The sequence below is a fragment of the Eleutherodactylus coqui genome, chromosome 5 (assembly GCF_035609145.1).
Source record: "Eleutherodactylus coqui strain aEleCoq1 chromosome 5, aEleCoq1.hap1, whole genome shotgun sequence".
Classification (NCBI taxonomy): Eukaryota; Metazoa; Chordata; class Amphibia; order Anura; family Eleutherodactylidae; genus Eleutherodactylus; species Eleutherodactylus coqui.
Window position 1 is genome coordinate 260,899,426 of NC_089841.1, and position 144,179 is coordinate 261,043,604.

Consider the following 144,179-nt stretch of genomic DNA (forward strand, 5'->3'; position numbering starts at 1 on the left):
GAAGAAGTGACTTCTGCAGTGACAGAGCGGGACTCGGCAGTCTTGTTCTCGAGATCAGCGGGGGTCTCAGCGGTGGGACCTCCACTGTGCATCAACTTATTCCCTAGCCTGTGGATAAAGTGTGGATAGCAGATAACCTGTAATTGTGGTACAACCCCTTTAAGGTGGTGGATGTGAAGTGTCATTATGCCATGATTAAGAGCGCTACGTGTGCTTGAAACGCGTAAGAATCTCTGGATGGCTTGTGAGGGCTTTAGTGGGATACAGGGGGCTTAAATCAAGGTTCACATTTACATCTTCACTTCATGAGCCGAGGTTTTACAACTCTTGGGCTCTTTCACACGAGCTTCGTTTTCATGCTCAGATTGCCGCCCTATACAGAGCGGCTATCTAAGTGTTAGTAGACGGGGAAGCCGCGTCCTATATTCTCTCTGGATATTAGATAAGATTGCAGGGCGGTATCGGCCGCTGTGTCCGGATGTCTGGAGGTCTCTGTTTTTAACGGAGTCCTTTCAATTGAAATGTTTGTACTTTTTCTTTCAGGCGAGGAGATCTGATGTGATGGCGCCTCCTATGGGCCGGACGTCTTCTACTGGATCTGGAGATCAGTCGCTGGTGAGTTTTATCCTTCACTCGCTGACACCACAAGTGAAATTTTGTATCTGTGTACATATATTACCTTCTCCTCCTCTTGATGATCCATACAGAAGTTGCTTGAGATTTCAGCCAATTTACTGGGGATCACATCATACCAGATTCTCTTGCTTATCTGGCCCTTAAAGGGGTTGTCCAAGATTTTCAATCAAAACCGTGTTCCCCATGCAACAACATAGCACTCATATGCTCACCACTTCCGGCTCCCTGCATCTTCTGTGCCACTGATCGGTCTTCCGTGCTTGGTCTTTGTTTACAGGCTGTAGACAGCCTGTGTACGGCAGGGGTCCCAAACCACCGATCCGTGGACCAGGACAGTGCCGTTGGGGGTTTCTTGCTTCTTTTCCCAGTGGCGCAGCGGAGCTTCCACAAGGTGGAGGGGGTAAGTATATGGGTCTCAGGGGGGGTACTGTCACTGCTAGGGGCCACTGTAGGGGGCACTATTACTATAGGGGGCCGCTGTGGGATGCCACTATTACTACTGGGGCCGCTGTGGGATGTCACTATTATAATGGGGGCCGCTATGGGGTGTCACTATTACTACTGGGGCCGCTGTGGGATGTCACTTTTATATTGGGGCCACTGTGGGATATCATTATTACTACAAGGGGCCGCTGTGGGATGTCACTATTACTACTGGGGGCCGCTGTGGGGTGTCACTATTACTACTGCAGCCAATGAAACCCTGCCTCCATATGACCAAAGCCTCACCCATGCCCCACCCCCAACCTGCCCCGCCGAGCCATGGAAAAATGTCTGTGCTTTAAGCCGGTCCCTGGTGCAAGAAAGGTTGGGGACCACTGGTGTACGGGGATGTCACAGGGTGCTGCAGCTAATAACAGAACTCAGTGATTGAGCGCTGAACTCTGTCATTGGCTACAGCAGCCTGTGGCATCCTGTGGCGCGGAACACAGTGGGGAGCTGGGAGAGCTGAGTATATGACTGTTTGTTATGTTGTTGTATGGGGAACATCTTGGACAGCCCCTTTAGATGGTTTTTAGAGATTGATAGTAATTACAATCAAGATTTTAGGGATTTTTTAACAAAGTTTGCATTTCCCATAATTTCTTCAGCTGTAGTGAGATGCACATCATTTTTCGGCCACTATGGTCCGGTTGGGTTGGTATGTAGACGACCTCTTTATTGTATGAGCCTGGATGTGGTGACGGCACCAGAGCTTACTTGAATAATTGTCCTTTTGCAATGAAGTTTATGTCTCCAAACTTTTGCAATGCCTTTTGTGGCCTTAATGTTATTCTCAGTTACTGATCTGTACGGAGTTACTTTAATGACACATTGTAACAATCACCGGGAGCGCAGTACTACACGCTGCTTCGTGTCATCCAATGCATGCAACTGGGCTGCGATGAGTACAATGCTGTGAGATACTTGCAGCGTTGTATTCATTGGTCCGTGTGAATGAGCCCTAAGTGTGATATCGAACAATCCAATAATTGTAATACTACCTATGTTATTTATCCAGTCACTTGTGTCTCCTGTAAGATACAATATGTGGAATGTGCCGCGTGTAATATAAATGTTCACATTAGACGCCATACTGTATATCGGATTTATCAGATGGGGCTGCAAGAACTATGTTTGCAGTCTCGGTGCACTTTCTTTCTGTACATAATGCTGATTACTCATCCCCACGTGTTTTGGGCATTCAAAGAGTTAACTGACCGGCTCGAGGTGCAGACCTCCATCGTAAATTGCTAAATTCAGAGAGTTACTGGATGTTCATTCTAAAAACGTGTTCTCCCCAAGGTCTTCACCAAACAGGGAAGACCCATTTACATGCAACGATTATCGCTCAAAATGCGTTCAAACGAGCGAAAGTGAGCGATAACCGTTATGTGTAAATGCGAAGCCATCGTGCGCTATTTGTTGACTTACTGTTTCACCCTGCATAAAAATAGTTGTTAGTTCGTTCGCTTTTCGTTAGGTTTTATTGGCATTCGTTCAGTCATTCAGTCCTTCACAGGACTTGAGGGGAGGGGTGATTGTTTGCCCGCTAAGCACAATGACTCATGCCGCAGAAGACAACGGCTTTTTCTTAGCACTAATTAAAAACTTCCCGGCCAGAGACCCTTTGCATAAACACGTGCCCACGGAGCAACCAACATATACAGTGTTTACACAGCTAACGAGGGAAATGGGGAGGATTTCACCCGATTATCTTTACGTGTAAACGCTCAGCATTTGAAAGCAAAAAACTCGTTAAGTCGTTCGTTCAAACGATAATCGTTGCGTGTACATGGGGCTTTAGTCGGACATGATATGAAATGGCTGACAGCAGACTTGCAGTAATGTTTGCTTCGTATTCAATTCCAAAATCTTTTTGTCCCTGCGTTTTTCCTTGGTTTCTGCAGTAGCTGAATATTTGTTTTAAACCTCGCACACGGGCTAATTTCACACAAACGTACTTGCGGAGTCATTCCGCAAATGTCGCCACTAAAATGCGACCAAGCGATGCCTTCGATTAGAATAGATTCGTTTAGACAAACATCTTTTTTCCACGCAAAATCTTCATCTGCGAAAAGATAGGTCTTTGTCCATGTAAGGCAGAAAGCTGCCGCAGACTTGTACGGCAGCTGAAAAAAACGTTTACATTGCACTTTAGTGCGCGATTAAAAAAAAAAAGCTGGAAGATAGATCTTTTCTCGTATGTAGTATTATCACGCGAGAATCCCGCTAGTCAAAATGAAACCACTGAAATCAATGGTTTTGTCCCATTGTGCGGCTGTGAAAGTCCCCTTCGTCTGTGTAAGCCCTGAACGCCTTAATATGTGGCGTAAATATGGCGGTGTTAACTGGCCCTGGGGTCTACATGACAGCTTGAAGTCTGAAGTCGTGTTCCTCCAGGCTTTCCTGAAGGGATTGTAATTATTGCCTGAATAAAAGCTGTTTTTAGTGAATGGCGGACTCTCTTGTCGCAAATCTAAAGCTAAATCTATATGTACGTGGCACAGCGCCAACACTTCCATGACTTCTGTGTTCTCTGCCTGGTACGAGGTGATGTCAGCATGGAACCCCGGTGGCACATGCACACTGTCATTCATCTCCGGACACACAGGGAGTAACATCGCCCTCTAGTGCCAGCACTGATAGGCTGGTTGGGTTGTCTGTTAACCCAGTCGGCCTATCAGTTGTTACTGCATGGTATATAAACTGGCCCTTTAGTTCTCAGGGCTCCGATTATACTGTTAGTATGGCCACATGTTGGGTCTACTTTTAATAGTTGTCAGATATTACCGGGTTTAGTGGCAGTGATTTAGTCAGCGTTGTTTGTTAGATAGCTTTCGTACAGTATTTAGATTTAGTGCCCGCCAGTGTCTCAGACTGGTTGTTGGTCTCTCCCTGGTGTGTCACCCTTTTTAGGACAGGTGCTCCACTCGAGGGACCGGTCTGGTTGGGGCAGTTCTGCCTAACCTGTCTGCTTTGCCCTCCATACGACGCGTCCCTTAGTTCTAATAGTCTTAGCTGTTCCGTAAAGACCGGTATCACCTGCCATTGCTTTAACTACATCTTGGTATCCAAAACTTGTTTCCTCTGGTTGTGTAAACTAGTCACACCAGACAGGACAGTAGGGCTCTGGTCGCATTGGCATTATTACTTAGGTTTTATAGGATCCATTATGGATATGACAGATCTATTTTGGATCCCAATAGATTTCATTGATTTATTATTGGTCCATCATCTTTCTTTTTTCCATTTTTCGGCTATATTCACTTGTGGCAGATTTCTTGCAGACATTTTTGCAACTCTTCCATCCATCTAAATGGCACCTGCAGAAACCTACGTGCTCATTGCTGGAACATCCGCATTCAGAGCAGGATTAGGGGCACACTTGCATTAAATAATCTACTGTGTTGCATCCATGAAAAAAGGAGATTTTCCCATCCCTGTACAGTTCTGTATGACATCCGTGTGCAGTCAGCGTGTCCAGCTGTTTACTTCAGTATGTCATCCAGTTTTCATGTCCACTAAAAAATGAAACAGACCCAATTCTTTTTTTTCTGTATCTCTTAAGAAAATAGGACAGTACACGGACAGCACACGGAAAGCGGATGGACAGTGTACGGCCAGCACACGCACAGCACAGAGACAGCGGACGGATAGTGCATGGACAGCACACGCACAGCACACAGACAGCGGATGGACAGTGTACGGCCAGCACACGCACAGCACACAGACAGCGGACGGATAGTGCATGGACAGCACACGCACAGCACACAGACAGCGGACGGATAGTGCATGGACAGCACACGCACAGCACACAGACAGCGGACGGATAGTACATGGACAGCACACGCACAGTACACAGACAGCGGACGGATAGTACATGGACAGCACACGCACAGCACACAGACAGCGGACGGATAGTACATGGACAGCACACGCACAGCACACAGACAGCGGACGGATAGTACATGGACAGCACACAGACAGCGGATGGATAGTGCATGGACAGCACACGCACAGCACACAGAGAGCGGACGGATAGTGCATGGACAGCACACGCACAGCACACAGACAGCGGACGGATAGTACATGGACAGCACACAGACAGCGGATGGATAGTGCATGGACAGCACACGCACAGCACACAGACAGCGGACGGATAGTACATGGATAACAAATAAACAGCACACGGACAGCACATTAACAGCAGACAGACAGTATATGAACAGCACATAGAAAGCGGATGGACAGCAGATGGATAGCACATGGATAACACATGGACAACACACGGACAGCACATAGACTGCATGGACAGCACACAGATGGTGTCCATGCAGTCTGGTTTCTAGTATATCACCATTAGCTTGAATAGGCGAGCCTCGTCCACAGAACGCTACAGAATAATGCCTGCCATGAGTTATTTCATGCAATCCATGTGTCTATTTGAAAACCCAGAAGTGTCTTGCCATATTGATTAATACGGGGCCATATGGTGCCCGTGTCTTGTCCAGTTTTTATTTGGGCACCACACAGCCGAGCTGACAGCGGCTGTTAGGTGATGTATTGTGGGTTGTTTTGCAGATAGGCCTTGTTTAGGGCTTTTACAGTAGGATTTCCTATTGTAAAAGTTGCATCTCACCGCACAAAAACATGGTTTTGTGCGATGCAATGCAACGGAAAGGAAGGTTCCATAGGGAAACATGGCTACAAAACAGCGCAAATCGTAGCAATATTCAGCATACTGCGTTTTTTGGGTTTTTTTCCTCACGATCTTGCAGCCTACAAAACATCGCTGATGTGAAACCCATTGGAAAGCATGGGCTTTACATACATGCAATTTGTAGCGCTGTTGCATCGCTAGAAAATTGCGCAATTTTGTTGCCCGTCTGAAACCGGCCTTATGCACAAGTATCTTGAGATCAGTTTGGTTGAGGTCTGGACTTTGGTTGAACCATTGCAGCACCTTCTGTTATTTTTCAGCCCTTCTGATGCAGGTTTGCTGGGTGTTCGGGATGGTTGTTCTGTAACATCACCCAGTTTCACCCAAGCTGTAACTTTTGGACAGATGGCCTCACTTTTGACACTAGAATACTTTGGTACACAAAGGAGTTTATGGTCAACTCACTGACTGCAAGGTGTCCAGGTCCTGTGGCTGCAAAACCACCGTAAATCATCCCCCTCCACGACCACGAGGGATTAGTGCTGATATGATATTAGTTCTACTGCTGTAACAATTCACTGGGCAGTTCTGATGTGGGCATGCTGCTATCTTGCTTCTTTCTGCATACAGTATACAGGCAGTCCGCCTATTTGTGAAATATAGACAGAAGGGTGGGTGTATGCCGAAAACATTGCGTTAACGGTGCAATCCAACCAAAGGCTGGCACTGGCAGCAGTGACAACCAGAAGTGATCCTAAGGTTCAAAAATCAGGTTGAACAATAACCAAGATGCCTGATCTGTTCCCGGACAGAAAATAGCTTCTGTAGCGCACATTATAACTACTAGAAAACGTAATACAATACATCAGGCATAGATAAAATAGTTCAGTCCTAGGAACCCTCTAAGTAATGCAATCACCACATGAAGGTCGATTGTCAGTTCTACAACGTGCATATGACCAAAATAACCAAAGAAGACCGGGAATTGTGTTCAAGTTCCTGGGACCCCAAAATGCGGTCCTGTAGGTGAAGGCCACAAAGTTCAATGAAGACCGAGTATTCCTAGGACCCAAATACTTGAAGTCATACTATAAGTGTGTGAATACAACAGACTCCCATAAGTGAAGATCAAGATTTTCAAGGGCCTTCATTCTGAGTACCTTCGGTTTTGCTACATCACAAAAGGTTAGTGCAGAAATATTCTGAGTACATGTTGAAAAGATTGTTCAAAAAATTTGCGTGTGGAGCTATAGCTCTCACCCCTTTGTATATGTGTCCTAAATTATACGGAAACTGGTTAAAGAGTGACTCTGCATTCAGTGGCAGAGACATACCTATGTTGGTGATGGATAGGATGGCTGTAGGGGTAATGGAGGAGGCCATTTATTTTTTTTAGGTGATCTTTTGCCAGTTTTTGAATAATTTAGGATAATGTGTTTTGAGTACACTTAGACTAGGCCAAATACCTCTAATCTCCATTGGAGGCCATATACTCATCATGATTTTGCATTTGTCTTTATTGTGCACTGTTATGCAACATAAATATAATTCCTTTATAGGTGATTTTTTGGAAACGAAAGTTTTGTGCTAAATATCCTGGGACCCCATTGAAAGCAGTCATACTATAAGTGTGTGAAGAAAATGGGGTCCTATAGGTGAAGAGCACAATAACCATGGAAGACAGAGAATTGGGTGGAAGTGCCTGGGACCCATTCAGAGCAGTCATATTATAAGTGTGTGAAGAAAATGGGGTTCTACAGGTGAAGATCACAATAACCATGGAAGACAGAGAATTGCGTGCAAGTACCTGGGACCCCATTCAGAGCAGTCATACTATAAGTGTGTGAAAAAAATGGGGTCCTGAAGGTGAAGAGCACAATAACCATGGAAAACAGAGAATTGTGTGCTAGTACCTGGGACCCATTCAGAGCAGTCATACTATAAGTGTGTGAAGAAAATGGGGTCCTGAAGGTGAAGAGCACAATAACCATGGAAAACAGAGAATTGTGTGCAAGTACCTGGGACCCATTCAGAGCAGTCATACTATAAGTGTGTGAAGAAAATGTGGTCCTGTAGGTTAAAGCCACAAAGTTCAATGAAGACCGAGTATTCCTAGGACCCAAATACTAGAAGTCATACTATAAGTGTGTGAAGACAACGGACTCCCATAAGTGAAGATCAAGATTTTCAAGGGCCTTCATTCCGAGTACCTTCGGTTTTGCTACATCACAAAAGGTTAGTGCAGAAATATTCTGAGTACATGTTGAAAAGATTGTTCAAAAAATTTGCGTGTGGAGCTATAGCTCTCACCCCTTTGTATATGTGTCCTAAATTATACGGAAACTGGTTAAAGAGTGACTCTGCATTCAGTGGCAGAGACATACCTATTTTGGTGAGGGATAGGATGGCTGTAGGGGTAATGGAGGAGGCCATTTATTTTTTTTTAGGTGATGTTTTGCCAGTTTTTGAATAATTTAGGATAATGTGTTTTGAGTACACTTAGACTAGGCCAAATACCTCTAATCTCCATTGGAGGCCATATACTCATCATGATTTTGCATTTGTCCTTATTGTGCACTGTTATGCAACATAAATCTAATTACTTTATAGGTGATTTTTTGGAAACGAAAGTTTTGTGCTAAATATCCTGGGACCCCATTGAAAGCAGTCATACTATAAGTGTGTGAAGAATATGGGGTCCTGTAGATGAAGAGCACAATAACCATGGAAGACAGAGAATTGTGTGCAAGTGCCTGGGACCCATTCAGAGCAGTCATATTATAAGTGTGTAAAGAAAATGGGGTCCTCTAGGTGAAGAGCACAATAACCATGGAAAACAGAGAATTGTGTGCAAGTACCTGGGACCCCATTCAGAGCAGTCATACTATAAGTGTGTGAAGAAAATGCGGTCCTGTAGGTTAAAGCCACAAAGTTCAATGAAGATCGAGTATTCCTAGGACCCAAATACTTGAAGTCATACTATAAGTGTGTGAAGACAACGGACTCCCATAAGTGAAGATCAATATTTTCAAGGGCCTTCATTCCGAGTACCTTTGGTTTTGCTACATCACAAAAGGTTAGTGCAGAAATATTCTGAGTACATGTTGAAAAGATTGTTCAAAAAATTTGCGTGTGGAGCTATAGCTCTCACCCCTTTGTATATGTGTCCTAAATTATACGGAAACTGGTTAAAGAGTGACCCTGCATTCAGTGGCAGAGACATACCTATTTTGGTGATGGATAGGATGGCTGTAGGGGTAATGGAGGAGGCCATTTTTTTTTTTTTAGGTGATCTTTTGCCAGTTTTTGAATAATTTAGGATAATGTGTTTTGAGTACACTTAGACTAGGCCAAATACCTCTAATCTCCATTGGAGGCCATATACTCATCTTGATTTTGCATTTGTCTTTATTGTGCACTGTTATGTAACATAAATATAATTCCTTTATAGGTGATTTTTTGGAAACCAAAGTTTTGTGCTGAATAGCCTGGGACCCATTCAGAGCAGTCATACTATAAGTGTGTGAAGAAAATGGGGTCCTATAGGTGAAGAGCACAATAACCATGGAAGACAGAGAATTGCGTGCAAGTACCTGGGACCCCATTCAGAGCAGTCATACTATAAGTGTGTGAAGAAAATGGGGTTCTATAGGTGAAGATCACAATAACCATGGAAGACAGAGAATTGGGTGGAAGTGCCTGGGACCCATTCAGAGCAGTCATACTATAAGTGTGTGAAGAAAATGGGGTTCTACAGGTGAAGATCACAATAACCATGGAAGACAGAGAATTGCGTGCAAGTACCTGGGACCCCATTCAGAGCAGTCATACTATAAGTGTGTGAAAAAAATGGGGTCCTGAAGGTGAAGAGCACAATAACCATGGAAAACAGAGAATTGTGTGCAAGTACCTGGGACCCATTCAGAGCAGTCATACTATAAGTGTGTGAAGAAAATGGGGTCCTGAAGGTGAAGAGCACAATAACCATGGAAAACAGAGAATTGTGTGCAAGTACCTGGGACCCATTCAGAGCAGTCATACTATAAGTGTGTGAAGAAAATGTGGTCCTGTAGGTTAAAGCCACAAAGTTCAATGAAGACCGAGTATTCCTAGGACCCAAATACTAGAAGTCATACTATAAGTGTGTGAAGACAACGGACTCCCATAAGTGAAGATCAAGATTTTCAAGGGCCTTCATTCCGAGTACCTTCGGTTTTGCTACATCACAAAAGGTTAGTGCAGAAATATTCTGAGTACATGTTGAAAAGATTGTTCAAAAAATTTGCGTGTGGAGCTATAGGTCTCACCCCTTTGTATATGTGTCCGAAATTATACGGAAACTGGTTAAAGAGTGACTCTGCATTCAGTGGCAGAGACATACCTATTTTTGTGATGGATAGGATGGCTGTAGGGGTAATGGAGGAGGCCATTTTTTTTTTTTTAGGTGATCTTTTGCCAGTTTTTGAATAATTTAGGATAATGTGTTTTGAGTACACTTAGACTAGGCCAAATACCTCTAATCTCCATTGGAGGCCATATACTCATCATGATTTTGCATTTGTCTTTATTGTGCACTGTTATGCAACATAAATCTAATTACTTTATAGGTGATTTTTTGGAAACAAAAGTTTTGTGCTAAATATCCTGGGACCCCATTGAAAGCAGTCATACTATAAGTGTGTGAAGAATATGGGGTCCTGTAGGTGAAGAGCACAATAACCATGGAAGACAGAGAATTGTGTGCAAGTTCCTGGGACCCATTCAGAGCAGTCATACTATAAGTGTGTGAATAAAATGGGGTCCTATAGGTGAAGAGCACAATAACCATGGAAGACAGAGAATTGTGTGCAAGTGCCTGAGACCCATTCAGAGCAGTCATACTATAAGTGTGTGAAGAAAATGGGGTCCTCTAGGTGAAGAGCACAATAACCATGGAAAACAGAGAATTGTGTGCAAGTACCTGGGACCCCATTCAGAGCAGTCATACTATAAGTGTGTGAAGAAAATGCGGTCCTGTAGGTTAAAGCCACAAAGTTCAATGAAGACCGAGTATTCCTAGGACTCAAATACTTGAAGTCATACTATAAGTGTGTGAAGACAACGGACTCCCATAAGTGAAGATCAGATTTTCAAGGGCCTTCATTCTGAGTACCTTCAGTTTTGCTACATCACAAAAGGTTAGTGCAGAAATATTCTGAGTACATGTTGAAAAGATTGTTCAAAAAATTTCGTGTGGAGCTTTAGCTCTCACCCCTTTGTATATGTGTCCTAAATTATACGGAAACTGGTTAAAGAGTGGCTCTGCATTCAGTGGCAGAGACATACCTATTTTGGTGATGGATAGGATGGCTGTAGGGGTAATGGAGGAGGCCATTTTTTTTTTTAGGTGATCTTTTGCCAGTTTTTGAATAATTTAGGATAATGTGTTTTGAGTACACTTAGACTAGGCCAAATACCTCTAATCTCCATTGGAGGCCATATACTCATCATGATTTTGCATTTGTCCTTATTGTGCACTGTTATGCAACATAAATCTAATTACTTTATAGGTGATTTTTTGGAAACGAAAGTTTTGTGCTAAATATCCTGGGACCCCATTGAAAGCAGTCATACTATAAGTGTGTGAAGAATATGGGGTCCTGTAGGTGAAGAGCACAATAACCATGGAAGACAGAGAATTGTGTGCAAGTGCCTGGGACCCATTCAGAGCAGTCATATTATAAGTGTGTAAAGAAAATGGGGTCCTCTAGGTGAAGAGCACAATAACCATGGAAAACAGAGAATTGTGTGCAAGTACCTGGGACCCCATTCAGAGCAGTCATACTATAAGTGTGTGAAGAAAATGCGGTCCTATAGGTTAAAGCCACAAAGTTCAATGAAGACCGAGTATTCCTAGGACCCAAATACTTGAAGTCATACTATAAGTGTGTGAAGACAACGGACTCCCATAAGTGAAGATCAATATTTTCAAGGGCCTTCATTCCGAGTACCTTTGGTTTTGCTACATCACAAAAGGTTAGTGCAGAAATATTCTGAGTACATGTTGAAAAGATTGTTCAAAAATTTTTCGTGTGGAGCTATAGGTCTCACCCCTTTGTATATGTGTCCTAAATTATACGGAAACTGGTTAAAGAGTGACTCTGCATTCAGTGGCAGAGACATACCTATTTTGGTGATGGATAGGATGGCTGTAGGGGTAATGGAGGAGGCCATTTTTTTTTTTTTAGGTGATGTTTTGCCAGTTTTTGAATAATTTAGGATAATGTGTTTTGAGTACACTTAGACTAGGCCAAATACCTCTTCTCTCCATTGGAGGCCATATACTCATCATGATTTTGCATTTGTCTTTATTGTGCACTGTTATGTAACATAAATATAATTCCTTTATAGGTGATTTTTGGAAACCAAAGTTTTGTGCTGAATATCCTGGGACCCCATTGAAAGCAGTCATACTATAAGTGTGTGAAGAATATGGGGTCCTATAGGTGAAGAGCACAATAACCATGGAAGACAGAGAATTGTGTGCAAGTTCCTGGAACCCATCCAGAGCAGTCATACTATAAGTGTGTGAAGAAAATGCGGTCCTATAGGTGAAGAGCACAATAACCATGGAAGACAGAGAATTGTGTGCAAGTGCCTGGGACCCATCCAGAGCAGTCATACTATAAGTGTGTGAAGAAAATGCGGTCCTGTAGGTTAAAGCCACAAAGTTCAATGAAGACCGAGTATTCCTAGGACTCAAATACTTGAAGTCATACTATAAGTGTGTGAAGACAACGGACTCCCATAAGTGAAGATCAGATTTTCAAGGGCCTTCATTCTGAGTACCTTCGGTTTTGCTACATCACAAAAGGTTAGTGCAGAAATATTCTGAGTACATGTTGAAAAGATTGTTCAAAAAATTTGCGTGTGGAGCTTTAGCTCTCACCCCTTTGTATATGTGTCCTAAATTATACGGAAACTGGTTAAAGAGTGGCTCTGCATTCAGTGGCAGAGACATACCTATTTTGGTGATGGATAGGATGGCTGTAGGGGTAATGGAGGAGGCCATTTTTTTTTTTTAGGTGATCTTTTGCCAGTTTTTGAATAATTTAGGATAATGTGTTTTGAGTACACTTAGACTAGGCCAAATACCTCTAATCTCCATTTGAGGCCATATACTCATCATGATTTTGCATTTGTCTTTATTGTGCACTGTTATGCAACATAAATATAATTCCTTTATAGGTGATTTTTTGGAAACGAAAGTTTTGTGCTAAATATCCTGGGACTCCATTGAAAGCAGTCATACTATAAGTGTGGGAAGAAAATGGGGTCCTGTAGGTGAAGAGCACAATAACCATGGAAGACAGAGAATTGTGTGCAAGTACCTGGGACCCATTCAGAGCAGTCATACTATCAGTGTGTGAAGAAAATGGGGTCCTATAGGTGAAGAGCACAATAGCCATGTAAAACAGAGAATTGTGTGTAAGTACCTGGGGCCCAATCAGAGCAGTCATACTATAAATGTGTGAAGAAAATGCGGTCCTCTAGGTGAAGAGCACAATAACCATGGAAAACAGAGAATTGTGTGCAAGTTCCTGGGACCCCATTCAGAGCAGTCATGCTATAAGTGTGTGAAGACAACGGACTCCCATAAGTGAAGATCAAGATTTTCAAGGGCCTTCATTTTGAGTACCTTCGGTTTTGCTACATCACAAAAGGTTAGTGCAGAAATATTCTGAGTACATGTTGAAAAGATTGTTCAAAAAATTTGCGTGTGGAGCTATAGGTCTCACCCCTTTGTATATGTGTCCTAAATTATACGGAAACTGGTTCAAGAGTGACTCTGCATTCAGTGGCAGAGACATACCTATGTTGGTGATGGATAGGATGGCTGTAGGGGTAATGGAGGAGGCCATTTATTTTTTTTAGGTGATCTTTTGCCAGTTTTTGAATAATTTAGGATAATGTGTTTTGAGTACACTTAGACTAGGCCAAATACCTCTAATCTCCATTGGAGGCCATATACTCATCATGATTTTGCATTTGTCTTTATTGTGCACTGTTATGCAACATAAATATAATTCCTTTATAGGTGATTTTTGGGAAACCAAAGTTTTGTGCTAAATATCCTGGGACCCCATTGAAAGCAGTCATACTATAAGTGTGTGAAGAATATGGGGTCCTGTAGGTGAAGAGCACAATAACCATGGAAGACAGAGAATTGTGTGCAAATACCTGGGACCCAATCAGAGCAGTCATACTATAAGTGTGTGAAGAATATGGGGTCCTGTAGGTGAAGAGCACAATAACCATGGAAGACAGAGAATTGTGTGCAAATACCTGGGACCCAATCAGAGCAGTCATACTATAAGTGTGTGAGGAAAATGGGGTCCTGAAGGTGAAGAGCACAATAACCATGGAAAACAGAGATTTGTGTGCATACAGATGGGAATGGAGGCTCTAGTACCCTGTTGTACGCCTTGTAGCTTGGATAAAAGATAAGATAAGGACAGGCAAGGGGACTCTAGTACCCCGTTGTACCACTTCTAGCTTCTAGAATAGAAGATGGGGAACAGGCGGCTATGGAGGCTCTATTCTAGAGAATCAATACAGTAAGCAGTGGAGTAGGTCAGTAAATTAATGGCTGAAATAACAGTTGAATTGTGTTACCACGTTACTACTGACAGTCCTCACCTCTTTAGTAACAGGTGGCATGGCTGAAGCCTCATCACAGTATTTCAGTGCCAGAGCTTTCTGTCCTCGGTCTTTGTAGCACTGGGATGAAAGATAAAAAACACAAAAAAAAGCAAAAACCAGTAAAGCAATAGAATCTTACAGTAACTTTGGGGCATTACAGCAGCACACAATGTCCCTGCAGGTTGGATTACAGATGAGTGCTGCTGTATGGTGCCTTCATACCTCTAGGGCAGGATACCTACCTGATATGTATTGTCATGGGGCGCACCAAGATCTTGTCTCAGGCTTTGCTTGCAGTCCTACCATATCGCACTAAATGCAGAAGTGCAGTCAATGCAGCTTTTTACCTAAAATAGTAAAAATTGGTCAAAGCCTCATGCAGTGTATTACCTGACCCTGGAATAACATCAATGGCAATTATAAGAATAATGCTGATAATAATACAAATTCTGGATGTCTGTTTTCAGCCTTACAAAACTATAACTATAGAAGTTTAAATTTATACGTAAAGCTAGATATTTTTAGAAATATCTATATTGATATATAACTATCTATTTTTATAGCTAGATATATATCTATGCAGTAAGATACATTAGATCGATGGTGACACACGCACCCGAAACAAGGACCACAGGTTGTTAGCAGCCATTTTTCCGTCAGTCTCCACTGGAGTCTCTGCCAGGCCCAAACTGAACCTACCTACCTGAATTGTAAGTACCTACCTTCTTGTTCTCTATGAAAGAACTGAGCGTACCTTTTAAAAAAATGGCGGCGGCAGCAGCGACCAATCAGATTTTGTATAGTTTATGTACCTGCCATGCTGTCCATTGGTTTCTACAGTAACATTGCAGCGCCCTCTGTTGGTTTTACAGAAACGTGCTGCACCACCTATTGGATTTACCCAAACTTACAGCACCATAGAGATTAGCGGGTCACCTCCCAGTTCTCCATCTTTTTGCCCTATTTTTCTCTAGGGTGGTTTCAAACCGGCCGGTAAAATCGCGCCATTTTTAACCGATGCGTTGGTTATTGAAAAAAAAAAAAGCAGATTCCGCAGCCAATGATTCCCGACGGTTCCCTTCCCTTCAGCAAGGTTTTCACTGATGTGATGTTGAGAGAGAAAATCGCAGCCTGCTGTGTCCTTCTGCGCAGTGCGTTTTTAAAAATCTCCCATGTAATCCTATGGAGGCTGCGTTTTATCGCATCACAAGGCGACAAATATGCGCTGCAATGTTAACATTGGAAAGTCCTACCGACTTGCGCGTTAAACAAAAACATGCGGTTTTTAATGTGCGCGGCAGCGATGCGATTTAATCCTCTAAGAAAAGCATCGCTGGTGATGGTCACGGCCGTATATTGGGACAAAACTAAGCCTAAGATTTCTGTGGTTTCGTTTTCACCAGCAGTATTCTCCCCCGTTAATATTTGACCGAGAAAATATAGGACCTCCCCTATGAATACTATGTGCGTGAAAGATCAGGCGGCCGCCATATTCCCACCATTTATTTTGTTTCTTACAGTTGCTCCTACAGCGGTGTGTGTGTGTGTGTTTGTATATGTATGTGTGTATGTATGTGTATATATTTTACACACATACACACATCGCAATGCATTGTTCTTAGAAGGCGCACTGCACTGGCAGACACACTCGCATATTTGCCATGCGAGATATTGGTTTGAGTTTCTCGGGCTGATATAGTGCTCACTTGTGTAAAATCAACCACAGAGAATGAATTTAACATCACCAAAGACATAAAGCTATACATTGCCCTCTATTGTCAGCATGCTGTTATCCTGACCCCCAAGTGTCAATGCATAATGCATCCCAAGTGGCAGCTTGCCCACCCATATCACGTCTTGTATCCAAGCTAGAGGCGATACAACAGGGTCTGTTTCACATTTTGTATCCAAGCTAGAGGTAGTACAACTTTAACTTTTTTCCTTCTGCTTTGCTCAGATTCATTCAAATACTGTGGGTCAAAATACGCAGCACAGCCCTAGAGGAATTCGTCAAGGGGTCTAGTTTTTTAAACAGGGTCATTTGTGGGGGTTCTCCAAAGCGCTCAAGGGCTCCACAAGTGAGCAATGGGACCTAAAACACTTTCATGCAAAATAACTGTAACCATACCACGGTTCGAAAAGTGTCATAATAGAGCCTTAAAGGGGTTCTGTCATTAAAAACAAAAAAATATATACTTACCTCTTGCTCCCCAGGCAGCCTGCTTACCTCTTCTTCTTATCCCAAATCTTCTCCTGGAGCCGCTTGTCACTTCGGTCACGTGACCTCCAGCAACCCGATTTTCCTCCATCCGGTCAAAAAGCGTACATTGCGCTACCTTCCGCTTCCTTCACTAGTGACGTATGCGTACATTGCATTGTCAGAAAGCGCGGAATAAAAGCAGCCGTGTGAGACAATGGCGCGACTGCGCACGTGCGAACCCGGCACACGACTGCGCATGCAGCTATCCTGGAGATAGCTATAGTCTATGGAATATACACGGGCTTTAGCCTTGGCAGTCGTCGTCTTTAAAATCTATGTATAGCTACCTCCCATGCTATCCATTGGTTCCTACAGTAACATTGCAGCGCCCTCTATTGGTTTTACAGAAACGTGCTTCACTTATGCTCCCTTTAATAAATGATCCCCAGATAGGGGACGTATCAGATGCAACACGCTCAAGCAGCACTCCGGGTGCACCCACAATGCACTGAGGGAGCTGGAAGACCTTTGCATAGCCCCACCCAACGCTTTCTCAACCGCGCCCTCCCCCCTCCCCCTCACATCCTCCTCAGTCCTTCCTCTTGCACCGTGCTCACGCATCCTAGGCTTGCAGAGCCTGCAGGACTCGTCACCTCCCTATGCAGAATGGTTAAGCAGACGATGACACTAGAAGCAAGCACTAGTTTGCCTCTGAAGGTGCGTCCGTCGGTCGTTTTGAGAGATCTCTTTTGGTGGACGCATTTCGAGTGGGGACGGACGGAAACTTTTTCCCAAAAAAAGGAAAATTGGCTTCGACCCCATAGGGCTTTATTGGCTTCCCCTGGGCTGGCATTAGTAGACCCTAGTAAGGAGAATAATAGATCAGCATGGTCATCTGAAGAAGTTAAAATGTACAGCAGGCCTTTTTTTTTTCCCGCCATACATAAATAAATCCATCCATCCATCCAACTATAGATTATATAGAGAAATAAATCTTGCTATTTGTATAGCGATAGATAGATAGATAGATAGATAGATAGATAGATAGATAGATAGATAGATAGATAGATAGAGTGAGTAGATTATAGACATACATTATATCCAGATGATAGATTTTAGATTATTAATATCTGTGTAGATTTTATCATCTATATTAATTATATAATCGATCTATGGATTATCTATCTATCAATCAATAGATCTATTATATAATCAACATACATATACATAATACAGCTTTATGTGTTTGTGTATGTATGTAGATATATAAATATATATATATATATATATATAAAATCTATCTTTAATCTATATGCACAAAATCTATAATTCAGATATAATCTATATCTATAATCTACATAATTAATAAATAAATAGATAGATTCATTCATTCATACTCATTCATTCATACATACATACACACTGTATGCAAATGAGCCAGGTGTCTGGCAGGCTGATGTCACTGCATTGTGATGTCATTAATTTAGAAGTATAAATACCGGACTCGGCAGCCATGTTAGTCAGTCTCCGCTGCAGCTCAGAGACGGGAGGTGGGGGAACCCCTATCTCCTCTGAGAAGCCACAGAACTGGACCTTTTTATTTTTAGCAGTGTGCATTTTTAATGCAGCACACAAGGGGGAGACAGCGGCCTACCAAAATCTACTGGGTCATATGACGTGGCTGGCGGTGGGCGGGGAAGCGGTTTTTACTGTATCTTCCGCTGTGCTACAGCGGAAGATAGCGTGACGCACTGCTTCCATTGACTAGAATGGAGGCCGGCCGCGCGTACACCCGCGGCAAATAAAGCATACCGCGGGTGAGGTCAGGTGATTTCACGGTGCGGAATTCCACAATGGAATTCCGCACCGTGAGCATTGAGCTATTAGGTTCAATAGAACCTAATAGCTGCGGGCAACGCAGCAGATTAACGCAGCGTAAATCCCTCCGTGGGAAGGAGCCCTAACTTTAGCCAGCAGAAGGCGCCATAGTATAAGGCAGAAAAAAAAAAGCCCCTAGGCAACCCGAATCCAAAATTGGATTGCAGAGGGTTAAAGAGGGCCTGTCCTTTTTAGAACGACGGGGGTAAAATCATACGTCCTGATCAGCCCCGCCCCTGACATGTTGGCGATTTGCGATAAATAAGTGGATTTTGTGTTGCAGTTTGGGTACCCAGTCTCTAAAAGGTTCGCCATCACTGATATAGAGGAAGCCCCGACATGTTGGATACACATGGGAGTGCAGCGCCAAAAACGCATGGAACCGTAGTGAGAGGAAAAACAGTGTGAAAATGGCCTTATAAAGATATATGTTTACATTTAGGCTGGATTCCGATGAGCTTACGCATATTTGCACAGACAAAGAAATAACACGCAACGATTATCTCAGCTAGTGAAATAGACAATTAGTATAATATGCGTTCTTTCCCTATGAGAATGTGCGAGAAAATATAGTATGCTGCGTATTTTTTTGTGCGATCGAAATGCACATGGAAAATACGCGCCTGTGAACAAACCCATTGAAATCAATCATTTCTATTTTCTGTGACTTTCGTAGGTGCAACTGCCCCAGAACAAATGGAATCCTGTCCCCTTCACCAGCAGTTTACACTCCGTGCCAGTGTGTGGACGTTTGGAAATTGCTACGGGATGACAGGCGCCGCCCGATCTTCCCTGCAGGTACTGTCACTACATGATAGGGCAGGTCTTATCTTTTCCCGAGCGCACAAATAACGGCCGGGAAAAGAAGTGGTAAAAACAAAACCGCAGAAATTCCACATTGCAAGAGGGCAGTGTTTCGATACACTCTCCTGCTCTGAACAGAGCGGGAATTAAAAAAAAAAATCAAACTGCGCATGTCCGTGATGTGAGATTAGTGGGCATGCACAGTGCTATACTTACCACATACGTGGCCTCTGCCGTCTATCTGCCGGCAGAGAGTATTGGTTGCAATTTGTAAAACACCGCAGGAGACCCACAGTGTGTTACGTATACGCCCATGGACATGAGCCCTAAGGCTGCTTTCACACAGGCGTCTTGGTAAAATGCTGCATTTTAAAGCGTTTTCGAACGCCATTTTCAAACGTGTTCAACAGCGTTGTGTAACGCACTCCATCATTACAATGGGTGATGAGGGGCGTTAAAAAGGGCTGAAACAAACTAAAATAGAGAGGCCTTAGTGACAAAGTCTGTTTGCTCCTTAACCCCTTATTGACCGCCCTATAGTGTTTTTGATCCCTAGGGCCGTAAAAACATGCTCACTCTGAGGATTAAAGCCCTGGGGGCTGTGGACATGACAGCTCCTGGCGGAAGATGATGATTGGGATTTGTTTCGGGGGTGGGGGGAAAAACTTCCGGAATACTCATTGGGTGTCTCGTCTGAAGTTTTTGCATCTATGGTCGGGGAATGGGAGAGCCCAAATCTTATAGTTCCAGTGTATGTAAGTAAACGATGCGCATAAATGCCACAAATGTATTAACCCTTAATCGTACTGACCAGCAGATTGTGTGCCTTTAGGAAAAGCATAGGTGTACTGTCAGGTGTCACAATTGCAAACCGGCCCCTGCATTGAGGGAACTCAGAGGCCCCCACCATATAAAGAATGTGCATGGAGTGCGTTACTCCCTTGCCGCACTGCCTGTTGTGGGAGGGGGTGGAGGGTTGGCCAATGCAGTGTACAGCGCGGAGCTGGTTGATGACATCATCATTCTTCTGCTCCTGGCACCCGTGTGGTCTCCTCACACTACCAGACGCCTGTTGTGGGAGGGGTGGAGGGTCGGCCGACGCGGTGTACGGCGCGGAGTTGGATGATGACATCATCATCCTGCTCCTGGCGCCTGTGTGGTCCCTTCACACTGCCGGATGCCTGTTGTGGGAGGGGTGGAGTGTCGGCCGACGCGGTGTATGTAGTGGAGCCGGATGATGACATCATCATTCTTCTGCTCCTGGCACCTGTGTGGTCTCCTCACACTGTAGAGAGCATTGGTCCTGTTCCGGAGGGCTGGTCTCATGACTGTCCAATTCTGACTGCCCTGTGTTTGTCCCCCCCTTCCCCACGGCTCAGGGGTCAATGTATTTCTTGGAAGCCCCTTGAGGACATGGCCATATGAGGGCTGGTGAAGTGTAGTTCTTATTTTCCCATCTCTCGATGCCTGTGATGTATTCCAGCATTAATGCCCGGATACATTGTGTCCTGCGGGGGGCAGATTATCTCCATATCAAACACAACACTTGGTTTTGGAAGTTCTTTTCCCATCCCCGCATTCAGCATCCCATAACCTCTGCATCTTCCCCGGTCAGAGGTATGTGAGACCTTGCTTTCTACGTGACGAGCTTTTTGCCCCATTTTGGGTCCATACTTTTGATCACTTAGTATTTTGCCTCCATTTATTAGAGGTTTGTCTTTTTCTCCAGTTTTTCTGTGTTTGATAGTGTATTGTACAGGCCATTACGGATATGGTGATACCAAATATGGGGGTCTTCACCCCCCCCCATATGAAATAGAGGAAAATGCACAGAAAAGTTGAATATCTATATCTCTCTCTATAGGGGCCACAACAGCCATGATTATACAAGAGGCTTCTGTACCGCAATGCCTCATCAGTTATAGTAGTGATCATAGGTAATGGCAAGCAGGGACACCTGTTGTCATGGCAACCAATCGGCCCGCCACGATTACAAGGGCCAGACGACATAACATAGGGAGCACGCTCCCTCGGGGAATCCTTTACTTGCTGCCATCTCAACAGAATGTAGGAGTTTAATAGTAGGGATCGCTATCCTTATGTACCCTGCTATAGCAGTGGGAAGCCCGCTATCGGATGGTGTGAGCTCAGCTTCTGATCCCACGCCATCCACATGATGTACGTTTGTGTCCTGTTGTGGCAAGTACCACACAGCCAGGACAGACGTACATCCGGTGGCATTAAGGGTTTAACCCCTTAAGAGATAACTTATGTCCTGGGTGGCTGGTACTTGCTGTAAACTCGTGGGAGCAGAATCTGAGATTGTACTATCCCACAGTGGGAGCTGGCTGCGACTGACAGCAATCTATGTTGATCGTGGCATGTAAAGGGTTCACAGAGGGAGCTGGCTGGGACTGACAGCAATCTATGCTGACCGCGGCATGTAAAGTGGTCACAGAGGGAGCTGGCTGGGGCTGACAGCAATCTATGCTGACCACGGCATGTAAAGGGTTTACAGAGGGAGCTGGCTGAGACTGACAGCAATCTATGCTGACCGTGGCATGTAAAGGGTTCGCAGAGGGAGCTGGCTGGGACTGACAGCAATCTATGCTTACCGCGGCATGTAAAGGGTTCACAGAGGAAGCTGGCTGGGGCTGACAGCAATCTATGCTGACTGGGCATGTAAAAGGTTTACAGAGGGAGCTGGCTGGGACTGACAGCCATCTATGCTGACAGCGGCATGTGAAGGGAGCACAGAGGGAGCTGGCTGGGACTGACAGCAATCTACGCTGATCGCGGCATGTAAAGGGTTCACAGAGGGAGCTGGCTGGGGCTGACAGCAATCTATGCTGACCGCGGCATGTAAGGGGTTCGCAGAGGGAGCTGGCTGGGGCTGACAGCCATCTTTGACCGCGGCATGTAAAGGGTTCACAGTGGGAGCTGGCTGGGATTGAAAGCAATAAATGCTGACCACAGCATGTAAAGGGTTTACAGAGGGAGCTGGCTGGGGCTGACAGCAATCTATGCTGACCGTGACATGTAAAGGGTTCACAGAGGGAGCTGGCTTGGGCTGACAGCAATCTATGCTGACCGTGGCATGTAAAAGGTTTACAGAGGGAGCTGGCTGGGGCTGACAGCAATCTATGCTGACCGTGGCATAAAAAAGGGAGCACAGTGGGAGCTCGCTTGGGCTGACAGCAATCTATGCTGACCGTGGAGTGTAAAGGGTTCACAGTGGGAGCTGGCTGGAGCTGACAGCAATCTATGCTGACCGTGGAATGTAAAGGGTACAATGGTGTCGCATCTGTAAGAAGTCCCCGCGCTGCACGCAGATGGCGCAGAGCGGTGCAGTTGGGGCCGCGTCATCTCCGCTAGGTGCTGTTATTCACCCGCCCCTCCAGCCTCCTGTGCAGCAGCAGCCATGCTGTGCAGCTGCTTCTGTTATGCGCATAAATCTCTCCATTTATGACCCCACTAGTCCCAGCGAAGACTAGAGAGCCCCCCCCATTACCCACAATGCCCCAGCGGAGACTATGGCCCCGCCCATTACCCACAAAGCCCTGGTTAAAGCAGCTGTAAACACTAATGCCCACTAGCGATATGATGGCCTCACCTGCTGGATGTGCAGCTCTGCCTGCAGGAACTGAAGCCCGGCCACCGCACCCACCCCAGAAGACATGGAGTTCAGAACTGCTGCGTCCTCCCCAGCGCTGCCGCCCACTAGCCCCGCCCCGTGCTCACTGATTGGATGGTGCGTCTGGAGTGTAGTGGCTGCTGGGAGATCCTACCACCAGCTAATACATTCTAGCCAGCAGATCAGTGAAATGGCTAGAGTGGAGCTACTGAAGAGAGGAGCCGCTCCAATCTAGTCTTGTGGAGCTAGTGAGCTCCATATTACCTTCAGAGGGGAAGGATGGGTGGGGGGCTGCTGGATCCTGACAGTCATCAAAGGGATGACAACCAGCTAGAAGTAGGAGTAATAGATGCAATATAGACCATCCACCATAACACTGATACATATGGTTGGTGAGGAGACAAACTGCTATAGGCGTGCCGCGCGCGTGCGCCGGGCACATCCGCCGGGCCGAAGAAAGAAGATCTGGTCGCAAAGAAAAGAATATCTGCCTGGTCCGATACGGGTAAGTTATTCTTATTTTAGGTCTCCCGCAGATCCGGACGGCTTCCATAGGTTTCAATAGAAGCCTGCGTGAGCCGTCCCCGCGGGAGACCCGCACCTAAATGGAGCATGTCCATTTTATTTCATGCTCCACATTTTTCTTAATTCACTTTTATTGACCATCCGCGGGTATTTATCTACCCGCAGGTGGTCAATGCATCCCTATGGGGTGCGGATCCGCGTGCGGGTGATCCGCTGCAGATTTTAATTCTTCTTTCCCCCGTGGACATGAGGCTTAAAGGCTCTGCATATCCAAGTGATTCTGATATTGTTTTTTTGCCACATGTTGTACTTCATTTAGGTGGTGAAAATAGTCTGATAAAATTAGTGTATATTTATTAAAAGCGTCAAAATTGAGAAATTTTTTTTTTAAAAATTAATTTATTTTCAGCCACAATATCTCAAACATGTGCAAACATACTGTACAAATCTTTGATAAGATATATATTTCCATCTGTTTACTTTATTCTGGACGCACAATAGAAAAACGTCAGGTTTTTTTTAACCATTTAGGAGATGTACAAATTTAACATTGATTTTTAACATTTTGAGGAACACATTCTTTTCCTGCACCAAGCTAAGATTGCAAAGTCTCATGGGTGTCCAAATGATAGATCCCCCCACAAATGACCCCATTTTATAAACTACACCCCTTAATGTATACACTGAGGGGGTCAGGAGGATTTTTACCCCACAGTTTTTTTCAAGAATTAATGCAATTTGAAGGGGAAGAAATTAAATTTCATATTTTTGCAAATATGTCATTTTAATTTTAATGATGGGATTTTTTTCTATAGTGCACATGAAGATGAGTATTGACACCCCAAAATGGAGACCCCCCGTATGTCCCGTGTTCAGAGATATACCCATTGTGGCCCTAATCTTGTGTCCGTATGCACAATGGGGCCCAAACCGAAAGGAGCAGCCGGTGGCTTTGTGAACAGTTATTTTGCATGAAAGTGTTCTAGGCCCCATTGCCCACTTGTGGAGCCCTTGAGCAACTTTGGAGAACCCCCACAAATGACCCTGTTTAAAAAACTAGACCCCTTAACGAATTCTTCTAGGGCTGTGCTGCGTATTTTGACCCACAGTATTTGAATGAATCTGAGCAAAGCAGAAGGAAAAAATTACAATTTTAATTTTTTTGGCAATTGTGTCATTTTAAAAGCATTTTTTGTACAGTGTACATAGGAATGAAGACTTTCACCCCAAAATGGATCCTAAAGTTTTTCTATTGTGCGTCCAGAATAAAGTAAACAGATGGAAATATATATCTTATCAAAGATTTGTACAGTATGTTTGCACATGTTTGAGATATTGTGGCTGAAAATAAATTTAATTTTTTAAATTTTTTTCTCAATTTTGACGCTTTTAATAAATATACACTAATTTTATCAGACTATTTTCACCACCTAAATGAAGTACAACATGTGGCAAAAAACAATATCAGAATCACTTGGATATGCAGAGCCTTTAGGCCTCATGTCCACGGGGAAAAGAAGAATTAAAATCCGCAGCGGATCACCCTCACGCGGATCCGCACCCCATAGGGATGCATTGACCACCCGCGGGTAGATAAATACCCGCGCGCGGGATGGTCAATAAAAATGAATTAAGAAAAATGTGGACATGCTCCATTTAGGTGCGGGTCTCCTGCGGGGACGGCTCCCGCAGGCTTCTATTGAAGCCTATAGAAGCCGTCCGGATCCGCGGGAGACCTAAAATAAGAATAACTTACCCGTAGCGGACCGGGCAGATCTTCTCTTCTTTGCGGCCAGATCTTCTTTCTTCGGCCCGGCAGATGTGCCCGGCGCACGCGCGCGGCACGCCTATAGCAGTTTGTCTCCTCACCAACCATATGTATCAGTGTTATGGTGGATGGTCTATATTGCATCTATTACTCCTAGTTCTAGCTGGTTGTCATCCCTTTGATGACTGTCAGGATCCAGCAGCCCCCCACCCATCCTTCCCCTCTGAAGGTAATATGGAGCTCACTAGCTCCACAAGACTAGATTGGAGCGACTCCTCTCTTCAGTAGCTCCACTCTAGCCACTTCACTGATCTGCTGGCTAGAATGTATTGGCTGGTGGTAGGATCTCCCAGCAGCCACTACACTCCAGATGCACCATCCATTCAGTGAGCGCGGGGCGGGGCTAGTGGCCGGCAGCGCTGGGGAGGACGCAGCAGTTCTGAACTCTATGTCTTCTGGGGTGGGTGCGGTGGCCGGACTACAGTTCCTGCAGGCAGAGCTGCACATCCAGCAGGTGAGGCCATCATATCTCTAGTGGGCATTAGTGTTTACAGCTGCTTTAACCAGGGCATTGTGGGTAATGGGCAGGGCCATAGTCTCCGCTGGGGTAAGGTCTGCGGATCAACATCCCATCAGGGGACAAATCCAGGGACCTCGGGTACATAATTTCATCTCCCCTTACGGATACGAAGTGGAGTGAGTATCTTCACCTTCCCTCATGGATCCGATCCATGAGGGGAGGTGAAACTTTGACTTTTTAAAAACTTTTTTTAACTTTTCCATGATCGCCGTTATTCATTGGGTAACGGCCATCACGGTACCGGGGACCGCTCAACGCGGTGACCCCTCTTTCCTCCCGGCTACCTAAGGAGCCGGGGGTCAGGTGATTTTAAATTTCCCGCAGCTCCGGGCCTTCTGCGCATGTGGCTAACGTAATGACGCATGCGCAGAAGGCTGGCTTCGGGATCAGGAGGACCAGGACAGCGGGGAACAGTGCGGCGGATGGGGATAAGTAATTTCAGCTGCCCCCGTGAGGGCAGCTGAATCTTTAACTTTTTAAAAACTTTTTTGAACTTTTATGCGATCGGCGCTATCCATGCTACCTGCGGGCACCGACAACATGAAGCTGTCACGTCCAGACACATGTTTTTACGTCCTCAGGGATTAAGGCCCACTTGGGCAAGACATAAAAACACTATGTGCTGGTCACTAAGGGGTTAAGAATTAAATTATGCAAACCGAATAATACGAAATGTAACGATTGGCCAATTTTGCATCTTTCAAATAATGTGGAATATGATTTAGACCCGTTACCACTGAGAAACAAGGCGAGGTTCATCCATAGACTCATCACAACAGTTCTTTTGTTTTATTATATACTTTATTATTGTGATTTGCATTTTATATACTTTGTCAAATCAATAATTTAGAAAATCAATTAAATATTTGTTGATGAAAATGGACAAATGTTTCCGCTTACCTGTACAGAGCTGACGGAAAATGCGTTTTTCCCATGGAATCGGCTCTTTAAATGTACAGACCTCATGCTATTATTTATTGTACCCACATAACAAAGTGCTGTCTTCGATAGCTGTCGTTTGCTAAGCATTATTTCTATGGTGTCTTATAGTCAGTGTAGTTGTTCAATGAGAAATGGGAATACGAACCTCGCAGTGTAATAAGCTTTGTTTTTGGAAGAACTGATCATTTTGCATACCTTTTTAATTTTTATTTTTTTTGTTCTGATATGCATTGTGAGCTGTGAATTCTTATATACTCCAATCAAGGTGTAGAAACATTTCAAAGACGATCAAGAGAAATGGGAGGCTCCAGAGCTAAATATTCAAGTGTTATACCGAAGGGTCAGAAAGCTTGTTGTACGGGGCAACATCTTTATATCTACGTGAAACGTAAAGAGAGATCCTATGCTATGTCATAGCTACATGTGAGGCTATTACAGTGGTGTTTGTGATCTCGGACCTCCACTGACGGAGCCCATCATCATGATGCCCTACAGGAGTGCTTACAGGGGTTGTCCAGTTTCTTACTATTGTTCAGCAATGAATGTAAATGTTGGTATGGCACTTACTGACCATCTCCATATCTTCTCATGCCCCACTCTGCATTATAAAAATGCCCCTTCCCATTCCCCCACTTTTTATATAACGGTATTGCTGTGGGTGTAATGCCCGTACAGTATATTGTATCCTTAACTGCTTTCATAATACTCTTATTAATAAAACTTTGTTCATTATATTAAAGGCTGAAAAAAATGCATCCTGGGTACTGCAAATACAACTACGAAGTGTTCTTCCTACCATTGCCAGAAAGGCGAAGGCCTCATGCACGCTGCTGTCTTACAGATCTGTGTTGTAGGGCTGTCCTGGCCTTGTATGGGTCTATAGTGTACCTCAGCATTAATATGATTAAACTCTTGGCGCCCCATGACAATACATATCAGGTAGGTATCCTGCCCTAGAGGTATGGAGGCACCATACAGCAGCACTCATCTGTAATCCAACCTGCAGGGACATTGTGTGCTGCTGTAATGCCCCAAAGTTACTGTAAGATTCTATTGCTTTACTGGTTTTTGCTTTTTTTGGTGTTTTTTATCTTTTATCCCAGTGCTACAAAGACCGAGGACAGAAAGCTCTGGCACTGAAATACTGTGATGAGGCTTCAGCCATGCCACCAGTTACTAAAGAGGTGAGGACTGTCAGTAGTAACGTGGTAACACAATTCAACTGCGGCAAATAAAGCATACCGCGGGTGAGGTCGGGTGATTTCACGGTGCGGAATTCCGCAATGGAATTCCGTACCGTGAGCATTGACCTATTAGGTTCAATAGAACCTAACAGCTGCGGGCAATGCAGCGGACTTGCGCAGCGTATTACGCAGCGGAAATCCCTCCGTGGGAAGGAGCCCTAACTTTAGCCAGCAGAAGGCGCCATAGTATAAGGCAGAAAAAGAAAAGCCCCTAGGCAACCCCGAATCCAAAATTGGATTGCAGAGGGTTAAAGAGGCCCTGTCCTTTTTAGAACGACGGGGGTAAAATCATACGTCCTGATCAGCCCCGCCCCTGACACGTTGGCACTTTGCGATAAATAAGTGGGTTTTGTGTTGCAGTTTGGGTACCCAGTCTCTAAAAGGTTCGCCATCACTGATATAGAGGAAGCCCCGACATGTTGGATACACATGGGAGTGCAGCGCCAAAAACACATGGAACCGTAGTGAGAGGAAAAACAGTGTGAAAATGGCCTTATAAAGATATATGTTTACATTTAGGCTGGCTTCCGACGAGCTTACGCATATTTGCACAGACAAAGAAATAACACGCAACGATTATCTCAGCTAGTGAAATAGACAATTAGTATAATATGCGTTCTTTCCCTATGAGAATGTGCGAGAAAATATAGTATGCTGCGTATTTTTTTGTGCGATCGAAATGCACATGGAAAATACGCGCCTGTGAACAAACCCATTGAAATCAATCATTTCTATTTTCTGTGACTTTCGTAGGTGCAACTGCCCCAGAACAAATGGAATCCTGTCCCCTTCACCAGCAGTTTACACTCCGTGCCAGTGCGCGGAAGTTTGGAAATTGCTACGGGATGACAGGCGCCGCCCGATCTTCCCTGCAGGTACTGTCACTACATGATAGGGCAGGTCTTATCTTTTCCCGAGCGCACAAATAACGGCCGGGAAAAGAAGTGGTAAAAACAAAACCGCAGAAATTCCATTGAGATCAGCGGTTTCTATTGTTCGGTTATATGGCGGTGATTATCGCGGCAGTATAAGGGGGCAAAACCGTATTCGTCTGAATCCGCCATAAGAGAAAGAGTTCTGTCTGTGTATCTGTCCAGCTTCTAATGAGCGTATACACATTTGTGCGCACTTCAGCGCAACTTTTTTGTGCCCCGAACAAGGCTTTTTTTTACTGTCCTTTTTCCACTCGCAAGGCATGTTTATTTATTTGCGTGCGTAAAAAAAGATGCTCAGCTTGAAATGGTAAATTTAGTGTAATTTGTTTCAGACGTTTTCTGTTCTCAACGGAATTACGCAGCATATTACACACCTCTGCATATTGTGCACGCATTTGTGCACCATTAACTTCTAATGAGGACCTTTAGTGCGCAAATGTGCAGAAAAGTAGAGCATGCCGCAGGCGAAGGGGCGTGTATGTGCAGAAATGTGAAACACCCCATTGAAATCCACCGGTTCTGTTCACTACATGTAAATGCGCTGATGTGAAAGAGTTCTATCTGCATCTGTCCACCCTGTCCTGTCACACAGCCACCATTATCAGCCCTGGGGTAATAGGTGGGCACCGCACTGCTGGTCCCTGTTTTTCGCCACATGTTGTACTTCATTTAGGCGGAAAAAATAGACCGATAGAATTTGTGTTTATTTATTAAAAGCGCCAAAATTGGGAAAATTTTGAAAAAATCGTCATTTTTTCACATTTCCAACTGCAATATCTTAAATATGTGCAAACATAATATAGAAATTTTTGCTAAGATTTATATTTCCACCCGTTTACTTTATTTTGGGTGCACATTTAACCATTTACCCAGGCGGAGTCATTGTTTAAGGGTTTTAGGGATGGTTTTCACATCCCGCCCCCGGTTCATGGGGTACCCTTTTCGTTAAAAAATTTGCGTTCGGCGTTAGAATATCCGGAAGTGGTGACAGAGAAGTTAATGAAAGAAGTTAGGTTAGGGCGCATGGCGGGGCCGTTTAAAGAACCACCGGTGCATGATTTGGTGGTGTCACCATTGGGAGTGGTACCTAAGAAGGAGCCGAATAAATTTCGGCTAATTCACCATTTATCATACCCAAAAGGGGCGTCAGTAATGATGGAATAGTCCCCGAGCTATGCTCGGTAGTGTATACATCGTTTGATGTGGCATTTCAGTGGATTCGGAAATGTGGTAGGGGGGCGTTGATGGCGAAGGCTGACATAGAGTCAGCTTTTCGCTTGCTCCCGGTAGCACAGGAAAGTGTGAGGCTCTTAGGGTGTTTTTGGGCAGGGAGCTATTTTGCGGATCGTTGTTTGCCCATGGGATGTTCCATCTCATGTGCGTACTTCGAAGCGTTTAGTTCATTTCTAGAGTGGGTAGTGAGGGACACGGCGGCAGTGCAGTCGGTCATTCATTACCTGGATGATTTTTTGTGCGTGGGACCGAGGGGTTCGCCGGTTTGTGCGAACTTGCTGGGGACCTTCCAATGGGTGGCAAAACGTTTCGGGGTGCCTCTGGCACCTGAAAAGACGGAGGTGCCCACAACTAGTTTAAGTTTTTTGGGCATCACTATTGATTCGGAGGCAATGGTGTGCCGCTTACCGGAGGAAAAATTAAGAAATTTACAGGAGGAGGTAAGGGCTTCACATGGGCGTATGCGTTTTTGCACGCAGTAAACAAGTTTTTTTTTTTGTTTTTGTTTTTGTTTTTTTTATGTGTATTTTACTGTCATTTCTGCATCACGGGGGCCTATTCATTTGCGTGCACCAGACAAACACTCCCTGACTTAAATGGTTATTTACCCTAATGAGTTCCAGGTGTGTTATTTTTCTCTTGGGATTGAACAGTGTATTGCACGCACATTTGCGCACCCCCCATAGACTTTAAATGCGCACAGAAGTAGAGCATGCAGCGGTTTTTTCGCATTTGGGCAAAAAAGGAAACGAAAACCAATCCGTTGAAATCAATGGGTTTTATTCTCTGCATATTGTGCTCAGAAAGTTTGCGCATGCTAACACACGCGTGTAAATGTCCATGTGAAGGAACTCTTAAGCCTGGCTTTACATGGGTGTGTTTGTGTGCGCATTTATGCAGCGAATAGAGCCCTAACGAACGGGTTCGTTCACAAGTGCGCATCTTTACATTTCACGCAAAAAAAAATATGCAGCATACTCTATTTTGTGGCACTTTTGCACCCCAAAAGTCCCCATAGAAGTCAATAGTGATGCACAAATATGCATGTGATATGCCAGGAGGTGCGTGATACGCTGCGTAATTGCGCAGGAAAGGAACACATCCAGAACTCGTTAGACTAATTTCAATAGCTGGGAGCAGCGGTGGGAATTTTTCTGAATGCACAAAAGCTAGCAAAATATCTGCAGATGCGAATACACATACGCGGGCAAGCGCAATATCGCTACAAGAAAATCGGACTGATATCGCACTCATAAAGCTGCTTTCATACGAATGTTTTCTCGCAGATAAACGTCGCCCACAAATCGTCGCAATGTGAAGCATTGGACTCCAATGCATTCATTCACACGGGCGATTATTACCCCCCCTCCCCTCCCGCACAGCATCAAAATATGAGCCATGACCTATTTTTTGACGAAAACCGCAGAGAGGGGGAGGGAGTTTACCGGCGCTTGTTGCAGAAGACAGCGGGCTTCTATTTAGCTATTAAGGCTTAACAAAAGCCATTCTGCCGACCGCGGCAGCGGAGTCCATTCACGCGATGCAGCCCTGTGAATGGATGAGACAGCGCTAATTCCAAAAGGGATTAGATTGCAGCGATGCTGCGCTGCCGCAATTCTTCCACGCGATGCCTTTGCGTGTGAATGCAACGCTTGTATGAAAGAGGCCTAAAGCTGCGGGGTTTTTTTCTCCCCCCTTCCCCCATGCACAGAATTAGGGGCTTATTCACACGGGCATATTTTTCATCAGTATTTTGTGAGCCAAAACCAGAAGTGTAGAGAAAGTCTAATTGGGAAGATTTTCATTTCTTCCGTATTTTGCGCCCGTTCCTGGTTTGGCTCACAAAATACTGATGTATAATTCGTCGTGTGAATAAGGCCTAAGGCTTATTCAGACTGGCACAGGCGAAACTACGCTCGGCGGCACGGGCAAATCATGCGTAGAAATCACAGGCAGGAAAGGAGGTGGTGAAAACGAAACCACTGAAATCCCATAGAGATCCGCGGTTTCGTTTTTTTCCCTTTTTATATGCTTGTGATTATAAGGGGACTAAAGTACATTCGTGTGAAGGAGCCCTCGGCGCAATTTTATGCATATGAGAGCGCATTTGCTTACCCCCTTAGACTCTAATGGAATATCGGGAGCGCAAATGCATGTAAAAATCATTGCGGTTTCTGCGACCGTTTTTCTGCACAGAAACCGGCGTGCTAAATCGCCGTGTGAAAGAGGCCCTAGGGCTTCGGCAGATGAATGTACGCGCCAAGACTATTGTCGCAGTGGAGCGTATTTGTGCATAAACAAGGTTTACAATAATCGGGTTGCGCTTGAAATGCCAGTTCACACGCGCGTTCACCCCTTTCCGTGGCATACAGTGGCGATGGTCATCTTCTCCCTGCGACGGCCGCCGGGTCACAACCCTTTCCTGTCATTTTTGTATGTAAAATGCAGAAAGATGAGGTGAGAAACACCCTTAGGGTCAGGGGCGTACCTAAAGGCTCAAGGGCCCGGGTGCAAAAGTTCAGCTCAGGGCCCCCCCTTCCCTTTCTCACCGCGTACCCATACCTAAATCATGCTGCATACAGCTGCAAAACGAATTTCCATACATGAATTAGCCCTATTAACGCGTTTCCTGCACTAGATGAAAATCACACACACACACCGCTTTTTATTGCGGTATACTGCTTCCATTGATTTGAATGCGATTACTCAGACGTGAGCTCGGAAGCGGTGATTTTTAAGCACTAGCTGTCCTGTATTTGCGTTTTCTAACGCACCTCCCCACCCATCACAATTGTGGGGTGCATTAAAACCGCTTTACCATGCGTTCAAAAGTGCTGCTCAAAATTGAGGTAAAAAACCCACGATTTTAAGCTGTGTTTTCTGAACGCACATCTTAGAGCAGCCTTAGGCCCCGTGCACACGGGCGCAAATTCCGCTGCCGGATTTCCCACAGAATTTCCACCCATGGAAGCTGCCATAGGATTGCGTTAGAAAACGCAATCCTAGGCAGACGGCCGCGGTTTGTCCGCGTGAAATCACACGTGGAAAACAAACCGCGGCATGCTCTATTTCTGTGCGGGGATCGCAGAGCCCCGCACAGAAACGTCACTCGCCGGCCGCTGGCACCGGTCTGCGCATTTAGGACGGCAACTCCCACAGCCTAGAAGTTTGTATGATCTAGAGGCTCAGTCACAGCAAATGTGGACACATAATACCATATGGAACCTGTATGCCTCAATTGCCCCCCATATCACATCTTGTACTAGAGCCTCCATGCTCGCCTGTATCACATCTTGTATCCAAGCTAGAGGTGGGACAACAAAGTACTAGAGCCTCCATGCCTGTCTGTATCACATCTTGTATCCAAGCTAGAGGTGGGACAACAAAGTACTAGAGCCTCCATGCTCGCCTGTATCACATCTTGTATCCAAGCTAGAGGTGGGACAACAGGGTACTAGAGCCTCCATACTCGCCTGTATCACATCTTGTATCCAAGCTAGAGGCGGTACAACAAAGTACTAGAGCCTCCATACTCGCCTGTATCACATCTTGTATCCAAGCTAGAGGTGGGACAACAGGGTACTAGAGCCTCCATGTTCGCCTGTATCACATCTTTTTTTATGATCACAGGGAGAGAAAACGCATCAATTCTGCCATAGAATTTTGAGGTTTTTTTATAGCGTTAATCATGCAGCATAAATGATACACTACATTTTTTTCTGTGGGATGGTACGGTTACAATGATACCAAAATTCTTATATTTTTTTTAGGTTTTTCCACAATAAAAAGCCTTTTTTTGGAAATTATTTTTTTCTTAACTCACTGCATTCAAAGGACGGAGCTCTCTGAGGGCTTATTTTTTGTGAGACGAGCTGTAGTTGTTATTTGTACCATTTTGGGGTACATACGCTTTTTTAATCACTTTTATTGCGTTTTTTTGTGAGGCAAAATGCTAAAATGCTTACTATAGCAATCTTAGGCGCTGGCAATACAGGACGCCAGTATCTGGCGTCCTGTTGCCATAACAACCAGCCAGGCTCTGCGATAACATTGCGAGAGCCGGCTGAGGTCACAGAGGGAGCGCGCTCCCTCTGTGAACCCTTTCCCTGCTGCGATCAACATAGATCGCGGCAGGGAAGGGGTTTACAGCAGGGGGGAGGGGGGCGCATCTCCGATGCCCCCCGCTGTTGCAGCAGGACGCCGGCTACTAGTGACAGCTGGCTCCCGCTGCGGGATAGAGTGAGATCTGCTATGATCTATCCCTATGACATAAGGGCCGACATTGAAATATTTGAGAATGCAAGTTCACAGGGCTGCACAGCGATCTTTGGTCACATGACCCATGTCATGGCGAAAGACTCCATAGAGCTCCAGCCTTAGGGCTCACGTCCACGATTGTGTTCTCACCGCAGAGACGCAGCGTTTTACGCATACCACCGTGGGCTCTTCGGCCAGATTCACACAGATGTATTTGCATAGCATATTACGCATGAAAAATATACATGCTAAATACATGTCAGTAGAACCCGCTGATTGCAGCGAGTTCCTTCACATAAGTGTATTTTGCATGCGCATTTTGTCCAAAAAAAAAGCAGTCCCCTTTATTTTCTCGTGCATTTCTGCAGGGGAAGAACATGTATTATTCTAATTACACTAATTGCCCATTTCAATAAATGGCGGCATGGTTGCGTGTTTTTTTGCGCTTGCAAATGTGCTTGATTCATGCTAACAAAAGTACAGTAAGGGCCGCTTCACACAAACATATTTGTTTCAATGGGTGCCTTCAGAATTCTCTTTACAGCGTAGTTGCGTATGGGCTGCGGGTATATCCGCGACCACGGAGCACAATAGGCTCTATGCTGCGGATATCCGCATGTGCAGAATCCGGGTAAGTTCACGGATGAGGATCGCGTCGGAGTGCAAATACGGAGGCCTCCGGTAAAAAGTTTCATCTCTCACCGATCGCATCGGTGAGGGGAGATGAAACTTCAATTTTAAAAAAAAACTTTTACGTGATCGCCATTATCCATTGTATAACGGCGAACACGGGATCAGGAACCACTCACCGGGGTCCCCCGTGAAATCTCCAGGCTCTTGGCTCAGTTTTTACTATAGCATTACGTCATACTGCAGGAGCGATCAAAGCATCGCATGTTAAAGTCCCCCAGGGGGACTTCAAAGTAATGTAAAAATTATAATCAATAAAGTTTTTTTAAATGTTAAAAAAAAAAAAGTTATAAAAGTTTAAATCACCCCCCTTTTGCCATATCCATTATTAAAAAATCAAAATCATAAAATAAAAATATGTATTTGATATCGCCACGTCCGTAAAAGTCCGATCTATCAAACTAGTGCATTATTTTTACCGCAAGGTGAACGTCGTCTGAAAAAAAAAATAAAGAACGCCAGAAATACACTTTTTTAGTTACCCTGTCTCCCAGAAAAAACGCAATAAAAAGTGATCAAAAAGTCGTATGTATTCCAAATTGATACTATCGGAAACTTCAGGACATCCCGCAAAAAATGAGCCCTTGCTCAACTACATCGACAAAAAAATAAAAAAGTTATTGCGCGCACAAAATGACCGCAGAACATAATTGAAAAAAATTAAATATCTTAAAAAAAAAAATAAAAGTACTACAGCAAAAAAAATACTATACAAGTTTGGTATCATAGTAATCGTACTGACCCATAGAATAAAAATATCAGGTCGTTTTTGTTGCAATTTGTGTGCTGTAGAAACAGGACGCACCGAAAGATGGTGGAATGTCGTTTTTTTCCATTTCTCTCCGCTAAGAATTTTTTAAAGGTTTTTCAGTAAATTATATGGTACAATAAATAGTGCCATTGAAAAATACAACTCATCCCGCAAAAAACAAGCCCTCATACAGCGACGTCGATGGATACATTAAGGAGCTACGATTTTTTAAAAGGGAGTAGGAAAAAACAAAAATGGAAAAAAGCAAAAAGGCTCCATCACTAAGGGGTTAAAAAACGCACTGCGCAGAAGGACACAGCAGGCTGCGATTTTCTCTCTCAACATCACATCAGTGAAAACCTTGCTGAAGGGAAGGGAACCGTCGGGAATCATTGGCTGCGGAATCTGCTTTTTTTTTTTCAATAACCAACGCATCGGTTAAAAATGGCGCGATTTTACCCGCCGGTTTGAAACCACCCTAGAGAAAAATAGGGCAAAAAGATGGAGAACTGGGAGGTGACCCGCTAATCTCTATGGTGCTGTAAGTTTGGGTAAATCCAATAGGTGGTGCAGCACGTTTCTGTAAAACCAACAGAGGGCGCTGCAATGTTACTGTAGAAACCAATGGACAGCATGGCAGGTAGCTATACATAAACTATACAAAATCTGATTGGTCGCTGCTGCCGCCGCCATTTTTTTAAAAGGTACGCTCAGTTCTTTCATAGAGAACAAGAAGGTAGGTACTTACAATTCAGGTAGGTAGGTTCAGTTTGGGCCTGGCAGAGACTCTAGTGGAGACTGACGGAAAAATGGCTGCTAACAACCTGTGGTCCTTGTTTCGGGTGCGTGTGTCACCATCGATCTAATGTATCTTACTGCATAGATATATATCTATATATATAAAACTGAATGTATGTCTGTGTCTGTCTGTCTGTCTGTGTGTGTGTCTGTTTGTCCTTTATGCGCTACTACACCATTTATCCGATCGTCATGAAACTTTGGGAAGTTGTTGAGTACACTCCTGGAAAGATTATAGGCATAGTACAAATATTCTATGATAAATGGCGCGCGTGCAAGAGCGTCGTCGACAGTTACGCCCCCCCACGTAGATCGTTCGATTTCCATCATTGCCACTAATTCTCTCACTTCTCGATGTTGTAGAAACATGAAATTTGGCACGAGCATTGATTATGTCATAAATAGGAAAAGGTAATGGGTCCCAACTCAATTATTCAATTCTATGCGCCAAAGAATTAGCGTCCAAATTTTACGTACGGAATCTAATTTTCTCGCTTCCCAATGTCATAGAAACTTGAAATTTGGCACAAGCATTGATTATGTCATAAATAGGAAAAGCTAATGGGTCTCAACTCGATTATTCAATTCTAAGCGCAAAAGAATTAGCGACCAAATTTTACGTACGGAATGTAATTTTCTCACATAGAAACTTGAAATTTGGCACGGGCATTGAATATGTCATAAATAGGAAAAGCTAATGGGTCCCAAGTCGATTATTCAATTCTAAGCGCCAAACAATTAGCGTCCAAATTTTACGTACGGAATGTAATTCTCTCACTTCCTGATATATATAAATGAATGTATGTCTGTCTGTCTGTCCTTTATGCATTACTACACCATTCATCCAATTGCCATGAGACTAAGGGGAGGTGGTGAGTACACTCCTGGGAAGATTATAGGCATAGTACAACTATCCTACAATAAGTGGCGCGCGTGCGAGCATCGTCGACAGTTATGCCCCCCAGACAAAGATCGTTTGATTTCCATCTCAAGCACAAAAGCAAAAGGCATTACGAGCAACGGGATGAGTGTTCAACCAGAAAATGATGCACCGCCGAACGTTTCGCAAGACAATTGCTGGATATTGAGATTGCTGAGGTAAAATGAAAGCTGTGCTGTGATTGGTTGCTACTTCTTATACTGCTGAGGTAACATGAAAGCTGGGCTGTGATTGGTGGCTACTTCTTATACTACTGAGGTTGCATGAAAGCTGTGCTGCGATTCGTTGTTATATATTATACCACTGAGGTAACATGAAAGCTGTGCTGTGATTGGTTGCTATATATAATACCGCAGAGGTAACATGAAAGCTGCGCTGTGATTGGTTGCTATTTTTTATATTGCTGAGGCAGAATAAAAGTTGCTCTGTGATTGGTTGTTATTTCTCTTACTGCTGAGGTAACATGAAAGCTGCGCTGTGATTGGTTGTTATATTTTATATCACTGAGGTAACATGAAAGCTGCGCTGTGATTGGTTGTTATATATTATACCACTGAGGTAACATGAAAGCTGCGCTGTGATTGGTTGTTACCTAGATATATAAAAACGAATGAATGTATGTCTGTCTGTCTTCGCAGCAACGCGTGACGGGTAAGCTAGTCTAGCTATAAAAATAGATAGTTATATGTCAATATAGATATTTCTAAAAATATCTAGCTTTACGTATAAATCTAAACTTCTACAGTTATGGTTTTGTAAGGCTGAAAACAGACATACAGAATTTGTATTATTATCAGCATTATTCTTATAATTCCATTGAGGTTATTCCAGGGGCAGGTAATAAACTGCATGAGGCTTTGACCAATTTTTACTATTTTAGGTAAAAAGCTGCATTGACTGCACTTCTGCATTTGGTGCAATATGGTAGGACTGCAAGCAAAGCCTGAGACAAGATATGTCAAATACACTCAATACAGCATGCGAGTTCATTTTCCAAGATAGAAAGATTGGTCACACTGAACATTGTTGAACGTTTTCGCTGCAATGCATCCTGGGACGCTTGGATCCAGGTTCTATCATTCATGCTGCGCCATTTCAACCAACCTGTGTGGCTCATATTCACTTTGGGTTGACGAGTGGCATGGTCATGGTGTAGGCCGAGCCTTTTTTGCCACTTCATCCGCCTCCGATCAAGCATAAAGACTTGCCCATAAGCATTCCCCACCCTAGAATAACTTAACCTACCCATTCTCCTATCTGAAATAACTGTACCTACCTCAAAAGAAGTGATAAGCAGCGATCAATTTGACTGTTGTAGGCTGCCGTCTCCCGTTTAAGGGCGAATTTCAAACGTTGCCCATCACAGAGACAAATGATCTGGCTCCAGCAGCGTCTAAAGGAGTATCTGTTTGCTCACTTCTAGCTCCAGTGTAATTCTTGTTATATGGTCCTGCCTGTCCCTCTCCTGGCCCTGTATATAAGGGTGCTGCCTATATTTTCTGATGACGATACATGTATTTTGGGTACTATATATATGCACACGTTGTCTATTGGTGAGCCGCTGTCTGTGACAGTTCACTGGAAATATTAGCTTTCTATAGGATGGGGTATACTGGTGAGGTTTCTGCTCGGAGCGCTCTTCTTGGGGCACTAATCCCATTATATAGGCGAGACCGTTATATACAGGGCTATGGGAGGGATAGAAAGCACCATCTAACTAGGAAAGTGTTATCATTAGTACTTCCCATGTCTTTTCTTTCACTGTATCTGTATACTGAGCAGGTCAGTATAGCATAGGCCACCTTGCGTGTTTTGCGCACGGAGTACACTGTACCAGTCTCCCATAGACGGCCATGTTACTGCTCACACGACTTGCATGAAATACGCATGCAGCATGTTCTATTTTGCTGTGTGGTACGAGCACATAAACGCTAAGATAGTATGTGGCGATGGGCGGCACACAGCCGGTATGTAATGTCACTGTGTGCCACGTGCGAGATACAGTCATGTGAGCCTGGTCTTACTGATTTAGTGGGAGTTTTTCCTGTGAATATATGAATCTTCTGGCTTCCATTTACGCTACTCAGGCATTCTGGTCGCCACTTGTAGTTGTGCGAACTTCACATTGAGAATCTGCAGCATACAGAAGAATGAGAAGCAGTGAAGGACGGGTGGAGCCGCAGAACGGGACTGGCAGGTCTTTTGTGGGGGAAAATAAAATATATATGTAATTTAGGTTTCCCTAGTGGGGTGCAGCCAACCCAGATCTCGTCTTTACTTTCAATGAGAACGTGTATTTTATTGTTTATTTGAGAAGCAACAGACATCTGAAGATGAGATGAACTTCTCGGTTTTATTGACACCAACATAAGTAGAAGCATTTCGGGGCTCTGGCACTCCTTCAGTTTTTGCTGGCAATACACTTCTCTGTTAAGGCGACTCATGTCTAAATGCTGCCCACGATTCTGGCAAAGCAAATGCTGAGGAAGGGGAGGCGTAGGCCTGAAACGCGTCTCCTTATGCTGGCTTCAATAAAACAGAGCAGTTGAGCTAATCCCCGATGCCTTGTGCTTCTCTAGGACGGTCGCACCTATACCCAGTTTGTTTTACTATTGCCTCACAGAATCCTGGATGGCAGGCTACATGTGCTGTGCGGACCAGACGGTGTCTGTAAGATGCACTACGCTACTTGCTTAGCGGAGCCGTGCTGCACAGATAGTGTAGTTGTGCTAAGCCAAGTGGAGCTGTGACTCAATTACTCAGTGGCACGCTGACGTGGAATGCGTTAGTGTTACTACATCTGTAAATTGATGTCTTGCAGCTTTAAAATCCGCCCCGCAGGTCAATTTAAACTGTAGATTGTTTTTCCGCATTATATGGATGAGATTTCTTTAAACGTGTGACTACTTCTCCATTCACTTCTGTGGAGCTGACGGAGATGGTCAAGCACTGAGCTCCCATGAACGGCGGAGTCGTAGTCATGCAATGAGACTAGTGCTACGCGACCAAGATCGCTGTATAGCCCTGCGACCTCACACTCTCGGGCCGGCTTCACACCACCGGTTTCCTATTGTTCAATCCGCAGTCGTCGTCCACACGGAGGATCTGCAGCAAATCACATGCATTGAAAGATACATACTACTGCTACTTCCTTCACACTCGCGGTCATCCGCATTACAGATTCTGCAGGAACGCAGGGTCGCCGGCTGGGGTAACGGCCAGATTCCGCTGTGGTATCCCGCATTCGGAATGTGAAGCGGTCGTGTGCAGCCGGCCTTACTGAAGACAATGGAGTTGCGATACAACTCACAAGTAGCTGCGACCAATATATTGCAAAAATCCAACCTCGGTGAGGTTTTAGCAATCTATAGGTTGTGGGAACTTGCGCGACCCCATTGATATATTTGAGAATGCAAGTTCACAGGGCTGCACAGCGATCTTTGGTCACATGACCCATGTCATGGCGAAAGACTCCATAGAGCTCCAGCCTTAGGGCTCACGTCCACAATTGTGTTCTCACCGCAGAGATGCAGCGTTTTACGCATACCACCGTGGGCTCTTCGGCCAGATTCACACAGATGTATTTGCGCAGCATATTACGCATGAAAAATATACATGCTAAATACACGTCAGTAGAACCCGCTGATTGCAGCGAGTTCCTTCACATAAGTGTATTTTGCATGTGCATTTTGTTCAAAAAAAAGCAGTCCCCTTTATTTTCTCGTGCATTTCTGCAGGGGAAGAACATGTATTATTCTAATTACACTAATTGCCCATTTCAATAAATGGCGGCATGGTTGCGTGTTTTTTTGCGCTTGCAAATGTGCTTGATTCGTGCTAACAAAAGTACAGTAAGGGCCGCTTCACACAAACATGTTTGTTTCAATGGATGCCTTAAGAATTCTCTTTACTCACACATTTCGCATGCGTGCAAAACCCCAACATGCTCTATTTTTGTGCACATTTGCGCACCAAGGGTCCCTGTACAAGTCTATGGGAAGTGTGCAATACGCTGCGCAATTCTGTAAAGATAAAAAAACACATCTGGACCTCATTAGGCTAAATAGCCTTTTAGATCACAGAGGGGGGTGGCAGAGTCCTGTGCCCATGTAACTGTGCCATGCGATCGCAAAACTTACAGTGATATGAATTAATATGTGCGCAAAAACACATCACTCACAGTGCAAATGCATTGCACTGACGTGAGCATTTTTGGGCTTGCGCTTGTATGACGGGTCCCTAAAATACGCACGCTTGAATACGCAACGCCCATTACGCAAATAAGGAGGCCGTGCTCTGTGCCTGCATCATTTAGGCTGCTGTCACATCTGTGTTGGGGATCCGTTTTCCTACTCCGTTCAGGAATCCCCTGGCTGAACGGGTCCGGCTTATGATGGAACCGAACAGCGAAGAACGGATCGCACTGACCATAACTGGGCCCATTCGGCTTCCGCTCAGCTGCCCGACATTTTATCGGAAGAAAAAGCGCTGCAACCAGGAATATTTCTTCCGGTATCTGTCCGGACTCTGCGCAGGTCTCCTCCTTCACAGCCAGATCTTCTTTCTCCTGCACGGCGGATACGTCCAGGCACACCAGCAGTGTGCCCCACACATACGCCGTGATTTCTTTTCTTTTTTTTTTAATATCTGTGGGATTCAGGAGAGCGCTCCTAGTCACCGGAATCGTACTGACTCAGAGAATAATGATATCACATTATTTATTCTGCACGCTGAACGCCGTAAAAATGAAATCCAAAAAACAAACGGCAGAATTTCTTTTTTTTCCCCCCAATCTCCCCACAAATTTTTTTTACAAAAGTTATGCAATACATTATATATACCCAAAAATGATGCCATCAAAAAGTACAACTTGTTCCACAAAAAACAAGCCCTCATATGGCCGTGTCAATGGAAAAAAGAAAAAGTTATGGCTCTTGGAACGCAACTGCAAAATGAGTTGAAATTCAATGATTAGACCATTTAAAAAAACCTGCCCTGGTGGGCACGACAGGGTGGTAGGAAACCCGCCACTCAAGGGGTTAAATGTCTTTGAAAAAAAATAAAAGTAGTACAGCAAGAAAAAAACTAAACAAGTTTGATATCGCAGTAATCGCACTGACCCACAGAATAAAGTGATCATGTCATTTTTGTTGCAGTTTGTGCGCCGTAGAAACAAGACGCACCCGATAGATGGCGGAATTTCCCTTTTCTTTCCATTTCTCTCCACTTAGAATTTTTAAAAAGTTTTTCAGTACCTTTTATGGTACTTTAAATAGCACCATTGAAAAATACAACTCGGCCCGCAAAAAACAAGCCTTCATACAGCGACTGTGTATTTTTGACCCCACATTTTTTCAATGAATCTAAGCAAAGCAGAAGGAAGAAGTTTTTTTTGTACAGCACACCTATGAATGAAGACTTTCATCCCAAAATGGATCCCCCTATTTGTCCTTTGTTCAGAAAAATACATATTGTGGCCCTAAACCTCTGGTTGGATGCACAATGGGGCCCAAACTGAAAGGAGCAGCCGGTGGCTTTCAGAACAGACATTTTGCTTGAAGCTGATTTAGGCCCCATCGCCCACTTGTAAAGCCCTTGAGCGGCTAAAATGAGGGAGAACCCCCACAAATTACCCCATTTTGAAAACTAAACCCCTTAACGAATTCATCTAGGGGTGTACTACGTATTTTGACCCCACAGTTTTCAAATGAATCTAAGCAAAGCAGAAGGAAAAAATTACGAATTTTTTTTTGTGGCAATTGTGTCATTTAAAAAATATTGTTTTTGTACAGCACACACATGAATGAAGACTTGCACCCCAAAATGGATCCCACCCTTTGTCCTGTGTTCAGAAACCTACCCATTGTGGCCCTAATCTTATGTCCGTATGCACAACAGGGGCCCAAATAAAAAGGAACAGCCAATATCTTTCAGAACAGACATTTTGCTCGAGGGTGTTTTAGGCCCCATTGCCCATTTGTAGAACCCGTGAGTGTCCAAAATAATGGAGAACCCCCACAAATGACCCCATTTTGAAAACTAGACCCCTTAACGAATTCATCTATGGGTGTACTGCATATTTTGATCGCACCGTTTTTGAATGAATCTAAGCAAAGCAGAAGGAAAACATTACAATTTTCGTTTTTGTGGTCAATTGTCATTTTAAAAATAGCTTTTTTTTTACAGCATACAAATAAATGAAGACTTTCATGCCAAAATGGATCCCCCTGTTTGTCCCGTGTTCAGAAATATACTCGTTGTGGCCCTAATCTGCTTACAGGAGACATGGCTCGGCCTATAATGGAGGGAACACCCGTTGGATTTCAGTGCACAACTAAATAAATTCCAGGCCCCATTGCCCACTTGTGCGGAAAAAACAAATTGACTTTCTAAAAATAATCCCCCCTCTACAACCCCCGTCCCCCTTGCCATCCCCAATTTTTTAGCATTCCCTAAATCTTAGATAAAAGTAATAATGTAAACTGCGTTTTATGTCCGAGGGCGGCGGTAATTACAGAGGCTGGTTGGGATGGGCACATGGGGCAAGAAAACCAGGTATCCGCCCTCCTCTCATGCTTTTTTGGGGGTATTTCTTGACCTCAGTGGTGGGTATGGGGTGTAAAAAGTGGCGCTCTGTGAGGCTTCGTATGCTTGCCATGGTGCGGAAGTCTCAAACAGAAGACTCTCAACAAGCTGCTATTGGAACTGCAGGAAGGTAAGCGTTCCCGGGGCTTCTTGTAAATTACGGATTACAGGTAGTGGTCTGAGTGACGCTGGGATCACACTGCCGTATGTAGAATCCACTTGTGGAGGCCGTCAGCGGATCCCAGCTGTGAGCCCAGCCATGGCGCTGCATACGGATGCAGGAAATACAAACAAAAAACGGTGTACTGCGCATGACCGCCTGTTGCCTCAGACATTGCCACAGGTGTTCTTACTATACGAGATCCCGAACCTGAGCTGTTGGGGGCGCTGAGGGGCGGAGGTGGGGAGCACTGCTCTAGAGGGTTCTAGGAAAGCTGGGAGATCCATTGTGTTGGCATTAGGTTAGCTGAACCCCCAGCGATACGCTGTAATCCAAGGAAGATCTGGCAGTAAGGCTAATGTCACACAGTGAGTGCGATACCAGGCCGTGAATCGCGGCCCGTTTTCGCTAATGTACGATTTTTCTGTGGATGTGAGTCATTTTTGTAATAAAACTGCCTCCCCTCCCTCCCGCTGCGGCTGTCCGCACCTAGCACGCGGTGCGATGCTGCCGCCAGCCCCATTAAAACAATGAGTGATGCAAGGCCCCGCCCAAAGATAGAACGAGTCGCACAGAAGATGATGATTGGGATTTGTTCCCACCGGGAACTTTTGTTCTAAAAGGAACAATCCCGTGGCCCCTTCAGAAGCACTCTGCGCTCTCACACTAACCTGCTATAGTGTGAGTGCAGAGCGCTGCTGAAGGGGCCGCTTCCACACATAGCAGGTTAGTGTGAGCGCAGAGCGCTGCTGAAGGGGCCGCATATATTGTATTTCAGCCGCACTTCAGTAGCAGTGAGTGATTCCAGCAACCTCATTGGTTGTTGGGTACACACCCCCCACACCTCAATCTGGTGGTGTAGACATGTAATGATGTTGTGCAGAAGACTAGGAAAGCTGGAGGCAAGTTGTGGTGGCGGCCATATTCAGTCCACTAAGATACAAAAATATCGGATTAGTCATCTTGGTGACTTGGCGGAAGATGATGATTGGGATTTGTTTCGGGGGTGGGGGGAGAAACTTCCGGAATACTCATTGGGTGTCTCGTCTGAAGTTTTTGCATCTATGGTCGGGGGATGGGAGAGCCCAAATCTTATAGTTCCAATGTATGTACAACCTTCCACGCGAGCACGGGGACGTCACTAGTCTAAGTAAACGATGCGCATAAATGCCACAAATGTATTAACCCTTAATCGTACTGACCAGCAGATTGTGTGCCTTTAGGAAAAGCATAGGTGTACCGTCAGGTGTCACAATTGCAAACCGGCCCCTGCGGTGAGGGAACTCAGAGGCCCCCACCATATAAAGAATGTGCATGGAGTGCGTTACTAGCCTGCCGCACTGCCTGTTGTGGGAGGGGGTGGAGGGTTGGCCAACGCAGTGTACAGCGCGGAGCTGGATGATGACATCATCATTCTTCTGCTCCTGGCACCCGTGTGGTCTCCTCACACTACCAGACGCCTGTTGTGGGAGGGGTGGAGGGTCGGCCGACGCGGTGTACGGCGGAGTTGGATGATGACATCATCATGGTTCCTGTATAGTCTTTCACTGAGCAGCACACTACCAGCTACATGTCTCCCCGCTGTCCTGTCACACAGCCGCCATTATCAGCCTTGGGGTAATAGGTGGGCACCGTACTGCTGGTCCCTGTATAGTCTGTCACTGAGCAGCACACCCCCAGCTACATGTCTCCCCGCTGTCCTGTCACACAGCCGCAATTATCAGCCCTGAGGGTAATAGGTGGGCACCGTACTGCTGGTCCCTGTATAGTCTGTCACTGACCAGCACACCCCCAGCTACATCTCTCCCCGCTTTCTTGTCACATAGCCGCCATTATCAGCCCTGGGGGTAATAGGTGGGCACCGCACTGCTGGCCCCTGTATAGTCTGTCACTGAGCAGCACACCCCCAGCTACATGTCTCCCTGCTGTCCAGTCACAGAGCCACCATTATCAGCCCTGGTGGTAATAGGTGGGCACCGCACTGCTGGTCCCTGTATAGTCTGTCACTGAGCAGCTCCCCCCCAGCTACATGTCTCCCTGCTGTCCTGTCACACAGCCACCATTATCAGCCCTGGTGGTAATAGGTGGGCACCGCACTGCTGGTCCCTGTATAGTCTGTCACTGACCAGCACACCCCCAGCTTCATGTCTCCCTGCTGTCCAGTCACACAGCCACCATTATCAGCCCTGGTGGTAATAGGTGGGCACCGCACTGCTGGTCCCTGTATAGTCTGTCACTGAGCAGCTCCCCCCCAGCTACATGTCTCCCTGCTGTCCTGTCACACAGCCACCATTATCAGCCCTGGGGTTATAGGTGGGCACCTCACTCTTCCAGAAGGAATGTTTCCACGATCCTGTGTGGAGCCGAGCCGCGCTGCTGGGGCACTCACAAATGTCAAATAAGCCATGCGGCTGGTGGAGACGGGCAGTGGTGAGTACGCGGGGCGGCGGCTGTGCCATGTCGGGCATGTTTTGATAATGTATGGCGCTTGTTGTACAGTTATATGTAGTACATGTGTGATATTCAGTCACTGCTCCTCTACAGTAATGAGGATGTGTCTGTGTACTACACCACCCAGCAGGGAGCTTCATGCGTCCTGATGGGGGGAGTTGTCCTCCTCACTGCTGGGAATAGATGGGGGGAGAGAGAACCTGTGTCATACGGGACGACAACCATTAACCCCTTAAGGCTGGGTTCACACTGGGCGTATTCCTGGCGGAAATCCCGCGGTTTGGCCGCAGCAAAACCCGCTTGATTCCCGCCGGGAGAACCGCCGCGGCGGCTTTGAAGCGGCCCGGCTGCTCGCTTTTCTGCTGGATTTCCTCCTGTCAAAGTTGCATCGCACCGCACAAAAATCACGTTTTCATGCGATGCAACAGAGAGGAAGGCTCCATAGGGTAACATGGGCCACGAAACTTCACGAGTCGCGGGCATATCGGGATGTCGCACCCTCCAAAACATGTGAATTACCCCATTGGAAAGCATGGGCCGAACAAACACGTGATTTGTCGCAGCGTGACTTTGTCGCTCATGTAAACGCGGCCTGAGTATTAGGGGACTCATATATATGAGCCTCCTAACATTTAGGCCATGTTCGTACATTGCTGGACCGCGTGGCGCTAATAATCTCCGCTGTTGGTGTCCTGCGGCAGATTTGTACGTATTGCTGCGAACGTGTCGGACGCTCCTCGACTTCACAGCAGGTTTGCTGTTTCTGTGTTCATTGTGTGAAAATCCTGCTTAAGACGTGTTCTGCCTCCGAACGCCGACCGTAAATGCGCCAATATTCAGATGGAACGTGAACGGTTGTATTCCCACGTTTGAGTGTTTCACTATTACCCGACTCCAGTTTACCATATGGTGCAGCCAACATGTCTGTTCATCATATGGCAGAAGGATGGCCTAATACTTCATTTCTCCTGCGGAGGCGTTGCAGGGGAATTGAACACTTCGGCCTTTTTCACGCGGCAGAGTAAATATTGCACGTATATGAACCGCGGCTCGTTCTATCTTTGGGCGGGGCCTTGCATCACCCATTGTTTTAATGGGGCTGGCGGCAGCATCGCACCGCGTGCTAGGTGCGGACAGCCGCAGCGGGAGGGCGGGGAGGCAGTTTTATTACAAAAATGACTCACGTCCACAGAAAAATCGTACGTTAGCGAGCGCGAAAACGGGCCGCGATTCACGGCCTGGTATCGCACTTACTGTGTGACATTATCCTTACTGCCAGATCTTCCTTGGATTACATGTGATTACATGGAGGTGGGAGCTCAGTTCCTGCTCCTGGCTCTTCCAGCCTCCCATCCCCCCCTGCAGATGAGGACAACGTATATCGGCTAGGCGTGAAAACCGAGCCGATATACATTCGTGTGAATGCACCCTCAGTCTGTGAGGGGCCTGTGATGTGGATTATAAGCGGTGTCGTATCTCCATATCCCCTGACTCACTCACCCCCTAGGTGTCTCCACACACTTTTCGGGTGCTCACCTTAAGGAGATACGACACCGCTTATAATCCACATCACAGGCCCCTCGCAGACTAAGCCAGAAGCCTGCTGCACACTGAGGAGAGGCAATCACCATGAAACAATCTGTCTGAGCATGGCTTCCTGGCTTGGTTTACTATTCCCAGTCATTGTTAAGGCTTGTTATAAATCACTTGGATTGAGCCGTATACGTTTGTATAAGCAGCGTATGCAAACCTGTCCATACACAATACATTATGTACGGGCGGCGATTCATACGCAACGCAGATATGACACAGCGGGGGATTAAAAAAAAGACAGCCACACTGCGCATGACCGCGGCCGTGAGATACACAGATATGCGCAGTACACTCGCTGCCCGTACGCGGTATCACAAACACTGGTAAAACGCTGCGAGGGCACCTGTGGACATGAGCCCTAAGGCCGCTGAGTAATTCTCCTGAGCATGGAGATATGTATATAGATTGCAGTCGCCGTCGGGACGGGCTTCCCAATAATACACCATATCCCTGCAGCACATCATATATTCTGTCACACAAGTACCACGTCCGCTGCCGGATATCCATACTAATAGTATACATGCTAAAGTAAGGCCCAATGTCCACAGGCGGATTCGATTTGTGGAACCAGCGCTGGAGAACCGCAAATCAAGCCGTCCATAGGGATGCATGGATGTCCGCAAAGCAATGACAAGCATGCAGATGTGATTTTTCCCACACACCGCATACAGGGCTCAGGCAGGCAGATCAGCTGGAAGGTCAGTTTCTTACTTTGATATCTGATGTTCAAAGCAGCTTTCAAAGATGGCGCCGTTGTGCTGACTTCCCACAATGCCCTGCGCTCTCCCCCCTCTGTGTGCGAGCTCCCAATGACTGGCCTCGCTCAGCTCCCGTCCTGGCCACGCCCACCTCTAGTGAACTAATCTAAGTCTCTTCCCGCCCAGGCCCCGCCCCCTCTAAGTCCCTCCACAGGACAGCACGTTTTCCTGCTGTACAGTGTACTTAGAGGGGGCGGGGTCAGGAGAGACTGTCTATACTCACAGGATAAAATCCTGAACGACGAGAGTTCAGTGTAAACAGCAGCCGTTCAGTACTGAAAGTCCGCTGTGCAAAGTGAATGGAGAGGGGCGGGGGAGAGCGGGGAGAGAAATCTCCTGCAGCCCCCCACTGTGAAACAAGGATACCCGCTTGACAGGCACCTCCCCCCCGACCGTGACAAGTTATGGTGACAGCCCCCTCCCACCGTGCAACAAGTTATAGCAATAGCCCCTTCCCCCCTGCGACAAGTTATGGTGAGAACACCCCTCCGCCTCTCCCAGTGCGACAAGTTATAGCGACAGCTCCCCTCCTCCCGACAAGTTATGGTGACAGCCCCCCTCCCGTGCGACAAGTTACGGAGACAGTCCTCCCGCGCGACAAGTACACTGACAGCCCCCTTTCCCCCCACATGACAAGTAACACTGACAGCCCCCCCTCTTCCCCGCGGCGACAAGTTGTCAGCACCCCAACTCCCGTGGCGACTAGTTGTCAACACCCGAACCCCCGCGGCGACAAGATGTCAGCACCCAAACCCCATGGCGACAAGTTGTCAGCACCCCAACCCCTGCGGCGACTAGTTGTCAGCACCCTAACCCTCGAGGCAACTAGTTGTCAGCATCCCAACCCCCGCGGCGACAAGTTATCAGCACCCCAACCCCCGCGGCGACTGGTTGTCAGCACCCCAACTTCCGCGGCGACTAGTTGTCAGCACGCCAACCCTCGAGGCAACTAGCTGTCAGCACCCCAATCCCCATGGCGATAAGTTGTCAGCACCCCAACCCCCGCGTCGACAAGTTGTCAGCCCCCCAACTCCCACGGCGACTAGTTGTCAGCACCCCAACCCCCGCGGCAACAAGATGTCAGCACCCCAACCCCTGCGGCGACTAGTTGTCAGCACCCTAACCCTCGAGGCAACTAGTTGTCAGCATCCCAACCCCCGCGGCGACAAGTTATCAGCACCCCAACCCCCGCGGCGACTGGTTGTCAGCACCCCAACTTCCGCGGCGACTAGTTGTCAGCACGCCAACCCTCGAGGCAACTAGCTGTCAGCACCCCAACCCCCATGGCGATAAGTTGTCAGCACCCCAACCCCCGCGTCGACAAGTTGTCAGCCCCCCAACTCCCACGGCGACTAGTTGTCAGCACCCCAACCCCCGCGGCAACAAGATTTCAGCACCCAAACCCCCATGGCGATAAGTTGTCAGCACCCCAAACCCCACAGCGACTAGTTGTCAGCATCCCAACCCCCGCGGCAACTAGTTGTTAGCACCCCAACCCCCGCGTCGACAAGTTGTCAGCCCCCCAACTCCCGCGGCGACTAGTTGTCAGCACCCCAACCCCCGCGGCAACAAGATGTCAGCACCCAAACCCCCGCGGCAACAAGATGTCAGCACCCAAACCCCCGCGGCGACTAGTTGTCAGCATCCCAACCCCCATGGCAACTAGTTGTCAGCACCCCAACCCCCGCGTCGACAAGTTGTTAGCCCCCCAACTCCCGCGGCACCTAGTTGTCAGCACCCCAACCCCCGCGGCAACAAGATGTCAGCACCCAAACCCCGTGGCGACTAGTTGTCAGCACCCCAACCCCCGAGGCAACTAGTTGTCCGCACCCCAACCCCCGCGGCGACTAGTTGTCAGCACCCTAACTCCCGCGGCGACTAGTTGTCAGCTTTTAACCCGCGCGGGGACTAGTTGTCACCCCCCAACTCCTGCGTCCACTATTTGTCACCACCCCAACTTCTGTGTCGAAAAGTTGTCAGCACCTGAACCCCCGCGGCGACAAGTTGTCAGCACCCCAACTCCTGCGGCAACTAGTTGTCAGCACCCCAACCCCCGCGTCGACAAGTTGTCAGCACCCTAACCCACACAGCAACTAGTTGTCCGCACCTCAACCATTCAAAATAGCCATGGCTCTCCTCCCTGCACAAACAGGATTACACTGAGATGAGACACGTCTGTATAGATAACACAGGACCACTATTCACAATACTCACAGCTCACCTCCTCTCCTCCCTGCACATGTACAGGATTACAGTGAGAGGTGACACCTATTTGTAGAGAACACAGGACCCACCATTAACAATAGTCACAGCTCACCTCCTCCCATCCCTGCACAGACAGGATTGCACTGAGAGGTGACACCTATATATAGATAACACAGCAGCCACCATTCACAATAGTCACAGCTCACCTCCTCCCCTCCCTGCACAGACAGGATTATACTGAGAGGTGGCACCTACATATAGATAACACAGGACCACCATTCACAATAGTCACAGCTCACCTCCTCTCCTCCCTGCACAGGCAGGATTATAGTGGGTGGGTTGGTGGCTCGCTGGGCAGGTCGGTGGCAGGGGCAGTTATACAACCCACTCCCTCCCCCCCTGCAATAAGTTATGGCAGCCCCCTCCCCCACTCCCATGAGAGAAGTTATGACAGCCCCCGCTCCCAGTAGTAATACTTACCCTCCAGCTGATGACCGGTGGACACTCCTGTCCGGATCGTCTCTAGTACGGACTGCGCATGCGCGAATAATCTGACGCGTGTTCCTGAGCCGGCAGGCGCTGCTGCGCATGCGCAAAAAAACAGGCGCGCACCCCTGGCCCGAGGAGTGCTACTACGTATGCCCGAAAAAAAGAGAAGTGCGTTTACGGCCCGACAAGAGGAGAAGACTGAAGATAGGGAGCACTCCTGTAGGTAAGTATATATCTTCTGTATGGCTGATTTACAAAGCACAAAGTATATTACAAAGTGCTTTGTAATGGCCATACAGAAGTGCATACATACATTTGTCAGGGCCAGACAACGCCATAAAGTGCGGTGGAGCAGAGTGCACATCATAAGCTAGGCCTCCACAAACGGGCAGACACCTGAGGGCAGACGTCGTTGCCGCACGTATGTGATTATTAGGCTAGCAGGGGTACCAGCGTTGCCCCGGATTAAGGGTGGGTTCACACAGGGCGGATTCTCGTCGGAAAGCTCGCGGTTTGGCCGCAGCAAAAACCGCGAGATTTCCGCCGGGTGAACCGCCGCGGTTTAAGCTGTGGCGGCTTTGAAGCAGCTCGGCCGCATGCTTTTCCGTTGCGGCCGGCGCTCCCATAGAGGAGAGCGCGGCCGCGGTTTCAACCGGATTTAGTGCAGCGGATTAGCTGTCCCGTGTGGACGAAGTTTCTGAGAAAGCTCATCCACATGGCTGGCTAATCCCGAGATTAGCGGCCGCGGGCGGATCTGCTGCGGCAAATCCGCCCTGTGTGAACCCAGCCTAAAACTTGAATGAATGCCACATTAACATGGATTGAGATTTTAAAGAAAATCTGGGTTTCCCATAGCAACCATTCACAGCGCAGCTTTTATTTTACCTCAGTAGTATAAGAAATACCAACCAATCACAGCGCAGCTTTTATTTTACCTCAGTAGTATAATATATTCAAACCAATCACAGCACAGCTTTTACTTTACGTCAGTAGTATAATACATACCAACCAATCACAGCACAGCTTTTACTTTACGTCAGTAGTATAATACATACCAACCAATCAATCACAGCACAGCTTTTATTTTACGTCAGTAGTATAATACATACCAACCAATCACAGCACAGCTTTTACTTTACGTCTGTAGTATAATACATACCAACCAATCACAGCACAGCTTTTATTTTACGTCAGTAGTATAATACATACCAACCAATCACAGCACAGCTTTTACTTTACGTCAGTAGTATAATACATACCAACCAATCACAGCACAGCTTTTACTTTACGTCAGTAGTATAATACATACCAACCAATCACAGCACAGCTTTTATTTTACCCTAGCTGTGTAAGAAATGATTTTGACAATTGTATTTCCCATCCATTTTTTGCTCTTCCTGTAATTCGCCTCACAAGGACAAGTCAATCACAGAACATGGCCGTTACTTACTGAGTGAGGAGTGCATATAGACAAGTCAGCTCTAGCGCATCTGATGACCAGAGCATTTGTAATGACCATCAATAAGGCTCAAGGGCAAACACTGAGGCCCAATGTCCCCAACCGAAAGATACACAAAGGGAAACATGGCCGTCTGCAATGAAATAAAGCATGTGGATTTGATTTGCGGACCTTTCGGTCTAGAAACAAGTTGCAGCATGCTCCATTTCAGTGCGGATCCCTCATGGACGACTTCCATTGCAGTCAATGGAAGCAGTCTGACCAGCGGCCCACGCGTATCTAACTGTGCCGCCGGGCAGCGGATCCCGCAGGAAAGCAGGAGACTTGAAAAAAATCCTCCACTGCGCATGTACGGTGGCACGCCAGCCGGCACTGCCGCACACATACGTAGTGAAGAAAATAGAAGACCCGGACGGGTAAGCAGTGTCCTCGGCCACGGACAGAGTGGGAATCCACTGCGGGCTACTGCCACGGAATCCGACCTGCCCGTGGACATGAGGCCTTATGGTAGGTGGTGTACATTTTCTCATGGGCACCTATGCGCCGCGCTCACATGTATACAGGCCACAAAACCTTTATATCCTAGCAAAAGATGACAAGACCAGAAACGTACAGAACTGCGCTGACAGCAGATCGCGGCTACATTCCTTTCACTATTTCATAAAAAACACAAATTCCACGCAGATGGAAATATGCTATAGCCCCCTCTTGGCTCATGTGCTGGGATAGCGCTGCCGCCGCACACGGCTGGGGTCAGGGGTTGGCCACGGCAGTCATGTGTGTATATGAACATGTCACCCCAGCAGCATGTCAACAAAAGCCAGCGAAGAAGCCTGGAGCAGTGGAGAAGACTAACCACTTTACCCCTCATCCGCTCCATCCATGGCAGGGCGGCTGTCTCTGACAGCTGACACCCGCCTGTAACAGCCGCCATCAGCGTTCACATTGATCGCAGCTGTTAATCCTTTAAATCGATCTGACAGCGGCATTTAAATGCCCCAATCGGCATTCAGTGGTCCAAAACAGCCCCCTCGCGATGAGATTGCAAGGTGCGGTTTGGTTGTCATGACACCCTGGGCCTCCTGAAGATTCCCAAGGCTACCATGAAGAGACTGACTGTCAGCATACAGCATAATGCATTACTATGGTACTGCATTACACAGTATGGCCTCATGCCCATGGCCGGGTCCATTTCCACCTGTGATATATCGCAGCAGAATCAGACCTGGCGTCCCCCAGACACCCTATAGCAGTGATGACGAACCTTTTAGAGACCGAGTGCCCAAACTGAAACCCAAAACCCACTTATTTATCGCCCCAGCGGTAATAGTGACTGCGCACAGCGACCTCAGGGTTCATAGTGACATCCCACAGCGGATTTATTTAGCTTCACAATACATTATATGGTGCATTAAAGAGAACCATAAAAAACTACAATTCGCCCCACAAGAAGCAACAAGCCCTCAGACAGCTGCGTTATCGGAAAAATAAAACGGTTAGGATTTTCTGAATGTGGGGAAGAGAAACGAATCTTATATAAAACCGCCTGCAGGCTTTTCTTGCACCGCACTTTGACCCCTTTGTGTGACCTTTGGTGGATGATTTTGGTGTCATTAGATTTGTGACATCCTCACCACCGCCGTAAAATCATGAAATTAGAGTTTGATGCATTGAGTGACTCTCAGGCCGGGTCAAAGCTCTTATGTTAAGTCTAGCGGCGCTGTTGTGCTTCACCCATTGATTATGAGCGCTATAACCAGCGATAAGGTATTGCTGTACAGAAGTCATGCAATGCCTTACCATAGCAATCACTGCTGCTATGGAGCAGGTCCGATATACGGTGTCCCTTTCTGCAGGTGGAGGAGGTGGGCTGGTCCAGGAGCAGTGCACTGAGCTCCCGCCCCATCTCTGCCCCTCGCCACTATATGCAATCGGAGGGGGCAGGATGAGGCGGAACTTATCTCTGCCATCCCCACCCTCCTGCCCCTCCCATTGTAAACAGTGGCGAGGGGCGTAGAGGGGGCAGGAGCTCAGTGCACTGCTCCCGGCCCGCCTCCTTCCCCTGCAGAAAGGGACACCGTATATTGGGCGGGTGTAAAAACCAGGACAATATACGGACGTCTGAATAAGCCCTCAGGGAAATAAACAGTGTAAATAAACTAAAGAAATAATGTAAAGAAATAAAATATAATACCTTGGTTTTTTACCTGTTTACCGCTATTTGCAAGAAAAAAAATTACTAATTTCAGAAAAACCTCACATATGTGGTATCATTGTGTCCGTAATGAGCACACAAATTATCCTGCGCAGCAAATACCTCCAAAAAAGAGCAATAAAGGCAATCCAAAGAGCCATATGTACCCCGAAATGGTACAAATAAAAACTACAGTTCGTGACGCAAAAAACAAGCCCTGACAAAGCTCTGTCCATGAAAAAATCAAAAACGTTATGTGACTTTGAATGTGATGAAGTGGAAAAACCTAAAAAAAATTATGTTTTTAGCATCGTTGTAAACGTATCGAACCGCAGAAAAAATGTATTGCGTCATTTATACTGTTAGGCCTCATGTCCATGCGCTTAGAATCCACAGCGTTTCTCCCGCACGCGGATCCGCGCCTCATAGGGATGCATTGCACACCCGCAGGTAGTTAAATACGCGTCAGGCGCGGATCCGCGTGCGGGAAACGAAATGGACATGCTCCATTTTCGTGCGGGTCTCCCGCGGGGACGGCTCCCGCAGGCTTCTATTGAGGCCTATCGAAGCCATCCGGATCCGCGGGAGACCCGTACCAGAATTAAACTCACCTGCTCCGGACGATGCGGTTCTTCCCTTCTTCGCGGCCGGATCTTCTTTCTTTGGCCCGGCAGACGTGCCCGGTGCATGTGCGCGGTACGCCGCCGGTCGGAGAATGAAGATCCGGCCGCGAAGGAAGGAAGATCCGCATCCTCCGGAGCAGGTGAGTTTATTCTGATTTTTAGGCATCATGTCCGCGGGGCAGGAGGGACCCGCTGCGGGATTCTACATGAAGAATCCGCGGCGGGCCTGATTTTCCCCGTGGACATGAGGCCTTAGATTGTCGCTGTAAAAAAAAAAAAATTAAAAACAGTGGCAGAGTTAATTAATAAAAACTATAGTTGACCACGCAAAACCTTATACGACCTTATACGTATAAGACCTTATACCTTATATAAGACCTTATACGACTGTGTCGACTGGAAAATTAAGAGTTGTGGCTCTTGAAAACTGTAAATGAAAATCCCTCAGAAATCGTTGCGTTCTTAAGCCCAAAATAGGCCATGTCCATAAGGGGTTAACCACTTAACATCACAGGACCACAGATCGCGGTATGATGTAATGCTATACATTAGATCATACTGTAGGAGCGATCAACGCATCACAAGTTGTTGTCCCCTCTGGGGACTAACAAAAAAGGTAAAATTGCATTTTTACTGATTATTAAATTAAAAAAGCTAATAAAAGTTAAAAAAACAATCCTTTTGCCATATTTATAATAAAGGGATCTAAATAGTAATACAAAAATACATATTTAGTATCGAAGCGTCCGTAAAAGTCTGATCTATCAAAGTAATGCATTATTTACCCTGCATGGCGAACATCATCAGAACTAGAGATGAGCGAGCCTACTCGGCCAAGCCCCTTTTTTGCCTGAGTACCGTGATTTTCGAGTACCTCCGTACTCGGGCGAAAAGATTCGGGGGGCACCGTGGGTGAGTGGGGGGTTGCAGCGGGGAGTGGGGGGGGAGAGGGAGAGAGAGAGGGCTCCTCCCTGTTCCCCGCTGCTACCCCCCGCTCCGCCACGCCGCCCCCCGGCGCCCCCCGAATCTTTTCACCCGAGTACAGAAGTACTCGAAAATCGCGGTGCTCGATTGAGTAATTACTCGAAACGAGTAGGTTCGCTCATCTCAGAACATAAAAATAAAGAACACCAGAATTGTGCTTTTTTGGTCACCCCTATATCCAAGAAAAAATGTAATAAAAAATGATCAAAAAGCCGTATGTACGCCAGAATGGTAGCAATGGAAACAACGGGGCATCCCGCACAAAATGAGATGTCACACAACTATGTCGAAAAAATGAAAAAGTTATAGTCGTCAGACGATGGCAGGACGAAATAATTTTTAAAAATTACATATCTTCGAAAAACAAAAAAAAGGAGTACAGCCCAAAAAAACCCTATATAACTTTGGTATTATAAGTATTCGTACTGACCCATAGAATAAAGTTATCAGGTCATTCTTGTTGCAGTCTGTACGCCGTAAAAACAAGACACACCCAAGATGGCGGAATTTAGTTTTTTTTCCATTTCACTCCACTGAGAAGTTTTTCTGTACATTATATAGTACATTATATAGTACCACTGAAAAACACAACTCGGCCCGCAAAATACAAGCCCTCATAGAGCGACGTCGATGAATAAATGAAGGAGTTATGATTTTTTAAAAGGGGAGAGGAAAAAGCGAAAATGGAAAAACAAGGGCCGTGTCATTAAGGGGTTAAAACACATATATACAGAGCAAAAAATATATAACCATCACTTGCATCATATATACACTTCTGTACATCCCATATGCCCCCTGTATATACAGATAACGACAGTTATCACACATTTTATATATAATGTGAGCCCTCACTGACCGACCCTGAGGCTGACTTCACACTGCGCTCGTCAACGTGCGATTTCACCGCGCATGCGAGGCGTCTTTTGTATTAAAAACATCTGGCATCACTTCGGAGAAGTAGCGATCCTCCGCCGCGGCTGATCACGGAGTTTCTCCCATTGTTCTCATTGGTGAGACGCCTCATTGCATCGCGTGCATCTAGCACATGGAGCGATGCTGCCGCCGGCCCCACTGACAACAATGGCCGCTGCGATGTGAAGGCGCGCCCAAAGACGGTACGTGTCGCGATTCTTTTCCTGTATCGCTTTGTGGTGCAATGTGGGTAAACAATCGCTCATGCGTATGACCCTGTTCAAAAGAATGGGGATCATATTCACATCCCGCAAGGCACAAGACTCGTGGGAGAATCTTGCCCGTGTGAAGCCGGCTTGACTCATCACTAATTCCCTAAGGCCGCTCTCACGCACGCATTAGCACATCATGGCGTTTTACTGCGATTTCGCACGGCCTTTTCTAAGGCATTCCACTATTTGTCAGCGTTTTTTGAAGCGCCCCACTATGGGTGATGAGGTGCGTTAAAAAGTGCTAAAATGCACGAAAATAGAGCAGACAGCGCTTGAAAATCACAGCGTTAGACATGCTGCGTCCGAGCGCTAGTCGGCAGAACATCACTGAAATCAATGGCGGCGTTGTGCCGCGATTAAGCATCGCAGTAAAAAGCGGGCTGTGTGAGAGCGGCCTTACTCCCCATGGCGGACAAACATGACATTTGGCGCAACTGTTCCTTAGATCCTAAGTAGGAAAAGTAACGGGGTCACAACTGGATTATACAATTCTAGCCAAGGAAGCACGCGGTCACCTCCACGCGGTGTTTCCTGGGTAACGTGAAGAACCAGGCAAAATGGGGAACATACTATAATCCTCGGTTCCTGTTCTCTGTACCAAACTAACTGGGGCGAAGCCGAGTGTATCAGCCAGTATATATATATATATATATATATATATATACACACACAACACCCGTATGCGCATAGCGCTCACACCATACATACAGCACCATCATCCACCGGCCATACACGCCTTCTACACAGGAATATGGGGTCGGACACATATACTCTATCATATATATATATACAGAACAGAGATCAGAAGGCAGCGCCCCAGAGTGGGTGGGGGGGGGGGGGATTTATATTTACCAATTTAATAAATATAATATTTTTATCTCACCCTGCGGTAACCGGGTTTCCCTGGGGAGCGCCGGTGGGTCAAAGATCCAGGCCGGCAGGAAGAACCAGATAATCGGGTGGTTGAGGTGATAGATATGCTGGTCTCCGATCCTTACGACATCCCATCATGGAGAGCATCGGAGGGAAATACGAATATATAAGTATAAACCGGAGAGAGATAAACAATAGCAGAAACTAAATAAAAATCCCCAGCGAGCGGTCCGGACCATGCAGAAGGGGCGGGCCCAGGGGATTATACAACGCTTCTTTAGATGAGGGGTGCACTCGGTGTGAGGCACCATGTGAAGTAGGTCCGGCACATTTATATGTCTGTTGGAGTCCGTTCACTGCAGCGCTGGGAATATTTATATAGAACACACATATACAAACGTTATACAACATCCAGAGCATCATATACAGACAGTATGCACACAAGGTATAATGTGCATTCACAGCATGCACACGGTGTATTATTTAGGCCGCCTGCAGACGGCTGGGTCGGAGAATTCTCGCAGCAGGATCCGACCCGCGCCCCGGCAGTGAGCAGTGCGGCTCACCTTCTTCCGCGTCTTCTCCCCTCTGTGATGTGCAGGCTGCCACCCAGCGGGCACATGCACAGAGCGGAGGCGGCGTGCCAGGGGTAACATCTCTGTGTGGGCCTCTGTGAGACCCGCACAGAAATAGAACATGTCATGATTTGTTTACCGCGTGTGATTTCACACGGGCAAATCACGGCCGTCTGCATAGGATTGCGTTTTGCAAAGCAATCCTATGCAGGCGGGCACGGGCGGAAATTCTGCGAGAAATCCCGCCGTGGAATTTCCGCCCTTGTGCAGGGGACCATAGTCATATACAATGTATACCAACTATACAGTGTAGTATACAGGCATATCTATATACAGTGTACTACATATAGAATATACACACTATGCCCACAGTGTATGATACTACCATATACACACACTGCACACTGTAGTATACAGCCATATATACACACTATACATACCGGTAGTATACAGCCATATAGACACACTATACATAGCATACAGCCATATACACACACATACATAGTATACAGCATATATACACACACTATACATAGTATACAGCCATATATACACACATACATAGTATACAGCATATATACACACACTATACATAGTATACAGGCATATATACATACATACATAGTATACAGCCATATATACACACATACATAGTATACAGCATATATACACACACATACATAGTATACAGGCATATATACACACACTATACATAGTATACAGCCATATATACATACATACAAAGTATACAGCATATATACACACTATGCCCACACTGTATTATACTACCATATACACACACTGCACACTGTAGTATACAGCCATATATACACACTATACATACCGGTAGTATACAGCCATATAGACACACTATACATAGCATACAGCCATATACACACACATACATAGTATACAGCATATATACACACACTATACATAGTATACAGCCATATATACATACATACATAGTATACAGCCATATATACACACATACATAGTATACAGCATATATACACACACAAACATAGTATACAGGCATATATACACACATACATAGTATACAGCCATATATACACACTATACATACCGGTAGTATACAGCCATATACACACACATACATAGTATACAGCCATATACACACACATACATAGTATACAGCATATATACACACACTATACATACTATACAGCATATATACACACTATACATACCAGTAGTATACAGCATATATACACACACTATACATAGTATACAGCATATATACACACACTATACATAGTATACAGCATATATACACACACTATACATACTATACATAGTATACAGCATATTAACACATACATAGTATACAGCAAATATACACACATATGAGCAGACTACATACACCAGACGTGCAGCAGAGTGAAGCTTCTCTCCTTCGGCAGTAGGAGCTCCGAGGCTCCGCAGAGCCGCTCACCATGATGTAATCCTGCGGAGGGCATATTAACTTTTTCTTCCCCAGTTCTGCCTAAACTCAGCAATTCAAGCAACCTTAGGGTTAGGGTTTAGGCTTGGGCTTAGTTGCCGACCCTCCTACGGCCGTGCTGCTGCTTGTTTAACTACCCGGCCACACGTGCACATCTCCAAAGGGGGTGTGTCCCCAACAACCAATCAGGTCGCTGGAATCGCTCACTGCTACTGAACTGCGGCTGAAATCCCAAATATGCCTGCCGGCTACTCTGTGCTGCAGTTCTGCAGGAAGAAGAGACAGGAGTCACGTGAGCTGTCAAACCCCGCTCGAGCTCCGCGGGTCACGTGTCCTCCCGCGCGCACCTGATGTCACAACAGACTGCACACGGCTCAACTGACAGTTGAGAGTCGCGCTCAACCCGTATGGACGACGCGATGGACGCAGCCAAGAAGAGGATCCAGCGCCTGCTGCACGAGGCCTCAGCCTACAGGGACTTGTCATCCGCCCTGGACCTTCGGGACAGCCCTGCTCTGTCAGGTAACTCCCCTGCTGATTACCCTCTGCAGGCCCCTCATCTGCTCGGTGTCGCCCCCACACTCCCAGTGGTCAGCGCTGTGCACACAGTGCCGCTTCCCCCGGAGATGTTAGATTATGTTAACCCTATGAAGAACACTCATTGCATGATGGGAGTGTTCCCTGAGATCAGCCAGGCTTGGCTGGCCATTAGCAGTGACCTCTTCCTGTGGGACTTCCGCACCGGCCGGAATGTCACTCGCTTTGGTGGCCTCAGGGACACAATAGTGTGTGCTGGACTGGTCAGACCTCAAGAAGGTGTCGTCCAGCCACAGACATCCCATCTGCTGGTCATTGCCACTCCGGTCACACTTGTTGTATTAGGAGTGAGCTGTCTGCAGCCTGAAGATCCCCATGACAACCCTTCTGGGCAGATCCAGCTGCTAGAAGAGCCCTTGTATTCTGCTGCTGCAGAAGATACCTACGTATCTGTCGCCGGCACACACAATGGGCGCATCTTTCTGTCTGGTACATCCGGCTGCTTGTATGAAGTGGTCTACCGGGCTGAAGCCGGCTGGCTTAGCCCCAAGTGGCAGATTATTAACTGTACGCGGAGCGCGGCCGGCGTGCTGCTCGCCTCCTGGCTTCTAAGCAGACATGACCCCGTCGTTCAGATCGCTGTGGATGACAGCCGGAACATCTTGTATACCCGCTCTGAGAGCGGCGTACTACAGGTCTATGACTTGGGTCCAGATGGCAGCGGAATAACCAAAAAGGCGTCAGTATTCCAGGACGCCATTGTATCCACTGCTGTAGGGATCGCCAAGACAGCCGACTCGTCACTCTTCAGGCCCATCATTCAGATTGCTGTCATTGAAGATTCAGAATCTGTGAATTGTGACTTGGTGGCTATTACTGGCGCCGGCGTCCGCCTTTACTTTACATCCGCCCTGTCAAAGCGGCCCGCAGCTCAGCCCTGGCGATTGGATTTGGTCCATATTCGCCTACCGCCCGGATTTATAGACTCTGCCACCGTGGACAAGCCATCAAACATCCATCAAGTGCTTTATAGCGATGGCGTTTTCCTTATGGCAGCTGCTGAAAACGCCGTCTATGACCAACTATGGTGCATCAACCATAACTGCGTCCCATTTCAGAACCAATTAATGGAAACACATGCCGTAAAACATCTGCGGGGTCATTCCTGTGTAATTGCGTCTCTCAAGGACTCTTCCGTCCAACAACATATGGTTCCAGCCAAGACGTTTGTTGTGCTCTCCGCACATGGAAGCCATATCTTCTCTCTGGTCAGACCGGTGGAGCAGCTTCAGGATCCTCTCATCGAGGCTTATGAAGATGAAGATGAGCAGAAGACTGAACAACTTTTTAAGGTGTATCACCCGGACCAGGCCTGTGCAGCTAGTTTACACCTTGCGTGTTCTACTGCTGCCTCCGATCAGAAGCTGTCTACCTGGGCTACTGAGGTATTTTTCAGATATGGAGGAATAGCGCAGGTGAAGAATAACTCTTCACTTCCCGCACCCAATAACACCAGGGCAAATAACACCATATCTGTTGGGTCAACCTTACCCACACGTAGCCAGATACCAAATAAACGCTTCCAGGGTTCAACTCAACAACATTTTTCTGGAGGACACAATGGGATTTACATCTATTTTACCAGCATTATTCACCTCATCTGGGATAAAGACCTCATAGTCGAAAGAACATGCAAGAATGACAACGGTGACTTCATAAAAATGGATAGTGGCATCTCCAGAGAACTTCTGCAATCAGCTCTACGAGACCTCAGAGACTTACAAGAATTTCTGGAGAGAAATTTTAATTTTGGAACGGGCACCCTCAAAGATCTAAAGTCTAAATATGAGAGCACGATCCCTCGTGGCAACAGGGCGACCACCGGCACAAGGCAGAAGCTGAAGAACAGTTCTGGAAAAGCCTTCAGTTTCCTAAAGCGTGATACCAACACCTGCCATCACCAAGAGGTACATGACAAGTGTCACACTGAGGCCCCGCTAACGGAGAAGACCTCCCTTCAAGGAATTCACCAGTTGGTGAAGAAGACCTGCCAAACCTTAGCGGTGTGGAACCAGTTCTGTGAGCCCCACTTTCACCAGGTAGTGTCTGGGCTTCGCAAGGAGTTGCAGAAGCAGCTGAAAAACATGACCTTTAAAGATCTAGTCATCCGGGGGAAGAAGCTGACCAAGACTCTCATCGCATCATTGATCGACTGCCATATCCGTCACAATGTAAATACGGATGAGGTGATCTCTTACCTGCAGCACATGTGCCCGATATTTTACAGCAGTGAAGATGCCATATTGTCCAAGGCTTATGTACTTATACAACGATCCCTTCAAGTCAACAACAAGTATGATAAAGAACAATTGCTGCGCGCGTCACTGCAGGAGTACCAGAAAGTATGTCACCTTCTTAACTTGGCTAGTGTTTGTGGTAAGTACAGACAGCAGTGTTTTTATGAGGGTGTAGTACAGCTGTGCCTTACATATGCTGGAAACAAGGATCCGCAAGGCCTTGGTTTGCGCTATCTGAAGAACGGTGAGCCCGAAGGCGATGAGTTGGGCTTACAAGCATTTGAAACCAAGATGCACAGCTACAAAATCATCATTGATTTACTGCAAGAGCTGGTCAACCAAAGGAAATCTGCTCCCCGAAGAGTAACCACAAAGCACGGCCCCTCTGGACTTCTTTTTCACCAGATACTGGAATTGCTTCCGCGCTCTGCAGATGAATTCTTCCATATTGTGTTATTCAACTGGCTCATCAAGGTTGATCTCACAGACGTCCTGCTGGAGCTGAAGTCACCTTTTTTGGAGTCTCATTTGGTGCGCATGTCCAACCATGAGGACAAAGAAGTGCGCTACATGAATTTATTGTTCTGTTACTACCAGAAGAAGGGAAGTCCCATCAAAGCTGCCAGGGTGATGGCCAAACTAGCGGACTACGAGAGCCCCAACATCTCTCTGAAAGGAAGGATTGAATACTTATCTAGAGCCATCTTGTGTGCCAGAACCACCAATGGCCAGTATGGACGTGCTGAAGATTCAGAACTCATACATGAGCTGGAAGACTTAATGGATGTCGCTAAAGTACAGCTTGAAATCCAGAAAGTGCTACTCAGGAAATACTCCCAACATCCTCCAGCACAGACTGCTGCGGCGCAGCTTGATTCACAGGTAATGGACCTTACAGTTCTGTATGAGAAATTTGCAGACCCATTCCAGCTTTCAGAGTGCAAGCTTGCAATCCTTAGATGTGCTTCTTTTTCTAATGCTTTCTTGGTGCAGCAGATATGGAAGGAAATCATACAAACAGAGTTGAAGGACAGCGTAGAGATGGATGCTGCCGACAGGATGCAACTGCTGAACCTGAAGTTGGTCTCACTGGGCAAGATCTATGCCAGCACTCCCATGTATCTTCCTCTTCAGTTTTTGGCTCAGTACCTGGAACAACAAGTCTGCTCCTTGGATTGGCCGGCAGACTTTGGGTTAAAGACAATATTGGAGATGAATGTGCCGTTTCCCATGTGATTTCAGAATTGGGAATCCCTTCTGGACGGAGGTGAAGAAGCCTTTCCTTCTGCCGCAATGTATTCATGGGCTGCTCCCCGCATATGGAAATGACCATAATATCGTCCAGAGCCTTGACAGACAGCAATTTAACACAACCTGTGTTCCAATGCATCAGATCACACGGGCGTATTTCCAAGTCAATATAGCTCCGGGCGTTTTTACATTGGGCCCAAAAGATAGTCCAGGAACATCGGCCGCTGCATGGGCTCCTATGCTTAGCTCCGCCCCTTCCATTGCACAGAACCAGCGGGGAGGAACAAGAGGTAACCCTACGATTGGAAGGGAGGGGAAATGGGCAATGATAAAACATCAATCTATTTTATGTGGATCCAGGGATTATTCTGGATGTGTAGAAGTTGAGAAAACATCAATCTATTTTACCACCTTTTCTCAACAACCACTCATTCCACATTCTCCATTGGCTTATCAGTTCAGCCGCCATTCTCCATGCTCCACATCTTACTCTACTGCTAGAAATATTGGGCATCTTGTCCTCCTGCATAGATAACATCAATCTGCCGTACCAACTTTCAAAATGTTGATCCAGGGATTATTCTGACTGCCATTATGGAGTCAGGAAGGAATTTTTTCCCCCAATGGGCTAAATTGGCTTCTGCCTCATTGGGGTTTTTTTGCCTTCCTCTGGATTAACATGATAAGGTGGTACAGCAGAATGATGGTATTTATGCATCAGGACAACATGTGCCTCATTTAGAGCAGTAGAGAAAGATTTTAATCATGGGGACTGTGGACTTAAACGACAAGCCGAGGGAGAATGTGTAGAAGTTGGGAAAACATCAATCTATTTTACCACCTTTTCTCCACTTCCACTCATTCCACATTCCCCATTGGCTTATCAGTTCAGCTGACATTCTCCATGCTCCACATCTTACTCTACTGCTAGAAATATTGGGCATCTTGTCCTCCTGCATAGATAACATCGATCTGCCGTACCAACTTTCAAAATGTTGATCCAGGGATTATTCTGACTGCCATTATGGAGTCGGTAAGGAATTTTTTCCCCCAATAGGCTAAATTGGCTTCTGCCTCATTGGGGTTTTTTGCCTTCCTCTGGATTAACATGATAAGGTGGTACAGCAGAAGGATGGTATTTATGCATCAGGACAACATGTGCCACATTTAGAGCAGTAGGGAAAGATTTTGAGCATATAGAACATGGACTTGAATGACAAGCCGAGGGAGAATGTAGAATGTGTGGAAAGTGACAAAAGGTGGTTCAGCACATTGATGTTTTCTATACAGCAGGAGAAGATGCCCCATGTTGGGAGCAGAAGGGAAAGATATTGACCGTGGAGAATGTGGGCTTAATTGATAAGTCGATGGAGAATGTGTAGAAGTTGAGAAAACATCAATCTAATTTACTACCTTTTCTCAACAACTACTCATTCCACATTCACCATTGGCTTATCAGTTCAGCTGACATTCTCCATGCTTCAACTCTTCCTCTACTGCTAGAAATATTGGCCATCTTGTCTTGCTGCATAGATAACATCAATCTGCTGTACCAACTTTCAAAGTGTTGATCCAGGGATTATTCTGACTGTCATTATGGAGTCGGGAAGGAATTTTTTCCTCCAATGGGCTAAATTGGCTTCTGCTTCATTGGGTTTTTTTTGCCTTCCTCTGGATCAACAGGGGGGGGGGGGGGGGACAGGCTGAACTAGATGGACATTGTCTATCTTCAGCCTGTGTTATTATGTATTTGTGGCAGCATGGTGTCTTAGAGATTATCACTGCTGCCTTGTAGGGCCATAATTAAAAGGGGTTGTCCATTTGGAAATGATTGATAGCCTATCTTTAGAATAGGCCATCGCTAGCATATCCGCCAGGGTGTATTCACAGACATAGGTTAATGTAGTCAAGCACTCAGCTGATTTCTGCAGAAAGAAGACAGCTCTATTCCCAGGGCAGTTTTCAAAGGGAATTTGGACTGCACCACAAAGCAAGGCCGCTACAATGCGAAAGGAGCTATATGCTTCCTACAGAAATCAGCTCAGTGTACAATCACCCTGGCCTGGTAAACAGCTAATTGGTGAGGGTATTGTGTGATGGATCCACATCACTCTACTATTGATGACCTAAACTGATGATAGGCCACCAAAAGTTTACAACTAAACAACCCCTAGAAATTTGGCTATGGCAACATCTGCTGTGCATGGAGCTTGTTTTCCGTGTGTTTGCCTGTTTTTTTTTTTGTTGTTTTTTTTTTTAGGATAGGGAACTCGCAAGGTAATGAGGACCCTTGACGTGGGTTGCGAGCTTACATATCTTGGCCAAAAGCGGTGGAAACTAACACCTCTGTATTGCATTCTACTTTTTCCATACACTTTGATTTTATATTGGCATAGCGTGGTGTTAGTACGTTTGGTGCACTTGGGGTGTTGGAGTATCTGCCAGGTCATATATTCATGCCACTGCATTGTCAGTACATGACTTTTTACTGTCAGACCATACCCAGTGCATATATAAACACACTGAGCAGTCACTGGCATCTCCTCAATATATTATTTATTGTTCATTTGCATCCACACAATGAAGAATAAGTTTCAGTGATGAAAAAACGTGCACAAACACGGCCATGTGAAGAAGCCCTAAGACCTGGATAAGTTAACACAATGGTGGAACTTGACATGTTTGCATATTTTGGCCAAGATATAAACCAATACCTCATGTTATTTAATGAAGGAAGATAGAACAATTACGAGATTGATATTTTCTTTATTTAAATGAGTAAAAAGGTTATGAGTTCATGGGTAAAATGAAAAGAGGAGCTTCTACATGAAGGTATTGTGACGTGCAGATGGGTTCACATGGCAGCCCAGAATCAAGCGAAGGTTCCTGGGTCTGCCATGTATTACAGTCTATTAAGCTCTGTCACAGTCAGCTCTCAATAAAGCATCGTTATTAATACTATATACTACTGTAGAAGTGACCAAACTGTTGCAAGGTCAAATCACCAATGGGGAGCAAAAAAAATTAGGATTATTAATTTTTTTTTTAAATATTTCAAAAATAAAATCTATTTAAATAAAAAAAGAAACCTTAAAGGGGTTGTCTGGCCAAGACAAGCGTATGTGTGCACTTCTGTATGGCAATTACAAAGCACTTTGTAATATACATTGTGCATTGTTAATGAGCCATACAGAAGATATATACTTACAGGAGTGCCCCCTTCTTGTGTTGACGGTCCTGTTGTCCCTGGTTCCGACAAATTTCTTTCTTCTGTCTTCTCCTCTAGTCGAACTGTGGACTCGCGTCCCGTTTGTTTGCACATGCGCAGTAGCGCTCCTTGGGCTGTGAGTGCGTGCCTGTGTCTTCGCGCATGCGCAGTAGCGCTTGCTGTTTCGGGTACGCGTGGCAGTTCGTGGTGAGGGTCCGCCGGTCTCAGCTGGAGGGTAAGTATTATTACTAGGGGCGGGGGCTGTGTCGGTGTGGGGTCTGTCACCATAACTTGTCACACAGGGGGGTGGGCTGTCACCATAACTTGTCGCACGGGGGAAAGTGGGTGGTGGGATGGGGGGCTGTCACAATTACTTGTCACACGGGGGAGGGGGGCCTGTTACCCTAACTTGTCGCACGGGGTGTGGGGAGGGAGGGCTGTTACTATTACTTGTCACACAGGGGGTGGGGGGGCTGTCACATAAACTTGTCGCACGGGGGAGGGGGGCCTGTTACCCTAACTTGTCACACGGGGTGTGGGGAGGGAGGGCTGTTACCATTACTTGTTGCATAGGGGCGGGTTGGTGGCCGGAGGGGGGGCTGTTGCTATAACTTGTTGTGCCGAGGGCGGGGTGGTCGCTGTCGGGCTGTCACTGTTCGGTTCGGGTGCGGTACTGGGACAGGTTTGTAATTGCCCAAGCAGTGATAGTAATCCCCAATAATTGCTACAGCAGTGATGATCACTTGGTGTCATTATCACTGCTGGGTAATTACTGTGTGTCACAATTACTGCTGGAGCAATTATTAAGGGGCAACTGTCCCAGCAGTGATAGTGATCCCCAATGATTGCCCCAGCAGTGATAGTGAAGCCCCATATTATTACTGCTGGGGCAATTATTGAGGGTCACTATCACTTCTGGGGCAATTATTGGGGGTCACTATTATTGCTAGGGCAGTTGCCACAGCAAAAATAGTGACTCCCCTAGCAGTGATAGTGCCCCCCAATAATTGCCCCAGCAGTGAGTGACCCCTCAATAATTGTCCCAGCAGTGCTAATTACTGGTGGTCACTATCACTTCTGCAATTATTGGGGGGCACTGTTACCGCTGGGGCAATTATTGGGGGGCACTATTAGTGCTGAGGTAATTGCTGGGGGTCACTATTAGTGCTGGAGCAACTATTGAGGGTCACTATTACCGCTGGGGCAATTATTGAGGGTTACTATTACTGCTGGAGCAACTATTGGGGGAGTACTGATGCTGCTGCGGCTGCTATTGTCGGGGCAGTGATGTTGCTGAGGCTAATATGGAGGGGGCGCTGATGCTGCTGTGGCTATTATGGAGTGTTTCACTATGCTATGTGGGGGCACTATGTTAGTTGGGGGCACACTGCACGATCACCATGTTGGGGCACTGTGGGGGGGGGGGGGGGCACTGGTAGCACCATGTGGGGGCACTATGTGGGAGAACTATGGGGGCTCTATGTTATGTGGAGGCACTAGGTGAAGTCACTGTGGTAGACCATGTGGGGGCACAATAAGAGTTGTGAGGGGTAGTATTACTGGCGCTGCCACTGACTGACCCAGCCAGCCCCCCATCCAGTGTAATCCTGCCTGTGCAGGGATGGGAGGAGGTGAGCAGTGACTATTGTGAATGTTGGGTGCTATGTTATCTATATATAGGTGTCTCCTCTCAGTGTAATCCTGCCTGTGCAGGGAGGCGAGCACTGTGGGGATACTATGTTATGTGGGGGTGCACTGTGGGGGTACACTGTGGGAGCACTATGTGGGAGCAATATGGCAGCACTATGATATGTGGGCAGGCTCTATGGGAGCACCATGTGGCGGCACTGTATGGGCGGGCACTATATAGGTGCACCATGTAGAGGCACTGTGGGGGCACTATGTGGGTGCACCATCTAGAGGCACTGTGGGGGCATTATGTAGGTTCACCATGTGGGGGCACTGTGGGTACGCCGTGTGGGGGCACTATGTGGGAGCACCATGTTATGTGGGGGCACTGTGGTAGCACCATGTGGGAACACTATGTGGAAGCGCTATGGGGCTCCATGTTATGTGGGGGCGCACTATTCGGGAGCAGTATAGGGGTACTATGTTATGTGGGGGGTGCATTATGGGGGTACTATTTGGGAGCACCTCAGTGTAATCCTACCTGTGCAGGGAGGGGAGGAGGTAAGCTGTGACTATTGTAAATGGTAGGTCCTGTGTTATCTATATATAGGTGTTCTCGCTTAGTGTAATCCTGCCTGTGCAGGGAGGGGAGCTGTGCTTATTGTGAATAGTGGGTCTTGTGTTATCTATATCTAGATGTCACCTCTCAGTGTAATCCTGTCTGTGCAGGGAGGAGAGGAGGTGAGCTGTGATTATTGTGAATGGTGGCTCCTGTGTTATCTATATATAGATGTCACCTCTCAGTGTAATCCTGTCTGTGCAGGGATGGCAGGAGGTGAGCTGTGACTATTGTGAATGGTGCCTCCTGTGTTTTTTACATATGGGTGTCTCCTCTCAGTGTAATCCTGTCTGTGCAGTGATGGGAGGAGGTGAGCAGTGACTATTGTGAATGTTGGGTCCTGTTTTATCTATATATAGGTGTCTCCTCTCAGTGTAATCCTGCCTGTGCAGGGAGGCGCGCACTGTGGGGGCACTATGTTATGTGGGGGCGCACTGTGCGAACAGCATGGGGGCACCGTGTTGTGCACCATATGGGGGCACCATGTAGGGGCACTTTGTAGGAGAACTAAAGGGAACACTATGCATGTGCACCATGTGGGGGCACCATATAGGGGCACTATAAAGGTGCACCATGTAGGGGCACTGTGTGTGCACCATGTGGGGGCACTGTGCAGGTGCACCTTGTGGGGCCACTATCTAAGTGCACCATGGGGGGCACTAACTAGGTGCACCATGTGGTGGCACTGTGGGTACACCTTGTAGGAGCACTGTGGGGGCACTATGTAGGTGCATCGTGGGGGCCACTGTGTGTTTGTGTGGGCCACTGTGGGAATACTCTCACTTTTAAATAGTTTCAATGGGAGAGCATTGCGATCTCCTGCTCCTGCTGGTGACAACTGTAGCAGGAGATTCCTTCATCTCCCCAGCATGTCTCCATATCACTGGACACTGTGACAATGATGTGACAATGATGTGATAATGATGTGACAATGATGTCACAGTGTTCAGTGATGAGGGGACATGCCGGGGAGTTGAAGGAATCTCCTGTCAGAGCTATCACCAGCAGTGGTAAGTGATCGCAATGCTCTCCCATTGAGGGCGGACACCCACTGGTGACATTTTCTATCTTGCGCTGCGAGAGCAAGTGAAAACGCTTGCCTCACAGCGCAAGAAAGAAGCCGCAATGAAACTGGGATATCGCCAGTCTTTTCAATGGGGCACGCGGCAGCTACGCTAGCCCCATTGAAAAGATAAGGAGAATACCGTGGACTTCTGCCACAGCTGTGGGAGAAGTGCAGCATGCTATCCCATTGCTTTCAAGGGGATCGGCGCTGCTGCCGGTCCAATTGAAAGCAGTGGTTTTTGGCAAACCCTGCAGCATGATTTTCGGGGGAAGGGCTTGAAATATAAGCCCTTCCTTCCCTGAAAATCATCAATAAGTGGTAAAAAAATGTAAAAAAAAAAGTACTCACCTATCCGCCGCTCACACGCGTCCTCCGGCTGGCTCCCCGACACTGCTATCCAGCACTTTCAGCAGGCGGGGATTTAAAAATCCCTGCCTCCTGAAAGGGCTGTGCTGCTTGGCTGAGCGATTAGCCAATAGCAGCTAGTGCTTAGCTATTGGCTGAGCGCTCAGCCAATTACAAATAGTGCTTAGCTATTCATTCATGAATAGCACTATCTTAGCTATTCATGAATGAATAGCTAAGAACTATTTGTAATTGGCTGAGCGCTCAGCCAACAGCAGTGTCGGGGAGCCAGCTGGAGGACGCGTGTGAGCAGTGGATAGGTGAGTACTTTTAAAAAAAATTTTTTTACCACTTATTGGTGATTTTCAGGGAAGGGCTTATATTTCAAGCCCTTCCCCGAAAATCATGCTGCAGGGTTTTCCAAAAACCACTGCTTTTAATGGGATCGGCAGCAACGCCGATCCCATTTAAAGCAATGGGATAGCATGCTGCACTTCTGCCACAGCTGTCACAGCTGTGGCAGAGGATTCCTTCATCCCCGCCGTCCCCGGGGCTGCCGCTGGCCGCATTGAAAAGACAGGCGATGTCCCGCGCGGCTGCCGGCCCCGTTGAAAGCAGTAAAGGGATTCCCCGCAGGGGTACGTGGCTGTTTTCACATGAAACGCCGCGCATCCAGGAGACTCACATGGATGGAGAGAGCGATATCAGGCCGTCACTCACAGCTTGATATTGCTTTTCCCATCACAGCACGCGCCTCTCTTAATGACACCAGTCTTTCAGTCATGTGACCGGCGGCGTCAGGAGCGCGCACGCTCAAGAGGAGAGAGAGCAGCGCATCATGGGAAGTACCCTGGTGGCGCCATCTTTAGGTCAGCTTTACAAGGAGAAGATAAGGAATAAAAAGGTTAGCAGAATATCGTTTTTATGTGTAATGCTGCATAGTATGATCCTTTTAATCTACAGGGCATTAACCCCTTGAGTGGCGGGTTTCCTACCCTGTCGTGCCCACCAGGGCAGGTTTTTTAAAATGGTCTAATCATTGAATTTCAACTAATTTTGCAGCTGCGTCTCAAGAGCCACAACTTTTTCATTTTTCCATTGACATGGCCATATAAGGGCTTGTTTTTTGCGGGACAAGTTGTGATTTTTTAAACAGGGGGGAGGAAAAAAAGAAATGGGGAAAAAAGAAAAAAAGGGGCCATGTCATTAAGGGGTTAAATAATGTATTAACTTCCTTCTCTGGGTCATTATGACGCATGGATACCACATGTGTGATTGTATTTTTGATTTTTTTACAAAGTAAAGGGAGACAAGTGTTTTTATAATCTTTTAAATAATTTTTAAACTTTTTTATTTTTATTTTTTTTAATTTTTTTTTTTTGTCCCTTTAGGGGACTTCCACAGGGACCCATCAGGACCCCTGATCACATTCCGGGGGTCCGATGGTGACAGCCCTTTACATGATGCAGTGACAGCCCTTTACATGCTGCAGTCACATAGACTGCAGCATGTAAAGGGTTAACACAGCAGAGATCGGAGGTTTTCTCTGATCTCTGCTGTAAGAGCTAGTACCTAGCTGTCCTCTCACAGCCAAGTGCTAGCTCTCCCTGCCACAGAGACCATCGGCTTGCTTCTGACAAACCGATGGTTTCTATGGCAACCTGTAAACAAAGCAGGAGATTGTTGACAGGACTGTCACAGTGTTCAGTGATGAGGGGGCTGTAGCTGGGACGAAAGAATCCTGTCACTGCTATCCCATTACATTCAATGGGGCCAGCGCTGCTGCCACCCCGTTGAAAGCAATGGGATGAAGGCAACCCCTGCAGTGATGATGTTCAGAAGGGGTGCTAGACATATAAGCCCTACCCTGAAAATCATCCCTAGCTGTGAAAAAAGAAAAAAAAATGTTCCCTCCCTTCCTGAACCGCTATTCGGCTCTTCTCTCCATCCCTGTCAGTCTGCATCTGTATCTGGGGGTCGGGGATTGAAAAGTCCTTGCCTCCTGAAAGTGCAGACTCTGATTAGCTGAGCGCTGTGTCCAATCAGAGTGAGCGATCAGCTATTCATTGAATGACAGCTGAGCGCTGCCTCTGATTGGTTAGAGAACTCAGCCAATCAGAGGCAGTAGTCAGCCATTCATTACATTCGTCTGAATGAGCCCTAGACCATTTTTCACTTAAAAGTTAACTAAATATAATAAACCTATTTGGTATTGTCACGTCTGTAAAAGTCCAAGCTATTAAAATATATAATTATTTGTCCTACACGGAGAACGTCTTAGGAAAAAAAACAATGCCAAAATTGCTTTTTTATTGTGCATCCCATCTCCTAAAGAAATTGGAATAGAAACACTGGTTAACAAACGTTTACAAAATTCATGTTATTGAAATAAAATGAGTCATTTCTTATCACTTCACATGTGTTCAACACAAAATGCAAAATTGGCTCTATTTTTTTTGTAATCTGCAATAGTCGTTTACATCACAAAATGCATGCCAATAGTAATAGGCCTCTGGTTAACACCTGTAAGAACATCACGTCATAGACTACGTCTTAGATTTCCTTGCTTGTCTCTTGTCCAGCTGTTCGGGAGCATCCCTGTGGAGTGTCCAGCAAGAGTCTGCCAGCATGGGAATTCTTCATGAAGGTATCGGAAAGCTGGCGAAGTCCGGTCTATGGCTTTTATGAAATTCTTCATCAAACCTAGTTTGATGTGAAGGGGTGGTAGCAGGATTTTGTGAGCCTTGACCAAAGCTGGGTGCTGGATATTCTTCTCTCCAACTGCTATATTTTGTCTGTGAGTCCATTCCTTCCGCAAGTAGTGCAGTGCCCTTGCTCGGCTATCCTACTCACATAAGAAGCATATGTATCTTGTATATCCCTGCTGCAGTCCTATTAAAAGGGCAACTACCTTCCAATCACCACAGAGGTGTCAGCTGTACTTGGAATTCAGTAGCTGCTCTAAGTTATTGTACGTCTCTCATGTGGACACCATGCGCTGCTGGAATTGATAGAAGATGGTTTCCATTGTGCAAAAGCACAGCCCTAAGACTCAGTTTCCAAGAGTCTACAAATAGTCTCTAAGGCATTCATGAGGCCCTCAATATCGGAACAGAACACCAGATTACCGTCCTTTCTGAAACGTCAAAACGAGAGCCAATAAAAAAGGTTCATGGTCATATTCGTGTTCAGCACACCAAGATACTACAGATTAGGGCCTTTTAAAGTCAGTAACAATTTCAGTGTTGACCAGTGAAAGTGATCAAAAAGTCATACGTACCTTCAAATAGTACAAATAACTACAAAGTCGCCCTGCAAAAAGCAAGCGCCCACACAGCATTACCAACGGAAAACTAAAAAAGTTATGGGTCTTAGTATATTGCCATAGAAATAATTTTTTAATGCTGCAATGGTTAGCGGGCTCGGTCGCAAAGACCCAACGATCACTCAGAAATTGCTTCCTAATTGCAATGAGACAAACTATCCCCAGAAAATGGAGATTCCCCCACGCCTCCATGAGGTTGATGTGACTGGAGGCTATGGATAATCTTAAATACATGGAGACTTATGTGCGGGAGACGAAACAAACTTACTAAACACAATAGTAGCTGGGCGACTTGGATTCAGTTCCGTTCTTCTTCTAGAGTCCGGGCTTCATAATGGTGTTTAAACATCATAATCGGCGGTCTGGGTTTCTAAGCTTCATTCTAACTTAGTTGTTTGGAGATGGGTTCACATTGGGCAATTCCCATCATCCCCAGTATATAATTATCCTTTTTTAGTCACTTTCATCTGCTATTTTTTGTTTGTGTTTTGTTCTCGCCTTAGGTGTTTATTTTCCTTTTTGAAGTACTCCCTCGTTTTTACGTAGGGCCTTTTTTTCTTTGGTCCTTGTATTTCATGCGGAGGGATAGGGAACATTATTGGCGCCTGCAGACGGGCGGGTCGGATCCCACTGCAAGAATTCTCGCAGCCGGATGCGGACCCGTGCCCTTGCACAGCCCTGCGGCTTACCCGCTCCTGGCGTCTCTTCTCTGCCCTGTGTGCCGGCTGCAGGCCAGCCGGCGCATGCGCAGAGAGGAGCCGGGCAGTCACTACTGACATTTCTGTGTGCCTCTGCGAGACCCGCACAGAAAGAGAGCATGCCCCGATTTGTTTTCTGCGTGTATTTTCACGCTGACATATCATGGCCATCTGCCTAGGATTGCGTTATCTAATGCAATCCTACGGCAGCGGGCAAGGGCGGAAATTCTGTGGGAAATCCCGCCGCGGCCATTGACTAGATAAAGACTGGATTTCTTCATTGTTATATCTCACTTGATTTTATGAGGATTTGTATTGCATTATGTTTCCACAAAATGTTTGCGACAGTTTATGATGGAACCACTTTTGGCGTTTGTTAATAAAAATAACAATAAAATATTTTTGAACCGTAATCGTTAACCCTTTCCAATCCAATTATTTTTTTTCATTCATTCTCCCCAGCTCCAAATAAATTGGAGCTGGTGAGAATAGATGAGAAAAAATACATTGCCCTGCACCCTCCTGAACTGACAGAGTTCAGGAGGGTGCAGGTGCTTACTGCACCGTGGGGGGGGGGGGGCTGCTTACCTATCTGGCATCTTCCGCATTCTCCCTCTGCCTCCCAGCTCGGCGATCATGTGACCGCTGGGGTCAGGTGGCACCCAGCGGTCACATGATCGCCGAGCCGGGAGACAGAAGGGAGAATGCGGAAGACGCCGGACAGGTAAGCAGGCCCCCCCACGGTGCAGGCTCCCGGCTCGGCATTCATGTGACCCCTGGGGATCAGATGACAGCGGCGGTCACATGATCGCCGGCCGGAATCTCCGTGCATTACATAGCACTAATTGAGCGCTATGCAATGTGTAAAGGAGAAGGCAGAAAGGGTTAAAAACCCTTTCTGCCTTCTCCTCGGGGGTCCTCAATGAGGACCAGTGCAGGAGTGTATCTGTACCCGATGTGTCTGATGATCGGGTGCAGATGCACTCCTGCACTGCAGTGTCGGGCCTGCCCCGACATCGGAGTTGTGGAGAGAAATTATGATGTCGGGGCAGGCCCGACATTGGATTGGAAAGGGTTAAATGTGTATTTTTTTCTATCTCATTCCACTTAAAAATGCTTAAAAGTTTTTCAATGCATCGTATGGCAAAATAAATAAAGCTTTTAAAAAATACAGCTTGTCCCACAAAAAACAAACCCTCATACAGCATGTTGACAGAAAAATTTTAAAAACAGTTCTAGCTCCTGAAAAACTTTGAGAGGTTTCTGTTCTTTAACGGGTTATCTGCAAGCCCTGATATTTATTCTCTTTCCTCAAGTTTTTAAAAATTCTGTTTACCTGCAATAAAAAGAAACTTTTATAGATCTGAACCTCTAAATAAGATTCTAGATAAGAAAATGCTCTTACCAGACAATGAATTCAGTCTCATTCTGCGATTTCGGGCTATTGCCCACGGACGGATTTCTTCTGCGTTTCCGATGATGGAATTCCGCAGCTATTAGCTTCTATTGAACCTAATAGCTTTCTGCCTGCCAGTGCTCACATGCGGAACTTTGCCGCGGATTTCTGCTGTGGGAAAAAAATGCTGCATGCTCTATTTTATTGTGGATTTCCACAGCCGAAGGTCTCCATAAATATAGTATTAATGGAGCCCACGGAAATCTGTGGCGGAATTCCGCGACCACTCGCCGGCACCAGTGTTTTTAAACCTGCTACTTCCATGGCGTAAATCCACGAGCGTATACCGCAAAGCTTGTGGGTATGAGCCCTAACCTTGAACTGTTTCATGCAGATTAGGGACTTCAGTTATTAATCTCATCGCTCCACGGACAGATTATTTGGTGACTGACAACAGCAGCAGGAAATCTGTGTTACTAGGGGCTCATTCACACGGCATAGCTGCTGGAAAATTGCAGTGATAGCGCTTCGCTGGTCCATGCGATATCGCTGCTACTTAGCGCGGTGATGCTGCAACTTTGTAGCGCTACAAAGTCACATGTGGTGCTACAAAGTCAGCCCGGCCGTATCTTCTCCTCGGGTCCCCGGCAGTGATCATCTTCCTCTCTTCTGGCTGGGGATTCATATCACAGCCAGCACTCGATGAATGGCTGTGATTTTTGAATCCCCGGCCAGAAGAGAAGGAGATCAATGCCAGGACCTGGGGAGCAGATGCGGCCGGGCTGACAGCGCAAGAGAGGTGAAGTATGTGTGTTTTTTTTTTCTTTTCTGCAGCCAGGGCTTAAATTTTAGCTTTGGAAGCAGTATTTCCTACTGTCATAGTTGCATCGCACCGTGCAAAAATCACATTTTCGTGCAATGCAACAGAGAGAAAGGCTTCATAGGGAAACATGAACTATGAAACCTTACGAGTCACGTGCATATAGCGGGACCCGCGAGGTTTTTGTGTCTGATTGTCGCATGCTACACAATATCGCATGTGTGAAGTAACCCATAGGAAAGCAGGGGCTTCTTATACATGTGATTTGTAGCAGTGTAGCAATGCTGCAAAATCGTGCGACTTTGTCACCCGTGTGAACGTGGGCATAAAGGGGACTCAGGTGCCAGCACTTCTACACATCTCCACAATACAGCAGCGCATACTAATACCAAAGATTGGTTTCAAGCAGGAGGTGTCGCAAAAGTAGCCACCACAGCTATACAGTGACCCTGTGAAAGTCTCATTAAATCTGTTACGCTTCCTGTGAACGCTCCAATCCAGTATCTCAGATAACTGTGCTAATTTGTAGCACGAGAGATAATACATGTCGACCAGTGCAGATCCCCAAACCCCAAGCAGGAAGAGGAGGTGGCAAAATAAGCCTGAGAAACCATGACCGAGGTAGGACCCGCAATACTCTGTGTGGGAAGCATGTGAGCGGGCCCAGGGTCAGGCTCGGTCCCAGCCTCCACCTTGTGTGACCCAAGGTGCCATGAGTTACATAGCTATTGCAAATTTGTGTGTCCCCACACACTTCATTCTGTGTAGGTGTCCGATAGCAGAACATTGCACTGGGAAAGCAGTCTCCACCCTACCCAGTCATTCAGTGTATTTGTGCCAGATAGCTGAACATTGCGCTGGGAAACCTTTGTGCACCCACAGCATAGGCGAGCCCATGAAACCCAAAGACAGTATTACACATAAAGAAATCAGAGTGCCCAAACATGGCAGAGTTTCACCCCGCCCAGGACCTCGGGCCACACTTCTGCCCAAGTCATTCAGCGTATTTGTGCCTGTCCCATTACTTTCAATGGGGCCAGCGCTGCTGCCACCCCGTTGAATGACAGCTGAGCGCTGCCTCTGATTGGTCAGAGAACTCAGCCAATCAGAGGCAGTAGTCAGCCATTCATTAAATTCGTCTGAATGAGCCCTAGACCATGTGATTTGTAGCAGTGCTGCCGTGCGCTACCGACTGCTGGCAACATGCTCACACTTCTTAATTGAAAGGTAGAGGTGGCGGAGGAGGAGGAGGGGGGGTTTTGGAGGAGGTGGGATAATACGCCGCAGATACCAGCACCAAGGTAGGACCCACTATTCTTGGTGTGAGTAGCACGTGAGGGGTCCTATGCTCTGACTTGGTCCCAGCCTCCACCAAATTCAACCAATGTGCCGACAGGGAGATATTGTGTCTCTGCCCGCCAGTACTTGTCCACGTGTCCATTGTTAAGTGGATCTTTCCAGTAACTGCGTTGGTGAGGGCACGATTAATGTTGCGGGAGACGTGCTGGTGTGGGGCGGGGAAAAATAGTGACGACTGGGGACCGAGTAGCGCGGGACTGCCGCCGCCATCATGTTTTTGAAAGCCTCCGTTTCCACAAGCCTGCACAGCAGCATCTCCAGGCTAATTAATTTGGCAATCTGCACGTTTAAAGCTTGTGCATGCGGGTGGGTGGCGGCGTATTTCCGCTTTCACTCCAACGCTTGTGTTAGCGACAGCTGAACGCTGCACTAAGAGACATTGCTGAATGGAGTGAAGGACTGTGGAGGTGAGGGTGTGGGTGCAGGCCAGGAAGCGCTCGTGCCTGCATCCTGGGAGGTGAATTGGATCAGTGTGGCAGGTTGTGGCATAGGGGAAGAGGCAGTGGTGTGACCCAGAGGCGGTGAATGGCCTTCGTCCCACCTTGTAGGATTTTTGGCCATCATATGCCTGCGCATGCTGGTGGTGGTCAGGCTGGTAGTGGTGGCTCCCCGGCTGATTTTGGTACGGAACAGGTTGCACACCACTGTTCGTTAGTCATCCGCGCTCTCACTTAAAAACATCCACACATTTGAACACCTAGCCGTCTGCATGGAGGCTTGCCGCGAGAGGGTGCTGTGGTAAACAGTTGGCGGATTCTTGGCTCTGGGCCTGCCTCTCCCCCTGGCCACCCCACTGCCTCTTCCAACCTGTCCTGCTGCTGCACAAATTACCCCACCGTACAGCGCTGAGAACTGGGGCTAATTCACCGCGCACAGAGACTTGTAGATACCGGAGGCTCTATGCTGTGACTGGGAAAAATTAGACCGCTATCTTGCGCTGATACCTAGGGATCATTGACCACTCACAGAGACTTGTAGAGAAGAGAGGCTCTATGGAGTGGGAGAAAACTAGAAAGCCAGTGGATAGTGCTGGTAACTGAGGCTACCTCAACCCCCCCCCCCCCCCCCCAAGAAAAGGGTTTTGTGAGATGCTCTTCACAGGGGCAGAAAGCTATAAAGCCAGTGGATAGTGCGAATAACTGCGGCTACTTCACCACACCCAAGGAAAGGGTATTGGGAGATGCTCTGCACAGGGGCAGAAAACTATACAGCCAGTGGATAGTGCTGCTAACTGCGGCTACTTCCCTGCACCCAAGGAAAGGGTATTTTGAGATGCTCTGCACAGGGGCAGAAAGCTATACAGCCAGTGGATAGTGCTGCTAACTGCGGCTACTTCACCGCACCCAAGAAAAATGTATTGCGAGACGCTCTGCACAGGGGCAGAAAACTCTAAAGCCAGTGGATAGTGCGAATAACTGCGGCTACTTCCCCGCGCCCAAGGAAAGGGTATTGTGAGATGCTCTGCACAGGGGCAGAAAGCTATACAGCCAGTGGATAGTGCTGCTAACTGCGGCTACTTCACCACACCCAAGGAAAGGGTATTTTGAGATGCTCTGCAGAGGGGCAGAAAGCTATAGAGCCAGTGGATAGTGCTGCTAACTGCGGCTACTTCACCGCACCCAAGAAAAACGTATTGCGAGACGCTCTGCACAGGGGCAGAAAACTCTAAAGCCAGTGGATAGTGCGAATAACTGCGGCTACTTCACCGCACCCAAGGAAAGGGTATTGTGAGATGCTCTGCTCAGGGCCAGAAAGCTATACAGCCAGTGGATAGTGCTGCGAACTGCGGCTACTTCACCACACCCAAGGAAAGGGTATTTTGAGATGCTCTGCACAGGGGCAGAAAGCTATACAGCCAGTGGATAGTGCTGCGAACTGCGGCTACTTCCCCGCACCCAAGGAAAGGGTATTTTGAGATGCTCTGCACAGGGGCAGAAAGCTATAGAGCCAGTGGATAGTGCTGCTAACTGGGGCTACTTCCCCGCACCCAAGGAAAGGGTATTTTGAGATGCTCTGCACAGGGGCAGAAAGCTATACAGCCAGTGGATAGTGCTGCTAACTGCGGCTACTTCACCGCATCCAAGAAAAACATATTGCGAGACGCTCTGCACAGGGGCAGAAAACTAAAGCCAGTGGATAGTGCGAATAACTGCGGCTACTTCCCCGCACCCAAGGAAAGGGTATTTTGAGATGCTCTGCACAGGGGCAGAAAGCTATACAGCCAGTGGATAGTGCTGCTAACTGGGGCTACTTCACCACACCCAAGAAAAAGTTATTGCGACACGCTCTGCACAGGGTCAGAAAGCTTTACAGCCAGTGGAAAGTGTGAATAACCATGGCTACTTCACCCAACACAGAGAATAGTATCTGTGAAATGCTGTTCTGCAGTGGCCCAGGAAATATTTGCATACTATTCAGCGATGACAATGAGACCTCTGCCTAAGGCACTGCACACATAGTATGGTATGGCTGCAATGATCTACAGTGCCCCATGAAATAATTGCGTACTATTTAGCGATGAGAGTGAGACCTCTGCCTAGGGCATTGCACACATAGAATGGTATAGCTGCAATGATCTGCAGTGGCCCAGGAAATATTTGCGTACTATTTAGTGATGAGACTTCTGCCTAAGGCACTGCACACATATATAACGGTATAGCTAAAATGATCTGCAGTGGCACAGGAAATATTTGCTTACTATTTAGCGATGAGAGTGAGACCTCTGCCTAGAGCACTGCACACATAGAACGGTATAGCTGCAATGATCTGCTGTGGTCCAGGAAATGTTTGCTTACTATTTAGCGATGAGAGTGGGACCTCTGCCTAGGGCACTGCACACATATATAACGGTATAGCTAAAATGATCTGCAGTGGCACAGGAAATATTTGCTTACTATTTAGCGATGAGAGTGAGACCTCTGCCTAGGGCACTGCACACATAGAACGGTATAGCTGAAATGATCTGCAGTGGTCCAGGAAATGTTTGCTTACTATTTAGCGATGAGAGTGAGACCTCTGCCTAAGGCACTGCACACATGGAACGGTATAGCTGAAATGATCTGCAGTGGTCCAGGAAATGTTTGCGTACTATTTAGCGATGAGACCTCTGCCTAATGCACAGCACACACACTACAGTATAGCTGTAATGGCCTAGATGCTTAAAAAAAAAAATCGGTGCGCTACTGCCCCAACAGTAATGCACACAATGAGGAGTAGCCCTAAGAAGCACCGTTGGGGTTCTTGAAGAGAGGATCCTACTCTAACACTTTCCCTATATTAGCATCAGCTCTTTCCCTAACCTCTGCCAGCATGCGTCTGAGGCGAGCTGCGGGCGGGACCAGTTTAAGTACTCAGCGGTCACCTGATCCCGCCAGCCACTCATTGCTGTTGGCGGGCAGACGGCTGGTACATCACAGCAGGAAGTGGTAATACCGTCCCCGCATGTTTATTGGCTAGAAAATGGCACTAAACATGCAGGGAAGGGAGATGAAATTGACTTGAATACCCCGTGGTGTTCGTCTTGAGTAACGAGCATCTCGAGTACCCTAATACTCTAATGAGTATCAAGCTCGGATGAGTGTCTTCGCTCATCTCTAATAGAAGCCTGTCCGGTGTCTGCACAGTATGATGTAATGCCATAGCATTACATTATGCTGTGCAGAACAGATAGTTCTTATCTTACAAAGTTCGTAACTCGAACGTTCGCAAGTAGAAGACTATCTGTACGGTTTTTTTCCCAGTGGAATTACGCAGTGTTTCATGCATCTCCTTGTGTATTGCGCACGCATTTGCAGACACCCCATGTTTTTTTGAGCAACCAAAATGTATGCGCAAAATACAAAAATATGAATGATGCAATTGAAATCAATAGGTTGTATTCTCTGCATATTGTGCGCGCAAATAGGCCCCTGTGAAGCCAGCCTTAGGGCTTATTCACACGAACATATGCATAAATACGTTCGCTCGTACGGAATGTATTAACACATGAATGAATTACAAAGCTCATCTCTTGATCTTAATTGGCGTATTTAAAGCCACTCAAACCGTGCGCTGCAGCGCATATGTAAAAAAACACGCTGAACCATCGCAAGCAACGACCGGAAAGAAAGGCTTGGAATGGAAATTAAATGCCTAATCATGGGGAGTTGTCTTATTTTTCCTATGTTGTACGCATATTAAATTCCTCCCCCTCCCTTTTTTTCAGCTGCCATAGAGGTCTATAGCAGCTTTCTGCATAACCCGGACAAAGACAGGGCAAGACGTACCTTTTCACGGCCCGTATAAAAGATGCATCCTACAAAGATAGAGCAGGTCCTATCTTTGCTCGCACAAATATTTTCCTTGGAAGAAAAGGTAAGTCTGAATGACGCCATTGAAAGCAAAGGCATTGCTTGGTCGCGTTATACTGGCGAATTGTTCACGTGCGGAAAAGCCTCCGCAAATACGTTTGTGTGAAATTAGCCTTATACTTCCCTGTTGTTCCCTCGGTGTCAGCGCTCAGACAAGCCGCTGCAGTACATTGAGCACCTCACTAAGTAGTCCTCCCAATCTAATGTTACTACTCAATGCACTGGCGAACGGCGGAGAAAGTGAGCATAAAACTTACATTCCTGGACTCAGAGGGGAACTACTGTGAGGCCATAAGATTAGTTTACGGGGCTAAAAGGTGCCGACAGATTCCCTTTAATATTTTTTATATTTTTTTAAATGAAGAACAATTCCTCAGAAGTCCCATTGTTTATTACATAAGAGCCAAAATATAGATTACGTGGCTAAGTGGGCAGCACAGTTCCAGTACCAATATAATAGTGTAAGATGGTAGCGTTCTGCTTAACCCCTTGAGGACAGGGCCTATTTTGGCCCAAAGGACGACAGCGATTTTCTGGTATTTTCATCTCCACTTTTCAAAAGCCATAGCTTTCTAATTTTTCCGTCAACATGGCCGTATGTGCGCTTGTTTTTTGAGTGGTGAACTGTAGTTTTCGTTGGTACCGTTTTGGGTGCAAAAATTGTATTTATTTTTTAGAAAGCAGGGAGAGAAAGGTTTTTTAGGTTTTTCTACACAATAATAAAAAACATTTTTTGAAAATTATTAATTTTTCTATATCATTGCATTCGAGGTCCCATAACTTTTTTACTTTTCAATGGACAAAGCTCTTTGAGGGCTTGTTTTTTGAATGATGGGCTTTTGTTTTTATTAGTACCATTTTGGTACAACTCATGGCGAGTTGGCTTTTTCGATGTTTTTTGTGTTTTTTTGGGAGGCAAAATGAACAAAGTAAACATTTTGCCAATATTTTTTAGGGTTTTTATCACAGTTTTTTTGTGCAGTTCAATTTATTGTACAGGTCGTGACTCGTTACAAATACGATGATACCAAATATTTGAAAATTTTTTAACATTTTTCATTTTTTTTACAAGTACGGGAAAATGCACAAAAAAAGTTGTTTTTTTAAAATTTTGTTTGATATTTTTCATGTCCTTGTACGTGAATTGAACCATGACAGCTGTGATCACTATGATTATGCATTGCAGTAGTTCTGTACTGCAATACCTCATTGCTTACAATAGCGATCATAGGCAATGGCAAGCTGGGAAACAAGTATCTTGCTTCCTCTTGGCGCAGTGATGCTCCCTCTGTGAACCCTTTATCTGCCACAATGTACATAGATCGTGCCACGTAGGGATTAGCAACAGGGATCACCCTTATTACCAGTTATTGCAGCGGGAGGCCAGCTATCAGTCATAGCTGGCTTCTGCTGCGGGATGGCGTGGGTTCAGCTTCTGAACCTGTGCCATCCACAGGACGCAATTTATGTCCTACTCCATTAAGTATACCACCACTAGGACATAAAGGCCATTGCAGTGATTTTTTAAGTTTATTATGTAGCTCTCCTTCCAGTATGTATAAGTGAGCTAGTGTAAGGTGACCAGATTTTCCAAAGGTCAAAGCAGTACAAAAGGGTGTGGTCAGGGGGAAGGGCTTATCACGATGTATGATTTTTACTCTGGGCTTAGTAGCAATACTGTGACCTCAAAAGTAATAGTGACTCCCACAGTGGCCCCAGGAGCAATAGTGACTCTCACAGTGGTCTCAGTAGTAATAGTGACTCCCACAGTGGCATCAATAGCAATATTGACCCCCTATATCAACCCTTGTAGTAATAGTGTCCCCTATATTGGCCTCAGTAGTAATAGTGACCACCACAGTGGCCCCAGTAATAATAGTGTCACCCACAATGGCCTCAGTAGTAATAGTGAACCCACACTAGTCTCTGTAGTAATAGTGACCCCCACAGTGGCCTCACTAGCAATAGTGTCCCCTATATCGGCCCCAGTCATAATATTGTCTCTGTATATTGCCCCTAATAGTAATAGTGACCCCCACATTAGCCCCAGTAGTACCAGTGATCCCCACAGTCGCCTGAAAAGCAATAGTGTCCCCCACAGTAGCCTCAGTAGCAATAATGACACCCACAGTGGCCTCAGCAATAATAGTAGCCCCCATAGTGGCCCCAGTAGAAACTGCCGAGATGGGGATGCAACATTCCTATCACAGGTACTGATGATGATTAGAGGTGCCTGTCACATAGTTATAACAAAGGAGATCACACCCATCCTCCTCACTGTATAATTCAGGACTGTAGCTTATTTAGCTGAATATAGAATAAGGCCTAGTGCCCAGGGCCGTGACGGGCTCCGCAAGCGGAATTACGCCCCCCTCCCCAGAGACCCCATACTCACCTTCGGATCCGCTGCCCAACGTCCCGCAACCCGTGCAGTGCAGCGCATGACACGCCGGCCGCATCATATGATGCGGGCGTCGGTGGGTGGAGAAGCGTTTTCACGCTATCTTCTGCTGTGCTACAGCGGAAGATACCGTGACAGACGGCTTCCATTGACTGCAATGGAAGCCATCCGCGCGTACGCCCGCGGCATGTACGTGTACTTTCACGGGGCGGAATTCCACGGTGGAATTCCGCACCGCGAGCTCTGCACTATTAGGTTCAATAGAACCTAATAGTTGCGGGGTAACGCCGCGGATTTCCGCCGTGTCATACGCGGCAGAAATACGCCCGTGAGAATTAGGCCTAAAGATGTAATGGTAGTGTTGGAGAGATTGTATAGGCTGTATCTGATTATGTAATGCTATGTTGATGCATCATGGTATTGCTGTGAAAGGGAAAGCAACATTAACATGGAGCCTGCACTGCATGGAAGCAGAGGCGTAACTTGAAGTTCCTGGGCCCCAATGCAAAACCTGGAACGGGACCCCCAACTATAATGCTTTATTCATTGTACTGGGCTCCCTATATGGAGAAGAAAGGCCTCATGGGTCCCCCAAGGCTCCTGGGCCCGGGTGCAACCGCATCCCCTGCGTCCTCTATAGTTACGCCCCTGCATGGAAGTCATTACAATATACATAGGAAATGACCAGAGTGTGACAAGCAATCTGGTGATGGGAGCAGAGATGGAAAAATATGCTTTAGCCAGAATGGCCCTATAATTGTAGTAGATAATTGTTATGTAGCAGAAGTGGATCCTTTGTGCCTTAGAACTTATTTGACTTACGGCTCGATTCAGAGGCCACAGCTGGGGATTCCTGGTTTTCATCCATTCACCCCACCAATCGGGATTTGGCCTTCGATGTGTGGAACCCCAGACCGTTACTTTAGAACAGGGGTGTCAAACTGATTTGCACCGAGGGCCAAATCAGGCTTATGGTGACCTTCAGGACTCAGTCACACGGGGCATCCGGGCGCCGGATGAAGAAGACGGCCACACTGCAGGTGCGGACGACTCACCGCAGTGCTGGAAGAAAGAACACATGACCGGCAATGGAGTCGGTCATGTGTTCTTTCTCCGAACCTGTGGTGTGGCCGTCTTATCCTGCAGGAAGACGGGCGCATCGGCGCCCTAATGCGCCCGTGTGACTGAGCCATTAAAGGGCTGATTGTAAGTCAGTATAGTAATGGCCTGTTCACACAAGCGTATTTGCGCACATAATATGCAGTCAATAGAAGCCATTGATTTCAATGAGTTAATTCACATGAATGTATCTTTCACACAGCATGACCTATTTTGTTGCATACTAAGCACCCCAATGGGCCATTGAAGTGAATGGGACACACAAATATGCAGTGAATGTGCGGGAAACCTATGTATTCACTGCATATTTGCGCACTATTTCAGTGAGCCCATCTGCGTTCTTTTTTTGCGTACCCAAATATGCAGGCATAAGCAATTTTCAATTGCGCAAATACACAGCGTATTTGTGCGACCGAAATACGATTACGCCTGTGTGAACGAGCCCTAATAGTGACCTCTATAGTGGTTGCAGTACTAATAGTGACCCCTATAGTGGTCGCAGTAGTAATAGTGACTCTCAAAGTGGCCCCAGTAAAAAATAGTGATTCTCATAGTAGACCCAGTAAAAATAGTGACTCTCATAGTGGCTCCAGTAATATTAGTGACCCTTATAGTTGCCTCAGTAATAATATGGACACCCATAGTGGGCCAATTAGTAATAGCGACCCCCACAGTGGCCCAATTAGCAATAGCGACCCCCACAGTGGCCAAATTAGTAATAGTGACCCCCACAGTGGCCCCAGTAGTAATAACGACCCCCACAGTGGCCCCCGTAGTAATAGCGACCCCAAGAGTAATAATAATAACCCCCTCAGTAGTAATAACCCCATATTAATATTAACCCCCCTCAGTAATAGTATTATCCCCGTCAGTAATATTAACCCCATAGCAATATTAACCCCCCTCGGTAATATTAACCCCCCTCGGTAATATTAACCCCCCTCAGTAATAATATTACCTGTGTCAGTAATAATAACCCCATAGCAATAGTAACCCCCCTCGGTAATATTACCCTCCACAGTATTATTAACCCCCCTGAGTAATATTAACCCCACTCAGTAATATTAACCCCCTCTCAGTAATAATAGTTCCCCTCCAACCCATATACTTACCCCCTCCTTGCTGTCAGCACTGCTCCCCCTCTACTCGTGTTGAACCCGGATGCACTCTGACGTCACAGTGTGCACCCAGCACGCTTCCTCCCTGAGTCCTCTCCTGCGGCACTGAGGAGCAGGGACCTCAGGGGAGGAGGATCCTGGCTGCACACTGACATCAAAGTGTGTGTCGGGATCAGCGTTGCCAGCGTGATTACCAGTGAGGAGCTGCGGCACCCCAGCTGGTAATCGCTACAGTGGTGGGCGTTGTCGGCACGCCACGGGCCACATAAAATGAGGCAGCAGGCCTGCGGGCCTTGTGTTTGACACCTGTGCTTTAGAAATAGTCTAAGTCAAGGGCATAACTAAAGGCTCAGGGGCCCGGGTGCAAAAGTTCACCTCGCCCCCCCCCCCTCCACTCCTGTACAGGTGCTCATACCTAAATTGTGCTGCATACAGCTGCAAAATGAATTTACATACATGATCTAACCTCTTGGCACAAGCTTTCCAAACATGGCTCATTTCCTGGACCACATGAAAATTTGCTTGTAGCCCCTTAGGCTACATTCATGCTTTTTGTTGTATTTTTGAACCACGATTAAAAAACACATTAAAAACTGCATACGATATTCAAAAACCACATTTGTTTATAAGAAACTGCATAAACTACTAACAAAAAAACCCCACATGTTTTTGATACGTTTTTTAATTGTTTGCATTTATATACAAGAGATACCCAGGTTATACCAGCATACTCCATATCACTATGTACAAGGAGATGTATAACTTATATCAACTGTATTTATATAATTATATACAGGAGATACCCAGGTTATACCTTCCAGTAAGGTCTCTATAATTATATACAGGGAGATGTATAACATATACCAGCTGTATATTGTGAGGGCTTAGCGTTAGGATAGGTAGCGATCTGGGCGTTAACAGTCAGAGACAGTGACACTCTGGATAAAGTTCGTAGTCCAGGCTTCACCTGGGTTTATTTCAGCACAAAACAAAGAAAAACAGGCTTTACCACCAGGCCAACATGAAGTAACTCCTGCTCGTCTGAGCACTTACTAGACATAGACCAACCCTGACTACTCACTTGCAAAAACAAACGCTTGCTGCGCACAGCTAGCCTGGCTCTCAGAGCTGCAGAGGTCTCAGCACACCTCTCAAAGGACCGGCAGGTCCAGGCTTTATAAGGCCTGGTACCAGCCTCCCCTGGTACGTGGGAGTGGCCATCCCACCCTTCACTTTGACCACTCCAGGAAAAGCTGGCCCGGATTATGCGGCTTGGAGCCACTTACCAACTACAACGTGTCAGTAACTTAATGCTCCTGACACACAACTGCCGGCTTCCTCCACTGAGCCCAGGCTGCTCGGTGGCACGTATCTGCCCACGTGCTCGCTAAAACCTCATAGGAGAGCATCCTAGGCGAAATATATCTGCCCTCCAGTACTTTGCTCGTCACTGTCTCACATACCCTCCCCCTCTGTTCGAGCCTGTGGGGTCGGACACCTTTAGCTGCCATACAAGGCGTCCTAGACAAGGCATCGGCATTGCCCTGTAGCTTTCCTGCCCTGTGTTCGACAGAGAAACTGAAGTTTTGAAGCGTCAGGAACCACCTAGTGACTCTGGCGTTTCTCTCTTTTGCCTGTGACATCCAGGTTAAAAGAAAGCGGTCTGTGATCAGCCTGAAGTGCCGACCTAGAAGGTAGTATTTTAGGAATTCAAGGGCCCACTTGATGGCTAGGCACTCCTGCTCAATAATACTGTAATTTTTTTCGGGTGGCGTGAGCTCCCTGCTCAGATAAATTACGGGATGTTCTTCTCCCTCTACTTCTTGGGACAGAACTGCTCCCAGTCCCACATCGAACACATCTGTTTGAACCATAAATTCCCTTTTAAAGTTGGGTGTGACCAACACAGGACGTCTACAGAGTGCCCGTTTTAACTCCTGAAACGCCTTTTCTGCGTCAGGGTTCCACTTGACCATGACTGACTTATTGTTCTTGGTCAAGTCTGTTAGGGGCGCTGCTACGCTAGCAAAGTTTTGCACGAACCGCCGATAGTACCCTACAATGCCTAAAAAGGCTCTCACCTGCCTTTTAGTTGTGGGTTGTGGCCAGTCCTGAATTGCTTCAATTTTATTAACCTGAGGTTTTATAATACCCCTGCCTATTATATACCCCAGGTATCGTGCTTCTTCGAGGCCTATGGCGCACTTCTTTGGGTTTGCTGTGAGCCCCACTTTTCTAAGGGAGTTGAGTACTGCCTGTACCTTAGGTAGATGGCTGTCCCAGTCCTCGCTAAAGATCATGATATCATCTAAATACGCTGACGCATACTGATGATGGGGTTTGAGTATGACATCCATCAATCTTTGGAAGGTTGCTGGAGCTCCATGCAAACCAAAGGGTAAGCAGATGTACTGAAACAGTCCGTCGGGTGTGGCAAACGCCGTCTTTTCTTTTGCCCCTTTCTGTAAGGGGAACCTGCCAGTAACCTTTAGTAAGGTTGAGAGTGGAAAAGTATCTGGCATGACCCAGTCTCTCAATTAACTCGTCCACTCTTGGCATTGGGTATGCATCAAATTTTGATACGTCATTTAACTTCTGGAAGTCATTACAGAAGCGCAGAGAGCCATCAGGTTTTGGTATCAGCATGATAGGGCTGGACCATTCACTTTTCGACTCTTCAATTACCCCAAGGTCTAGCATTTTCTTGACCTCCTCAGAAATGGCTCGTCTGTGGGCTTCTGGAATCCTGTACGGTTTCAAATGCACCTTTACCTCTTGCTCAATTACAATGTTGTGTTTTATGACGCTAGTACGCCCTGGTATATCGCAGAACACGTCCGAATTATGTTGGATCAATTCCCTAGGCTCTTGCTGTTGAGATTTAGACAGGGACCCTGATACACACACCTCTGGGACCCCGCCATGGGGGGCGCTCACTGCAGTCAGGGTTTCTCTGTCCTTCCATGGCTTAATTAGATTTGCATGGTACAACTGTTCTGGCTTCCACCTGCCCGGCTGGTACACCTTATAGTTTACCTCTCCGACTTTCTCGATTATTTCATAGGGCCCTTGCCATTTCACTAGGAATTTACTTTCTAGGGTGAGCACCAACACTAGTACCCGATCCCCAGGGTTGAAGCTTCTTACCTTGGCGGACCTGTTATATACCCCGCTTTGGGCTTCTTGAGCCTGCTGTAAATGTAACAATGGGCATGACCGCCACAATTCGATGTTGCATGAGTGAGATGTGTTCAATAACACTCCAGTATGGAGTGGATTCGTGCTCCAAGGTCTCCTTGGCTATATCAAGGAGCCCCCGTGGATGTCTACCATAAACTAACTCAAAGGGAGAGAACCCAGTGGAGGATTGTGGGACTTCCCGGATTGAAAACATTAAATATGGCAGCAGACAGTCCCAATCCTTCCCATCCCTATTGACTACCCTTTTTAGCATGCTTTTTAGGGTCTTATTGAATCTCTCAACAACACCATCTGTCTGTGGGTGGTACACAGATGTCCGTAAGTGCTTAATATTCAGCAGCTTACACAGTTCCTTCATGACCTTTGACATAAAGGGGGTTCCTTGGTCCGTCAGGATCTCTTTTGGTATACCCGTGCGGGAGAACATATGAAGTAGTTCCTTTGCAATACCCTTTGATGAAGTATTGCGCAAAGGAACTGCTTCGGGGTAGCGGGTGGCATAATCTACAACCACTAACATATGTTGGTGACCCCGGGCAGACCTCACCAAGGGACCGACTAGGTCCATAGAGATCTGCTCAAACGGCACCTTTATAATGGGCAGGGGCACTAAGGGACTCCGGTAATGGGGCATAGGAGCTGTTATTTGACACTCCTGGCATGACTCGCAGTAACATTTTACATCCCCATCTACCCCGGGCCAGTAAAACCGCTGAAGGACACATTCCCTAGTTTTTTCGCTCCCGAGATGACCTCCTAGCACATGCTTGTGCGCCAGGTCTAAGACCATCCTACGATAAGACTGAGGTACCACCAGCTGTTCTACCATCTCCCCACGGACCTTGTCAACCTGATACAACAAGTCTTGATTGACTGCCACGTGTGGGAACTCTGCCTCAGCCCCTGGGAATTGAGGCTCCCCATTGATCACTTTAACACTTTCCCTGGCTTTTACTAAGGTGGGGTCTCGGAGCTGCTCCGTTCCGAAATTGGCACGTGAGACCTCTAAGTCAGGCATGGCAACCACTTCGTCCTGCACCTCCGTCTCACCTGCCAGTACCGTTAAGGGAAAGTTATCCCCATTCTCTTGGGTTACCGCGACTGCCGGAATCGTACCCTCAGGGTCAAATGGTTCGGGACATACATCATACATATTTGCATCATCATGAACCTTACTTGTAGACGACCCTTGGCTTTGCCACAAGTCCCAAAATAGGGGAAAGTCTCTCCCGAGGATCACGGTGTGCATTAAGGACCTTACGACGCCCACCTCATGAGTGGCAAGTCCACACCGAATCTCAAGTCTTACAGGGGCAATAGGATACTCCTTGGTGTCCCAATGCACACACACAACGCCCATGCGATGGCCGGTGACGGTTGTGGGATCGACCAAGCTGGAGTGCACCAGCGTAACCAAGCTCCCCGAGTCCAGTAGAGTTGTTCACCTTTAAGTGGCATAAGGGGCGATCAATCTCTGACACTGTTCCTGCAGAGCATACTGGCCGTGCGAACATCGACCTCCGCCGGGCAGAGTCACAGTCCATTGGCTCCACGGTGAGTGGACAGTTGGTGGCAATATGCCCGGGCTCATGACAGCGCCAACACAGTATGGGGGCTCGGTCACCTTGGGGTTCTACCTGGGACCAGACTGTCCATTTGGGACTCCTCTTTTGTCCTAAACGATCCCCCCTCTGAGCCGCCTCCCCTGCGACACTTTTGACACCCTTTACATAGGGAACAGTCTTACCAGGTGCTCCGGTCGACTTGCTGTTCCCAGGGTTGGAGCTTCCAGGAGGCACGGCTTGCAATAAGTCCTTCGTGGCTTTATACCTCTCGACGAGGCTCACGAGTTGTTCCACGTCCTGGGGGCCCCCTTGTCCCACCCAGCGCTGAATGGCGGGGGGCAACGAGCGGATAAATTTGTCCAGAACCACTTTTTGCATGATCTCTGCCGGGGTCGACTCCTCCGGTTGCAGCCACTTTCTCACCAGGTGGAACAGGTTGTACATCTGGGAGCGAACTGGCAGGTTGTCAGCGAAAGTCCAGGCGTGTACGCGTCGGGCCCGCACATTGGTGTCCACGCCCAAGCGTGCCAGGATCTCACCCTTGAGCTTAGTATAGTCCTTGGCATCCTGCTCACCGAGGTCAAAATAGGCCTTTTGGGGTTCCCCCGTCAGGAAAGGCGCTACTACCTCAGCCCACTGATGCGCCGGTAACTTCTCCCTTTCTGCCACTCTTTCAAGGACAGGCCTCAATGTCATCGGTGGGCGTCATCTTTTGTAAGGACGCCTGTACCGCGGTACGGGTGGTGGAGAGTGAACCAGACGACCTCTGCACACTTTGCGCCACCGCCAGGACTTGCTCTTACAGCTGCTGGTTAACCCGCTGTTGCTCCTGCAAGGCTAAACGATTGGCTTCCGCCAGGAGAGCATTAGTTTCGGCCTGAGCTCTCATGGCCTCCTCATGGACCTTTTGCTGGGTCGCCGTCATCAGCGTCAACTGTTTCATTAGGTCCTCCATCTTGGCCGTATCTGCTTGCTGCGCCATGCAGCTTTCACCCAGGACATGGGGGGTTACAGCACTCTCCAGTAAATCCCTTGGGCAGTTGCCCTTAGCAACGGTTCTCCAGCTGCTGCAGCATAACGTCCATTAATAGGTGTATGTCTCTTTAAGACCGTTTGCCCGCATCCAAACACCATATGTGAGGGCTTAGAATTAGGATAGGTAGTGATCTGGGTGTTAACAGTCAGAGACAGTGACACTCTGGATAAAGTTCGTAGTCCAGGCTTCGCCTGGGTTTATTTCAGCACAAAACAAAGAAAAACAGGCCTTACCACCAGGCCAACATAAAGTAACTCCTGCTCGTCTGAGCACTTACTAGACATAGACTGACTCTGACTACTCACTTGCAAAAACAAATGCTTGCTGCCCACAGCCAGCCTGGCTCTCAGAGCTGCAGAGGTCTCAGCACACCTCTCCTAGGACCAGCAGGTCCAGGCTTTATAAGGCCTGGTACTAGCCTCACCTGGTACATGGGAGTGGCCATCCCACCCTTCACTTTGACCACTCCAGGAAAAGCCGGCCAGGATTATGCGGCTTGGAGCCACTTACCAACTACAACGTGTCAGTAACTTAATGCTACTGACACACAACTGCCGGCTTCCTCCACTGAGCCCAGCCTGCTCGGTGGCACGTATCTGCCCACGTGCTCCCTAAAACCTCATAGGAGAGCATCCTAGGCGAAATATATCTGCCCTCCAGTACTTTGCTCGTCACTGTCTCACAATATATATAATACAACTGCTGTATACAGTGATATCGATCTTGCTGGTGTAAGGCCTGTTTCAAATCTGTGTCGGAACCTCTGATTGAAGGCCCATAAGCCTCCTCTCTGCAGGCCAGAACCACGGCCAGGGAGAGGAGACACAGTTCAGGTGCAGGTTGCCTTGTTAGAGTGCTCTGGGTGGCACCATTATGCCTGAGCTTTAATGAGGCACCCCCAGTAATGATGCAGGCAGTGATGCCCAGTAGTTTCAGCCCCAACGATAGGGGATGTGAAGAGGGCTACCCCTCTACTTGCCCAGAGAGCTTAGGAAATGATTCAGCGTGCCTAACATTCTTTCATGTGAACTTTTCTATAGGAACATATTGGTTCCTATTAGAAGACTAATAGCGCGAAAACAGCACTTGTCTGAACGAGTCCTAAGGGAAAAGTACCATGGCAGTTCGTTAGCTGTGATCAAGAAAGAAGTGTCTTTTGAAACATGTATGAAGGTAGACATGGTGTTACACGGTACCTACCATTTGTGATTTACAGATTTTTTAAGTCGGCTTTTCTTGTAGAACAGTCTTACGGTCTCATTCCCATAAACTTATAGCTTGGGTACCAGGTCTTTTTCAGAGTCTCTGATGGAAGAGTTTGGCCTACCTGCAATGGACAATCTTCCCCCTGAACGATTAAGGGAAACTGGGGTGAACCTACGGAGTTGACCAACTCTGATCTTTATGCAGTAGTAGTACAGCAACAACTTCTGCTATGCCCGTAAGGCAATCGGACCTTCCTTGCAGAGCCGCTCCGCATACGTCTCACTCTCTCAACAACCTTGCTCACTCTGCCCACTTTCCAAATTCTGGTCCATGGTTGCAGGCCGGAACAGCCATTGCTTGGGTCTCCGTGACTCTTAAGGATACAGGAACAAACATAACATGTAAAAGCAAAAACATTGCCCTGACTGGCTACCCTTTACATAAATATTATTGCAGACCAAGTATGTGACCTCCATTTGCAACCTTTGGACTGCCTATGAATCCTGTACAGTTGCTTTTTTTAATGGACTACAAGTTTACTGAGGAACTACTCAGATAGTCATTGGTTGTGCCATGTAGATATACCCCTGTATGTTGTGTGGAACAGCAAGTTGGCTGGATGACAGGCCTAGTGCCCTGCAATGTCATAGTATATATTGTGCTTTAGCTGGACTAGGAATGAGAGCCTTCTGAGGACCAGTTACATGAGAGGCATGGAGGAATCACTAAGCTAGGGGATAAGTATCTGATTGGTGGGGGTCCGATCACTTGGACCCCCACCGATCATAAGAACAGTGATCCTATGTACCTACAAATGACTGTAGTGGCAGTCTAGTATATGTGCTGCCCCCTATTAATTTAAATTAGACTACTGGAGATAGAATGGGCTGAATATGTCTAGAGATTTTAGCTCTTCCAGACACACCCATGCAGCTATCCCTGCTGATTAGCATTCAGTATACAGATGGCCTGTTTACAGCCCCCTTCAGGTCATTCTATGCACAATCTTGCCAATTTCTCTTCCCAAACTCTAAATGGATAAAAATGAGTTCATCATCTTTCCCTACATTGCTCCCTGTCCTTCAAACCATACTTACAAGCTATCACCACTTCCTGCCGCCTCCAACTCAAAAACATCTCTTGGATGTGATTAGAGATGAGCGAGCACACTCATCTGAGCTTGATGCTCGATCGAGTATTAGGCTACTCAAGATGCTCGCTACTCGAGTCGAGCACAACGCAGTACTCAAATACATTTCATTTCCCCTCCCCGCATGTTTACTGCCATTTTTTAGCCACTAAGCATGCAGGGAAGGCATTACCACTTCCTGCTGTGACGTGCCAACCCTGTGCACGTCTACAGCAGTGAGTGGCTAGCGGGATCAGGTGACCACCAAATACTTAAAATGGTGCCGCCAGCGGCTCGACTCAGACACATGCTGGCAGAGGTTAGGGAAAGAGCTGCTGAGATAGGGAAAGTGTTAGTGTAGTCCTTCTTAGGACTACTCCTCATTTTGTGAATTATCATTTTAGCTGGCTGGGACCAGTAGTGCATCAATTTTTTTTTCAAGCATCCCGGCTGTATTCTGCCCACTGGTAGAGGTTTTATGTAGTGTACTGCCAGGGGTGTACACAGAGAACATAGGAATTTACCATTTTTAATTTACATTTTTTCTGGCCTTGCTCAGAGTCTATAAAAGCTAACAGTCTCTGTGTGCAGAGAATTAGCCATCGTTCTCATTGCTAAACAGTGGGTTCATTTTTCTGGCCTTGCTCACAGTCTGAAAAAGCTAACAGTCTCTGCATGCGGTGAATTAGCCGAAGTTCTCATCACTATACAGTGAGTTGATTTTTTCTGGCCTTGCTCACAGTCAATAAAAGCTAAGAGTCTCTGTGTGCGGTGAATTAGCCATAGTTCTCATCGCTATACAGTGGATTAATTTTTTCTGGCCCTGTGCAGAGTCTGTCACATCTACCATTCTCTGTATGCAGTGAATTAGCCGTAGTTTTCATCGCTATACAGTGGGTTAATTTTTTCTGGTCTTGCTCACAGTCTATAAAAGCTAACAGTCTCTGTGTGTGGTAAATTAGCCATAGCGCTCATCGCTATACAGTGGGTTAACTTTTTCTGGTCTTGCTCAGAGTCTGTAAAAGCTAACAGTCTCTGTGTGCGGTGAATTAGCCGTAGTTCTCATCGCTATACAGTGGGTTAATTTTTTCTGGCCTTGCTCACAGTCTATAAAAGCTACCATTCCCTGTTTGCGGTGAATTAGCCGTAGTTTGCATTGCTATACAGTGGGTTAATTTTTTCTGGCCTTGCTCAGAGTCTATAAAAGCGACCATTTTCTCTGTGCGGTGAATTAGCCGTAGTTCTCATCGCTATACAGTGGGTTAATTTTTTCTGGCCTTGCTCAGAGTCTATAAAAGCGACCATTTTCTCTGTGCGGTGAATTAGCCGTAGTTTTCATCACTATACAGTGGGTTAATTTTTTCTGGCCTTGCTCAGAGTCTATAAAAGCGACCATTTTCTCTGTGCGGTGAATTAGCCATAGTTCTCATCGCTATACAGTGGGTTAATTTTTTTTGGCCTTGCTCAGAGTCTCTCAAATCTAGCAGTCTCTGTGGGTGGTGATTTAGGCCTAGGTCTCAGCGTTATACACTGGTTAAATTTATTCTGGCCCTGATCAGAGTCTCTCAAATCTACCAGTCTCTGTAGATGGTGAATTAGCCCCAGGGATCAGCGGTATCCACTGGTTAAATTTTTTCTGGCCCTGCTCTATGCTTTATCCTTCATGATGAAGAATAGGGGTAAGGGTCGAGGCCGAGGACGTGGGCCTCCCAATAAGCGTGTGGGCAGAGACCGAGGTCCTTGGCGGGGTGAAACAGTGCCCTGCTGCAGAGAGATTAGTAGAGCACCGCGTATCTCCACTCCCCAGCTTCATGTCACATTTTGCAGGTCCGCGTGGTAGACCATTCATTATTAAAAGCACAGCAGTGCAATCAGCTGCTGAGGTGGATAGCGGATAACACCTCCACTACTTTATCCAACACCCAGTCTTCCACGCAGTCCACTCACGCCACCCAAGGGAATGCATCTCTGAATCCTCAGGCTGCTCCTCCTTCCTTTCAGCCTGGTCACTCTAGGAAAAGGAGAGATTATGATGAACAGGCATACACCCAAGAACTCTTCTCGGGTCCCTGCCCTGAGTGTAAAAAAATGGTTCAACAGCCATGTGAGGAGTTTTCCATGACCGATGCCGAAAATGTGGAACTTTCATAGACTCAGGGTGATGAGGGTGGGGACTTCGAATTACTTTCTCAAGATCTATTTGTGGATGATGAGGATGAGACACAGTTGTCTGTCAGCGAGGTGGTTGTTAGGGTAGTAAGTCTAAGGGAGGAGCAGACTGAGGAGTCAGAGAAAGAGCTGGTGGACGATGAGGTGACTGACCCCACCTGGCTTGCAAAGCTTCCTGAAGATAGGGCTTCAGAGGGGGAGGCAAGTGCTGCAACAGAACAGGTTGGAAGAGGCAGTGGGGTGGCCAGGGGGAGAAGCAGGGCCAGAGCAAATATTCCACCATTTCCCACAGCAATGCCTCGCGGCAAGCCTCCGTGCAGAGGGCTAGGTGTTCGAAGGTCTGGTGGTTTATTAGTGAGAACATGGAAGACCGACACACAGTGTTGTGCAACTTGTGCCGCACCAAGATCAGCCGGGGAGCCACCACTACCAGCTTGACCACTACCAGCATGCACAGGCATATGATGGCTAAGCACCCCATGAGGTGGAACGAAAGCCATTCACCGCCTGCGGGTCACACCACTGCCACTTCCCCATTGTCACAACCTGGCACAGAGGTACATTCCCCCTCCCAGGATGCAGGCACGAGCGCCTCCCACACCCTCACCTCTACGGTCCTCCACTGCCTCTACCAATGTGTCCCAGCACAGCGTTCCACTGTCGCTAACCCAATCGTTGGAACAAAAGCGGAAATACACGGCCACCAACCCGCATGCACAATCTTTAAACGTGCATATCGCTAAACTACTCAGCCTGGAGATGCTGACATACAGGCTATTACAAATGGAGGCTTTCCGCAACATGATGGCGGCAGCTGTCCCTCGGTACTCGGTCCCCAGTTGCCACTATTTTTCCCGGAGTACTGTCCCTGCCCTACACCAGCACGTCTCACGCAACATAAACCGTTTCATCACCTATGTGGTTACAGGGAAGGTCCACTTAACAACGGACACGTGGACAAGTGCTGGCGGGCAGGGACACTACATCTCCCTGACGGCACATTGGGTGAACTTGGTGGAGGCTGGGACCGAGTCTGACCCTGGGTCTGCTCACAAGCTACCCACACCGAGGATTGCGGGTTCTACCTCGGTGAAGGTTTCACCGGAGAATTATGCCACCTGCTCCAAACACCCTCCCTCCTCCTCCACACCCTCCACCTTTCTATTACCACGTGTGAGCACGTCGCAGGCAGTCGGTAGCTCGAGGTGCTGTAGCACTGCGGTGGGCAAGCGTCAGCAGGCCATGCTGAAACTACTCAGCTTGGGAGAGAAGAGGCACACCGCCCAAGAGCTGTTGCAGGGTTTGACAGAGCAGACCGAGCAGTGGCTTTCGCCGCTGAACCTCCAACCAGGCATGGTTGTGTGTGATAATGGGCGTAACCTGGTGGCAGCTCTGCATCTTGGCAGGCTAACACACGTGCCATGCCTGGCCCACATGTTCAATCTGGTGGTTCACTTTCTGAAAAACTACCCCCATTTGTCTGACCTGCTCACCAAGGTGCGTTGTGTGTGCGCCCATTTCAGGAAGTCCACCACAGGTGCTGCCACCCTCAGGACACTGCAAAAGCGCTTTCAGCTGACAGTGCACTGACTGCTGTGTGACGTGCCCACGCACTGGAATTCTACATTGCACATGTTGGCCAGGCTGTACGAGCAGTGTAAAGCCATTGTAGAATACCAGCTGCAACATGGCCAGCGAAGTGGTAGTCAGCCTCCACAGTTCTTCACAGAGGAGTGAGTATAGATAGCAGACATCTGTCAGGTCCTAGGAAACTTTGAGGAGTCTACACAAATGGTGAGTGATGACGCGGCCATTATCTGCATAACCATCCCGCTGCTTTGCCTGCTGAGAAGTTTGCTGCTAAGCATAAAGGCTGATGCTTTGCGGTTAGAATAGGAGATGGGGATGACAGTATGTCGCTTCATAGCCAGACCACCTCCACGCCTGTTTCTCAGTGTGTATGGGAAGAGGAGGAGGGGAATGAGGAGGAGGAGGGGGAAGAGACTGCTTCCCACACTGCAAAGGGTACCCATACTACTTCCCTCACGATTGTTTAGCGTGTATGGGCTGAAGAGGAGGAGGAGGATTATGAAAGTCATCCTCCTAGTGAGGACAGCGATGTGTTGCGTACTGGGACTCTGGCACACATTGCTAACTTCATGTTAAGCTGCCTTTCCCCTGACCCTCGCGTTAGACGCATTCTGGTTAACAAGGATTACAGGGTATTCATCCTTCTCAACCCACGGTATAAGGAGAACCTTTCCACTCTCATTCCCGAAGAGGAAAGGAGTATGAAAGTGATGCAATACCACAAGGCCCTGGTGGGAAAGCTGATGCTAAGGTTCCCATCTGACAACGCTAGCGGTACAGGACGTACATCAGTGGGCCAACTAGCATGGCACACGCAGGAATCAGGCAGCATGTCCAGCGCAGGCAAGGGAACACTCTCCAAGGCCTTTGCCAGTTTTATGGCTCCCCAGCCAGACTGTGTCATCACTCCCCAGTCTAGGCTGAGTCGGAGGGAACAGTGTAAAAAGATGGTGAGGGAGTACATAGCCTACCGTAGCAACGTCCTCTGTAATCCCTCTGCTCCATACAATTATTGGGTGTCAAAGCTGGACACGTGGCACGAACTTGCGCTGTATGCCTTGGAGGTGCTAGCCTGCCCTGTCACTAGCGTCTTATCAGAGAGGGTGTTTAGTGCTGCTGGGGGGATCATCACGGATAAGCGTACCCGCCTGTCAACTGTCAGCGCCGACAGGCTTACACTTATTAAGATGAACAAAAGCTGGATTTCCCCAGACTTCTCTTCTCCACCGGTGGAATGCAGCGGAACATAAAGGTTCTTTCAGCTGGAACAAGAGAACCATTCATCCTATATCACCCAAAAAAGGGGAGAAGTTGCTTGGTCTATCCCTCTCTGATCTTCCTCCTCCTCCTCTTCTTAAACCAGCATGTCATCACGCTGAACAGCCAATTTTTCTGAGGGCCAAAAGGCTCCGTTTAAACAATTTTTTTTCCGAGGGCTGCCTCCAGGTATTGTTAGCAGATTAAGCAACTATGAGTTGTATCTTTAAAATATGTTTCTGGGTTTCACCTGCACCGTGGGTAAACCAATTTTTCAGGGGTACACCTGTACTCTTGGTACACACATTTTTACGCGCTTCGTCTATACTCAGAGCAAAACAATTTTTTCTGGGCTTTGTCCAAACTCATAGCAAACTAATTTTTCAGGCCTTCGCCTTAACTCATAGCAAACCAACGTTTCCGGGCTTCGCCTATACTGTTAGTAAATAAATGTTGGAGGTGTTTGCCTATACTCTTGGTACAACAATTCTTCAGGGGTTCACCTATACTCTTGGTACAGGAATTTTTCCGGGCTTCGTCCAAACTCATAGCAAACTAATTGTTCTGGGCTTCGCCTATACTCACAGCAAACCAATTTTTTAGGCCTTCGCCTATACCCTTAGTAAATAAATGTTTGAGGTGTTTGCCTATACTCTTGGTACACCAATTTTAAAGGGGTTCACCTATACTCTTGCTACACCAATTTTTCCGGGAGTCAGCTATACTCTTTGTACAGAAATGTTTCAGGAGCTCGCCTATACTCTTGGTACAGAAAGGTTTCAGGGGTTCGCCTTTAATCTTGCTACTGAAAGGTTTCAGGGGTTCACCTATACTCTTGGTACAGAAATGTTTCAGAGGGTCACCTATACTCTTGCTATGGAAATGTTTCAAGGGTTCGCCTATGCTCTTGCAACAGAAAGGTTGCAGGGGTACGCCTATACTCTTGGTACAGAAATGTTTCAGAGGGTCACCTATACTCTTGCTATGGAAATGTTTCAAGCGTTCGCCTACACTCTTTCTACAGAAATGTTTCAGGGGTTCGCCTATACTCTTGCTACAGAAAAGTTTCAGGGGTTTGCCTATACTCTTGCTACAGAAAGGTTTCAGGGGTTCGCCTATGCTCTTGCTACAGAAAGGTTTCAGGGGTTTGCTTATACTCTTGCTACAGAAAGGTTTCAGGGGTTCGCCTATGCTCTTGCTACAGAAAGGTTTCAGGGGTTTGCCTATACTCTTGCTACAGAAAGGTTTCAGGGGTTTGCCTATACTCTTGCTACAGAAATATTTCAGGGGTTTGCCTATACTCTTGCTTCAGAAAGTTTCAGGGGTTCGCCTATACTCTTGCTACAGAAAGGTTTCAGGAGTTCGTCTATACTCTTGCTACAGAAATGTTTTAGGGGTTTGCCTATACTCTCGCTACAGAAATGTTTTAGGGGTTCACCTATACTCTTGCTACAGAAAGGTTTCAGGGGTTCGTCTATACTCTTGCTACAGAAAGGTTTCAGGGGTTCGTCTATACTGTGGGTACACAAGGGTTTCCCATAGCAGTGTTCAACTATCTGACACATACACAGAATAAATTGTGTGGGTACACAAGGGTTTCCCATTGCTGTGTTCAGCTATCTGACACATACACAGAATGAATTGTGTGGGTGCACAAGGGTTTCCCAGCGCGGTGTTCAGCTATCTGACACATACACAGAATTAATTGTGTGGGTACAGAAGGGTTTCCCATTGAGGTGTTCAGCTATCGGACACATACACAGAATGAATTGTGTGGGTACACAAGGGTTTTCCATTACAGTGTTCAGCTATCTGACACATACACAGAATGAATTGAGTGTGTACACAAGGGTTTTCCATAGTGGTGTTCAGCTATCTGACACATACACAGAATGAATTGTGTGGGTACACAAGGGTTTCCTAGCGCGGTGTTCAGCTATCTGACACATACACAGAATTGTGTGGGTACACAAGGGTTTCCCATTGCGGTGTTCAGCTATCTCACACATACACAGAATGAATTGTGTGGGTACACAAGGATTTTCCATAGCGGTGTTCAGCTATCTGACACATACACAGAATGAATTGCCCTGCTTTGTCCACGCCAACTTCTTCACGGTTCATACAGTCTTTGGAGCGATCAAAGGAACCATAATTGATTTAATGAGACTTTTACAGGGTCACTGTATTGCTGTGGTGACAACTTTGGAATACCTCCTGCCTAAAAGAAATCTTCCATTTTCGAAAGGATTGCTGAATTTTGCTGATGCTTGGAAGTACTAGCATTCGAGTCTGCTTTATGCCCACAATTGTTGGAGATGTGGGCAGAGGCCGAGGTCCTGGGTGAGGTACCACTGTGCCGGGTGTGGCCAGTGGAATTTCTTTGTGGTTGATCCAGTCTTTGGAGCAATGAAAGGAACCGTAACTGATTTAATGAGACATTCACAGCAGTACTAGCATCCGAGTCCGCTTTATGCGCACGATTGTTGAGTATGTGGGCAGAGGCCGAGGTCCTGGGGCGGTGGGGGTGCAACTGTGCCAGGTTTGGCCAGTGGAATTTCTTGGTGGTTTATCCAGTCTTTGGAGCGATGAAAGGAACCGTAACTGACGGCACATTGGGTCAACCAGGTGGAGGCTGGGACCAAGTCTGACCCTGGGCCTGCTCACATGCTTCTCACACAGAGGATTGCGGGTCCTACCTCGGTCACAGTTTCTCGGGCTTATTATGCAACCTCCTCCTCCAGCTTGGGGTCTGGGGATCAGCGCTGGTCGACATGTATTTGCCCTTGTGTTACCACAGTTATCCGAGACACTGGTTTGGACCAATCAAAAGAAGCGTATCTGAATTAATGAGATGTTCACAGCAGTACTATCATCCGAGTTTGCTTCATGCCCACGCTTGTTGTGTCTAGTAGTGCGCACTAGGCTTTTGCAAGCATTCCGGCTGTTTAACAGGTCAACTCATTGTACATTGCCTGTCCCTGACAAGCCTGTTTTTGGGTGTCCGCTGACGTATAATGCCATGAGTTGTAAACTGCCGGATTGGTTTAGGTGTGATAAACGCACGCATCCCTAGGAGTCAGCATTGGTCGGCATGTATTATCTCTCGTGTTACAACTTACCACAGTTATCTGAGATACTGGATTGGAGCGTTCACAGGAAGCGTAACTGATTTAACCCTTTGCAATCCAATTTTGGATTCAGGGTTTCCTAGGGGGCTTTCTCTTTTTGCCATTATACAATGGCACCATCTGCTGGCTAAAGCCAGTACTGCGGTATGGGACATGCTGGAGAGGCCCCCGACAACAGAGTGGCCAGTAATATACATTAAGAATACACTGCCGGATGTCTTTTGACATCGGAGTTGTACAGCCTTCAATCAGAATGTCTTCAGACATCAGACAGTGGATTGGAAAGGGGTAATGAGACTTTCACAGGGTCACAGTATACCTGTGGTGGCTACTTTTGTGACACCTCCTGCTTCAAACCAATCTTTGGTCTTAGTATGCGCTGCTGCAGAGTGGAGATGTGTAGAAGTACTGGCATCTGAGTTCCCTTTATGCCCACGTTTGCGGCTCCTGACAATTTTGTGATGGAGGTGGCACGGGATTGAAATTATGATTGTACGTTAATTTATTATCAGTTCTCATCAGCATTGTGGGCTATCGCCCACGATTTCAAAGAGGGTCGCTGCCAGGCACTGCCAACCCTCTGCAGTGTATGTCTCCGTTTCCTCCTCATCCAAGACGCACTTATAAATAGACATGAGGGTAGTGTGGCTATCAAGCGAGCATGTGGCATGAGGCTGAGCCCTGGCTGCTGAAGGGAGGTGAGTATCATTTTTTTAATTTTTTTAAACTGTTCTTCATGGTTTTTCAGGGAAGGGCTTATACTTAAAACCCTTCACTGAAAAACCATCAACTGCCGGGGCTCAGCCACGTCTTAGCCGCGCTGACCCCGGCTCTGTAGCGCCGTTGATCTTTCAGCAGGTGGGGATTCAAAATCCTCGCCTGCTGATAGATCAGGACTACAGAGCTGGGGACAGGGTGGAGAAGATGTGGCTGAGCCCCAGCAGCTGAAGGGAGGTGAGTATCATTTAAAGCCCTTCCCTGAAATCCAATAACGGATGCAGGCAGCAGAATCCTCTACCGCAGCTGTCATGTGTGACAGCTGTGGTAGGGCATTGAAGAATTCATCTGCTGCATCTGTCACAGATGTGGCAGATATAGCAGCAGGGAATTGTTCTTACTAGCAGGGATGAAGGAAACATCTGATGCATGCGATAGATGTGTTCTTCATCCCAGCGGGGGACGCGGCGGCGGGTTAGTTTTTTAAATTTTTTTTCTCTTTTTACACTAAAACTATTGCTTTTCAGGGAAGGGCTTATATGAAAATCCCTTCCGTGAAAAACAATTTAGGGGTGCCAGTAGACCATTGTTTTCAATGGAGCCACTGGCAGCAGCCGCGGCTCCATTGAAAACAATGCACGCTCTGCCCGGATCATCGGTCACCCTGAAAAGTGCTCGACTCTCTCATTGACTTCAATGGGGTTCGTTACTCGAAACGAGCTCTCGAGCATTACAAAAAGCTTGTCTCGAGTAACAAGCACCCAAGCATTTTGGTGCTCACTCATCTCTACCCAGGTGTAATAGCATCCAACACAGTAACTCAGTAGTAATAGTGACCCCCACAGTTTCCCCAGTAGTAATATTATCCCCCACAGTTGTCGCAGTACTAACAGTGACCCCCTCATTAGACTCAATAGTAATAGTGTCCCTTCACAGTAGTATCAGTAGCAATAATGACACCCACAGTGGCCCCAGTAGTAATAGTATCCCCCACAGTTGCATCAGTTGTAAGAATGACCCGCACAGTGGCCTCAAAAGCATGTGTCCCCCACAGTAGCCTCAGTAGCAATAATGACACCCACAGTGGCCCCAGTAGTAATAGTATCCCCAACAGTTCCCATAGTAGTAATAGTGACCCCCACAGTGGCCTTAAAAGCAATAGTAACTCCCACAGTGGCCCCAGTAGCAATAGTGACCCCAAAGTAGACACAGTAGCAAGTGTCCCCCACAGTGGCCCCAGTAGCAATCGTGACCCACACAGTAGACCCAGTAGTAATAGTATCCCCCAGAGTTGCCTCAATAGTAATAGTGACCCCCACAATAGCCTCAGTAGTAATAGTGACCCCACATATCGGCCCCAGTAGTAATAGTATCCCCTATATCTACCCCAGATGTAATAGTAACCCCTACAGTGGCCTCATTAGCAATAGTGTCCCCCACAGTGGCCTCAGTAGTAATAGTGACCCCCACAGTAGCCTAAATAGTAGTAGTGACCTCCTATAATGGCTCTAGTAATAATAGTGTCCCTTATATCGACTGCAGTAGTAATAGTGACTCCCCACAGTTGCCTCAGCAATAGTGACTCCCACAGTGGCCTCAGTAATATTAGTGACTCCATATATCGACCCCAGTAGTAACAGTGACCCCCAAAGTGGCCATAGTAGCAATAGTGTCCCCCACAGTTGCATCAGTAGTAATAGTGACCCCCCCATAGTAGCCTCAGCAATAGTGACTCCCACAGTGGCCCTCAGTAGTAATAGTGACCTCCACAGTGGCCTCAGTAGTAATAGTTACCTCCACAGTAGCCTCAGTAGTAATAATGACCCCCTATACCGATCCCAGTAGTAATAGTGAGCCTCACAGTGGCCCCAGTAGTATTAGGGACCCCCACAGTGGCTCCAGTAGTATTAGGGACCCCCACAGTGGCGCCAGTAGTAATAGTGTCCCCCACAGTAGCCTCAGTAGAAATAGTGACACCCACAGTAGCCTCAGTAGTAATAGTGACCCCCTATATTGACCATAGTAGTAATAGTGCACCCTATATTGACCATAGTAGTAATAGTGACCTCCACAGTGGCCTTAGTATAAATAGTGAGTCTCACGGTGGCCCTAATAGTGACTCCAACAGTGGCTCCAGTAGTAATAGTGTCCTGTAGTAGCCCCAGTAGCAATAGTGACCCCCACAGTGCACCTAGTAATAATAGTGTCCCCTACAGTGGCCTCAGTAGTAATAGTGACCCCAACAGTTGCCTCAGTGGTAATAGTGACCCCCCACACTGGCCTCAGATGCAAAAGGGACTCACACAGTGGCCCCAGTAGCAATAGTGAGCCTCACAGTAGACCCAGTAGTCATAGTGCCCCCACAGTGGCCCCAGTAGTAATAGCAACCCACACAGTAGCGTTTCAGTAATAATATCTGCCACAGTGGTCTCATTAGCAATTGTGACCCAATTGTGACACAGTTGCCACAGTAGTAATATTATCCCCCACAGTTGTTACAGTAGTAATAATGACCCTCATGATAGCCTCAAAAGCAGTAGTGTCCCCACAGTGGCCCTAGTAGCAATAGTGACCCCTACAGTAGACCCAGTAGTAATAGTGTCCTCTACATTGGCCCCAGTAGTAATAGTGACCCCCGCAGTGGCCTCAAAAGCAAAAGCAACTCTCACAGTTGCCCCAGTAGTAATAGTGTCCCCCAGAGTGACTCTAGTAGCAATCGTGTACCCCATAGCAGACGCAGGTATAATAGGGTCCACCACAGTGGCCCCAGTAGTAATAGTATCCCCCACAGTTGCCTCAATAATAATACTTACCTCCACAGTAGCCTCAATAGTAATATTGACCCCCTATATCAGCCCCAGTAGTAATAGTGTCCCTAATATTGACCCCAGTAGTAATAATGTTCCCCACAATGGCCTCAAATGCAATAGTGTCCCCACAGTAGCCTCAGTAGTAACAGTGACACCCATAGTGGTGCCAATAGTAATAGTATCCCCACAGTTGCCTAAGTAGTACTAATGTGCCCCACAGTGGCCTCAAAAGCAGTAGTGACTCCCACAGTGGCCATAGTAGTAGTAGTGTCCCCCACAGTGGTCCTAGTAGCAAGTGACCCCCACAGTGGCCCAAGTAGTAATAGTGACCCCCACAGTAGAACCAGTGGTAATAGTGACCCCCACACTTGCCTCAGTAGTAATAGTGACCCCCTATACCGATCCCAGTAGTAATAGTGAGCCTCACAGTGGCCTCAGTAGCAATAGTGGCTCCCACGGTGGCCCCAGTAGTATTAGGGACCCCCACAGTGGCCCCAGTGGTAATAGCATCCCCCACACTTGCCTCAGTAGTAATAGTTACCTCCATAGTAGCCTCAGTAGTAATAATGACCCCCTATACCGATCCCAGTAGTAATAATGACCCCCACAGTGGCCTCAGTAGCAATAGTGGCTCCCACGGTGGCCCCAGTAGTATTAGGGACCCCCACAGTGGCCCCAGTGGTAATAGTGTCCCCTCACAGTTGCCTCAGTAGAAATAGTGACACCCACAGTAGCCTCGGTAGTAATAGTGACACCCACAGTAGCCTCGGTAGTAATAGTGACCCCCTATATTGACCATAGTAGTAATAGTGCCCCCTATATTGACCATAGTAGTAATAGTGACCTCCACAGTGGCCTTAGTAAAAATAGTGAGTCTCACAGTGGCCTTAGTAGAAATAGTGTCCACCTTAGTGTCATCAGTAGTAATAGTGTCCCCTATATCGGCCCCGGTAGTAATGTCTCTGATATTGGCCCTAATAGTAATAATGTCTCCCACAGTGGCCCTTATAGCAATAGTGATCCCCACAGTATACCCAGTAGTAATAATGACCCCCCCACAGTGGCCTCAAAAGCAATAGTGACTCCCACAGTGGCCCCACTAGTAATAGTGTCCCCCACAGTGACCTGAGTAGCAATAGTGATTCCCACAGTAGACCCATGTGTAATAGAGTCCACCACAGTGGCCTCAGAAGCAATATTAACCCCCACAGTGGCCCCAGTAGTAATAGTATCGCGCACAGTTGCCTAAGTAGTAATAGTTACCTCTACAGTAGCCTCAGTAGTAATAGTGAACCCCTATATCGGTCCCAGTAGTTATAGTCCCCCCAACGGATATACTTACCTCCTCCTTGCAGTCAGCGCAGCTCCTCCTCTTCTTGGTGCTGATCCCGGGTACACACTGACAGCAGTGCAAGTGCCCGGAACATTTTTTCCCTTGTCCTCTCCTGCGGAATGAAGGACAGGACTTAGGGGAGGAGGATCCCGGATGCACATGTTTACATCAGAACATGCGCCATGATCAGCGCTGCCAGCGGCACAACTATGAAGGGCTCTGCATGCCACCTCTAGCACGCGTGACCTACCCACTGACCTAGGTGTGTGTGAAGACTTATAAGACGATCGATACTCTTTTGGAAATATGCAAAAAGGGAACATGGAACAATACCTCTGCAGCACCACCTATTGGAAGACAACATTCATGCAAGTCATTGTTATAAAGACTTACATAAAGAGTCAGACAATGCCTTGCAGGAATGCTGGTCTCCTCACTGACCTTCTAGGTTATAACTTATAACCTTAAGGAGAAACGATACACTTTCTGAGGGTGCCTTCCCACTTGCAAACGCGATATTGCTGCATTTTTTTAACGCGAATGTCAATGGGACTTTGTAATGTTAAAAATGCATCGCACAAAAATCGCAAGTTTATGCTTTGTGATTTTTGTGCAATGCCTTAACATTAGAAAGTCCCGTTGACATGCACGTTAAGAAAGTGCAGCGATATCGCGATCGCAAGTGTGAAGGCACCCTGACCGCCATTCCTATATAAAACACTGACTGGGGAGTGTTTAAATCCACCGAGAAGTGAGCGAGCCAACGATGATTATTGTGCTGGCTGAAACTGAACAATGAACGATAGGTTAGTCGTTGGCTCGCATTTAAACTGAGCGATTTGTTCACTTTCATTAGGCTTAACAATTGTTTGAACGATAATCGTTACGTCTTAACGCACCTTTAAGCGTACAAGGAGAGCGGTGTGCAATGCATATTCTAACATTTCCTCCCTTCTGAAACAAAACTGCTCATATTCCTTGTTAATAGATTTTATTACTCTTTTGTATAGTTATAAAACACCTAGAAAAAAATGAAAGAAAGAAACCCCAATACATTTAGGTCAGTTTCACGCGACCAAGAAACTCACATGAGATTTGTGCGTTGCACACAAATCCCGCATGAATATGATCCCTATTCTTTGGAGTCATACACATAAGCAATGTAAAACGCGCTGCATGTTCTATCTTTTCACGTTCCTTGGAACACATTGCCATTGTTTCCAGTTGGACAGTAAACCACAGCGCACTTGTCGATCCTCCGACACGGCTGAAAGCTGCGCCGGAGGATCGCTACTTTACTGAAGTGATTTGAGGCATTTTTGCCGTGGATATTGCGTTCGCCCCTGTGTATAGGTAGCCTCACTGATTAGCTATAAAATTAATTAAAATGAAAAGTCCACTGGAGCTCTGTTTAATAAATCTATCTATTTCACCACAGAGGGCTCTGTTACTTCCTAGTACATCCTACGGACCTCACCAGTCCACACACCTACACATGTCCATCCCTAGGCAGTCACATTTGGCACTATACGGGTCACCCTGAGCGCAGGAGTCATCCTCTTTTTCTCTTTACTTAACCCCTTAGTGACCAAGCCTGTTTGCGTCTTAATGACCAGGCCAAATTTTGCAAATCTGACGTGTCGCTTTAACATGGAAAAACACCAGAAAGGTTTTGCATATCCAAGCGATTCTGACATTGTTTTTTCGCCACATGTTGTACTTCATTTAGTCGGAAAAAAAAGACCGATAGAATTTGTGTTTATTTATTAAAAGCGCCAAAATTGGGAAAATTTTGAAAAAATCATCATTTTTTCACATTTCCAACTGCAATATCTCAAATAATCTGCAAACATTATCCAGAAATTTTTGCTGAGATATATATTTCCATCCGTTTACTTTATTTTGAGCGCACATTGGAAAAACTTTTGTTTTTTTTAACCATTTAGGAGACGTATAAATTTAACATTACTTTTCAGCATTTTGAGGAACACTTTGTTTTCCTACACAAAGCCAAGATTGGAAAGGCTCATAGGAGTCAAAATGATAGATACCCCCACAAGTGACCCCATTTTAAAAACAACACCCCTTAACATATTCACTGAGGGGTGTCATGAGTATTTTAACCCCACAGTTTTTTCTCACGAGTCAATGCAATTTAGAAGAGAAAAACTAAAATTTTATATTTTTGCAAATATGTTATTTTAAAGACAGGACTAAGGATGAGCGAGTATACTCGCTAAGGCACTACTCGTCCGAGTAATGTGCCTTAGACAAGTATCTCCCTGCTCGTCCATAAAGATTCGGGGACCGCTGCGGCTGACAGGTGAGTCGCGGCGGGGAGCAGGGGAGAGCGGGCGGGAGAGAGAGATCTCCCCTTCGTTCCTCCCCGCTCTCCCCCGCAGCTCCCCGCTCCGCGGCGGCCCCCGAATCTTTAAGGACGAGCAGGGAGATACTCGTCTAAGGCACATTACTCGGACGAGTAGTGCCTTAGCGAGTATACTCGATCATCCTTAGACAGGACGTTTTTCTATAGTACACATGAAAATGAGGATTTGCACCCCAGAATGGATACCCCTGTTTGTCCCGTGCTCAGAAACATACCCATTGTGGCCCTAGTATTACGTCTGTATACACAATGGGGCCCAAAATGAAAGGAGCAACCGGTGGCTTTCGGAACAGAAATTTTGCTTGAAGGAGATTTAGTCCCCATTGCACACTTGTAGAGCCCTTGAGTGACCAAAACGATGGAGAACCCGCACAAGTGACCCCATTTTGAAAAGTAGACCCCTTAACGAATATATCTAGGGGTACGATGATTTTTTTTACTTCACAGTTTTTGAATGAATCTAAGCCAAGCAGAAGGAAAAAATTATGTTTTTCATTTTTTTGGCAATTGTGTCAATTTAAAAACAGTTTTTTTTTGTACAGTGTACATAGGAATGAAGATGTTCACCCCAAAAATGGATACCCCTGTTTGTCCCGTGTTCAGAAATATACCCATTGTGGCCCTAATCTACTTAAAGGAAACATAGCTAGGCCTATAATGGAAGGAGCACCTGTTGGATTTCAGGGTACAACTGAATAAATTCCAGGCCCCATTGCCCACTTGTAGAGACATTGAGCGGCCAAAACATTAGAGAACCCCCACAAATGACCCCATTTTGAAAACTAGACCCCTTAACGAATTTATCTAGGGGTGTACTGCGTATTTTGACACCACGGTATTTGAATGAATTTAAGCAAAGCAGAAGGAAAAAATTACGATTTTCATTTTTTTGGCAATTTTGTCAATTTAAAATTGTTTTTTTTTGTACAGTGTACATAGGAATGAAGACGGTCACCCCAAAATGGATACCCCCATTTGTCCCGTGTTCAGAAACATACCCATTGTGGCCCTAATCTACTTACAGGACACATGGCTAGGCCCATAATGGAGGGAATGCCCGCTGGATTTCAGGGTACAACTGAATAAATTCAAGGCTCCATTGCCCACTTATACGGAAAAAAAATTGACTTCCTAAAAATAATCCCCCCCGCCATCCCCATTTTTTTGGCATTCCCTAAATATTAGTTAAAAGTAATAATATAAACTGCGTTTTATGTCCGAAGACAGGGGTAATTACGGTGGCTGGTTGGGATGGGCACATGGGGCAAGAAAACCGGGTATCCCCCCTTCTCTCTCGCTTGGGAGTATTTCGTGACCTCAGCGGCAGGGATGGGGGTGTAAAAAGTGGCGCTCTGTGAAGCTTCGTAAGCTTGCTGCGGTGCAGCGGTCTCACACAGAAGGCGCTCAACAAGCTGCTCCTGGAACTGCAGGTAGGCGAGCGTTCCCGGGGCTTCTTGTAAATTACGGATTACAGGTAGCGATCTGAATAACGCCGGGCTCTCACGGCCGTATGCAGAATCCGCTTGCAGGGGCCCGCAGCGGATCCCAGCTGTGAGCCCGGACATGACCCTGCGTATGGCTGCGTAATGTACTGCGCATAACTGCCTACTCACACAGGCGGTCATGCGCAGTACACCGTTTTTTGTTTATATTTCCCGTGCTGTTGCTTAGAGATGACCCGGGTACCCGCAGCCCATACACAATGTATTTGCACATGGGCTGCGAGTATATCCGCGGTCATAGAGCACAATGGGCTCTAGGTCACGGATATCCACGGTAAAATATAGCATGCAGTGTTCTGTTTCTGCGAGTGGATTACGTAATTCCGACCCGCTAATTGGGGGGAATTGTGTAATCCAATGCATGTGATTGATCCGTGGATTACCGCTGATCAAGCGCATGCAGAACCCAGAATTCCTCTCCAGTCATGCGTGACCGGCCTAATGTTATATCGCTAATTTATCACGTGACCGGGGACCGCTCAGCGAGGCCACCGGTCACTGCTCCAAGCACTCAGCGACCAACGCAAGGAGATTTAAAATTTCCTGGGCTCCCCGGCTCCTGTGAATGTGTCCGGCATTTTGCCGGCGGGTGCATACCCAGTAGCCGGCAGGATCCACGGAGGATAATCGCATCTGGATTCAAATGCGGAAGCCTCCGAGAAGATGTTTCATCTCCTCTCACCGATCGCATTGGTGAGGGAAGATGAAACTTCCAGTTTTTTAAGAACTTTTACGTGATCGCCATTATGCATTGGATAACGGCCATCACGTGATCAGTAACCGCATACCACGGCTCCCCGTGACATCTCCAGGCTCTTGGCTACGTTTGGTAGCCAGGGTCAGGGAGATTTTAAATTTCTTGGGCAATCTTTCACTTTTGCGCATGCATCCGCCATCATGCTGACGGGCGCATGCGCCGAAGCTGGGGTAAGGTCCGCGGATCAACATCCCACCAGGGAACAAATCCGGGGATCTAGGGTACGTAATTTCATCCCCCCTTACAGATACGATCCGTAAGCGGAGATAAAACTTTAACTTTATAAACTTTTAACTTTAAAAAAAAAACTTTTTAACGTTATATGATCACCGTTATACGATTGATAACGGTGATCATATGACTAGAAACCGCATACAGCGGTCCCCAGTCATATCTCCCTGCACTCGGCGATCTGTGACAGCCGGGTGCAGGGAGATTTTCAATTTGACGGGCTCACCGCTCTTCTGAGCATGCGCGCCACATCGGCGCATGTGCAGCAGCCAGCGGAGGGTCCCGAGACTGACCGGAGGACATGGAGAAAGCAGGGTGAGTTTTTTCACCTTCCCTCATGGATCCGATCCATGAGGGGAGGTGAAGCTTTTCTTTTTTTTACATCTTACTTCACTTTTCCGCGATCGCCGTTATCCATTGTATCGGGGACCGCTCACCTACAGGAGCCGGGAGCCAGGAGATTTTAAATTTCCCGTGCCGCCGGGGCATGCGGCTGACATGCGCAGAAGGCCGGCTTCAGGGCCCGGAGGACCAGGAGAGCGGGGAGCAGTGCGGCGGACTCGGGTGAGTAATTTCAGCTGCCCTGATAGATACGATCCATCAGGGCAGATGAATGTTTAACTTTTTAAAAACTTTTTTTTAACTTTAATGCCGATCGCATTGCCGGGTGGAGGGGGGTCCCTGCAGCCCTGGATGACAGCTCCATGCTGTCGGCTACCTGCGGACACCCGACAGCATAGAGCTGTCACGTCCAGAGCCCGAGGGGCTTTATTCTCTGCAGGACACATGTTTTTACGTCCTCAGAGAATAAAGCCCACTTGGGCAGGACGTAAAAACACTATGGGCTGGTCGTTAAGGGGTTAAAATTAAAACCTGTCACACGTGAAGTGTGAAGTGAAAAACATTTTCTTGTTATAATCTCACCTGTCAAGGGGTGGGATATATTAACCCCTTAAGGACATGACCTATTTGGGGTTTAGAGACGCAATGATTTTCTGGGGATTTTCGTTTCCGCTTTTCAAGAGACATAACTTTTTTATTTTTCCATCGACACGGCCAAATAAGGGCTTGTTATTTGCATGGCGAACTGTAGTTTTTATTGGTATCATTTTTGGGTGCATATAATATATTGTAAAACTTTTATAATGTTTTTTGAGAGCAGGGAGAGAAAACGGGATTTTTTTCTTACCGATAATTCCCTTTCTTAAAGGCATCATGACAGCATACACCTGGAGGTTGCTCACCTGCTGACCTGATGGGACAGGAAGAGGCAGAACATAAAAAGCACCTCCCCTCCACCAAACACCAGTGCGTTCCAAATAACCACAGTGACAGTATACTTAACCAGAAGGTGTTTTTTATTGGCCCCACACACCTTAGACAAAGAAATCATAAGCATACACATTACCTCATGTGTTTAAGCCAACAAGGGTAACCGTGTCGGTAGGGGGGGGGGAAAGCCCGTATGCTGTCATGATGCCTTTAAGAAAGGGAATTATCGGTAAGAAAAAATTCCCGTTTTCCCTTCGTCATCATGACAGCATACACCTGGAGGAATACCAAATAAGTGGCATGGGCTTTTTTAGGGAGGGATTACTGCTTGAAGCACCTTCTTCCCGAAGGTTGCATCCTCACTAGATTTTAATGTCCAGCCTATAAGGTTTAATAAACGTATGACTAGAAGTCCACGTGGCTGCGTTACAAATCTGTTCAATTGAGGCGTGCGCTCTTTCTGCCCAGGAAAATGCCACCGCCCAAGTAGAGTGGGCTTTCAAACCTTCTGGGGGAGGAATGCCCTTGGCCTTGTAAGCCTCCTGGATGGCTCTTCTGAGCCACCTGGCTTATTGAATCTCTAGAAGTGGCCTTCCCTTTGGCCTGCCCCTGAGACTGAACGAAAGTTAGTCAGTCTTTCTGCAACTTTCCGTTGCCTCAAGGTACGCTAACGCAGCTCTTTTAACGTCAAGATTATGGAGCCTCTGCTCCTTTTCGTTTTTAAAATTTAGACAAAGGCTGGAATGACTATTGGCTGGCCTCCGTGGAAGTCTGACAAGACTTTGGGTTGGAGGGAAGGGTCTAAGGAGAATACGATCTCATCAGGGTGCATAGTCATATATGGGGCCCTTTGCGAAAGGGCCTGAATTTCACCCACGCACATAGCCGACATAACTGCCACAAGGTGGGCTACCTTGTACGTCAGCAAGGCGATGGATAGGTTTCTAATAGGTTCAAACGGGGGAAAAAAAAAAAAAAATCGCAGAAGGCCTGAAGGACTATAGTCAGATCCCGGGGGGGGGGGGGGGGGGGGCGCACCATCAGCTTTATGAATGGATGCAGTCTACTCGCTCTTCTAGGAAATTTCCTGATCCCCTTGTGCTCAGCAAGCGTGAGATCAAAGAATGCCCTCAAAGCCACTACTTGGGCTTTGAGGGAATCTGGACTCAACCCTTTATACGGGCCTGCCTGGACGAAATTTAAAATTTTTACGAATGTCTGATTGGATGTCCTGACCCATCCATTCTGAGAATTTTTTCCCGACTTTGGGATAAAGCTTTTCCGTCGAGGGCATAAGGCTCTCGCACATAGTGGAAACCCCGTTAGATGATAAACCCTTTTCTAAGAATTTTACCCGTTCAAGATCCAGACTGTAAGCCTGAACTTGTGAACCTCCGGGTAGAGGAGAGGACCCTGCAGCAATAGGTCTAGTCCTGACGGAAGATGGAGAGGCTCTCCCACTGACAGATCTCAGGAGAGGAAACCAAGGTCTTTTGGGCCAATAAGGCGCTAACGTTATTGACAGCCCTGGCCGCAGTAATTTCTTAGGAGTAGCGGAATCAGGGGTAAAGGGGAAAAAGCGCAAGCTAAGTCCCAAACCCAGGGGTGGGAGGGGGTGCCCGTGCCTAAGGCTTGTTTCTCCGAGTCTCGGGAAAAGAGAAGACGGCAATTGGTATTTGCGCTTTACGCAAACAAAACTATTTTGGGTGCCCCCTATTTGTCCCGAGCAGGCTAGACACTTCGGGATGGAGTCCCCACTCTCCTGCGTCTACTTTCTTCCTGCTTAGAAAGCCCGCGACTGAATTCCCGGCCCCTTTTTTACGGAAGGCCGACAGTTACTTAGTTGTGAGTTCCGCCCATTGAAGGAACCTTCTCGCCAAATGCTGAAGTAGAGGATTCCTGGTGGAACCCTGGTGGCGAATGAGTGGCACTGCCATCATGTTATCGTAAAAAAAAAATCCTCACATGCTTCATCCCTAAACAGTTTGCAGGCTACGTCGGGTTTCCCAAACCTCATTACGTTCTCTAACGTTAGATAACCTGGATCTCTCATGAGGGTCTTAAGTACCCTGTATATGGCCACCTTCAAAGGTGACGCCTCACCCTTTTGCGCTGGCATCAGTTATCGCATCAATTATCAGTTACCCCATTAAAAGGCTGTCTGAGGACAACCGTCAGCGGAGTGAGGATCTAGCCCTAGTGGAATTAGGGATTGTCCTGTCAAGTGAGGACTGACTTGTCCCCCTTCTGGAGGATAAGTGTCTGAAGATCACTGCTGTGGAATTGGGCCCAGGGAACCACTCCAATGCATGAAGTCATTAGCCCCAGGATCCGCATCGCCTCTTATTGAAACTGTAGATTTTTTTATAGAGAGCAGAACATTCTCTAGAATGAGCTGTTTCCTTAGAGGAGGAAGGGATGAACATTGGAGACGAAAATCCAAAATGACTCCTAGGAATTTTTTCCTGGTGTCCGGATCCATGTTGGATTTCAAATCATTACTGATCCAGCTCAGACCCTTAGACAGCTGAAGCGTGGACCCCCAGTATGACCTCAGAATAGTGAGGGGATCTGCCACCAGCCGGAAACCATCTACTGAGCTATGCCCCCTTTCAGATGGGGGATGATGATAATCCCGCGATTGTGCAGAAAGGCTACCATTCCAATCACCCCTTTGGAAAAGCTCCGTGAAGCAGAGGAGATTCCAAAGGGAAGGCGCCATTCTCAGCGCAAATTTAGGAACTTTTTGCGAGTTGTCATAATTGGGGATGTGATAATACTCATCCTTCATGTCAATCGTAGCCATAACGTTATCCCTACCAATCAGGGGGGTTGCGGTTCTGATCGTCTCCATCGGTGGGAGCCATCTGGTTCAGAAAGAGGGGAGTAAAACCCTTTCCCCCATTCCGTCTTAGGGATGGGGATAACTGCACCGATATCCAGCACGATTTGTTCACCCTTAAGAAGAGCCTGCTCTAGGGTTGGTGCCGGGATGACGGTCACGGTAGAACCGGAAGCCCGTACTTGGACCCAGGCCCACACAGTCCGAGGTTAAAAAGAATCTATTTGGAGGGCGGGGTACTAGCTCAAATCTTGTACCCCTCCGTCACCAGGCCTGCGCTTGTGGGATCGCTTCCTGTCATTAGGATCGTTTCCCAGCGTGTGGTAGGCACCATTAGTAGCTATGTTTCTCCAACTAGTGCAGAAGTGAACTAATCTTCTGCGGGCATGAAGATGCAGGTTGAGGGACAACAGTAAGACCCTTACCGCTTCCTCCGGTCTTTCCATTCCCCACTTATGTTATAGAGGAGGGACATGGAATTAGGGCGCTTTTTGTGGGGTCTGATGACTAGCCGCCCCGAACGGGTAGGGTACACAACCTATCTTTGGAGGTTATGTCTCTTGACCACTACTTTACCCCTGAATGACTGCCGCAGTGGTGTCGGAAAGCCCGTCCTTGGACCCAGGCCCACGCAGTCTCCGGTTAGCTCCCGGATGAGGTACTTCCCACTGGGGCAACCGGGGCTGGCAGAAGAGATGCTCGTGTTGGATAGGGCTGCCTGAGATCCGAAGCAGACTGTAGAAGCTGACCTAGTCAAACCGCAGTAGAGCGAGCCACCAAGGTGGCCGCAGTATTAGCTTTATAATGAAGCTGGACGTGGACCAAGCCTTACGCATGGTCATGTCTACTTTGTTGCCTTTGAGCAGGACGTATCCTCAGATGGCGTCTCCTCAAGGATAGCCACTTCATTGTCTGCCAATAAAGGACACTCCGAAAATTCTTTCAGAAATTAAGGGAGCTTGATCCATACAATTCCAATCATTAAGGATCAATGGTTTAAGTGTGGAAGCAAACTCGCAACATGACGTCCTGCACAGTGCAAGGTTTTTAGCGTTTTTTTTTAAAAACGAGATACTTTTTCTCCCCCTGCGACACTTCCAAGATCTACAAGATCGAATTCTTCTGCCATGTCAGAGTCGGACTCTAACACTGCTGGAGCAGACCCTCTTGTGGCCCCTAAGGGTCCTGGTTGGAGGTCCGAGAGGTAGGACTGTTTCTTCCCGGACAACTGACTGGATTTCAGACATGGGGGAAGATTTTTCTTCCTGCAGAATTTTCGCTGAGCAGGAAGCGCATAATGTTTTAGAATAGGAGTCATGAAGTTTTGTAAGCATACAGGACGCTTTTTACTTCTCCTCCTAGCCTCCCTAGGTTTTTGAGTATCCCTGTCGTACGTGACAAGGGAGAGCTCTGTACAGGTGTCTGTAGGTTGGCCCACAGGACCACTTACAGTTTGGAGATTCTCTGGGTCCTCTCTTGGCCGACATCCTGCGCTTGTGGGATCCATTCCTGTCCTTAGAATCGATTCCTAGCGTGAAAAAACAAAACACCAGCCGACCCTGGTGCAGGGGCTTTACATTTTGAATTTGGCGCCAAGCCGCGCCAGGCCACGCCCCCTTTGTGCGCTCCATCGAGGCCACGCCCTCTTGCGGAGCATCTGGCAACACACTCCTTGTGTTCCGCCCGCTACAGCCGGGACCCAGAGATGGCGGTCGCCGCCTGGTTGGCGACCGCGGTGGCGCCGGAAAGTCCGTCCTTGGACCCAGGCCCACCGGAGATGACGGCCGCAGTGGTGCCGGCAGCCCGTACTTGGACCCTGGCCCACGCAGTCCCCGGAAAGCGCCCAGATGGGGTCCTTCCCACTGGGTTTGCCGGGGCTGCCCGAAGAAAAACGCCGCCGCTTCGCCGGTAAGTCCTCCTCCGGCATGGGACAGCGTCGCTGGAGCTCTGCCGTTGCTGTCCTGAAGGGACAGGAAAAACACTGGTGTTTGGTGGAGGGGAGGTGCTTTTTATGTTCTGCCTCTTCCTGTCCCATCAGGTCAGCAGGTGAGCAACCTCCAGGTATATGCTGTCATGATGACGAAGGGAAAACATCAATTCTGCCATTCTTTTTTAATTCTCATCAAACAGCATAAATGACACAATATATATTTTTTGCGAAACAGTACGATTACAACGATACCGAAAACATAATTTTTTAATGTTTTCCACTTTTGCATAATAAAACCCTTTTTTGGAATTGATGATTATTTTTGCATAATTGCATTCAAAGTCGCATAACTTTTTTATTCTTCCATGGACGGAGCTCTGTGAGGGCTTGTTTTTTGTGTCACAAGCTGTAGTGCTTTATATACCATTTTGGGGTACATATGGCTTTTTTGATTGCTTTTATTTTGCTTTTTTGGAGGTAAAGGCCGCTTGCAGACAGGCGGAAATTCTGCGGTGGGATTTCTGCTGCTGGAAGCCTGCATAGGATTGCGTTAACAAACGCAATCCTATGCAGACGGCCGCAGTTAGGCTTTGTGAAATCTCGCGTGGCAAACAAACCGCGGCATGTTCTATTTCTGCGAGCCCCGCACAGAAACGTCACTCACCCGCTGCTGGCTTCGGTCTGCGCATGCGCCAGCTGCCGATACATGAAAGATCCGGAGCTGCGGGCCATGGGTGAGTATGCGCTGCTCTCTGCAGGCGCTCTAGTCGGGTCCCGCGGCGAGAATTCTCGCTGCCGGATCTGATCCGGCCGTCTGCAGGCGACCAAAATAAATAAAATAAGCATTTTGCCTCCATTTTTTTACCATTTTTTGCTGTGCAGGATAACTAGTGTGCTCAAATTGGTGCTCAAACAGGTCATTAAAGACACGAGGATACCACATTTGCGTTTTTTTTCTATAGAAATAGGGAAAAATGAGCAAGAAAGGGTTTTCTTTCTTTCTTTCTGTATTTTTTTACACCATGTCTTTTGTTTTTTACACTGTTTATGTCCCTGAAGGGGACCTCATTCATAACAGCTATGATAGGGCATTGCAGGACTGCTATGGCTTTTCGCTGGTTTTAGCGAACATAGGCAATGGCAAAGCAGGATGCCTGTATCTGGCGTCCTGTTGCCACGACAACCCGACGGTCCTCGCAATTACATTGCGTGGGTCCAGTAATGTCCAGAGGCAGCGCACTCCCTCTGTGAACCCTTTAAACGCAGCGATCTACATAGATTGCAGCATGTAAAGGGTTAACAGCGGGGATCACTGTCCCAATGCACCCCTGCTGTTGCAGGCTATCGGTATAAGCCAGCTCCTGCTGCCAGATGGCGCAGGATTGTTTTAGATCCCGCGAGATCCACATGACGTAAGGTTATGTAATGTTGCCTTAAGTACCACCCTGCCATGATATAACCCTATGTCCTATGGCGGGAAGGGGTTAAAGGTGTTGTACCAGGATATAAAGTTATTCCCCTATCCACAATATATGATTGGTTAGGGTCCTAGTGGTTGGACCCTGACCAATCGCAAAAATGGGGGTCCCAATGGTCTCCACGTGATTGGAGCAAAGGACACACGACCATGCCACAGCTACGTTTATTTCAATGACAGTGCCTGAAATTGTCGAATATGAGCGTCAGAGATTGCTGAGCGCTGTCACTGAAGTTAATGGAGCTGCAGCACACATCACACTCATCCTCACATCCAGCCATGAGGGGTCCATCGGAACACCCATTATTGTAATCGGTGGTCGGATCATAATGTTATCCCCTATCCTGTAGGCAGGGGAATAACTTTATATCTTGGTACAACCCTTTAAGCATCAAGTGAAGAGTCAGCTCTTGGTGTGTTGGAAGCAGGTAAAATGGGCAAGTGTAGGAAACTGAGTAACTTTGGCGAAATAGTAATGACTAGACGACTGGAACAGAGCCCTCCAGAATACCAGGGAGGGCGGTTCCCAAGATGCAATGGTTAGTACCTACCAAAAGCGGTTCGAAGAAGGACAACTGGTGACAGGGTCATGGGCACCATAGGCTCATGTATGCATGTTGAGAGAGACTTTTGTTAAATGTAAATGAGCAAATTAAAGAAGTATAGGGATCATCGCACTGTAAGAGGTCATTAGATACCTCTACACCCTGGACAGTGGATTTCTAAATTACACTTTAGTTTTTTCTTGCTGGCACAACATTACATCTTTCCTCACAATTAAAACACTAATAAAAATGTAACTACAATACTCATCTTAATTTTAGAAAATAAAAACATTTAGCAAAAATGTAACATTATACACAAGTTTTCACTGTATACAAATCTGAAAACAATCGTCCCTGTTCATTCCCAGTGAAGGTACAATGGTAAACGGCTTTATGGGTCGGGATAGTCACAAATGGTAGAAGACTTCAACGTGTAGCGATTTGTAGACTCATTCTATGGAGCGGCAACGACTGCAGTATAAGATGCTGGTTTTAGAAGAACAACTGAAGACATGGTAGAGGATGTTGAGCCCTGGTAGTACCTTCTCATGCTTGCACACAACAGTTTAATCATTTAGTATGGTCCGGCTCAGGGGTGGAAGTGGGCTAGGGGTCATCTGCTTCCAACTCTTCCACTAATCCGGCCAACTTCTCCATCCGGGATACTTGTTGATCTGAAAAGATAGACAGACTCACATACATACATACTGTATGCAAATGAGCCAGGTGTTTGGAAAGCTGATGATGTCACTCCTTTGTGATGACATGAGCCAGGTGTATGGCAGGCTGATGTCACTCCATTGTGATGTCATCAATTTAGAAGCATTAATGCCGGGCTTGGCAGCCATTTTAGTCAGTCTCTGCTGCAGCCTGGAGACGGGAGATGGTCTTTATTTCCACCAAGAAGCTGCAGAACTACCGGTAACGGCATCATTTTTATTTTATTCAATATAGGTTTTATTGGTTTCATGGAGGGGGGGAAACTTTTGCCTTATCTCAAAGCAATGTAAAAATAACTTTGACAATGAAACTTAATAAATAAATTTCGAGTTGAACTATATAATGTTTGTCTGTGATATTTTATAAGGTCTACAAACAGGGGAAGGAGGGGAGGGTAAGAGGGGGAGCGGTAAGGGAGGGTAGGTATCTATGACATGGGAGAAAGAGAAAATAAAACAAAAGGGGGGGGGGGGGGGCGGGCTCCGGGATTGTTGTTTCTCTTTACGATTGTGATTTAAACGTGTTACTCACATGTCCCTGTCTGTAACCACCTAGTAAATAGGGGTGAGCTCCGGGCATCTATCCATATCGCCCAGGCGTGATACAATTTATCATAGCCTGACAGTTCATCTAGAAGCCTCATTCTCTCCATACGCTCTATTTCGTGGATCATTGTTATTTTTAGTGGAGTGCATTTTTTATGCAGCACATTGTATGCCGCAAAATGATTAATGAGGCGGCGTGGGACTGGGGGCGGGGAGGGAATTATTTAAGTTTGAATAGCGAGCGGTTAGGGGGAAGGGGCGGAGTTATAGACAGGAAGAGAAGGGAGTGGGGAGCGGGAAAGTCAGTGCGAGTGGAGATAGCGAGAGAGAAGGAGCGGAAAAGAAGACGGATTACAAAACGAAAGAAATTGTTAAAAGAGCGGTGGAGCGGAGTGAGGAAGCGGCCGGTTAAAAGAGGAGGAAAGACCAGGAATATCGGGTGGAAGAAGAGGCCGGCGAAAGGGAAGAAAGAGCGGGACTATCGGGTGGAAGAAGCGTGCAGCGGAGGAAGAGGATCGGGAGAGCGTCAGCCCAGAGGAAAAGACACCGGAGGATTACAAATTATGGAGGACTTACACGGGATGATAAGAGAAGCGGTGAAGAAGGACGGGACCCGGTGGCTCGAGGAGCTGCTGGCGACATGCAGGACACCCACGGAGCAGACAACGACCGCCGGGCAGGAGGAGCATCACCAAGCAGCGGGGGAGGACGTTGGTATCCAGGAAGAGGCTCCGCGGGGTCGGCCGCGGCGAAGGAAGCAGCCTCCGGCAAGGCTCAGCCCGAGCCCAGCGAGAAAGAGAGGAGGACTAAGGGACAGCCGTGCCAGCGATTGCCCGAGAGGGTCCGGAAGCCCTAGCGGAGGAGGGGCGCCGGTACCTAGGCGCGCGGCGGGGAGACCGGCAGCACAAGCTCTACGGTCTGCAGTTTCCGGGGGTCCGGAAAGCGGAGGACATTGTTCGGCAGCCGGGGCAGGCTCTGGACGTCGGCAGGAGCGCGCATCCGGGCGCAGGACTACAGCGGCAGCGAGAGGTGAGCTCAGGCAGAGCGGAGAGAGGCAGGGGAGCACGCGGTTAGGCCGCCCGTCCTCACAAGATGGCGGCACAGCACGTGGGGGGGGAGGGCAGCGCTGGAGGTGCACAGCAGTTTAGCCACATGCAGCAAGAGTAGAGAAGGTAGGGGCAGTGAGAGGGGGAAAAGAAAAGCAGCCAGCAGGGCCACATACAACCCCCCATCACATAGCCCAGAGAGCTACAGCAGTGGGTCTGGCACCAGCAGGGGGGGGGGGGGAAGCAGTTTGGGGGAGCCCATAGGGGAACTAGCCAGTTCAGGAAATGAAGGTCACATAGTTTTGGAAAGGGGGGCAAGGAGGCGACAGTACATTCCCGCCAGCAGGCCTATTAGTCGCACTCAGCAACAGCCCCCCAGACACGTATTAACCCCTCCGCAGAGTATGGCCGTAGCGGGGCCGCAGCAGTTGGGCCAGTTAACATACAATGACCCATATGAGCCACCAGGTTCTTACCGGCGATGTTATATTAACCCCCGATACATTGCCCCACCAGCCGTGTACTCAGATTACCCCCATTCACAAACCCAAGCCCCTCGCAGGAGTTCCAAGAGGCAGGGCCAGGGGGCTAGACAGAGGCAGAAGGTGCGAGCCAGGCAAGAGAGGCAGGAGCGGTTGGAACGGGAGCAAGCGCAGCAGCCAGGATTTGCACGCAGCAGCAGTGGCAGGGCGCGCGAATCAAGTACCAGCAGCGGGCAAGAGGAACCGCAGCGATTTGTGGAACAGCCTCGGCGGTCGGACCCGCAGTCATCCCTCTATCGTGAGGACCGGGAACATCGAAGTTGGCAGGACCACGCGCAGAGTCGTTCAAGATGGGACCAACCTGGCATGTCGCAGTCTGAAAGTAGAGGAAGGGCTCTGTATCCAACAGGTCAGCAGCCCATGCGCGAGTCGGTCAGGAGCCGCGGGAGCGGTACAGCGGGGACATCACCCTTGGCAACGCCGGAGGTCGGTCCAGCTGGTGAGTCCGAAATATATGATGTGTTAAAATGTGTGATGGATCCCGCAAAGGTTGTGGAGAAAAGTGATGTGGTAACGTTGTTGCGGTCGCTGCTGAGCAGGATTGAACCTAAAGAAGGGCTTTTAGTGTCCTGTGCTCCAGGGGGTTCAGGCCCGCCTGTGGGTAATACCGGTGTTAGCTCAGCAGCCGGTGCAGATGTTGATCCGTCAGTTGGTTCGCAATATGGTGATTCGTTATATTGTGGTGTCGCCCCGCTGGGGGTTGGTTTGACGGATGACGTGGTGGAAAAAATTAAGAGTGGTGTTTATGTGGATATATGGTCCTTGCTTTCAGCGGACCACGTAATGGTTGATAAGGAACGGAGTTCAGAGCGTGGAACTGACAAAAAATCTAAAATAGCGAAGACCTTTGGTAACTGGCTGCAGGCATACATGATAATGGTACACGTTACGTGCCAGCATCAGCCTGCGAAAGGTCCTGAGATGATGGTGTACTTAAACACCATCTATAGCGCTTATCGACTGCACAGGGGTGCGGCCTGGTGGCGTTATGACGAGGACTTCAGGCGTCGTATTTCGGGTAAAAGTCACATCAGTTGGACCTCTAAGGCCACTGATGTGTGGATACAGTTAATTTTAGCGCAGCGGCCGGCTAAGGCATCCTTTCCAGTGGAAGCCGCGGGGAGCACATCCCAGCAGCCCGCGGCCTCCCCTAGACCAAACGGCTCTTGTTGGTTATACAATGAGGGCCACTGCAGGTTTTACGCCACCTGCAAGTTCAGGCACGAGTGCTCTGTATGCGGGGGGCAACATGCGGCGGTTCGCTGTTTCCGCAAGCAAAGAGCGACGCCCGCGGTGGGTGGTGCCGGCGGCCCAGCGAACGCCAGTGAAAAGCCGATTCCTGGATCCGTGGTTAGACAGGTACCACAAGAAACAGGAAGTAAAAATCCTTAGAGCTGGATTTTTGGAGGGCTTCAGAATACCGTTCCTTGACCAGCCAGGACTAAGGGACAGCCGTGCCAGCGATTGCCCGAGAGGGTCCGGAAGCCCTAGCGGAGGAGGGGCGCCGGTACCTAGGCGCGCGGCGGGGAGACCGGCAGCACAAGCTCTACGGTCTGCAGTTTCCGGGGGTCCGGAAAGCGGAGGACATTGTTCGGCAGCCGGGGCAGGCTCTGGACGTCGGCAGGAGCGCGCATCCGGGCGCAGGACTACAGCGGCAGCGAGAGGTGAGCTCAGGCAGAGCGGAGAGAGGCAGGGGAGCACGCGGTTAGGCCGCCCGTCCTCACAAGATGGCGGCACAGCACGTGGGGGGGGAGGGCAGCGCTGGAGGTGCACAGCAGTTTAGCCACATGCAGCAAGAGTAGAGAAGGTAGGGGCAGTGAGAGGGGGAAAAGAAAAGCAGCCAGCAGGGCCACATACAACCCCCCATCACATAGCCCAGAGAGCTACAGCAGTGGGTCTGGCACCAGCAGGGGGGGGGGGGGAAGCAGTTTGGGGGAGCCCATAGGGGAACTAGCCAGTTCAGGAAATGAAGGTCACATAGTTTTGGAAAGGGGGGCAAGGAGGCGACAGTACATTCCCGCCAGCAGGCCTATTAGTCGCACTCAGCAACAGCCCCCCAGACACGTATTAACCCCTCCGCAGAGTATGGCCGTAGCGGGGCCGCAGCAGTTGGGCCAGTTAACATACAATGACCCATATGAGCCACCAGGTTCTTACCGGCGATGTTATATTAACCCCCGATACATTGCCCCACCAGCCGTGTACTCAGATTACCCCCATTCACAAACCCAAGCCCCTCGCAGGAGTTCCAAGAGGCAGGGCCAGGGGGCTAGACAGAGGCAGAAGGTGCGAGCCAGGCAAGAGAGGCAGGAGCGGTTGGAACGGGAGCAAGCGCAGCAGCCAGGATTTGCACGCAGCAGCAGTGGCAGGGCGCGCGAATCAAGTACCAGCAGCGGGCAAGAGGAACCGCAGCGATTTGTGGAACAGCCTCGGCGGTCGGACCCGCAGTCATCCCTCTATCGTGAGGACCGGGAACATCGAAGTTGGCAGGACCACGCGCAGAGTCGTTCAAGATGGGACCAACCTGGCATGTCGCAGTCTGAAAGTAGAGGAAGGGCTCTGTATCCAACAGGTCAGCAGCCCATGCGCGAGTCGGTCAGGAGCCGCGGGAGCGGTACAGCGGGGACATCACCCTTGGCAACGCCGGAGGTCGGTCCAGCTGGTGAGTCCGAAATATATGATGTGTTAAAATGTGTGATGGATCCCGCAAAGGTTGTGGAGAAAAGTGATGTGGTAACGTTGTTGCGGTCGCTGCTGAGCAGGATTGAACCTAAAGAAGGGCTTTTAGTGTCCTGTGCTCCAGGGGGTTCAGGCCCGCCTGTGGGTAATACCGGTGTTAGCTCAGCAGCCGGTGCAGATGTTGATCCGTCAGTTGGTTCGCAATATGGTGATTCGTTATATTGTGGTGTCGCCCCGCTGGGGGTTGGTTTGACGGATGACGTGGTGGAAAAAATTAAGAGTGGTGTTTATGTGGATATATGGTCCTTGCTTTCAGCGGACCACGTAATGGTTGATAAGGAACGGAGTTCAGAGCGTGGAACTGACAAAAAATCTAAAATAGCGAAGACCTTTGGTAACTGGCTGCAGGCATACATGATAATGGTACACGTTACGTGCCAGCATCAGCCTGCGAAAGGTCCTGAGATGATGGTGTACTTAAACACCATCTATAGCGCTTATCGACTGCACAGGGGTGCGGCCTGGTGGCGTTATGACGAGGACTTCAGGCGTCGTATTTCGGGTAAAAGTCACATCAGTTGGACCTCTAAGGCCACTGATGTGTGGATACAGTTAATTTTAGCGCAGCGGCCGGTTAAGGCATCCTTTCCAGTGGAAGCCGCGGGGAGCACATCCCAGCAGCCCGCGGCCTCCCCTAGACCAAACGGCTCTTGTTGGTTATACAATGAGGGCCACTGCAGGTTTTACGCCACCTGCAAGTTCAGGCACGAGTGCTCTGTATGCGGGGGGCAACATGCGGCGGTTCGCTGTTTCCGCAAGCAAAGAGCGACGCCCGCGGTGGGTGGTGCCGGCGGCCCAGCGAACGCCAGTGAAAAGCCGATTCCTGGATCCGTGGTTAGACAGGTACCACAAGAAACAGGAAGTAAAAATCCTTAGAGCTGGATTTTTGGAGGGCTTCAGAATACCGTTCCTTGACCAGCCAATTACGACGCTATGCCCTAACTTAAAGTCGGCAAGAGACGACATTGAGTTAGTGACGGAGAAGGTTATGAAGGAGGTGGAGCTGGGCCGTATGGCCGGGCCATTTGATGTCCCTCCATTCGAAAACTTGCGGGTGTCCCCGTTGGGCCTCGTGCCCAAGAAGGAATCCGGAAAATTTCGACTCATCCATCATTTATCGTTCCCAAGCGGTGGATTGGTAAATGACGGCATTTCAAAGGCAGAGGCAGCCGTGGCTTACACGTCGTTCGACTGCGCGGTACGTTTAGTGAGGTCGGCGGGCAGGTTTGCCCAGTTAGCGAAAACTGACATAGAATCGGCGTTCCGGCTGCTGCCGGTTCACCCGGATTGCTTCCATTTGCTAGGGTGTAGGATCGAGGACAGGTTTTTTGTGGACATGTGTTCGCCGATGGGATGCTCCATTTCATGTTATTTTTTCGAGTTGTTTAGTTCATTTTTGGAATGGATGTTACGTTATGAAACGGGCATCACATCGGTAATACATTACCTGGATGATTTTTTGTTCATCGGTTCAGAAACGTCAGGAGATTGCGGTTTTTTATTGACGAATTTCCAGAGACTCATGCGGTTAGCGGGAGTCCCGCTGTCGGCGGAAAAGACGACAGGCCCGGTCACGTGCTTAACCTTTTTAGGCATTGAAATTGATTCGGTAGACATGGTCTTCCGGCTACCAGAGGATAAAGTGGCGAAACTACGCCAAGTGGTGGGGGACGTGGCCCAATGCAAAAAAGCGACATTGCGGCAGATTCAGGTTCTGCTGGGTTTGTTGAATTTCGCTTGCAAGGTTATCCCAATGGGTCGAGCCTTTTCAAGGAGATTATCATTGGCAACGGTGGGAGTTCGCGAACCGCATCATTTCGTACGGGTGACAGCAGGAATGAAAGCAGACCTGCACATATGGAGGGTTTTCCTCCATTCATTCAACGGGCAAGTGGTATGCCCTAAGGAGGATGTGGAAGGCCCGGTGATCAGTTTGTTCGCCGATGCGGCGGGATCGGGCGGTTTTGGCGTGATTTATAATAACCATTGGTGCAGGGAACCCTGGCCTAGGTTATGGAAAGAAAGAAGGTGGACAAAAAATATTACTTTGCTGGAATTTTTTCCAGTGGTAGTGGCAATTGAATTATGGGAATCAGAGTTACGGGACCGTAAAATCTGTTTCTGGTCCGACAATGCAGCGGTCGTGCAAACCATAAATAAGCAATCTTCTGCGTCCCCGCCGGTTTTGGCTTTGTTGAGACACGTGGTATTGCGATGTTTGCAAAGTAATATATTTTTGCGTGCGAAACATGTCCCAGGTTGTGATAACGGAGCGGCTGACGCACTCTCTCGTTCGCAGATGGAGCGGTTCAGGGAGCGGCACCCATGGGCGGATGCCGAGGGGGTACGCTGCCCGCCTTCCTTGTGGAATCTGGCCGAGGAGAGCTGCTGAGGCTGGTGGAGTCATCGGTGGCAGTGTCAACGTGGAGAAGTTATAATTCGGTTTGGGCTACATAGTTGAGATTGGTGGGAGGAACGGTGGTAGGGGGTGTAAGAGCGAGGGCGGCGACGTTGGACATGTTGGCGGAATTGCGGGATAAGAGGTCGTCCGTCTGTGTGGCGAAAAAACATCTTGCTGGGGTGGCTTTCCTCTTAAAATTACACGGTGTGGCGGATGTAACGAAAGAGTTTGTTTTCCAACAGATTATTCGGGGTTGGAAAAAAGAAAAGGTACTAGCGGACACACGGCGACCCATTACGTTAAAATTGTTAATAATGTTATTGTCGGTTTTGGAGAGAGTGTGCTCGGATGCATTCGAGGCGTTGTTGTTCAGATCAGCATTTTCACTCGCTTTTTTCGCGGCATTACGCATCGGTGAGCTGGTGCCGGCAAGCAAAGCGAAACCCGGGGGTTTAGGACAAAATGACGTGATTGCCACGGAGTCATCTGTCAGAGTTTGCGTTAGGAAGTCGAAGACGGACTTGTATGGTAGAGGCGACTGGCTGACCATTAACAGTTCGGGCGACAGATGGTGCCCGGTGGGCATGTTGAGACTTTTTATCGCCAGGCGCCCTGCAGTCAGCACATTTTTGGCCCATGCGTCGGGGGCACCGCTTACCCGTTTTCAGTTTTCGGCGGATTTGCGTTCGGCTTTGAAAGAGTTGGGCCTGGATCCGGCGGAATTTGGAACCCATTCCTTCAGGATTGGGGCTGCGACGACTGCGGAAGCACACGGTATGACAGAGGACGGTTTGAAAAAGTTGGGAAGATGGAAATCCCAGGCGTATAAGTCATACGTTAGGCCAGATCGGATTGTGGAAGGAGTGTTGGTCATGGATTGAGTTGCTGTAATATAGTTTTGGTTTTCGGGCAATTGGAACCCGGGAAAAATTTTTTGGGTATACTAGGGTTTTGTTTTCCTATGTTGATTCTTTATTTCAGCGCACGAACCATGGCATGTTTGGATTCTGGGACACTTGTTCATCTATTGGGCCGAGAGGAGAGCGGCAACGCGACCCATGGGAAGGAACCTGGGTCTGAGCGGAGCACTGGTTAATTGGGTTGGAGTGCGGGGGCTTCAATGGCCCCGTTTGTTACAGTTGGTACTAAGGATAAGCAAGTGGACCCCCAGGAAAGTTATACTGGTCGTTCATGCCGGGGGGAACGACTTAGGCAACACAAAGATGAACGATTTGTTGGTGCTCATGAAGCAGGACTTGCTTCGGTTCCGGGACTGCTTTAATGACTGCATCTTGGTCTGGTCGGATATAGTGGCTCGGAGATATTGGAGAGGTGCCAGGGATATGGACGCCATTAAGCGAGTAAGGAAATTAATAAACTTACGCATGTCCAGGTTCGTACAATCACTGGGACGAGTGGCAGTCCGCCACTGGGAGCTGGAGGATAAAGAGAAAGGAGCCTTGAGGATGGATGGCGTACACCTCAACGAGGTGGGATTGGACACTTTTTTGTCCGGACTGCAGGACGGGGTGGAGATGGCTTTGGAGAGGGTTGGCGGGGTGGGGTGGTATGCGCCGTGTGGCCGGGAGCTTCCCATGCGGGCTACGGCGCAAAGGAAGGTTTACAGGCCCATGGATAGGGGCTTACGAACGTCCTTTGGGCCATTACGGTATTAAAATAGTTCAATTAGGCATGGGAGGTTTATAGTCAGATAAAGTTAATAAAGTTAAATTAAATAAATAAAGCTAAAAGTATATGTTTGAAAATATTTAATAAAGCTGTGGCCAACCCACGTTTTCAGCAAGAAGTTGTTGGTATGTTTTTTGGTTATAGGTAATTGAGCTAGAATTAAAGGGGTTGTCCCGCGCCGAAACGGGTTTTTTTTTTTTCAACCCCCCCCCCCGTTCGGCGCGAGACAACCCCGATGCAGGGACGTACAGACAGCTTACCGGAGCGCTTACCTTGATCCCCGCGCTCCGGTGACTTCTATACTTACCTGTGAAGATGGCCGCCGGGAACCTCTTGCTTCGTGGACCGCAGCTCTTCTGTGCGGTCCACTGCCGATTCCAGCCTCCTGATTGGCTGGAATCGGCACGTGACGGGGCGGAGCTACACGGAGCCGCTCTCTGGCACGAGCGGCTCCATAGAAGACTACAGAAGACCCGGACTGCGCAAGCGCGGCTAATTTGGCCATCGGAGGGCGAAAATTAGTCGGGCTCCATGGGAACGAGGACGCTAACAACGGAGCAGGTAAGTAAAAAACTTTTTATAACTTCTGTATGGCTCATAATTAATGCACAATGTATATTACAAAGTGCATTATTATGGCCATACAGAAGTGTATAGACCCACTTGCTGCCTCGGGACAACCCCTTTAAGGTAAGGTGCCCCCAGTCTTGTATGCCGCAAAATGATTAATGAGGCGGCGTGGGACTGGGGGCTGGGAGGGAATTATTTAAGTTTGAATAGCGAGCGGTTAGGGGGAAGGGGCGGAGTTATAGACAGGAAGAGAAGGGAGTGGGGAGCGGGAAAGTCAGTGCGAGTGGAGATAGCGAGAGAGAAGGAGCGGAAAGGAAGACACCCACCCACCCGCCCGGTGGAGGGTAGGAGGAGAGGTGTTTTTGGCGTAGGGACAGTTTAGGAAGTTGTCACAGCGGAGGTAAGGCCGGGAGCTTCCCATGTGGGCTACGGCGCAAAGGAAGGTTTACAGGCCCATGGATAGGGGCTTACGAACGTCCTTTGGGCCGTTACGGTATTAAAATAGTTCAATTAGGCATGGGAGGTTTATAGTCAGATAAAGTTAATAAAGTTAAATTAAATAAATAAAGTTAAAAGTATATGTTTGAAAATATTTAATAAAGCTGTGGCCAACCCACGTTTTCAGCAAGAAGTTGTTGGTATGTTTTTTGGTTATAGGTAAGTGAGCTAGAATTAAGGTACGGTGCCCCCAGTCCAAGGGGGAGACAGCGGCCTACCAAAATCTAGTTGGCTGCTGCTGTTGTGGCTTTCTTTTTTTTTTAAAAAAAAGGTAGGTTCCGTTCTTCCATGGTGAGGAATAGGCAGGGAGGTTCCATTTTTGCCAGCTGGGGAATGCTTATAGGCAAGGCCTTATCCCTGGTGGTGCATGTAACGTCAGACCACGTTTCAGACATGCAGCAGCAGCGGCGGTGGCGGCAGCAGCAGCATTCAGTCCGTCAGTGGCTGACAAACGAGCTCCATGCAAGTTTACATTAAACAGACACATTTCTTCCTTTACTGTATTGACTGCGGTCTGTAATCGAGCGGTTGAACTGTTTCTGTGTCCATGCATTGAATAAAGCAATACATCCTTGTAAAGTAGGCGTCCGTTCGTTGGAGTTCTTTGCTCCCAGAGTGTTGCTCCATCTCTAAGCATTGGCCTGGATCTTCATGGACGAATACTGCCCATCCCATGTGGAGCGTGTATCTCAGCCCGCGTGGAGTGCTGCAGTCCAATGAGGTATTCCATGCTGCATAGCAAGCCTCGGGCCTGTGTGATTGGGGGTCCGCTGCTGTCTGTCCACTCTGAAGCGCGCATCCGGGGCCGGCCGGGCGGCCAATTTTCGACTACCAGCGACTGCAGGTCACTCACACAGGCTGGTTGGAATGGCCTAGCATTATCCTGATCCGAAGGTGTAACTTGAAGCTGCGGGGCCCCAGTACAAAGTCTGGAACTGGGCCCCCAAACTATAAAGCTTCATTGATAGCATTGATTTACAATGTGGGGAAGAGAGACTTTATGGGCCCCCTAGGGCTCCGGGCCCAGGTGCAAGCGCACCCCCTGCACATACACCCATAACCCAAAACGGGTTTCACCTGTAGCCCGGCCCGCCCAACTCCACTTCCAAGGCTTGAGGCAACACGCTCAGCCGGCACTCTGGGCGCACCCACAATGCACCCAGGCAGCTGGGAGAGTTTTAAAACTTTGCATAGCCCCGCCCCACGCCTTCTCTACCGCGCCCAGCCTCACACCCTCAGTCCTTCCTCTTGCACCGTGCTCACGCATCCTAGGCTTGCAGAGCCTGCTGCTGCTGCTGCTGCAGGACTCGTCAGCTCCCTATACAGGATGGTTAAGCCGGCGATGACACTAGAAGCAAGCACTAGTTTGTCTCTGAAGGTGCGGCGGCCGGTCGGTTGGAGGGATCTTCGAGTGGGGACGAATGGAAACTTTTTACCTAAAATGAGGGAAATTGGCTTCGGCCCCATAGGGCTTTATTGCCTTTCCCTGGGCTGGCATTAGTAGACCCTAGTAAGGAGAATAATAGAGCGGCATGGTCATCCGAAGAACTTAAAAACATACAGCAGGCCTTTTTTTTCCGCCATACATACCTACAGATTTTATATTTTTTTTACATTATATATATACATATATATATATATATATATATATATATATATATATATATATATATACACACACACATACACATGCACACACACATAAACAATCTTAAATCTATCTTTAATCTATATCTACAAAATCTATATTCAGAAATAATTAGAGATGAGCGAGCACCAAAATGCTCGGCTGCTCGTTACTCGGGACGAACTTTTCGTGATGCTCGAGGGTTCGTTTCGAGTAGCGAACCCCATTGAAGTCAATGGGCGACCCGAGCATTTTTGTATTTCGCCGATGCTCGCTAAGGTTTCCTTGTGTGAAAATCTGGGCAATTCAAGAAATTGATGGGAACGACACAGCAATGGATAGGGCAGGCGAGGGGCTACATGTTGGGCTGCATCTCAATTTCCCAGGTCCCACTATTAAGCCACAATAGCGGCAAGAGTGGGGCCCCCCCTCCCAAAAACTTTTACTTCTGAAAAGCCCTCATTAGCATGGCATACCTTAGCTAAGCACCACACTACCTCCAACAAAGCACAATCACTGCCTGCATGACACTCCACTGCCACTTCTCCTGGCTTACATGCTGCCCAACCGCCCCCCCCACAGCGCACACCAACGTGTCCCTGCGCAGCCTTCAGCTGCCCTAATGCCACACCACCCTCATGTCTATTTAGAAGTGCGTCTGCCATGAGGAGGAACCGCAGGCACACACTGCAGAGGTTGGCACGGCTAGGCAGCGACCCTCTTTAAAAGGGGCAGGGCGATAGCCCACAATGCTGTACAGAAGCAATGAGAAATAGAATCCTGTGCCACCACCATCAGGAGCTGCACACGTGGGCATAGCAATGGGGAACCTATGTGCCACACACTATTCATTCTGTCAAGGTGTCTCTGCATGCCCCAGTCAGACCGGGCTTTTTAATTCATAAACACAGGCAGGTACAACTCCCTATTGTGAAGTCCCTGTCGACTGACAGCATGGGTGGCTCCCTGGAACCCACCGGCGGTACATAAAAATATCCCATTGCAGTGCCCAACACAGCTGAGGTAGTAATGTCGTGCTTAATGCAGGTGGGCTTCGGCCCACACTGCATGCCCCAGTCAGAATGGGGTTCTTTACAAGTGGACACATGTAGGTTAAACTCCGTGTGCACCTACAGCATGGGTGGCTCCCTGGAACCCACCGGCGATACACAAAAATATCCCATTGCATTGCCCAACACAGCTGAGGTAGTAATGTCGTGCTTAATGCAGGTGGGCTTCGGCCCACACTGCATGCCCCAGTCAGACTGGGGTTCTTTACAAGTGGAAACAGATGCATTTATAATTCCCTGTGGACCCACAGCATGGGTGGCTCCCTGGAACCCACCGGCGGTACATAAAAATATCCCATTACATTGCCCAACACAGCGGATGTAACGTCAGCTGTAATGCAGCTGGGCTAAAAATTAATTTGATTACACTGTAGGCGAGGACCCACAAAAATTGCTGTATCAACTGTACTAATGTACATCAGAAAAATTGGCCCTGGCCAACCAAGAGGGCAGGTGAAACCCATTAATCGCTTTGGTTAATGTGGCTTAAGTGGTAACTAGGCCTGGAGGCAGCCCAGTTTAACGAAAAATTGGTTCAAGTTAAAGTTTCAACGCTTTTAAGAGCATTGAAACATATAAAAATTGTTTAGAAAAATTAGATGAGTGAGCCTTGTGGCCCTAAGAAAAATTGCCCGTTCAGCGTGATTACATGAGGTTTCAGGAGGAGGAGCAGGAGGAGGAGGAGGAATATTAGACACAGATTGATGAAGCAGAAATGTCCCCGTTTTGGATGGTGAGAGAGAACGTAGCTTCCATCCGCAGGTGCAGCCTACGTATTGCTTACGTATCGCTGCTGTCCGCTGGTGGAGAAGAGAAGTCTGGGGAAATCCAGGCTTTGTTCATCTTGATGAGTGTTAGCCTGTCGGCACTGTCGGTTGACAGGCGGGTACGCTTATCTGTGATGATTCCCCCAGCCGCACTAAACACCCTCTCCGACAAGACGCTAGCCGCAGGACAAGCAAGCATCTCCAGGGCATACAGCGCTAGTTCAGGCCACGTGTCCAGCTTCGACACCCAGTAGTTGTAGGTGGCAGAGGCGTCACGGAGGACGGTCGTGCGATCCGCTACGTACTCCCTCACCATCCTTTTACAGTTCTCCCGCCGACTCAGCCTTGACTGGGGAGCCGTGACACAGTCTTGGTGGGGAGCCATAAAGCTGTCCAGGCCCTTAAAGACTGTTGCACTGCCTGGGCTGTACATGCTGCTCGATCTCCGCACCTCCCCTGCTACCTGGCCCTCGGAACTGCGCCTTCTGCCACTAGCGCTGTCGGATGGGAATTTTACCATCAGCTTGTCCGCCAGGGTCCTGTGGTATAGCAACACTCTTGAACCCCTTTCCTCTTCGGGAATGAGACTGGGAAGGTTCTCCTTATAGCGTGGGTCGAGCAGTGTGTACACCCAGTAATCCGTAGTGGCCAGAATGCGTGCAACGCGAGGGTCACGAGAAAGGCATCCTAACATGAAGTCAGCCATGTGTGCCAGGGTACCTGTACGCAACACATGGCTGTCTTCACTAGGAAGATCACTTTCAGGATCCTCCTCCTCCTCCTCAGGCCATACACGCTTAAAGGATGACAGGCAAGCAGCAGGGGCACCGTCAGCAGTGGGCCAAGCTGTCTCTTCCCCCTCCTCCTCATCCTCCTCATGCTCCTCCTCCTCCTCCTCCTGAATGCGCTGAGATATAGACAGGAGGGTGCTTTGACTATCCAGCGACATACTGTCTTCCCCCGCCTCCGTTTCCGAGTGCAAAGCATCTGCCTTTATGGTTTGCAGGGAACTTCTCAAGATGCATAGCAGAGGAATGGTGACGCTAATGATTGCAGCATCGCCGCTCACCACCTGGGTAGACTGCTCAAAGTTTCCAAGGACCTGGCAGATGTCTGCCAACCAGGCCCACTCTTCTGAAAATAATTGAGGAGGCTGACTCCCACTGCGCCGCCCATGTTGGAGTTGGTATTCCATGATAGCTCTACGCTGCTCATAGAGCCTGGCCAACATGTGGAGCGTAGAGTTCCACCGTGTGGGCACGTCGCACAGCAGTCGGTGCACTGGCAGATTAAAGCGATGTTGCAGGGTGCGCAGGGTGGCAGCGTCCGTGTGGGACTTGCGGAAATGTGCGCAGAGCCGGCGCACCTTTACGAGCAGGTCTGACAAGCGTGGGTAGCTTTTCAGAAAGCGCTGAACCACCAAATTAAAGATGTGGGCCAGGCATGGCACGTGCGTGAGGCTGCCGAGCTGCAGAGCCGCCACCAGGTTACGGCCGTTGTCACACACGACCATGCCCGGTTGGAGGCTCAGCGGCGCAAGCCAGCGGTCGGTCTGCTCTGTCAGACCCTGCAGCAGTTCGTGGGCCGTGTGCCTCCTATCTCCTAAGCTGAGTAGTTTCAGCACGGCCTGCTGACGCTTGCCCACCGCTGTGCTGCCACGCCGCGCGACACCGACTGCTGGCGACGTCCTGCTGCTGCTGACACATCTAGATTGCGAGACAGAGGTTGAGGAGGAGGAGGAGGAGGAGGGTGCTTTAGTGGAGGAAGCATACACCGCCGAACATACCACCACCGAGCTGGGGCCCGCAATTCTGGGGGTGGGTAGGACGTGAGCGGTCCCAGGCTCTGACTCTGTCCCAGCCTCCACTAAATTCACCCAATGTGCCGTCAGGGAGATGTAGTGGCCCTGCCCGCCTGTGCTTGTCCACGTGTCCGTAGTTAAGTGGACCTTGCCACTAACCGCATTGGTGAGGGCGCGTACAATGTTGCGGGAGACGTGGTCGTGCAGGGCTGGGACGGCACATCGGGAAAAGTAGTGGCGACTGGGAACTGAGTAGCGCGGGGCCGCCGCCGCCATCATAGCTTTGAAAGCCTCCGTTTCCACAACCCTATACGGCAGCATCTCAAGGCTGATAAATTTGGCTATGTGGACGGTTAACGATTGAGCGTGCGGGTGCGTGGCGGCGTACTTGCGCTTGTGCTCCAACACTTGCGCTAGCGACGGCTGGACTGTGCGGTGCGAGACATTGGTGGATGGGGCCGAGGACAGCGGAGGTGAGGGTGTGGGTGCAGGCCATGAGACGGTAGTGCCTGTGTCCTGAGAGGGGGGTTGTATCTCAGTGGCAGGTTGGGGCACAGGGGGAGAGGCAGCGGTGCAAACCGGAGGCGGTGAACGGCCTTCGTCCCACCTTGTGGGGTGCTTGGCCATCATATGTCTGCGCATGCTGGTGGTGGTGAGGCTGTTGGTGGTGGCTCCCAGGCTGATCTTGGCGCGACAAAGGTTGCACACCACTGTTCGTCGGTCGTCAGGCGTCTCTGTGAAAAACTGCCAGACCTTAGAGCACCTCGGCCTCTGCAGGGTGGCATGGCGCGAGGGTGCGCTTTGGGAAACAGTTGGTGGATTATTCGGTCTGGCCCTGCCTCTACCCCTGGCCACCGCACTGCCTCTTGCAACCTGCCCTGCTGCTGCCCGTGCCTCCCCCTCTGAAGACCTGTCCTGTGTAGGCGTTGCACACCAGGTGGGGTCAGTCACCTCATCGTCCTGCTGCTCTTCCTCCGAATCCTCTGTGCGCTCCTCCCTCGGACTTACTGCCCTTACTACTACCTCGCTGCAAGACAACTGTGTCTCATCGTCATCGTCATCCTCACCCACAGAAAGTTCTTGAGACAGTTGGCGGAAGTCCCCAGCCTCATCCCCCGGACCCCGGGAACTTTCCAATGGTTGTGCATCAGTGATGATAAACTCCTCTGGTGGGAGAGGAACCACTGCTGCCCAATCTGAGCAGGGGCCCGAGAACAGTTCCTGGGAGTCTTCCCGCTCCTGAGCATGTGTCATTGTAGTGGAGTGAGGAGGCTGGGAGGAAGGAGGAGCAGCAGACAGAGGATTCGGATTTGCAGCAGTGGACGGCGCAGAACTGTGGCTGGACGATAGGTTGCTCGAAGCACTTTCTGCCATCCAGGACAGGACCTGCTCACACTGCTCATTTTCTAATAAAGGTCTCCCGCGTGGACCCATTAGTTGGGCGATGAATGTGGGGACGCCAGAAACGTGCCTCTCTCCTAATCGTGCAGCAGTCGGCTGCGACACACCTGGATCAGGAGCTCGGCCTGTGCCCACACCCTCACTTGGCCCTCCGCGTCCTCGGCCGCGTCCACGTCCTCTAGGCCTACCCCTACCCTTCAGCATGCTGTATTACCAGTGATTTGATTTCACAGGCAGGAAATAAATTGGCGCAAGCCTGCAGGCCAAATATAATTTTTTAACTTTTTTTAAAAAGGAAAGGCCCACTGCCTCTAGTGAATGAATAATAAGTTTAATAACTGTGTTGCGGCCCTGCAAAAGTGTCACAGAACTTTACTGTTGCAGAGTTATTAACTGTGGCAGAGCAGGTATTTCCCAGGCAGGAAAGAAATTGGCGCAAGGCTGCACTCAACCGTAGCTGGTTGCGTCTGATTTTTTTACGTTCTCCACGCAGCACACACGTACACAGAGCCCTTAGGACTGACAGAGGCAGGGCAAATATACTTTTTTCCCTTTTGTTTAAAAGGAAAGGCCCACTGCCTCTAGTGAATGAATAATAAGTTTAATAACTGTGTTGCGGCCCTGCAAAAGTGTCACAGAACTTTACTGTTGCAGAGTTATTAACTGTGGCAGAGCAGGTATTTCCCAGGAAGGAAAGAAATTGGCGCAAGGCTGCACTCAACCGTAGCTGGTTGCGTCTGATTTTTTTACGTTCTCCACACAGCACACACGTACACAGAGCCCTTAGGACTGACAGAGGCAGGGCAAATATACTTTTTTCCCTTTTGTTTAAAAGGAAAGGCCCACTGTGCCTATTCAATGCCTAATAACTGTGTTGTGGCCCTGCCTACACAATTCTGTGCCTGTAGTATCAATGCAGGGTGCAATGCTCTGCACCGCCGATTTTGAGAAAAAAAAAAAAAGCAACACAGCTAACAGCAGCCTGCACAGTACTCCACACAGTTAAATGTGGCCCTAGAAAGGACCGTTGAGGTTCTTGAAGTCTACACTCACTCCTAACACTCTCCCTGCCTAAGCACCACTTCTGTCCCTAATGCCGGGTGCAATGCTCTGCACTGCCGATTTTGAGAAAGAAAAAAATTTTCTCCACTGCTAACAGCAGCCTGCACACACGTAGATGTGGCCTGAAGAAGGACCGTTGGGTTTCTTGAAGCCTACACTCACTACAAACACTCTCCCTACAGCAACTCCAATAGAACAGCACTGTCCCTCAGCTAACTCACAAGGCATGTGTGGCGAGCCGTGGGAGGGGCCGACTTTTATACTTGGGTGACATCTGATCGCCCCAGCCACTCACAGCAGGGGGGTGGTATAAGGCTTGAACGTCACAGGGGGAAGTTGTAATGCCTTCCCTGTCTTTCAATTGGCCAGAAAAGCGCGCTAACGACTCAGAGAGGAAACTGAAAGTAACCCGAACACCGCGTGGTGCTCGTTACGAGTAACGAGCATCCAGAACACGCTAATATTCGCCCGAGCATCAAGCTCGGACGAGTACGTTCGCTCATCTCTAGAAATAATCCATATCTATATTCTACATAATTAATAAAGATAGATAGGATAGATAGATAGATAGATAGACAGACTCACATACATACATACTGTATGCAAATGAGCCAGGTGTTTGGAAGGCTGATGATGTCACTCCTTTGTGATGTCATGAGCCAGGTGTATGGCAGGCTGATGTCACTCCATTGTGATGTCATCAATTTAGAAGCATTAATACCGGGCTTAGCAGCCATTTTAGTCAGTCTCTGCTGCAGCCTGGAGACGGGAGATGGTCTTTATTTCCACCAAGAAGCTGCAGAACTACCGGTAACGGCATCATTTTTATTTTATTCAATATAGGTTTTATTGGTTTCATGGAGGGGGGGAAACTTTTGCCTTATCTCAAAGCAATGTAAAAATAACTTTGACAATGAAACTTAATAAATAAATTTCGAGTTGAACTATATAATGTTTGTCTGTGATATTTTATAAGGTCTACAAACAGGGGAATGAGGGGAGGGTAAGAGGGGGAGCGGTAAGGGAGGGTAGGTATCTATGACATGGGAGAAATAGAAAATAAAACAAAAAGGGGGGGGCTCCGGGATTGTTGTTTCTCTTTACGATTGTGATTTAAACGTGTTACTCACATGTCCCTGTCTGTAAGCACCTAGTAAATAGGGGTGAGCTCCGGGCATCTATCCATATCGCCCAGGTGTGATACAATTTATCATAGCCTGACGGCTCATCTAGAAGCCTCATTCTCTCCATACGCTCTATTTCGTGGATCATTGTTATTTTTAGTGGAGTGCATTTTTTATGCAGCACACAAGGGGGAGACAGCGGCCTACCAAAATCTAGTCGGTTGCTGCTGTTGTGGCTTTCTTTTTTTTTTTTAAAAAAAGGTAGGTTCCGTTCTTCCATGGTGAGGAATAGGCAGGGAGGTTCCATTTTTGCCAGCTGGGGAATGCTTATAGGCAAGGCCTTATCCCTGGTGGTGCATGTAACGTCAGACCACGTTTCAGACATGCAGCAGCAGCGGCGGTGGCGGCAGCAGCAGCATTCAGTCCGTCAGTGGCTGATAAACGAGCTCCATGCAAGTTTACATTAAACAGACACATTTCTTCCTTTACTGTATTGACTGCGGTCTGTAATCGAGCGGTTGAACTGTTTCTGTGTCCATGCATTGAATAAAGCAATACATCCTTGTAAAGTTGTGGTGGAAGCCCAGTATATATCTATATGGATCGGTGGGCCTTGGCAGTAGACAGTTGTCAATTTAACATTCTGTATACATATTTGCTTTCTGTCTTGCTACAAATATAATGTTCTTACAGTTATGCAATAGGTACTTCCGCTCATATGAAAATATCTGTTTTATAACTCTGCTGACATGGGGAAGCCAACATGAAACTTCTGTTCTCAAAACGCTGACAAGATAATATATAGTATAAACACGTTACATTTTCCATCTGTTTTGCAATTTTAGGAGAAGTATAACCCAGACATGGACAACCGCAGTCTGAAACAGCTACTGCAATAATTACCAAAGCAATTTTACTGGAAACGTATGCAAATAACATGGGAGGTCTATGCTATTACTAACTCATGATGTAACCCAATTAGATCGAAGGAACCATACGTGGGCCTAAGACAACCCGCTCATTTCATCCACCACCTGATGGCCAATTACAGATGACCGGAGGATGGAAGAATTGCAAGATGCTTATCCAATAATTAAACAATACGTTGTATCTATGTAATCTTTGACCTGCCCAGATGGGCGGATATGTTAAACTCTTAAAACAGGCTACACGCCGATCATTAAAGTTAGAATTGAGGAAGCTACACATGCTGAACCTCGTGTCAGTGTGAAAACTTCTTATGCGCATTATCAATTCAGAATTAATATGGAGGGGTGTAAGCATTCCAAATTGAGTAAGCCGTGGTTCCGCAAAGGAAGGTTCCTCGACAGCTGGTGGCCCGTACGGGGAGTGATCGATGGGTTCCATAGAGCTTGGACAGGAGACACGGACATATGCGACCTTGGACTTGGTGGGCCCAATAAAAATCTTCAGAACACGGTAAGATAAATTAATTATCTATACCTGTGTGGCTAAGTTCAGGCTCGCCTATGTGCCGTGTCAAGGCCAAGCGATTTGGAACCAAACGACAGGTATTTATAAGTCTCGATCACTCGATAAGAACCTGTCATAAGATATAAAGGAATGTTTACATGCCTGTCGTTTTGAGAGTACTGGTCGGTTGGCAAGGTCAGTGAATTGCTTTAAGGGAGAGGAAGTCTCCGTAGGGCCCCTTGCTCGGGTCAGGTTTGGTGTCTAAAACCTTAGAGTAAGGGG

At 47.6% G+C, this 144,179-nt stretch overlaps 1 pseudogene; it reads left to right on the plus strand.

Annotated features, from left to right (window-relative positions):
* Nucleotides 1-61,657: 61,657 nt before the first annotated feature.
* Nucleotides 61,658-65,308, plus strand: LOC136628969 (nuclear pore complex protein Nup155 pseudogene; annotated as a pseudogene).
* Nucleotides 65,309-144,179: the final 78,871 nt, after the last annotated feature.